This window comes from Amphiprion ocellaris, chromosome 9 (genome assembly GCF_022539595.1).
Source record: "Amphiprion ocellaris isolate individual 3 ecotype Okinawa chromosome 9, ASM2253959v1, whole genome shotgun sequence".
Taxonomy (NCBI): domain Eukaryota; kingdom Metazoa; phylum Chordata; class Actinopteri; family Pomacentridae; genus Amphiprion; species Amphiprion ocellaris.
The window spans coordinates 35,990,136-36,134,314 of NC_072774.1; the positions used below are offsets into that span (position 1 = coordinate 35,990,136).

Below are 144,179 nucleotides of genomic sequence, written 5' to 3' on the forward strand. Positions count from 1 at the left end.
GGTCACAGTGAGAGAAAATGAGGTCACAGTGAGAGACCTCATTTTTCCTCACTGTGACATCATTCTCTCTCACTGTGACCTCATTTTCTCTCACTGTGACCTCATTTTCTCTCACTGTGACATCATTTTCTCTCACTGGGACCTCATCTTTCTCTCACTGTGACCTCATTTTTTCTCACTGTGACCTCGTTTTTCCTCACTGTGACCTCATTTTCTCTCAATGTGACCTCATTTTTCCTCACTGTGACATCATTTTCTCTCACTGTGACCTCATTTTCTCTCACTGTGACCTCATTTTTCTCTCACTGTGACCTCATTTTCTCTTACTGTGACCTCATTGTTCTCTCACTGTGACCTCATTTTCTCTCACTGTTACCTCATTTTTCTTTCACTGTTACCTCATTTTCTCTCACTTCGGGGCTTTCAACCAAAGAACACCAGGTGCTAGGTTGGTTCAAAGTTGAGAGCCAGTGCTTTTTTGGTTCAAATCTCGTTCCGCCCTAGAACCGGTTTGTGTTTCCATTTGGAAAGAGCAAAGTTGGAGCTGCGTCATTGCGCCACCACAAAACGTGTGTACGTCACTGCGTACGTAACCGTTCAACAGCGTTGGCGCCGTACGGAAGCCCACACAACAACAATGGAGGACTTCATTTGAGTAGTGTTCATGGCTTTACTAGTGTGCCTTGCCATCGTTGAACAGCAAAACCTTCTGTTAGGGGTCATCCATCGGCGTCGCCGTTCCAATGCCCGGCGATCACGTTTGAGAAGAAAGGTAATTATCAAAGACGATTGGATACTTTACAGTAAACGTGTTAGGGTTAGCTTAGCTACTTAGCTTCGACTACGCTTGCATTGATTACTTAGCGGTTAAACACGTGCAATAAGTTGATGATCATATCTATGTTTATCTTTTTAGATGTAACCCCGCCCCCTGCCCGTGACATGCTCGGCTCTCAACTCTGGCCAACTCTGGCCCAGCAACGAGTTGGTGCCAGAAACAGCCACAGTTTTTGGAGCCCGGAGGCGCAGCTCCGGTTGTGGAAATACAAAAAACCGGCGCCAAGTCGGGCATCGGCTCCGAATCCGAACGGGCTCCACCCCGGTCGAAAGCCCCTGTGACCTCATTTTCTCTCACTGTGACCTCATTTTCTCTCATTGTGACCTCATTTTCTCTCACTGTGACCTCATTTTTCTCTCACTGTGACCTCATTTTCTCTCACTCTGACTCATTTTTCTCTCACTGTGACCTCATCTTTCTCTCACTGTGACCTCATTTGTTCTCACTGTGACCTAATTTTTCTCTAACTGTGACCTCATTTTTCTCTCACTGTGACCTCATTTTCTCTCACTGTGACCTTATTTTTCTCTCACTGTGACCTCATTTTTCTCTCACTGACCTCTTTTTCTCTCACTGTGACCTCATTTTCTCTCACTGTGACCTCATTTTCTCTCACTGTGACCTCATTACTCTCACTGTGACCTCATTTTTCTCTCACTGACCTCATTTTCTCTCACTGTGACCTCATTTTTTTCTCACTGTTACCTCATTTTCTCTCACTGTGACCTCATTTTTTTCTCACTGTTACCTCATTTTATCTCACTGTGACCTCATTTTTCCTCACTGTAACAAAATTTTCTCTCACTGTGACCTCATTTTCTCTCACTGTTACCTCATTTTTCTCTCACTGTGACCTCTTTTTCTCTCACTGTGACCTCATTTTCTCTCACTGTGACCTCATTTTCTCTCACTGTGAACTCATCTTCTCTCACTGTGACTCATTTTTCTCTCACTGTGACCTCATTTGTCCTCACTGTGACATCATTTTCTCTCACTGTGACCTCATTTTTTTCTCACTGTTACCTCATTTTCTCTCACTGTGACCTCATTTTTTTCTCACTGTTACCTCATTTTATCTCACTGTGACCTCATTTTTCCTCACTGTAACAAAATTTTCTCTCACTGTGACCTCATTTTCTCTCACTGTTACCTCATTTTTCTCTCACTGTGACCTCATTTTCTCTCACTTAGGGGCTTTCAACCAAAGAACACCAGGTGCTAGGTTGGTTCAAAGTTGAGAGCCAGTGCTTTTTTGGTTCAAATCTTTTTCCGCCCTAGAACCGGTTTGTGTTTCCATTTGGAAGGAGCAAAGTTGGAGCTGCGTCATTGCGCCACCACAAAACGTGTGTACGTCACTGCGTACGTAGCCGTTCAACAGTGTTGGCGCCGTACGGAAGCCCACACAACAACAATGGAGGACTTCATTTGAGTAGTGTTCATGGCTTTACTGGTGTGCCTTGCCATCGTTGAACAGCAAAACCTTCTGTTAGGGGTCACCCATCGGCGTCGCCGTTCCAATGCCCGGCGATAACGTTTGAGAAGAAAGGTAATTATCAAAGACGTTTGGATACTTTACAGTAAACGTGTTAGGGTTAGCTTAGCTACTTAGCTTCGACTACGCTTGCATTGATTACTTAGCGGTTAAACACGTGCAATAAGTTGATGATCATATCTATGTTTATCTTTTTAGATGTAACCCCGCCCCCTGCCCGTGACATGCTCGGCTCTCAACTCTGGCCAACTCTGGCCCAGCAACGAGTTGGTGCCAGAAACAGCCACAGTTTTTGGAGCCTGGAGCCGCAGCTCCGGTTGTGGAAATACAAAAAACCGGCGCCAAGTCGGGCATCGGCTCCGACTCCGAACGGGCTCCACCCCGGTCGAAAGCCCCTAACTGTGAACTCATATTTCTCTCACTGTGACGTCATTTTTCTGTCATTGTGACCTCATTTTTCTCTCACTGTGACCTCATTTTTTCTCACTGTGACCTCATTTTCTCTCACTGTGACCTCATTTTCTCTCACTGTGACCTCATTTTCTCTCACTGTGACCTCATTTTCTCTCACTGTGACATCATTTTCTCTCACTGTGACCTCATTTTTTCTCACTGTGACCTCATTTTCTCTCACTGTGACATCATTTTTCTCTCACTGTGACCTCATTTTTCTCTCACTGTGACCTAATTTTCTCTCACTGTGACCTCATTTTTCCTCACTGTGACATCAATTTTCTCTCACTGTGACCTCATTTTCTCTCACTGTGACCTTATTTTTCCTCACTGTAACATAATTTTCTCTCACTGTGACCTCATTTTCTCTCACTGTGACCTCATTTTTCTCTCACTGTGACCTCATTTTCTCTCACTTAGGGGCTTTCAACCAAAGAACACCAGGTGCTAGGTTGGTTCAAAGTTGAGAGCCAGTGCTTTTTTGGTTCAAATCTCATTCCACCCTAGAACCGGTTTGTGTTTCCATTCAGAAGGAGCAAAGTTGGAGCTGCGTCATTGCGCCACCACAAAACGTGTGTACGTCACTGCATACGTAGCCGTTCAACAGCGTTGGCGCCGTACGGAAGCCCACACAACAACAATGGAGGACTTCATTGGAGTAGTGTTCATGGCTTTACTAGTGTGCCTTGCCATCGTTGAACAGCAAAACCTTCTGTTAGGGGTCACCCATCGGCGTCGCCGTTCCAATGCCCGGCGATCACGTTTGAGAAGAAAGGTAATTATCAAAGACGTTTGTATACTTAACAGTAAACATGTTACGGTTAGCTTAGCTACTTAGCTTCGACTACCCTTGCATTGATTACTTAGCAGTTGTGTGTGAGAAAAGGGGATAGTGTGGGAAAGAGTGAGGGAAAAAATGCTCGGGAAGGGGGGCAAAGTCAGAAAAATAGGCAAGTCGGTGGGAAGCGGAGAGGAAAAGGCAAGAAAAGTCTGGCCCCGAAACGCAGAAAAAGAAATTGCTGCCTTCGTGCCCCTGGTACCCCAATGCTTTCCTATGGAGCCAGGCTAGAGTGAGAAGGCGAGTTAGAGGGAGAGAACGGGAGTGAGGCTAAATGTGAGTGAAAAAGGGGGAAAGTCTGAGAAAGAGTGAGGGGAAAAATGTTCGGGGAGGGGGGCAAAGTCAGAAAAATAGGCAAGTCGGGGGGCACGGGGAGGAAAAGGAGGAAAAGGCCGGCCCCGAAACGCAGAAAATACTTTGAAGAAAATGTTGTCTTCGTGCCCCTGGTACCACAGCTCACACTTCATGCCCCTGGTACCCCAGAGCATCCTTCATGCCCCTGGTACCCCCAGTGCATTTCCCCACCGGGCTTCGCTTGACCACCACCCTAACCCTAACCCCTAACCCTAACCCCGACACCTAACCCAGGCGACCGACGCATCCCGGCGGCTGCCCAGGACTCTCCCCCAGACCCGCCTCCCTCCGTCCCCTCTTGGGGAAGTACCTGGAGGTCACTGGCTCACTTCGGCTTATCCGTAGAGAGACCCATACCACCTTGACCCCAGACAGGTCCAGGAAAGACCACAGCCTACGGGCCTGTTGGCAGTCATGGCCATCTGGGGGGGTACTTAACATAGACCTCACCCACCTTGAGGGACCGAGACACCCAACTCTTCAAGCCTATCCAGGCAGGTTGTGGTAACCTAACAGTGATAACAAGCAACCTGTTAACCTATGTAGGCAGTAAGTATGCGGCCCTCCTGGGTTCCAACTCTGGGAACAGCACGCAGGATGTGGTGGTCCAGGGCATCAGGACCTCAATCGTTGCCCAGTCTTCTAGGAGGCTTAGCCTCACTCACTCAACAGCCCATTCTGCACCACACACGCTGAATTGAATCTGCCATGGAAAACCCAATTGGACTCCTTCAAATTGACCCGACCCCCTAACATTCTCATCCCCTGGCCCGACGTAGGGGACCAGGCCGTGGATGCACTGGGACCTAGGACCATTATTCGACTGCTTTTCTCTCACCTCCTCTACCTTAAAACATAATGACTTTGTTTAGGTTTTTGACCCTTACGGACCTCATGACTTAACTCGAAAAATTCCAAAACGGAAAAAAAAATGACTTACAACAGCTCAAAATACTTACCTGAAAAACAATGTCACCTAAAGTAGAAGATAGAATAAACAGATTTACTTACCTTAAAACAATCCTTCATAGTCACCTGTAACAAACCACAAATGTACTTACCTGACTCACCTGACAACAAAACTGACCATCCCAAAACAGACCTTAGACCCAAAGAACAAATAAAATAAACAAAATCTACTTATTTTCTAAGAAAAAAATGTTTTGATTTTTTTTTTTTTTTTTTAAAAAAAAACAAACAAACTTACAATTGGCGACAGGAAACACTCCGAGACCTGATCAGTCTCGGCGGAGCCTCCCTTGGGGGAGAGTGTCTAGTGATAATGGCCGAAACACTCGATCCCGAGGTCCACTACTGATGATGTATCCTGAAATTATTAAAACATTGAGGCCTAGATTACCTTAGAACCCAGAGACCCTCAAACATTGAATCAATATAGGTGGTCTCTTTAATAGGTAACATAGAACCTAACTGTAGGCTTTAGACCCACAAAGACTGGAACCATTAATTACGGGACTAGACTTAACTTGACTTCTGACCTTACACCTAACCCTGACCTCTGACCCTACCCCCTGACCCTAACCTCAAACCCCAACCTAACCTTAACCCCCTCACCTCTTGACCTCTAATCCTAACTCCTAACCTTCAAAAACCTGAAGGACTTGCTAACCATATCAGACCCTTACCCTTAACCCCTAACCTTAACCCTAACTCCCTCCCTGACCCCTTGATGTCTAACCCCCATCCCCAACCCTCAACCCTAACCTTAACCCTCTCCCCTAACTCCTTGACCTCTAAACCTAACTCTAACTCCTTGACCTCTAGCCCCAACCCTAACCCCTTGACCTCCAACCCCGATCCCCCTCCCCAACCCTCAACCCTAACCTTAACCCCCTCCCCTCACCTCTTGACCTCTAACCCTAACACCTGACCCCTGACCTTAACCCTAACCCCCTTTCCTGACCCCTTGACCTCCAACCCTAAGCCCCCTCCCCGACCCCTAACCCCTCTCGACCTCTGTCCCCAGAGTTACCTGAACCTAATTCTACCTCTACAAAAACATGTACTCACCTACACAACAACCCCCCGCCACACACACACACACACAGAATTAGAAACAAAAAAATGCAGTACACCTACCGAAAAAGATACCCACCTTCTCACCTACATAGGAAGGAATCTATACTTACCAACAAGAAATGGAAACAAACAAAAAGAAAGGAAAAGTCCCCCTACAACTACCAGTCTACCTACCTAGATATATACTTAAAGCCCACAGAAAAAGAGACAAGAACAAACTACATAATCAAAGAAAAATTACATAACCCCAAAATCCCAGAAGGGACCCAACAAAACAGAAATATATATTCCCCCTCCCCCAAAAAAGGAAAGAAAAATGAAACCTGAGAGTATTAACAAACGTATGATGGCCAGTGCACTGCCTTCAACATCCTACTCCAAACCATCTTGTTTAAGGTGGGGGATGTTGTCGAGATAGCATTTACCAAACCTAACCCTAACCCATCATTTCTTGTCACTTGTGTCAATGCTTAAGAGAACTTAATACCTTTTCAGACAGGGCTGAAGGGAGACTTAAAAGGGTTTTTTGCTCTGCTGTTTTTTTTAAAAAGGTAACATTTTGAAAAAAAAACAACATAAGTAAATGGATGACAAGAGGGACAAAAGGTTTAAGGGTTGGCACACGGCAAAGGTACAGCTTCTTTAGGACAAGGCTCAGCCACGTGCACCTTCTCTCCTCCCACCCAGGCCTGGCTGGTGCATGGCTGGTGCATGAGAAGGTGCATGAACACTCAGCCCTGTGCATAAAGGTGAGTGAGAGAGGGGAAAAGTCTGGGAAAGAGTCAGGCTTTTTATTATTTCTTGTCACTTGTTGTGTCAATGTTTAAGAGAACTTACCGTATTTTCGTGACCATAAGGCGCCCTTAAAAGTCTTAAATTTTCTCCAAAATGGACGGAGCGCCTTACAATGCGGTGCGCCTTATGTGTGCACCAAGTTCCAAAATCTGTAAATGTTGTTGTGTGACTTTGATGAGCGCTCCGCTTGACTGACTGAGAGCATTTCCTGCCGACACGCGTCACCGTCCCTGTTGATCTGTGACTCTATGCGCGCCCATCTCACAGCCGCTGTGAAAAAACAAGTGCAGCAAATGAACTCGGAGCTTGCTATCATTCCGGGAGGCTTGACGAAGGAACTCCAACCATTGGACATCGGTGTAAACAGGGAATTCAAAGTGAAGTTGCGAACGGCGTGGGAGCGATGGATGACAGATGGCGAACACAGTTTTACTAAGACTGGGAGGCAGCGCCGGGCGAGTTACGACACAATTTGTGAATGGATTGCGGATGCTTGGGCTAACGTGTCTGCTTGCACTGTTGTTCGAGCTCTCACAGTGAGTCCTGATTTGTTTCTGTGTTGACCTCTCTCTTTGGCTCCCTCTGTCTGTCACCTCTCCTTCATGTCTCTCTCTCTCTCTCTCTCCCTGTCTCTCGCCCTCCTGCTTCACCTGCTTCACCTGCCTGCACTCTGGTTTGCTGATTGCTACAATGAGTTTCAGCTGCAGCAATCAGGTCACACCATTCACCTGTTCTCCACCTCACCTCCACTATTTAAACCCTGCTCATTCATTCACTCCCTGCCGGATCATCGACCCACATACCCTCTGCTTTTGGACGCTGTTTTTGCACTCTGTTTTTGGACTCTGTTTTCACCTCCACTGGATTTCCCTCACCCTGGACTCAGTTCTTTTTTTGGATTCCCACTAGCCCTGTTTTTTGTCCCCAGCCAGTAGCTCCAGTCTTATCTCCGTTCACCCCAGATTTCCTGAGCCTGCTTCCCTACCCCTTCTGTTCAGTTCCCCCATTCTATAAGTACTCCTCTTTTGCTTAGTTTTGTTAGTTCTAGTTTAGTGATCTTCCGTTCTTGAATTCATAGTGTTTGTTAGTGGTTTGGTTTAGTCTGTTTTCCTCCCAGTTCAGTTTTCCATTTATGTATTGTTTTAGTTCTCTGGTAAAATAAAAGCCTTTCCTTAATTCACACTTCTGCCAGCCTCTCTGTGTCTGCGCCTGGGTTCCCCAGCTCCCCCCGTAACAGTATGAGCCGGCCAGAATTGAACCCAGCAGGCTCAAAGACTGGCCCTGTCCCTTCACCAAATCCCCTTGACATTTTTTTTTCTTGTAAGGAATACCATGAATATTACGACCTCCTGTTTGAATTGTGGTGTGAGTGGAAGAAGGCTCTGGGTCAGGAGCACAGAGATAAAATTGTGTCTTGGGGTCGTAGGGCGGCCTGCCAGATGCCCTGGTTAATGTGCCACCTACCGGACCATATCCTAGAATTCCTGAACTCACCCTTGCGATACATTACCCTTCCTACCTGCACTCAGTCTGCTAGTCCGTCAGTTAGCCAGCCGCCTGCTAGTCCACCTGCTAGCCACCCGCCTGCTAGTCCACCTGCTAGCCACCAGCCCACTAGTTTCCCTGCTATCTCTGAGTCCACTCCACGGAGTGTTAGAATTGGTGTACTGAACCTTCAGTTGGGGAGTAATCATGGACTTCCACCACCACCTGATAACCCCTCATCTCCTGTTTCCCCTGGTCCCATGGATGATGTTTGCAGCAAGTCTCCTTTTAAACCCAGCTCTGGTGGAAAGCGGGGCCCCCGACACAGGAGTTCCCAATTACCTCCCATCTCCATTTCCTCTAGCGCCTTGTGCTCCTTTCTGCTCGATAGAGCCCTTGGACTGGACGATTTCCACTCCAGCCAGGTCAGTTCCCCACCTGAACCTGGACCCCAGCACTCTGATGAGCCACCCTCCAGAAAGTTTTCCAGAAGGAAGAGAGGTTCAAGGAGACCCCAGACCTCGCCGCTCCCCAGCGCCGCAGAGGTCCCGCCGCCGCCGAGCGCTGCAGAGGTCCCGCCGCGCGCGGCAGAGGTCCCGCCACCGCCGAGCGCCGCAGAGGTCCCGCCGCCGCCGAGCGCCGCAGAGGTCCCGCCGCCGCATCAATGCTTCAGCTCCGTCTGTCCCCAGGGGGTCGACGACGCCGCCTCACCCGTCTCCGAGGGGGTCGACGACGCCGCTTCACCCGTCTCTGAGGGGGTTGACGACGCTGCTTCACCCGTCTCCGAGGGGGTCGACGATGCCGCTTCACCCATCTCCGAGGGGGTTGACGACGCCACTTCACCTGTCTCCGAGGGGGTCGACGACGCCGCCGCCTCACCCGTCTCCGAGGGGGTGGACGACGTTAACGCCGCCTCACCCGTCTCTGTCTCCGAGGGGGTCGACGCTGTCGACGCCGCCTCATCCGTCTCCGAGGGGGTCGACGCTGTCGACGCCGCCTCACCCGTCTCTAAGGGGGTCGACGCTGTCGACGCCGCCTCACCCGCCTCCGTTCCCGAGGGGGTCGACGCTGTCGACGCCGCCTCACCCGCCTCCGTTCCCGAGGGGGTCGACGCTGTCGACGCCGCCTCACCCGTCTCTAAGGGGGTCGACGCTGTCGACGCCGCCTCACCCGCCTCCGTTCCCAAGGGGGTCGACGCTGTCGACGCCGCCTCGGACCAGCCAGGGCCAGCCGATGATTCCCTCATCAGAGGAATTGTGCTGGAGTCAGCTGATCAATTCCCTGGTTCAGACACTGTCGAGCCCTTGTCAGCTGATGGCATCCCCGGCCCAGAGACTGTCGAGCCCGAGTCAGCTGACGAATCACCCGGCCCAGAGACTGTCGAGTCAGCTGACGAATCACCCGGCCCAGAGACTGTCGAGTCAGCTGAGGAATTCTCTGGCTTACAGACTGTTGGGCCCAAATCTACTGACAGTAACCCCGGCCCAGAGATTGAGCCTGTGTCTGTCAATGGATCCCATGGCCAAGAGGCTGACCTCCCCAAAGCCCCTGTCCTATTCCCAGGCCCAGAGTGTGGGCCTGGGTCAGCTGACAAATCGCTGGCTCCTGAGTCTCCATCTGCATTGGCCACCCCTGCTCCTGAGTCTCCGTCTGCAGTGGCCACTCCTGCTTCTGAGTCTCCGTCTGCAGTGGCCACCCCTGTTCCTGGGTCTCCAGAGGGGTCCCGCCTTCGTCGGTCCCCAGCCCGGCCTCCAGAGGGGTCCCACCTTTGTCGGTCCCCAGCCCGGCCTCCAGAGGGTCCCCGTCTCGTCCTCCGCTGCCGGCCTCCCGAGGGTCCCCGTCTCGTCCACCGCTGCCGGCCTCCCGAGGGTCACCGCCTCCTTCGTCGCCGGCCTCCCGAGGGGTTCTGCCTCCTTCATACCCGGCCTCCCGAGGGGTTCCGCCTCCTCCGTCGCCGGCCTCCAGAGTGGTTTCGCCTCCTCTGTCGCCGGACTACAGAGTGGTTTCATCGCCGGCCTCCAGAGTGGTTTCGCCTCCTCTGTCGCCGGACTACAGAGTGGTTTCATCGCCGGCCTCCAGAGTGGTTCCGTGTCCTCCGTCGCAGGCCTCCAGAGTGGTTCCATCGCTGGCCTCCAGAGTGGTTCCATCGCCGGCCTCCAGAGTGGTTTCGCCTCCTCCTCTGCCGGCCTCCAGAGTGGTTTCGCCTCCTCCGCCGCCGGCCTCCAGAGTGGTTTCGCCGCCTCCGTCGCCGGCCTCCAGAGTGGTTTCGCCGCCTCCGTCGCTGGCCTCCAGAGTGGCACCTGGGCCGTCCTCCGGAACGGCCACGTCTGCCCGTCCAGCACCCGGGCCGTCCTTCAGCCTTGGAATTTTTTGTTTTGGGCTTGACCAACCTTTGAACTATTCTCTGGTCTGTTTTTGGTTTTGAAGTTTGTTTTGCAACCTCAGTGCTGCCCCAGACTGATCTGGACACTTTGTTTTGTCCCTCCGTCCTGACCCCCTCCGCCCACCCAACTCCTCTTGGACTTTCGTCTCTGTCCCTCCGTCCTGACCCCCTCCGCCCGCCCTGCTCTTCTTGGGTTTTTGTTTCTGGATCCCCTCCTCTTCAGTGACCAGCTCCCTGTTCATTTTTTTTTCGTGTGCCAGGAGGCGCACATAGAGGGGGGGTACTGTTAGGATCCTGCTCTAGCCCCTGCCCTTCTTTCCCTTTTTCCTCGTTTTCCTCCTTTCTCCCTTGAGTCCTGATTTGTTTCTGTGTTGACCTGTCTCTTTGGCTCCCTCTGTCTGTCACCTCTCCTTCATGTCTCTCTCTCTCCCTGTCTCTCGCCCTCCTGCTTCACCTGCTTCACCTGCCTGCACTCTGTCTTGCTGATTGCTACAATGAGTTTCAGCTGCAGCAATCAGGTCACACCATTCACCTGTTCTCCACCTCACCTCCACTATTTAAACCCTGCTCATTCATTCACTCCCTGCCGGATCATCGACCCAAATGCCCTCTGCTTTTGGACTCTGTTTTCACCGCCACTGGATTTCCCTCACCCTGGACTCAGTTCTTCTTTTGGATTCCCGCTAGCCCTGTTTTTTGTCCCCAGCCAGTAGCTCCAGTCTCATCTCCGTTCACCCCAGATTTCCTGAGCCTGCTTCCCTACCCCTTCTGTTCAGTTCCCCCATTTTGTAAGTACCCTTCTTTTGCTTAGTTTTGTTAGTTCTAGTTTAGTGATCTTCCGTTCTTGAATTCATAGTGTTTGTTAGTGGTTTGGTTTAGTCTGTTTTCCCCCCAGTTCAGTTTTCCATTTATGTATTGTTTTAGTTCTCTGGTAAAATAAAAGCCTTTCCTTAATTCACACTTCTGCCAGCCTCTCTGTGTCTGTGCCTGGGTTCCCCAGCTCCCCCCGTAACACAGAAATAGCACCCAGAACTGAGACTGCGCCTTTTAATACGGTGCGCCTTATGGTCGCGAAAATACGGTAATACCTTTTCAGACAGGGCTGAAGGGAGACTTAAAAGGGTTTGTTGCTCTGTTGTTTTTTTTTTTAAAAGGTACCATTTTGAAAAAAAACAACATAAGTAAATGGATGACAAGAGGGTCAAAAAGTTTAAGGGTTGGCACACGGCAAAGGTACAGCTTCTTTAGGACAAGGCTCAGCACCTTTTCTCCTCCCACCCAGGCCTGGCTGGTGCATGAGAAGGTGCATGAACCCCTGAATGGCTCTCTTCGTGCCCCTGGTACCCCAGCTCACTCTTCGTGCCCCTGGTACCCCAACGCTTTCCTATGGAGCCAGGCTAGAGTGAGTGAGAGAGAGGGAGAGTCAGAGGGAGAGACCAGGAGAGTGAGGCTAAATGTGAGTGAAAAAGGGGGAAAGTCTGGGAAAGAGTTTTTGTTTGTTTGTTTTATTAAGATCCCCATTAGCTTTTGCAAGGCAGCAGCTATTCTTCCTGGGGTCTTCATAATTTCATTTGTGACAATTCCAAAATGCAACATGTACACATAATGCATACAAATCATAATTACAGAATACATAAACAATACATATAAGAATACACATATACAATACAAAAGACATACATGTACACAACTCATATTAAACCAAAAAGCATACAACACACAGTACTCCCACATTGAATTATCATAAAAATAAGTTTTGTTCTTCTTCAAAGATGCCATGACCCAACAATGATAATGATTAAAGAATAACCTACCTCAGAACTAACATGAATATCAGTCTCTCAAACAATGAAACGCCGAGCCTTGCATCCTTACTGTTAATTATATCCACAATATGTGCAGTATAATTGGAATCTGTCTTGCTATTGTAACACTGCAGCCACTACATTTAAGTTTATGATTTCATTTTGTTTAATTATTGCATTTTACCAGCTTCTGCTCCCCCGTGTAACCCATAGATATTAATAACGGAAATTTTGTGCTAAGTAATAATCTTTTAGTTTTATTTTGAAGTTTACTATGTTCCTCTGTTGAGTTACATAACTGGGGAGTGAATTCCATTCTTTCATTGCTCTGTATATTGCTGTATATTGAGAAACTGGCTTAGATTTAGATATGGTAAAACGTTTTCCAGCAGCATGTCTTGTTGAGTAATTATGTGTTTCTGTACTGAAAGACAATTTATTATACAAAACATTTGGTGTTTTTGTTATGATTATATTCCTAATGAACACCATCAGCAAGTACAGCTATCTATTTATCACATCTAACCAGTGGAGACTATCATGCATTTTAGAAACATTCGCCTTAATTCCACAGGACAGAGTAACACGTGCTGCTTTATTCTGTACCACCTGCAGCTTTCAGATGCTACTTAATGAAGCATTGGACCATACAATTGTACTGTAATTCAAGTGCGACAAAACCAAAGCTTGAATTACTTGTACAGTGGTTTGTGGTGTCAGATATTTGGCACATCTCCTAATCTTTGACAAAATATTTCCAATTTTAGTTACAATTCTCTGAATTTGTTTGTCCCAAGATAGTATATGATCAATAATAACTCCCAACAGTTTAACTTCTTTCACTTGTTTGATAGATTCATTATTAATGGCTAGGTCAAGCTTTGGATTAGAGCACAATGTATGTTTTGTTCCAATAACCATACTATTGGTCTTTGACACATTCAAAATAAGTTTATTGCTACTAATCCACTTAAAGACTAACTTCATTTCCTCTCTTAAATTTGTATTTAAGTCCCAGATTGTTGGTTCTGCTAAATAAATTGTGGTATCATCGGCATACATAACCATGTGAGCTTTATTTAATACTAAGGGAAAATCATTTGTAAAAATAGAATATAAGAGAGGCCCAAGGCAACTTCCTTGAGGCACTCCATGTTTCACAGATTTAAGGTCTGACTCACTTCCATTGAAACAAACCATTTGTTGTCTCTCGGTCAAATAACTGTTGATTGTTAATAAAGCAGAAGAAGAAAATCCATAACATTAAAATTTTTCCAACAATAATCCATGATCAAGAATATCAAAAGCTGCCGAAAAGTCTAAAAAAATGGCTCCAATTAGCTTCTTTTGTACACGATCATTATACCAATCATCAACCATTTGAGTTAGGGCCGTTGCTGTGGAGTATTTCTCTCTATAAGCATGCTGGAAGTCAGTAAATAAGTTATTATTTGAAAAGTATAACTGAATTTGTTCACACACAATCTTCTCCATTACTTTATTCAAAATTGGCAATAAACTTATTGGTCGGCTGTTAGATTCAGAAAACTGCATTTTTTTGTTTTTTGGTTTTGATACAATTTTTGCAACTTTCCATGCCTGTGGCCATTTATTTTTGGTAAAACATAAATTAACTATATGAGTTATCACTGGAGCAACAATAGCAACAATAGGTTTAAGCAGCCTTCCATCAAGAAAATCAACCCCTGGTGGCTTATTCTGACCCATCATTAACATTAGCTCAACTCTTGATACAGTAACATTCTTAAAATTAAAGACACATTCTTTACTCTCCATAATCTGATTTATAAATCTCAAAGCTAGATCGGTGTTGTTATTCTGTACAGTACTCTTAAGCTTATCAATTTTATTAGTAAAATAATTATTGAAATGATTTGCAATGTCTTTAGATTTTGTGAGAAAGGCCCCTTCAGTTTCTAAGTAAGATGGTGTGGACTTAGTTTTGCCTTTAACTAAATGGTTTAAAATACTCCATAATCTTTTACTATCATGTTGAGTTTCATGAATAATGTTGTCATAGTACTGTTTTTCCTTCCTCTTATTTAGTTTTGTAACAAAATTTCTTAATTTACAGTAAACTTGCCAATCTGATTTAATTCCTGATGTTAAAGCAATCTGTTTTGCTTGCTCTCTTTCCATAATATATCCTTTCAGATCTTTGTCCAGCCATGGGGCATTAACAGCTCTAACTGTGAACTTTCTCACAGGTGCATGACGATCTATAACATTTGTCAAAGTTTCATCAAAAGCCCGGAGGGCGATCTCTGGATCATCAAACAACAATATGTCTGACAACTTAGCATTTAAGATATCTCTTACATACTTTTCTTGATCAAAATTTTTAAAAGACCTCTTCTTAATTGTTTTAGAGCCTCCCTTTGGTACTTTTGTATTTCTAACAATTATAATTAAATTATGGTCACTGCATCCTACAGGTACAGATAAAGCTTTGGAGCAAACTTCTGGCGTGTTCAGATACAGATGATCAATACGTGTTGCCACTTTCTCTCCCTTATTATTAAAGCTAATTCTAGTTGACCAATCTATTACTTGAGATAATCCTGAAACTGCACATGTATCTGCTAGTTTCCTTCTCATTGGAGATGGAGTGAGGGGAAAATGCTTGGGGGGTCCTGGAGTCAGAAAAAATAGGCAGATTGGGGGTAAATGAGAAAAAAAATGGAGAAATAGCCAGATAGGTAACACCAAAAACACTTAGAAAAAATGATGTCTCCTCCCTTCGTGCCCCTGGTAGTCCGGCTCACTCTTCGTGCCCCTGGTACCCCTGCAGCCCTCCATGCCCCTTGTACCCCGGCTCACTCTTCGTGCCCCTGGTACCCCTGCAGCCCTCCGTGCCCCTTGTACCCCGGCTCACTCTTCGTGCCCCTGGTACCCCTGCAGCCCTCCGTGCCCCTTGTACCCCGGCTCACTCTTCGTGCCCCTGGTACCCCTGCAGCCCTCCGTGCCCCTTGTACCCCGGCTCACTCTTCGTGCCCCTGGTACCCCTGCAGCCCTCCGTGCCCCTTGTACCCCGGCTCACTCTTCGTGCCCCTGGTACCCCTGCAGCCCTCCGTGCCCCTTGTACCCCGGCTCACTCTTCGTGCCCCTGGTACCCTGGCTCACTCTTCGTGCCCCTGGTACCCTGGCTCATTCTTTGTGCCCCTGGTACCCCAATGTTTTCTTCGTGCCCCTGGTACCCCAGCTCACTCTTCGTGCCCCTGGTACCCCTGCAAACCTTTCGTGCCTTTCAGAAATGGCACCTTCAATACAGTTGAAATAAAGTTTATTTTTAAGCACTTTTTCTTGGATGGTGTCTTTTTATTGTTTTTTTTCTTCTGTTTTACTGTTTTTATTGTTTTTATCTCTATGTACAGCACTTTGACTGAAAGGGCTTAATAGATATGTTTATTATTACATTGACTGCTGAATTTTGTCGTTCTATGACTCTGTGTGATCTTTTGCAGTGAGTGGGACCAAACAGAATATATTCAACATGTTTATTTACAATTTTGTCACATCACTTGAGTGCAAATTGTCATCTTAATCTTTGCACAAATCACAGGTGACCACTACATTTCTGTGCTCCTTGCACACAGGCCGGGTGCACTTGGAACAGTAGACTGTAGTTTTTCTGTCTTTGGAATATGGGCAGATAGCACACCTCTTTCTCTTCCTCTTCATTTGGCGTGCTTGGCTTATGTCATCTTGTGGTTCAGTGGTGGCTGCGTATTGTTTTTGTAACCCACATCTTCCCACTGCTTGAATAATATTTCTTGGGAGAGTCAGCGTTTCTGCCAGGCGCCTTGTCATGTGTGGCATGACAAGCTCTTTGCACAATTCTTTGATGAATAGCCTGCGTGTGTGGGTCAGACCAGCATGGTAATCCGGATGTTCTAGAGTGTAGTTTGTGTATGCATTCAGAGTCTCCACATCCAACATATGGTACCAGAGCACCAAAGGCCACCTGCGTGTTCTCCGCTTACATGTGTAGCTGCTCACCATCTGATCCAATAAATCTACCCCTTCTTTTGTCCTGTTGTAGTAGAGGATGACTTCTAGTTTCTTCTTGGGTGTGTCATCCACTGCTTTCTCATGATGCATAGTGCTCAAGAGGACAACGGGGGGTGGTGGGGGGTTGGATTTATGTTTCAAAATTATTGTGTTAGAACCTATACATTCATTTTTGTATTGTGCTGTACATTCACCTGTCCCAGTGATGGTACTGCACAACTGGTGTACAACATCCGCTCCAAGGTTCTTGTGAGCCTCCTCTCCTGGCTGTCTCCTGGTAGAGACAATTCCATCTATTGCATAAGGTACCCTTGCATCACAAAGCCAGAAGATTTTTAGCCCGCACTTCGCAGGTTTGCTGGGCATGTACTGGAGAAATTTGCATCGGCCTCGGAATGGCACAAGCTGTTCATCTATGGTAACACAGTCGCTGGCGATGAACTGGCCTCTGCAGTTCTCCAGGAAAGAGTCCCACACGTCCCTAAATGGTGCCAGGGGATCTGTTTGCAGTCGCAAACCCTTGCTCCTCTTGTCGTCAAACCGTATGGCACGGCGGATCTCCTCAAATCTGCCGAGCGACATGGTGGCCTTGTAAATAGGACTTTTCAATGGATCCGGAAACAGCTCACGCAAAGACACATCCCAGCTCTTCTCCCCACCTGCAAGGAGGGTCAAACCGATGAAGGCCGTGAGTTCTACCGCATCTAGGCTTCTCCATTCCCCCTTCTTAGCTGTGGCTGCTCTCTGTCCCGCTAAGTTTGTAAATTTTACAACCTTGTCGATGATGTCATCAGTCATCAACCTCTTCCAGGCGTCTTTCTGTGTAACAGCTGTGGATGCAGGTTCTGGATGGCTCTGCAGAATGCTATCCTGTCTTCTTCTGCCATGGCCGGAGGGATTCTCACGCCAGTAAGATCCAATTTTACTCAATCTCTCGGCCTGAGTCTGAGTTTCAACGTCAGAGGACCCAACAGATTCTGCTTGACTCTGTGGCAGAGCTTCTTGGTCACTACCACCACCACCACCACCACCCACCTCTTCTTGTGCTTCCGGAAGCCTCACTCGTGCACTCTCAGCTGAAGAGCTGGGACCAGCTATGCTCTGTATAAACACAATAAAGTTTTCAGGTGCACATGAACACACAAAGTTTCACATTTGTGTCTTGGCTAAATGGCATGGCTAAACTGGACCGGCTGGAGTGCTCCGGCTAGGCTAGGCTAGGCTAACTGCTCAACCCTAACTCCTCGACATAACCTGGACCTAAATACATTTTATCTACAGTTATCTGTCACAAATGTAGTCAAATATTTACTCAGGCTGTAAAAAAGAAAAAAAACTTACATCTGAGCAGTCCTCCAAGAACGTACACTGACTTGAAACAGTATGTGCCATGACTGACTGACTGTCTGGCTGAATGTTTGACTGACCAACTGATTACTGGATAGTGATAACACCTGGGTCATGACAGACCCACCAGCACATGCTCAAAATACCATATATGGCATAACATGGAGTGGGCCTGAAGAAGAATTTCTCCACCGGAGAGATAACCACACTTCATGACATGGAGAATGAATCCGGGAAACTTTTGACCCTGCATCGGGTTCAAAGGGTTAAAAGCGCCTTCTACTCTCCCTGCAGCGCCCCTCTGGTGACCCTTAAAATGGCTCCACCAATTCATACCTTTCGCTGTCTGCAATTTTCATTCAGCAGTGAACACTTTCAGGTTGAAGATGCGGGTGATGCACAGTCTCTAATGTTGTGGGCTGATGAAATTATAAACTGGATACACAAGCCAGATCAAGCTGGATAATAAAGAAAGCATCATTAGGTAAGAAAAAAACAACTGTCATTTAAATATTTTTTACTTTTCAAACTACTGTTTGATTTTTGTGTTCTTTCTTTCATTGTGCTATTGTATTGCACTCTATAACAAAACTGAGTCCAGTGCTTCAGCAAGTGAGAAAAGGCATGGAGCTGTATGGTCTAGTCAATCAGATGGCTGTGAATCCTGAAGCTGGACACAATCTTTGTTCCTGGAAGATCATCAAAGTAAGCATTATTTACAACAGCTTAACTCACTGTGATCTTGCAGACAGTCACCCTGTTCTGGTTTGTGATCTTTGTTCTTTATTTCCTTCATGGTTTTGAATTTTAACACCAAATGTACACTACCGGCCAAAAGTTTCAAGTTCAAGATCAAGAATCTTTATTGTCATTATGCAAGTAGTTCTCACCAGTGCCACAACCAAATTTTTGTTGGTAATACCGGCTTAAAAGTCAGCATTACAAGCCGACAGTACCGAGCTGCTGTGTGTGCACGTGCCACCATCTTGGGGTTTGGACACACCTTCTCATTTAATGGTTTTTCTATATTTTCATGAGAACCTTTACATTGTAGATTCTCACTGAAGGCATCAAAACTATGAATGAAGACATATGGAATTATGTAGTAAACAAAAATGTGTGAAATAAGTCCAAACGTTTTATATTTTAGATTCTTCCCACCCTTTACTTTGATTACTGCTTTGAAAACTCTTGGCATTCTCTGGATGAGCTTCATGAGGTGACTACCAAGCTTTAGCCTTTCCATCACTAAACTAAAATGGTTCTCCACCAGTCTTGAAGGAGTTCCCAGAGATTCTGAGCACTTGTTGGCCCTTTTGCCTTCACTCTGCGGTTCATCTCATCCCAAACCATCTGGACTGGGTTTAGGTCAGGTGACTGTGGAGGCCATGTCATCTGACACAGCACTCCATCACTGTCCTTCTTGGTCAGATAGTCCTTACACAGCCTGGAGGTGTGTTTGGGGTCATTGTCCTGCTGAAAAATAAATGGTGGTCCAACTAAACACAAACTGGATGGAATATCATGTCGCTGCAGGATGCTGGTAGCCATGCTGGTTCAGTGTGCCTTCAGTTTGGAATAAATCCCCAACAGTGTCACCAGCAAAGCACCCCCACACCATCACACCTCCTCCTCCATGCTTCATGGTGGGAACCATGCATGTAGAGACCATCCGTTCACCTTTTCTGGTCTCACAAAGACACGGCGGGTGGAACCAAAGATCTCAAATTTAGACTCATCAGACCAAAGCACAGATTTCCACTGGTCTAATGTCCATTCCTTGTGTTTCTTGGCCCAAACAAATTTCTTTTGCTTGTTGCTTTTCTGTAGTAGTGGTTTCTTAGCAGCTATTTGACCATATAGGCTTGATTGGTCCACTCCCCTCCAAAAATATTATCTCATAATAACTCAGTTTTATTTATATAGCGGCAATTACAATTCAGATTGTCTGAAGACACTTTACAGAACCCATGTGCCTGAACAGTGAGGTCAGTTCCTTTATTTTTGCTGTAGAATGAAAACATTTGGGTTTTGACATCAAACGATGAATATGAGACAAGAGATCAACATTTCAGCTTTTATTTCCAGGTATTTACATCTGGATCTGATACACAACTTAGAAGATAGCATTATTTGTAATTTTTAGGTGAGCAAAAGTATTGGAACATCCATCCATCCATCATTTATACACCGCTTAATCCTCATTAGGGTCATGGGGGTGCTGGAATCTATCCCAGCTGACTTAGGGTGAAGGCAGGGGACACCCTGGATAGGTCACCAGTCTATCACAGGGCTACACATAGAGACAATCACATTTAGTGCTACCAATTAACCTCAGCATGTTTTTGGACGGTGGAAGGAGGCTGGAAAAAACCCATGCATGCACAGGGAGAACACGCAAACTCTATGCAAAAAGATCCCAGGCCCAGTTCTCAGAACTGGGATTTTCTAGCTGCAAGGTAAAGGTGCCAACCACTGACCCACTGTGCAGCCCAAGTGTTGGAACAGATAGATCTCAAATAGACTGAAGTGAATCAAACTTAATATTTATTTGCAAATCCTTTGCTTACAAGAAGTGTATCAAGCCTGTAACCCATTGACATCACCAAAGTTTTGCATTCTTCTTTTGTGATGCTTTTCCAGGATTTCACCGCAGCCTCTTTCAGTTGTGGTTTGTTTTGGGGAGTTACTCCCTTCAGTATCCTCTTTAGCAGGTAAAATGTAGCTCTATAGGGTCTGGAGATTGACTTTGCCAGTCTAAAACATTCCACTTTTGCCTTAATGAACTCCTTTGTTGTTTTGGCAGGGTGTTTTGGAAGATTACCTCCACTGTGTTTCACAAATTAGCTTGTATGTTTGGGACCATGAGCAGATCCTTTCTTTCTCCAAGCTTTAGCCTTTCCATCACTTTAGTAAAGGTTCATCTTTATCTCATCAGTCCATAAAACTTTGTACCAGGCTCATCTCCTTTTTGGCAATTTCCAGCTTAGACTCCCTGTTCTTCTTGCTAATCAGTGTTTTGCATCATCTGGTGTAGCCTCTGTACTTTTGTTCTAGAAGTCTTCTGCCAACAGTAGATTGTGATACCTTCACTCCTGCCTTCTGGAGGTTGTTGCTGATGTCACTAACAGTTGTTTTACATTCTTTCTTTACAGCTCTCACAATGTTTGTTGTCAACTGCTGCTGTTTTCCTTGGTCTACATGTTCGACGTCTGTTCCTTAGTCCACCAGTGGTTTTAATTAGAGATCGACCGATTATCGGTCGGGCCGATTATCGGTGCCGATATTTGGACATTTGACGTATATCGGCATCGGCCTTTTTTTAATCCGACGGGCCGATATGAAGAAATCAATTTAAACCTGGGTTATTTTGGCTCAGATGCAGCCGCGTCTCTCTCTCCTGCTTTCTGTCTCCAGCACTATCCACCCCGTGCTCTGATTGGTTAAGCTTCAGTGGCAGAGCCTCTGAAGCAGTAGCTGTCCTCACACACACACTGCAGAGAGGAAAGTTTTCTCGTGTGAAAAGCTCCAGAGAGAAAACACGTGTAGAAGGTAAATGCGGAAAACTCTTCCGAAATTGTAATAAACATCCCAGTCCTAGATCTCACAACTACTACTAACGTTACAGTGAGCAGCAGAATAACGTAAGAGTGGAGTAAACATTAGCGGCGGCTCTGCTAACTCCTATTACCTCCCGACATGTCTGTGAATTACTTAATCCTCTGCATAATCGAACGAAGCAGGAAGATGAAGCGTCGACGAGTCTCCCTTTAAATGTGTGTCAAAAGTGCGGATTTTGAACTTTCTACCAGTTTTTGAATAGTGTTGATCGACCAAGTAAAACCAGAGTTATGATCAATAATAAACGCTGTACTTTTGAGCGAACTTTAGACGAGCGCATTTCGTGCGTCATTGTATGGTGAACGGCCTAAACGGGAGATTCTTTGAAGCCTTCTGTAGCCGACACAAAAACAATCACAAAGATCAGGGAGAGTTTTGCAACTCTTAGGGAGTGACGTGTGAAAAACAAACAGCTCTGAGACTCCCTGCTGGAAGCACCTGGGACAAAGACGCTCAACACTTGCAGCGGCTGGAGGATGAGAGCGTCTGCACAGGCATGATCCCAGTCAGAGCGTCTCTGTGTTACTAGTAAGAGAGTGGAATATTTAAGAAATACACAGAGGAGAGATGGCCAAAGTGCGGATTTGGAACTTTCTATCATTTTATTTAGTCAGGGGACAGTTGTAACTCTTTGGGAGAGCAGCTCTCAGCTCCACTCAGACAGCAGCACGTCCTTCACTGGCTTTGGACACAGATCACTCTCTCTGCCAGACACAGAGAAGACACAAGATGCACAGAAAATGAAGACTTTGCTTCAGATGTAAAATAATAATAATAATAATAATAATAATAATAATAATAATAATAATAATAATAATAATAACAATAATATCAATAATAATAATAAACTTATTCTAGCAATGGAGAACACCAGGACTCCAGATTCTCCGCATGGTCCTAAATGGTAAATGGTCTGTATTTATATAGCGCTTTACTGTACCTGAAACGATACCCAAAGTGCTTTACATTATACATCACATTCACCCATTCACACACTGATGGTAGAAGCTGCCATGCAAGGCATTAACCACAACCCATCAGGAGCAGTTAGGGGTTTAGTGTCTTGCTCAGGGAGACCTCAACATGAGCTCTCCAGGCCAGGATCAAACTGGCAACCCTCCAGTTACAAGACGGCCACTCTACCCACTGAGCCATAAAGTCCCTTTCCTATTGTTTTTGCCATTGTAGAGACTGTGGTGGGCAGAAAAAGTTTTTTTGGAGTGGCACAAATTCATTTATGTACAATTTTTATTGTGACTCCTGATGATTTTGTAAATAGTTGTGCCAAAGTGCCTAAAAATTTCCTGCATTTTAGTGCAAATAGTGGTATATAACTGTGTTGACTGCTGAATTTGCACATTATTTTATGACATAAACAATTTATATTTGCATTCTAAGTTCTGAAAAGGATTCTTTACGTTTATGGTGTCCACAGTAAAAAAATCAAACTTTTTCCTACTCAGACTTTGTATTTTTTCAGCAATTTTAGGTCGTGTTCATACATTATATCAAAAATGTATAAGTAATTGTAGAATATACAGGTGAGGTTGTGCTGAAAAAAGGACACCAAGCAAAGCAAGATCAACAATTTTTAAGGTGAAATATAAAGGTACAGGTCAAAAATGGACCTCAGTCAAATTGTCCCCCCAGATTCCTAAGGGTTAAAGCAAAGATAAGTCATTATAGTTATATTTAAATTTTACTTTATTTACTGTGGAAAAATTTCAGGGAGGTATTTATTTAAGCTTTTATTCAACTTTATAAGAGATGCTTCTGAGTGTAGGAAATCCATGCACTTCTGGAGCTATTATTTTCTGTTTGATTAAATAAACATGCTTTAGGCATTTAAATGAAGTTCAGTGTTTGCATTATTCAATTTTTTTCACGCTAATTTTTACACTTTTACTGCAAATAAATATCGGCTCCAAATATCGGTTATCGGCCTCCTCTAACAACTAATAATCGGTATCGGTATCGGTCCTGAAAAACCCATATCGGTCGATCTCTAGTTTTAATCTTCTTCAGAACATTCCAAATGGTTGTTCTGGCTATGGCCAATGTTTGTTCAATGGCTGTGATTGATTTTCCATCTTCTCTCAGCTTCACAACTGCTTGTTTTTCATCCATAGACAGCTCTCTGGTTTTCATGTGTTCTACACCTCTAATTATAGATGCAGTCTGCACAGGCAAAACCCAAATCTGAAACAGAACGTAGACATTGAGTGCTATTTATTGTTTGAAGAATCAGTGTAATAGGACACAGCAGGACAGCAAAACACACCTGTCAGTCATATGTTCCAATACTTTTGCTCACATGAAAAATGTGTGGGTTCAAACAAAAGGTGCTATCTTCTAAGTTGTGTATCAGATCAAGATGTAAATACCTGGAAATAAAAGCTGAAAAGTTGATCTATTGTCTCATATTCATTGATGTCAAACCCAAATGTTTTCAGTCTACAGCAAAAATAAGAGGAACTGGCCTCATTGTTCCAATACTTTTGGAGGGGAGTGTAAATGGAGTTTTTAAAATACACTGCTTTTGAACGAGACAAACAGCAATGCATTGTGATCTTTGTTGCAATTTTGTTCATTGCCTGTGGGGTGTGCCATCCCTAGGGACATAAATGGTTTTCTGAAAGCTTTAACAGTTGTGGGGACCAAATTACAATTTGATACTGAATTATGGCAATTTTTGCTCAGTGGCTAATGATTTTCACATTTATCAAACCACCATGTACATGACATCAGAAATTGTTCCACTGTTGGACATTTAATGGCACTACAAAGTGCATACACTGTGAATTGAGAATTCTGAAACAGTGTCAATGTAACACCACCAATATTTTTTGTTTTCTTTCACATAACAAATGCAACGATTGTAGTTACTATTTACTCTGCATATTTATATGCATAGAGGTCTTCACATTCAAATCACATCATCAACTAATAAGATTTTTGCTAATGTACATTATAAAATGAATCTGATTTGTGCATATTTACTCTTGAACAACCCAACAGGATATCGGTTGTTCACAAAAACTGACAATATCGAAAGTCCAAAACAGACCCAAGTCCATAACGAGAGCTTTTATTCTTTATAGGTTAAATTACAAATTGCTTTCAATACTGTTCTTTGAAACATGAGTTGAATGCAGTTGATGGAGAAAGCACGGGGACTTCAGAGGGTTCAAAACCAACATTCCATTGGCATTTTTTCTATTTGATTAATGAGTGTAAAAACATGCCTACTAATTACAACAACCAGCTGTTTTACTCTGCCTTTATTGTAGGACTTGAGATCAGGGTTATTTCCTGAGTGGTGACAATTGTCTTGCGTTGTTGATAGCTACAATGCTCTCAGAAAAAACAGAAAGCAATGTGCTCTCTGTGCTAACAACGCCAACTGTATTAACTTTAGCAAAGTCTTGTAATGCATGACCATAACTGATATTTATTGCTCTCTTCTGGAAAAGTAACATTCCCGTCACTGGACTATGTGTCAAACAGCACAGGAGCAAAAACACAACATTTTTTTTGGGTAACTTGATTGTTCAGGCATTTAAATGATCTCTCATGGCTGTGTGTTCTGTATTTATAGAGATTCACTCTCCACCTACTAGTAATGTAAGTGTAAATATATGCAATTATTGTGTCTGCTCGGAAAACCATATTCAGAAGAGGTGCAGTATGGTCCTGTTAGTCCTTACAACTGGTATGTCCCACTCCTGCTTTAGTCCTCATCACTGCCCATCTCTAAAGGATCAAAGTTTGGGTCATCCTCATCCAAATCCAGGTCCTCAATATCCTGGAATAGTGACTCATCCACTTCAACACTGTTTCCACCTGCAGAGGAAGAAAGTAAGCATGTGTTAGAAACAAGTGCTGAGGATAAATCACTCTTCCAATACATCCACACTGAGCTTAAGGTATTATCTGCTCTGTCCCTGATTTTATTTGTGATTCTTACAATTCCCACTAGCACCACAAACCTCCACACTTTATCCTAGGTCAATGCAATGTCAAACTGCAGAGACAATTTTATTAACAATAAATTGTTGTAATTATAAATAATTATTGAATAATAACAATGAGAATCTTCAATCTGACAGATTTTTTAAGTGCTGAACATTGACTAAACTGACCATGTGTAACAATCGGGTCATAGGAAACATTGGTTTGAGTTAAAAAATGCATACCAACTTTTCCAACACAATGTTTCCATGTGACTAACAAGGTTATAACAAACTGAAACAAATCTTGACAAAGAAATCAAAACTAAGTAAAAATATCTGTCTGACATATACATGTGATTGTACCATTTTTCATAATGATATTTGAAGGAGTATAAGTTGGAAAACCGTGATTTTTCTTTCAGCCCTGTAACAATGATCTCTTCCACTTGGGACCGCTTTCAGAATTTTCTCATACAGTATGACTCTGACTGGCACCATACTCAACATATTTAAAGCTCCAATCGGTTCCAATCACAGGATAAAAAATATGGCTCATTTTTAACCACATTTACCTTCATATAATTGTATTACTAGAATTTGTATTATTCTACCAGAGCACGGTTGTATCATTAAAGACCATATGTACATATCACTGAGCTTAAATATTTCAGGACGCGAGTTACATTATTTCTCAAGTCATTGGCACTTCAATCAATACTCCACAGATTGGTAGGAAGAATACAGTGCAAAAATCATCATGAAACCAAAACCCTCTTTAAGAACCTACTTATGACCACAGATCCTACATATTTCACTTAATAACATATGTATGCTGATTTGTACATGTACATATATACACATATATACACACACACACACACACATATATATATGGAGTACGTATATATATACGTATATATACATATATATGTATATAGACATATACACACACATATATATATATACATATATAGACACATATGCATATATATAGACACATATGCATATATATACACACACACACACACACACACACACACACATATATATATATATATATATATATATATGTATATGTATATGTATATATATATATATATATATATGTATATGTATATGTATATGTATATATATATATATATATATATATATATATATATATATATATATATATATATATATATATATATATATATATATATATATATATGAACAGCAACATTAGCTTCAGAGTCATCTGTTACCATCTTCAAGGAACTGGATGTCAGATGTGTCCAGGTTGTGGTCTCTTTCAAACAGCTGTTTACCTGGTGAGAAAAACTTTACATGTTAAATGGCAGTTTGGAATTTATTATCAAATTTATCAAATGTGAGTCTTGACAGAGAACTGTTGTTGGTAACAGTATCAGGTTTACCAGAGAGTTTGGGTTTTCCTGCCTGCTCCTCCTCTTTCAGTTTTTTCCTCCTCAGCTCAGCCATCTCCATCTCAAACTTGGCTTTCCATGCCAGAAAGTTTTCAATGGTTACAACTGTGCCCTGGAACTGCACCTATCAAACACATACCATGATATTACACAACTATATTTGTAAGAAGCTTCATTGACTACATTAATTTCTTGACCTTAAATTGAATTAAAATACTGCCCATAACCTAAACAAAAATTTTCATAAGAAATTTAAAAAGATCAGTAGGATTACACTCTTGAATTACAATGTAAGATAATAACATTACTCCTAGAGGAAATTATGTAAAAATATGAAATTAAACATGTAAAGCAAAATGTGAATTATTCTTGTTATTACTTTCTCTGCCTCCTCTGCCTCTTTCTCTTTCTGACGTTTTTCCTCTTCTCGCCTGTTTTTCATCACATCCACAATTTCATTGAGCTTATCCTGAACAGCTGTTACCAGGGTGAAAATCATCACCATGCCCAGATTTTCTTCAGCCTGCAGAATAACAACATACACATATTGACACCAGTTACATTTTATTATAACAGCATACCTACAGCCACTGACACACTTTCTTTTGAGGAAACTGAGTCCAGGCACAATAGGTAGGAATCACCCATCACTAGAGTTGAAGTTATTTATCTATCTACAGTTTTGCAACATTTGTTTTGAGCAAAACAAGAAAAAAAAGAAAATGTGTTGCTGCATTGTCTCAGATGTTGTTGAAGGTTTGTTTATCTGTGATTTGGGACCTAAAAATGCAGTAAAATATTTTGGCTGAGAATGTTTGCATCAGCTGAAGGCCACCTGAATGATGCAGTTAGCCTACTTGGGCACATATACTGTAAACTCACATAGTGCTCCTCTTCATCCTTTCACACACAGATTAGCACTTGCCAGAACATGTTCTAATCAATACTAGATTTATTGTGATGTACACTATATTGCCAAAAGTATTCGCTCACCCATCCAAATAATCAGAATCAGGTGATCCAATCACTTCCATGGCCACAGGTGTATAAAATCAAGCACCTAGGCTGCAGACTGCTTTTACAAACATTTGTGAAAGAATGACTCACTCTCAGGAGCTCAGTGAATTCCAGCATGGAACTGTGATAGGATGCCACCTGTGCAACAAATCCAGTCGTGACATTTCCTCACTCCTAAATATTCCACAGTCAACTGTCAGCTGTATTATAAGAAAGTGGAAGTGTGTGGGAACGACAGCAACTCTGCCACCAAGTGGTAGGACACGTAAACTGATGGAGCGGGGTCAGTGGATGCTGAGGAGCATAGTGCCAAGAGGTGGCCAACTTTCTGCAGTGTCAATCACTACAGACCTTCAAACTTCATGTGGCCTTCAGATTAGCTCCAGAACAGTGCTTCAGCAGAGAGCTTCATGGAATGGGTTTCCATGGCCCAGCAGCTGCATCCAAGCCATACATCACCAAGTGCAATGCAAAGCGTGGGATGCAGTGGTGTAAAGCAGCCACCACTGGACTCTAGAGCAGTGGAGACGCCTTCTCTGGAGTGACCAATCGTGCTTCTCCATCTGGCAATCTGATGGACCAGTCTGGGTTTGGTGGTTGCCAGGAGAACCATACTTGTCAGACTGCATTGTGCCAAGTGTAAAGTTTGGTGGAGGGGGGATTATGGTGTGGGCTTGTTTTTCAGGAGCTGGGCTTGGACCCTTAGTTCCAGTGAAAGGAACTCTGAATGCTTCAGCATACCAAGACATTTTGGACAATTCCATGCTCCCAACTTTGTGGGAACAGTTTGGAGCTGGTCCTTCCTCTTCCAACATGACTGTGCACCAGTGCACAAAGCAAGGTCCATAAAGACATGGATGACAGAGTCTGGTGTGGATGAACTTGACTGGCCTGCACAGAGTCCTGACCTCAACCCCATAGAACACCTTTGGGATGAATTAGAGCAGAGACTGAGAGTCAGACCTTCTGGTCCAACATCAGTGTGTGACCTCACAAATGTGCTTCTGGAAGAATGGTCAAAAATTCCCACAAACACACTCCTAAACCTTGTGGACAGCCTTCCCAGAAGAGTTGAAGCTGTTATAGCTGCAAAGGGTGGACCGACGTCATATTGAACCCTATGGATTAGGAATGGGATGCTACTTACATTCATATGCGAGTCAAGGCAGGTGAGCGAATACTTTTGGCAATATAGTGTATGTTCAATTAATCTTTGCTTGCTATACTTGCAACCCATTCAATTCTACTGATGGAGCCCTAAAGAGTTGGTGAAATGTTGACCCAAGATTGTAGTTATAGTAAATACATACACACACACACAAACACACACACACACAAACTGCATTTTAACTATTGACAGACCTGCTGCTGTAGTAAGGTGAAAATGTCCTCCATGTCATTGTCCTCCAGGTTTTCCTGGGAGTGGATCTCCCACAGTGGAGGTTCGTCTGGGTATTTCCCTACATATGTGAATTTTAATGTTGCTTCTACAGCTGCAAAAAGACAACAGGCATCTCATATTAAACTTTATTATCTTGACGAAAATCTCCTATCACTGAGGATTTGTTTCTCAAATTTGTTTTCCTGACACTTATACTGTGTGTGTGTAATAGAAGACACTTAGCAACCACACATCAGTATACATACTTTCACCATTTTCCCCAGCATCTGATGTTACAGTGATGGTGAAGCTGGTGGGATCCTCTGAGAGCACTGCAAACACATGAATTTGCAAGATCAGTTCTACCTATTATTCGATAAACTGGTTTACCACATGCAAATTAAAAGACACAATTGGACGCTACTTGCTGATATTAGGCATCATGCTGTAAAGACTGTCACAGGTACATCAAGCTACTCTGAGGACAGTAATACCGTTTATGTCCTGTGTATTTCATAAACTCAAAACAGTATAGGAAACTCTCAAGTCAAGTCTACCATCCTTTCAGTGGCTTGAGGAGTTATTTGCAGTCCTGTATTGTGGTGTGTTTAAACTCATAAAATCAGCACTCGTTTGCCCATTAATCAACACCCAATAACCCATTACGGAGAGATTCATATTTTTTTTTTTTTTACATTTCTGTTCAACGATTTGCAGTTCTCTTTGGTCTCATCATCTAAAAACAAACTTGTTGTTCGGAATGATTTGGCTTGACCACTGTGCTTCAGCTGTTGCTTCAACTACAGTAATGCTGTGACATCCATTCCTTTAACAATGTGCTTTACGGATCTAAATTCCTTTTGGGCCGCTTTGCATGCCGAATTTATTAGCTAGCAGTTCCTTGGACATAGAAAATGCATACGTGTTACACATGTTCTCTATTTACGTGGTGTTCCGTGTTCATGGAGGGTTACTGGGAATCTGAATGGACTTTAGCGTGCTTGTCTGTTCTTGTAAGTTACCGTAAAATACCCACTTTAATAGCTTCCCTGTAACAGCTGCATTTCTGGCATTTAACTCAGAACTTAGACTGAAAATAAAACTAACCTACTGGGTGTCATAAAAAATAACAAATGACGTTTGAGGTACTTATCCTAGCCAGCTAACTAGCTTGTACTTGCTAACTGCGAGTTAGCTCTCATTGTCATATCTAACGTCACGTTGATGCAGTTCAAACCTGTGAAAGAGTCCGGGTAGATGGACTCAATAGCTTCAAGTTCATTTCTTTGCTCTTCAGCGTAGTCTGTCATTTTGGGTAGCGGCAGATTATCTACACGTTAGCAAAATCATAGCGCTAGGTTGAAGCTAAGACGCCATGCTACAGTCACTCGATAGTGGTCGATGATAACGTGGTTCGAACTTTTTGGTCTGATGGCGCTTTCGCTGGTGACGGTGGTTGGTGGTGAACTGAGGAGGACAGCCTCGTTCTCATAGACTGTATACAGTCTATGCTCGTTCCACATGAACCAGACCTGCACACATTCGATCTGCAGCGATGACCGAACGAACAATGCATGCCGTTTACATTTCCATCCTATCTTGAAGGAGAACAGGGAAAAAAAATCATTGGCATATGCAAAAATCCGCTATTTGAAACGGTCCACTAAACACATCACACTGAGACAGGACGGGACACATAGAACATGTACTGAAACCTTGATGCATAAGTGGGTCAAAAGTGACCCGGTGTGGTATCTTTGAATGAAAAGTTTTTATCATTTCATATTCAGCTATTCCTCAAAAAACAATTTCTTGATATCATTCCATTTAAATATTTAAGTTACCTTTTACACTTTTAAAGAAATTGTAATATTTGTGTTACTTCCCCAAGCTCTTTATCATTGATAATATCATACAAGAGGTAATACACAAACTTAGAAGGATGGAGCACAAAAGTTAGAGGAAAAAAACAGAAAAATGTCTACAAAATGGATGTTGACGTTCTTCTAGTTCTGTTCTGTGTAATATTCTTCTTTTCAGTTATCAAAATGTGCTATAAAGTAAAAAAAAAAAAAAAGAAAGACAAACATTTCAAACATGAAATCATTCTTGTGTGGAGCAAAATATTATCCAAACAATAATAGAAATTATTATTCTTAACTAAAATGACATGAAAAACACATGGATTCTTATACAGGTCATTTTTGACCCACTTATGGAAGAGTGTAGGGTCCAATCATTGGAGCATCTATGGGTTAACACTTACCTTTAAAGTTTACCTTGGATTATGGAAGCTTACTTTGATAGCAACGACTTTGGTAGGGTGTGGGGGTGGTTGCGTCCACTTTGCTCTCTGGCTTTGAACTGACTCTGGCACACAGCCCTACTCCCTTTAATTATAATGTACGGATTAGAAATGAAAACATCCCTGAAATAAATATACGTGATATTGTGAAATAAAAGTCAACAAATAAATAAATACATGAATTTAATTTTTGAATTTATTGATAATTTCATAGCCATATGTATTTAAAAGAGACATTTTTAAAAATTATTATTGAATAAAACAGCCTTCCATACAAATGGTCCATACACGTTTATGTCAGTAGGGGGCGGTGCAGCGTTATTACAACCAGTTGGTTGCAAAGTGTCACAAAACAGCAAAGAAGTATCCGTTTCGGAGCCGAACAAACAGATTTCGGCTAGCTGTAGTGTGTATGAAGTACGAGAGGTTACGTATTTAGCGATACTTGTAACATATTCTCCGCCATTCAACGGAATTTACTGCAGATTTACGTTTGCGGATTGTTGTCAACCCCGCTTCCAGAAATGGCAGAAAATACAGGTAAATGTGTCAGCAATTGCTAGCTGAGCAGATGCAATAGGTATGGTAGACGCAAGCTAGCTTCAACTCCTTGAGCAAATTAAATTAGTGGTTTATCGAATTAATAACTGGTAATGTACTTTGAAGGGAATCGTTAATGTTACGCTTAGTTGGTTATTAGGTTACAATGTGAGTTGTAGCGTAAACATCCAGATATGTTCAGTAGGCTTTTTCTTAATTTACGTTAGCCTGCTGGAGCTTAGCTGAGATATGTCTTGTCCAAGGCACGGTCAAGCAAAATTTTGTTCATTTTATTCCCACAAATGAATAAAGCTAGAGAGTGCGACCTTTTTCTTTACAAAAAATATTTAAGTCCCTACAAAACAAATTATCAGAATATTGATTAAACCGATAAATACCAGTTAAATCTCCACATCTCAGTATATCGCAGTTTGAACTGCGTTTTTTTTGGCGACATTCCAGCACCGGCGCACCATTTAGGATGTCATTTAGGTCAAGCAGCCCTGACTGTTGGTTAGAGCCAAAGAAGAGAGCAACCGTAGAGAAGGTCCCGCATAGCACTGAAGCAACGTCGTGGAGAAAATTCTGGCTCCACCATTGAATTCTCCTATTAATGAAATGTGTCTCCAGCACTAGAGGCTGTACTAAGTAGCGCAACTTTAGGGCCGCAATTCTACGGCCTTTCCTTAGACACAGCGCCACCTATCGTAATGGATGATCGCTAAAGTGCGCAACTTACGGTTTTAAAGGCTGATTTCACCCCAAAAACTACTTAAAATTATAAAGGTTTATTCAAGGAGTATCTCACACAAACTATTATCTCATTTCTAAATCCAAGAGCACGTTATTGACATGATACCTGGACAAAAAAGACTCAATGAATGAATTAGCATGACAGTGAACCAACAAGCACAAAGGCAGGTGCTCTGGTGTTATCATGGAGTCATCATTAATACACTGTTGCTTTCCCTACTGTAACAAATCAAATGTCTGCAGTGAAAAAAGTATATTATTAAAATGATTTGAAATTCATTTAAGTAGGTAAATATTGAGTATTAAACAAACATTTACACCGAAGGGTATTTATTGCTGGTTCAATCTAGCTGACAGGAAGTGATCATTTTGACAGGCTTGTCTTAACTTCTAAAGTTTATTTAATGTGCTGGCTAAGATTATTTATCAATAACACTGACTTGGGCTTGCCACAATCCCACTTTGGTTCCAATAAACAGGCTAAGAGTTTGTTTTGCAGCAAGCTATCATTAGCTTAAGCGTGATGGTTTGCAGTGCCTAATGAATGACTAGTTAAAACATTGTTTCCCACATTTGGTAGGCTAATGGTATCTGTACTGTGCAACTGAAAACAATTCTATTTTTCATGTTGAACAAATACAATTAGATTTTCATTCACTCTGTCGTCCATCTGGACCAGAAATGAGGTCATAGCGACTCCCTGAGTCATCACGCTCAATAGGTGGTGCAAAGCCCACTGCGTCCGACCAGTGTGATCCTACAACTGCTGTCCTGAAAATGCAGGTTTGGTGCTGCAGACTCATCCTGCTCTGTGCTATAGGGAATACACTCTGGCTTGTTTTTATTTCTTAATACTAATCACAATTACGCTTGACAGCTCTTGGCACAAGATGTAGCCTGTGATGCCAAACATAAATGGCTGTAGTCTGAAATGTATATTACAGGTTTGCAATTGGCTGTGCATTTCGTGTGTCCTTGTCCTCTGTTTCAGCTATGTTTTGTCATTTTCAAAATTCCACACTCACTAAGGGATCCACAGCAACAACTAGCAACCTACCACATGGAAAATTTTAAGTTTTGCGGAGGATTGTGCAGTAAGACAGCCATGCTATTTTTTTCAGCAAATTAGCCATTATGACTGCGTTGGCCTCCCTGCATGAAAATGTTGCACTAAAACAACTACACCTGTCACTATTTAGATTGGACTGCTCTGTGTTTCACTAAGTTCTGCCCAGTTTTATTGTCATTGCTAAAAGAAACATTAACAAGCCAGACAGTTTTCCCCACTATACTAGAATGATGATCACGTGCAGCCAGATTGTTAGGGCTCTGAAGTATAATTTATTAACCTGTCATATACCATACCTGAAAAAATGAAAAGAGGTCCTTTTTACATTTTCCAGTGTCCATTACCATAAAAAATCAGCAGCTTGTTTTCTTGATTTGTTGTAATCACATTTTTCCTTTTTCTGTTTCAAACCAAAAATGAAAAAAATGACTCTTTCTTCTAGATTTTTCCTTGGATCATTTGTGAATTAAAAGCCACAGATCAATGGAGAAGATGAATCAAAAGTAATGGTAAACCGTCAAAATGAAAGTGAGAGCATACTGTCAGCAGAATATACCAGTTTGAATCTGTTGTCTGAAGCTTCAGACTAAGCTAAACTTAGCCCATTAGTGTGATATGTGGTGACATTATTTTACTCATGGTGCATCAATGAATTTTGTGAAAACTGTTACATCTATTCCATGTTAGCTGTCCACATAAAGCAGAACATGCAATGTCAATATACCTCTCATCCACTGCTGCTATATTTTACATATGAAGTGGTGAATATGCCAGCTGAACTGCATTATTCTGACTAAACCTGAGCACTACTGTGAAACAGCTTATTGTATAATGAATTGGGGAAAAATGTGCACTGTAATGATGCAGTAATAACTACTTCACTTATAAATTTAAGCAGAAGAAAATCTTTAGGAGCAAAATAGTTTTGACTTTAGTGAACAAATCAGACTTTTACTAACAGTACAATATAGATGTGATGGAGCTTGGGACTCATCCCGAAGATGGCCATTGTGTTACAAAAGAGTCAAATGTAAAACTCTAATTCTGTGTGAAGGCTCATTTGACTGAGGAAATTTTTCTCCTGCATTATTCTGGTGCCCATCTGACATTTTATGCCCTATTAGCAACCACCTATACTGCTTATGCCCACACTTCTGCTATTTGGATTTGTGAGAGAAAGCAGCAGCTAAGAAGCAGGAAAACCTGACTCTGGATGGTAAGACTGGCATCCCATTAGTGCTAGTGTCTCAGCAGAACCTTCAATTCCAGTCAAACCAATGCTGCTCAGCTGACGTGTCTAGCACTGGCCTCATGAGCAAAATACAGCAGCTGTGAATGGGAGGAATGTGGATTTTCTGTATTATGTCTAAGGTGGACAGTTAATATGGAATACATCTTACAGTGCCCATTTCAACTAAAACAGTGCTCTTACATAACTGACAAACAAGCTAACTTTAGCTCAGTCGGAAACTGCAGGCAACTGAACCATTAACAAAGTGGCTCGTTTTCCTGACAGGAAAGTTCTAACACATATCACTGTTATTTTGATGGATTGAGTTACTTCCAGTTCACTCCCTCCATTGAGATGTTTTTTTTTCTTCACAAATGAACAGTGGGGAAAAAGAGGCAGTTTTCTAATTTTTGCTTTGAAACGGAAAAACTGAAAGTAGGATTAAACCAAACCCGAAAACAAGGTTTTGCATTTTGTTACATTTGGTGGTCAATGTTAGTAGACATTGGGGAACAAAAGAACCATTTTCTTGTTTATTTATTGTTGTTTTTGGTTTGGTGAAATCAGAAAAACAGATTATGCTTTCATACCAGGACCTCAGAGCATTCTGCAGAACGATGCAGGGCTTCACAGCAAATATTCAGTTTGATTGAATCAAATGTCAAATTTGAGTGGGCTTAAACATTGAATTTAACTGGTGTGGACTTAAATAACAAGTTCATTAAATGAGAAGGACCTACCACTATACTTTTCAAACTAGCAATGGCTCTGCTTGTCTTCCTTTGAATTTCACTCAGTTTTACCGTTGTTTTAATCCAAATGAAAGCACGGCTGCATTGTAGACCACTGTCAACAGTGGTGCAATGTAAATAAATGTCATTTTCTCAAACACATTACTCAAGTTCAAATTAGAGTTTTTTGTTCCCTACCACCTGAGAAATGATTTCTCTCCAAGTTTTCAATTTTGAAACTGAAGGATCAAGTATCTCTTTATGAGGTAGGCAGCTTAATAGACTAAAGGGAAAGCAATTTTTAAGCAACAAAGTTTGCAATTACTGGAGAATTGTTTTTTCGATTTGAAAAAGCCTCATGTCCTCTCGCAGGTCAAAAAACAAAGTGAGAACTTTTCCTCTGGAAACCCAAGAGATGTGATTTGGTGTTTGTGGGTCACTGTCATGTAAGTTCTGAGTAAAGCCATAGTCCATGGGCTCCTATTTTCTTTTTTCATTTTAATTCCTTTTCTTTTTATGGAAGCAGTCCAGTCTTCGAAGAATGACTACTTCCAGCAGGTTAATGTGTCATGTCACCATTATTCTACCAATGTGAAAGTGAGTTCAGTTCATGCTAGTAGCTTCAAGAATTAGCAGGACTCAATCCATTAAGAAGGTGTACTCTTTTTACATCTCAAGTGCAGAGAACAATGTTGGAGGGCAGTAAGTGCTAAGTTTGATTTTTTTCCCCTCTCTTTTTCATTTTGATCAGAGCAAAACGAGGCAAAGCATGAGAGCTCACCATCCCCTGGGATGACAGACCAAGAGAAAGAAATTGCAGCGAGTGCATATGAAGCGTTTTTGGTAAATCCTCTTTTTTTCCTTCCTTACATACTTAGAGATCTGGCTTAGAGTTTCCATGTGGTGAGAATTCATTTTTATTGGGTTTTGTGGTTGTTTCCTCTGATATTTCCCCAAGTCCTTCTACAACTACTTAGCTTCCTCGGTTTACAAACAAGCAAGGCCCTGGTGCTTCGTCACATCTAACTAACCAATAGTCGTCCTGCTCAGACTTTGTATAATCCTACTCCATCACTGTCCACTGCTTGCCAGGTGAGCCATTCAGAATGAGCAGTTGACTAGAGGCCAACCAGGTTTGTTTACTTTCTGTAGGTGTTTCAGCTATCCCAGAAATGTTTCCAACCAGACGTTCTGCTGTTGTCTGCATTAATGAGCACAAGCATCTGTTGAACTAAAGAATGTCACCACAGCAATAGGAGCAGCATTGTCTGGCTATTGTGACCGTTAGCTTTTATCATATGTCAACAGGTCAGAGCTGTGTGGAATTTGTAAAGCTGAGGGACATTTAGAGTTGATAGAAACTTCGACTGATTTGAAACCAGAAAAACAAATAACTAAACTGCATGGTGGTGAGTGAATCTTACTTCCAGCTGAACAGGACAGATCTCACACATGAAACATAGTCAAGAGAGGAGTGCTACAAGATGACACCAAACTTTTATCAGTTTCTACATGTACACAGCATGACCAGTGACTATGCATCTGCTGACCGCAGTGTGGACTGAGTGGATAGCGAGGAGGTACACACTGATCTATGAAAGTTTATGTTAGAGATTCTACTAGGTTAGCACAATGGGAACTGAAACGAGATAAAATGTGCATCATTACAAAGGCAAGTTGCCGCAATCATAATCATGTGTCTCAGTTGGAAAAAATACAGAATATACTTAAAGGTCAAATAAAGCAATGATGAATTTACCACGACATACGTTACATCTCCTGCTCTCTCTGCACACATGAACTGCATTTTAATACAGCAGAATTTCAAATAAAGCTGCTCTCATTTACATATTTTTCTGTTTCTGTTGTCAGACAACGAAACGAGTATGAAATATTGACTGAAACGCAGCTCAGTACTGGAGGATTGATTTTGCCACTATTTTGAAACAAATAATATGACGTTGCACATGTTATCTCACCACCATAAGACATTCATCAATGATGTATTTTGACTTTCCAAATCCAGAAACGTTCTTTGTGTTACATAGTTGCGGTGCCGTGCAGCATACAGAGACCCTGCTCTCTGAGAAGGACTGAGAGGAGGTGGGACAGAGCTGGTGGGGGAGGGGAGAGGGGCAAGCTTGAGAGGATGAAGGTAGAAGTTTGGGTTGAAGAGAAGAAGAGGGTGGGAGGAGATGGTGGACCTGGTCTCTTCAGTCTCAGCGTGTGCAGTAGGAGGCCCGTGGCAGACAGTATGGTCTCAGACTAACTGCTAACAGTTCAATGTCCTGCTACAGGTCTGTTCTTTGATGATAGCATGTGCAAGGTTACACAATCATCTGTCATTTACAAGCAGAGCAAGTCCTCCACCTCTCCTCTTAGCACGCGCTGTGGTGTGCCGGTCGCTCGTACAGTCCGTAAGCCTCTGGTTTTGGTGTTATTCTCGGTAATGCAGTCTTTCAGCCATGTTTCCATGTAAAACATGAGGCTGCTTTCCTGGTAGAGTCTTTGACTCTTGACGAGTGTCTCAAGCTCTTCCATCATGTTTGTCATGGAGCAAATATTTCCCATGAGCAGTGTTAATTAAATGCATGCAGCATCAGACAGCAGTAAGATCTAAATGAGCAGACAAGAATAGCAGTAAGTTCAACAATTAGTTAAAATTATCTATTATTATAAATAACTTATCCCCCACATGATGACAGGATTAATCAGGATCTGACAGCAGATCACATTGTGTACTTTTTTCACCTCAGACAGCTGAGCTGTCACATACACCTCAGTCACAGTTTGTAAGCTGCAGTTAAATCATTGGTTACATAGTAGCCGTTGTCAGTTTCACTCTTTAAACAAACAGAAATTACTGGGCTGTTTGTTTTTTGGACAGCTTGATAACCTGTCCCTTTGTTGGTTTTTGCATTATTATGCATTAAACATCACTTGGTATATTGTCTAATCTTGCCTTGAAAAACACCAGGACAACTAAATGTGGAGTGTTGAATATTAGATATGTAGTTTGAATCTGTACTAGTTAATGATCTGATAACTGATCAAAAATAATTATGATTTGGTCATACTGGACCCTGGCTGCTGCAGGAAGAAAATGTCTGTCTAAATTTATCAGGTCCTTTCAGATTTTTTTGTCCAGATATGACAATTATATTGGATGACTTTAATGCTTATGTTGATGTTTATAGTGACATCCTCAACACTGCATTGACTTCATTACTAAACTTGATTGGCTTCTTTCTAAGTGTTGCTTTAGTTGATTCTGTTAGTAACCTGAACAGGTCAAAACTAAACTGTGTTGTCTGGTTCATGGGTTAAGTGGTGTTTTCGTTACATGCTTAGATTACTCTAAGATCTCGCTTTAGGATATCCTGCTTTAATGAGAATTTTATTTTGTTTTATTCTGTTTCATTTCTTTATCATTTGCAGTTTATGGGCATATATTGTCTCATATCGATCACAGTTCCCTAAATCGAATTGAATGAAATCACATCAAAGTTGTGTGATTGGAGACTTTGTGATCTGCATCTCAAAATTAATATTCGGATATATTCGGGTCCAGCCCTAGTAGACCATCTTTGAGGTATTTTAAAGGTAAAGGTCGAGCAACACAACCCCTTCAGCAAAGAGAAACAGAAAAACATGTCCGAGGAATGGATGGGTGGACCTCTTCAGAAACTTGTGCAACACTGTTGTCTACTGATTTTCAGGTGTCTACCAAAGACGATTGTCATCCAAAAAATAATCAAAAGATGGATCAACAAAGTACGAACATTTTTTTTGATTTGACTCACAGTAATGAAAGGTGTTCTGGCTTTTGTTACTTTGACTTCCTACTGCAGGGCCTGTATGCAATATACTAAATCTAAACACTGTTCAACTTAAAAATAATCAAATTACTCTAAGGTGGTACAATTTGGATTCACTTGACATGATATTGGACAGAGGTTTAATTACTTGTGTTATATACTATGCATATTAATCAACATTGATTATATTCTTATCTAACTGACACCCAGTGTAAAAGGACTTGACTTAGGATAATGTCCAACCTTCCTAATCATAAGTACACATGTAATTTGTGCTTGCTGTACTTGAGACTGCTTCTTTAGTGTGTTAACAGGAATCTCCTAAATACAATCTTTCCTAGTATATGTAGTTTTATATGGTGAAATTGCTGAAACGTGGTGTATGTAACAGCAAGGGTGATGTTAGGCAGACTCACAGAGTTCTTTAAGATAACCAAAAATGTGGCAGTAATTGCAACATCTGCATAAACAGTCACATGTACATATGAATGCTGTATTCATTGACCTGGAGCCTGTTTCATGAAAGCAGTTTTAAATCAAAGTAGTGTAGACCGCAGGTGATGACAGCATCGTCTTTTACCAATGATTTCCCCCATAACTTCTGTTGAAACTTAAAGTATTGTATAGATTGTTTTATTTTGTGAAACACCTCAATTAATTTGACAGGAAGTTCTAATGTTGCAGTTCACAGATTTCACATTGCAAATTTTGTGAAATGGGCCTCTGTGATCTTCACAGGCTGGACAGTATGATGAATCTCTCAAACACCTTGAAGCCCTGCAGGAGGTCAACAAAGAGGACTACAAGATCACCATGAATAGGGCTGTTGTTGAATTTTACAAAAGCGATCAGACTACCACAGGGATGCTGAAGCAAACCCTGATGGCAATGAAGAACCAGGTAACTTTTGACATGTAGATCATATTATTCTCATGCTTTTATTTCATGGTGAGTTTGTTTTCATTGAGAATTCTAGACAAATACAGAACGTTGCTTCTTCTTGGTGTCTAGGTCTCTATTAAACACGCTGTCTTTGTTTTTAGGTTCACACATCAGCAGAGGATGTTGATGGATTGGATGACGTTGAAAATAGTTTGCTGTACTATAATCAAGCCATCATCCACTATCATCTGCGGCAGTACTCTGAGGCCATCTCAATAGGAGAGAAGCTCTACCAGTTTCTGGAACCATTTGGTATGTTGTGTGGCTTTGCATAGACAGACTATTGTCTGTTGTTGACATGATTTATGATGTAATCATTTTAAAAATATATAATATTTAGTCTCCCAGACTCTTGTAAGAATTTGCTGCCTGGAAAAATACAGTGGCATGAAAAAGTATCTGAACCCTTTGGAATTTCTCACATTTCTGCATAAAATCACCATCAAATGTGATCTGATCTTTGTCAAAATCACACAAAAAAAACAGTGTCTGCTTTAACTAAAACCACCCAAACATTTATAGGTTTTCATATTTTTAATGAGGATAACTTGCAAACAATGACAGAAGGGGGAGGAATAAGTAACTGTACCTTCGTATTTAATATCTGGCTCCCCCCCTCTTTGGCAGCAATAACTTCAACCAGACGTTTCCTGTAGTTGCAGATCAGTCTGGCACATCGATCATGATCAATCTTGGACCATTCCTCTTTACAAAACTGCTGCAGTTCAGTCAGATTCCTGGGATGTCTGGCATGAATCACTCTCTTGAGGTCATGCCACAGCATCTCAATGGGGTTCAAGTCAGGACTTTGACTTGGCCACTCCAGAACGTGTATTTGTTCTTCTGAAACCATTCTGAAGTTGATTTACTTCTGTGTTTTGGGTCATTGTCCTGTTGCAGCATCCATCCTCTTTTTAGCTTCAACTGTCTAACAGACGGCCTCAGCTTTTCCTGATAAACTTTTGAATTCATTTTTCCATTAATGGTTGCAAGTTGTCCAGGCCCTGAGGCAGCAAAACAGCCCCAAACCATGATGCTCCCTCCACCATGCTTCACGGTGGGGATGAGGTGTTGATGTTGGTGAGCTGTTCCATTTTTCCTCCATACATGACGACGTGTGTTCCTCCCAAACAATTCAACTTTCGTTTCATTAGTCCACAAAATATTTTGCCAGAAGTTCCGTGGAGTGTCCAAGTACCTTTTTGTGAACATTTAATGTGCAGCAGTGTTTTTTTTAGACAGCAGTGGCTTCCTCCGTGGAGTCCTCCCATGAACACCATTCTTGGCCAGTGTTTTACATATTGTCGATGTATGCACAGAGATATTGGACTGTGCCAGTGATTTCTGTAAGGCTTTAGCAGACACTCTAGGGTTCTTTTTTACCTCTCTGAGCATTCTGCGCTGAACTCTTGTTGTCATTTTTGGTGGATGGCCACTCCTTGGGAGAGAAGCAACAGTGCCAAAGATAGATAAGTCAACTTAGACTCCTCAGTGATTGGACACACCCCTGACTTAAATTATTTGGTAAAAATTGGTATTAATTGCTCTCAAAGTCTCCTTAGGCAGAAGGTTCAGTTACTTATTCCTCCCCCTTCTGTCATTGTTTGCATGTTATCCTCATTAAAATTATGAAAACCTATAAATGTTTGGGTGGTTTTAGTTAAAGCAGACACTGTTTTTTTAATTTGTGTGATTTTGACAAAGATCAGATCACATTTGATGGTGATTTTATGCAGAAATGTGAGAAATTCCAAAGGGTCCAGATACTTTTTCATGCCACTGTATGTCGTGAGCACATTTGAGATTTTCGGGATGCATTTGATTTTGTGACTTTGGGGCCTGATTACACGCGACAGGTGTTTGGTATTGCTTTTGACGTCACATAAATGATTAGCAGCAGAAAAATGCATCTTGATAAAATCTTGAATTTCAATCGATGTTAATAGTTACTGATAATTTTTAATTAATCGTTTTTAATAAAGACCGTTAACCACTTTGGCCTATTTGTCAAAGTACATAGCTAATAACTTCGATGTTACCACAGCAATAAAAAACACAAATAAATTTACACATGCAAAATTATATAAGGATGTAGGAATGGTCTCACGCTGATACACATTGAATAAAGAAAGTCAGTAAAATTCAGAGGTGCACAGACAGTGACCAGAGCCTAACTGCTTCACGGTATTGAGGTTCAGCTCCCTAGTTGCTGGCCTGAATTAGATGTTGCCAGAAAGGGAACTCACTCCAGTCTCCATGTGCATAAGTCCTGCATGTCAAATGTGTCAGGCTTTGGAACAAGCTGGAGTGTGTTGCTTAAGTGAAGGTTGTAGGACATGCAGCAATTTCTAGCTTACCAACAGTCGAAGTGTGACGTTGCATGAAAGTTTGTAAGATATATGTGTGTTGACTTATGGTAGTGAGGTGCCCCCACAGTTCTGATCACGTAGATAAACAGCTATACACTCACTGGCCACTTTATTAGGTACACCTTTCTAGTAAAATGTTGCAACCTCTTTTGCCTTCAGAACTGCCTTCATTCTCCGTGGCATACTTTGAACAAGGTGTTGGAAACATTCCTCAGAGATTTTGGTCCAAATTTAACATGATAGCATCACACAGTTGCTGCAGATTTATTGGCTGCACATCCATGATGATAATCTCCTGTTCCACCACATCCCAAAGGTTCTATTGGACTGAGATCTGGTGACTGTGAAGACCACTGGAGTACAGTGAACTCATTGTCATGTTCTAGAAACCAGTTTGAGATGATTTGAGCTTTGTGACATGGAGCATTATCCTGCTGGAAGTAGCATCAGATGGTGGTCCACTGTGGTCATAAAGGGATGGACATAGTTAGCAGCAATACTCAGGTAGGCTGTGGTGTTTAAATGATGCTCAGTTGGTACTAAGGGGGCCAAAGTGTGCCATGACAATATCCCCCACACCATTACACCACCAGCAGCCTGAACCGTTGATACAAGGCAGGATGGATCCATGCTTTTATGTTGTTTACGCCAAATTCTGACCATCTGAATGTTGCAGCTGAAATAGAGACTTATCAGACCCAGCAATGTTTTTCCAATCTTCTATTGTCCATTTTTGGTGAGCCTGTGTGAATTGTAGTCTCAGTTTCCTGTTCTTAGCTGACAGGAGTGACACCCAGTGTGGTCTTCTGCTGCTGCAGCCCATCTTCTTCAAGGTTGGATGTGGTGGGTTCAGAGATGGTATTCTGCATTCCTTTGTTGCAACGAGTGGTTATTTGAGTTACTGTTGCCTTTTTATCATCTCCAACCACTGACCTCTCACATCAACAAGTCATTTTGGTCCACACAACTGCCGCTCACTGGATATTTTCTATTTTTCAGACTATTCTCTGTAAACCTAGAGGTGGTTGTGGTGAAAATCCCAGTAGATCAGCAGTTTCTGAAATACTCAGACCAACCTGTCTGGCACCAACAAATATGCCACGTTCAAAGTTACTTAAATCCCCTTTCTTCCCCATTCTAATGTTCGGTTTGAACTTCAGCAAGTTGTCTTGACCACGTCTACATGCTAAATGCAGTGAGTTGTGGCCATGTGATTGACTGATTAGCTGTTTGTGTTGACAAGCAATTGAATACCTAATAAAGTGGCTGGTGATTGTATATTCGTACATGTGTCAACCTTGAGCTTGGCATGGAGTCATTGTGTTATTTGTCCTAGAAGAGAAGTTTGCTCAGGCTGTGTGCTTCTTGCTGGTGGATCTCTACCTACTCACCTTCCAGCCAGAGAAGTCCCTCCATCTGCTGGCTGTGCTGGAAAAACTTTCTGTACAAGGAAGCAACAAGAACGGCAAAGGGGAGGTACCATACCACACTATACTGTCAAATACAAATAATTTTGTAATGTAGATGTAACATTTTACTTCATTTTGTTGCTACTTAAGTTCAGTAGAAAGAGAGACATCTTGACCTGTATTATTCTGATGATATATCATGATAATTAACCCAGTTGTCTAAGTTGCTTGTGCTGTTTGCCTCTACCTACCTCCACCTCAGTATAATGAGGTTTACTGTGATCAGAGCACTGGAATATTCCAAACTTAGTGTCATCTTTTTGGAAACAATGACCTTGTTTTAGTAGACAATCAACAGAAATTCTTTGTTTGAGAACTATGTCCAGTTAGAATGATTTTATCAGAGTAGAGTGTTTCATTCCATCATCTAAATTACAAAATATCTGAGCTGTGCCACTTAAAAAGCCATTAAAACTAGGAAGAGTTGTATTAATTTCATTGTTGTGTCTGAGGGCACAGACTACTTAAGGGCTCTGCTTGATTCCAGAACAACAGTTCAAACAAAGAGGGAGCCAACCAGAAGGCTGAGTTTGCAGCCGTAATTGAAGCAGCCAAATCCAAAATGCACCAGGCAAGGGTTCTGTTAACATATTTTACCATTCACTTTTGTGTCTGTCTCTGTTGGGTTATTGCAATTGTCTGTTTCTTTTACAGTACAAAGTGAGAGCCTACATTCAGATGAAATCTTCCAAGGCCTGTAAAAGGGAAATCAAATCAGTGATGAACACAGCGGGAAATGTGAGTGTTGGTGCTACAACAGCACAGTCAAACAGTAAAGAGGATGGACTAAAATAGAAATTGTTTGCTTGCCATGTCTTTGTTTTTTGGAAATCATGGCACAGTCTGTCAAAAACTATTGTTTGTAGTCCAAAATAAAGGGAAGAGCAGCCAGGCAAAACCAAAAATTTGTTAGCCTTATTTTGATTGATTTACTAAAAGATCAGGTCTACTTTTGTAGTGCCGTTCATTAAGCAATAAACCATTATTTTTTTTTGTGCTCTGAAGTAAATATAGTAAATTTTTCTTTCATTCCTTTAGTTCTGTAACTCTACTCTCACTTTGTTGTAAACTCTAACTCATGCAAATGCTTTGCCCTGGGACATGTAGTCTGTGCTTTGACCCAAACATGAAGGCTTTGCAAAGTTTTCCCAACTTTTCTAATTAGATTTTCATCTATTGTGTACTGTGGATTCTGTCTACATCCAGTATAATCGTTGAAGTTCCTGTCACAAATGCGAAGTAACTTACTGTTAACTGTTTGTTAACAAAAAGTAGTGTGTCTCTTTATTTTTTTTTCATTATACACATTTACTGTATTGACAAAGCATGCAGTAGGGTTGATAGAAATGCAAAAGTTAGAAATGATATGATACGCTACAAAGCTACCTGGCCTCAGATCAAGGATGTGTTCTGTGTGCTCAAGTGAAAATAATTTTGGCACATTATGCATAAAGCTTATCAAATGTGATGATATTTTTCAAACAGCATGTCCGTTTAGTAGACCATCTTTGTCTTATTAGTGTTAGTATGAACTCAAGCACTAAGAACGATGTTGATGCACACAGACATGTTAGGTGTATTCCAAAGGTTAACATCATTGACTTCTTGCTGCTTTGCATGACACCACTTTCTGTGGCTGCAGACAGTACATCTTTCACAACAAACCTTCACATGCTGTCTGCACAGGCACTACATAGGAAAACCACAAGAAACTGTAGAACTTTCACCAAGCATCACTGTTTTCTTGAACAAATCATGTCTTAAGGTAGTTTTACAAACAAATGTACTTTTAGCCTTGTGATATGACAATGAAATAAGCTTTAAATAGTTTATTGATTGTTAGAAATGTTATGTTGATGTGACACATGTATACCCTCTCCTGGTTTGCTATCTAATCTCCGTTTCCTGGCCCCTCCATCAGTCTGCACCCTCACTCTTCCTCAAAAGTAACTTTGAGTATCTGAGAGGAAACTACCGGAAAGCAGTGAAGCTACTGAACAGCTCTAACATTGCAGAGCATGCTGGACCCATCAAGACAGGTGACAGCTACTGTATTGATTGACTTCTTTTGATATACCTTGTGTCCAAAAGGTATTCAGCCAATTTTGTTTTGACCAACCTTGATTCGGACTGTATCAATATTTTGATAAATGTAACTAATGTTATCTTCACTATAGATGTCACTTTATATCCTACTTTATGTCTCCTATGCCCCGGCCAGTGGAATGTTTATGTTTCCCGACTTGTTTCATTCAGGTGAATGTGTACGATGTATGTTCTGGAACAATCTGGGCTGCATACACTTTGCAATGGGGAAACACAACCTAGGCATTTTCTACTTCAAGAAGGCGCTGCAAGAAAACGACCACACCTGTGCACAGCTGGGAGATGGCAACAGTGGGCAATGTAAGTCAAAGCCTATAAGCCTGTAATTCAGAAACTACTTGGACTCTTATCACCTCAAGAAATGTAGGCACTACTTTCCTGGACATTTGTAAATTTCAATCCATTACATTAGGCTGAAAGGCAGAACTTAGCCAGTATTTCTCTCAAAGAGACATACACGAGTAACAGCATATTTATAGCATGACACTGCACACAAAACTATTTGTCTGTTGGCTTGCTTCAAAAAAATGTAACCTATGGGATTCTTCCCCATTCCTCAAAAGGACATGAGGCCCCCTTTTTTGAGCCTAATTATGTAACACGTCACATTATTAAAAGTCATTTTTAACCTAAGAATTAAAATTAGTAAACATGTAAGTAACTGATTATGAATAGTTGATAAATAAATTATAACAAATGAACGTACAGTTGAGTTTGTTTTCACAAACTCTCAAGTGATACACAGTTTATTTAATCTTATCAAGCATGTTTCTTCTGTGAGCTTTAGTGGCGTATATAAACAGTCTGGAGCATGCTTCTTCCTAGAAGGAGCAGCTTTATTCTTTTTTAGTATCAATGGATAGTGTTGATTTCAGTTGTACTCTGCTTAAAATCGAAACATTCAGAGCTACATCTCAATCCACCACTGCAGCACAATCCCCCATTATCTGCTCAGTATTTTGTAAACACTCATTGTGCTGCCATAATTTTCTTAAATGTTCATCAAAATATACCTAAATACTGTATTTTTACCATAATTTATGGTCACCATTTGAATCTACGGAAATCAGCAAATCTAAAATGACTGCACTCTCCTGTCATAAGGGAACCAGCTAATTTCAACAGAAAGGTTTATTTAAAATGATGGAAATGAAATTTTCCCACTTCTCTCTAGTGCTGTTTTTTCGTGCTGTCAGCTCTGGTTTTATTAACAAATATTCTTCATAAAAAGCTACTCTACAGGTAATTTAGAAAATATGTTTTAATGGTGCATGTACGACATTATGACATTTGTTTGGCATTTGGGACGGTGGAGACACATTCTTGTGAACATGACAAGTGTAGAACAATACATATTAGAAGCTTCATACTATACTTAAACTACAGCTACTTCATGTGTTTAAGGCCACATTACTGCTTAGATTAGCATATTTCACCGATAGATTTTGTTAGCGTTATTGGTAACAGACTGCAAACACTGTTGGCACTGTTAGCACAAGTTCTTTTCCACTAGAACACAAGACAATCTTAGGGCCTGGCCTGTTAATGCAAATCCCCAGCCTGACCCATGAAGAACCGTGTAGGCTGTACAATTTGCCAGCAACCATCAAAGCCTGTATTTTTTCTGACACTTAAACTGCAGCTCAAAAACATTATCCGTGATCATCTAGTGAGGGAGCATTTTAGACCGAGACCCAAATACGTGATGCTCTGCAAGTACTGTAAAGTGCAAATGGCTAGTGACTCCAGTACTACTGCTTCACAAGCACTTGAAGCGAAAGCATCTCTGAGCGCTTTGTCAAGACTGCTGTGATAGACAGCAGCAGTTTCCTTTTTACTTCCAGCCAAGAATGATATAGACTGTCACACTTATCAACACATGCAACATTATCTGTTAGTAGTATCACTTAAAATTGATTTTCTAAATGTTTCACCAGTGCCATAATAGTAAAGTGATGTTACGCCATATGTCATCGAAAATTGTTGTTTGGCCATTTTATTTATTCTAGTGGCCTTGTATGAGTGAGAAAATGGCTTGAAGGTAGGGCAGACATTATTGGCAAAATGTCCATACTAACCTTTCAGGCTATTGCAGTTCAAGTAGACTGAGAGGAAATCAAACTTCTCCACTTCTTCTACCTCAGTTTTCAGGCTTTAGAAAATATTGCCTGCAACATAAGACTTCAGCCAGTCATGGGTACTTTTCACCCAGATCAGCTGAGATGGTATGAATATCAACACAGTCCACAGTAAGAGTTGAATTTGGTGACACAGTGGGTTAGATAAAGGATGTCAAATGATGAAAGTGGAGTTGAATCTCATGTGAAGCAACAAGTAAATGCTGACTTTGCCTGACTAATTTTGCATGCTTGAAGTGTGGGAATACCCATGTTCATGTTCATTGAATAGTAAATAATAATCTTTAGAATAATTGATAAATTAGTTGTTACATTGTTAAACAATCGATAATTTTCTTTAAAACCTCAAGGTTAGGAGCAGCCCTTGACTACATCAGAGCACTGTAGAGAGTGAATCAATCGTCCTGGTTGTGCCTCATGAGACATCAGGAGATTGTGTTAGCATTTTTATAATGCAGTGCATTTAAGTGTCAAGTGTGAAGCTGCAAGCAACAAAAGTGGATGTCAAGGAACTGCCCTGTTCCAAAAGGGCACTGCCCTAGTTTCAGATTTCCAAACACAGCATAAGCATATCTGCCAAGATTAATGGTGACTGGCAAACACTCAATGAGTTATGGTTCATTTTGTGCCATGTGCGTTTTTTCTAGACTTTTTGGTGGCCTATTTATATTAGAATTGTGTAGCTCAGTTCCACAATGCGAGCAAATTTAGCAAAAAATCTCTTATGGCAGGCTATTATCGTCCAAGGTGCTTTTTTGGAGGGCACATTGAGCTGGACGTCTGTGTTGAATTTAGTGTTCAGACTTATATTGAGGGGCATGACCTTTCCAAAATTGCAATTTTGAGCCTTTAATACAGTGCCATATGTTACTGATTGGGCTCATATTGCTTCAGAGGCAATGGCACAACATTTTTAATAACTGGGTAAAATTTTATGTTTGTTGCTCATTCCAGCTCACGGCAGTTGTTACCCTCATATAAGAAGGAATATTATAATCACAACAAAAAACTTACCCATGGCAGGATTATAGTCTACAGGAATCTTTTGAAAAACCACTGGATTTAGCATAGAGAGCAGGTTTGACACAATATGCTTTTATCCCCTATTCATTGTTTTTGATCAACTATATTACCAACTTTTCAGGTATTTATACTATGTCTAAAAACTGTGTAAAGCATAGGCTTCAGTTTGTAATAAGTCAGTTATTTGTTCATCAATAGTAACAAGTGATTTTCTTATTTCTCCTCAGCGAAAAAATTCACAGGCATCCCCATGTGTGCTTTACTAGCCAACAAACGCTATGAGCTACTGTATAACTGTGGTATTCAGCTGCTGCACATTGGCAGGCCTCTGGCAGCATTTGAGTGTCTGATGGAAGCAGTGCAGGTATACCACTCCAACCCTAGACTCTGGCTGCGGCTTGCAGAATGCTGCATCTCTGCCAACAAAGGGGTATGTCATTCCTGATTTGACTTTGGCTTTGCTGTGTATTTCTTTGAGCATTTGACCTCAGTGGATTTTGTTTAGCTTTTTGTTTAATGACAAGAGAATTTCTAAGAGGAATTGGATGGTCAGTATTAGCATTTGTTTTTAGAAGACAGCTTTACTCCCCAAATATTTTTTTAAAAACTGCATTATGTTCTGGATGCAGGAGACATAAATATGTTATTTCCCTTAAAGAGAAATGTTGCCTAATATTGAAGACAGCTTTCTGTCAATAATTACTCATAAACTGTGATGAACAACCTGTTTTTCTTCAGTACAATTTTTTTTATCATTTAATGCCAGTCTGTATGTGGAAATGTGATGATTAACCTAAAACTGCAGAGAGTTGTATCATGGTCTCTGTGTTTATTTTTCTAGGGGTCAGAGCAAGAAAACAAAGGTTTACCTTGTAAAAAAGGAATCGTTCAGTCAATTGTTGGGCAGGGCTACCATCGCAAGATCATTCTGGCATCCCAGTCTACACAGAATACTGTCTACAGGTCAGTGTCACCTTTACAAGTACAAACACTCACCCTTAAACTACAACTGAGGCTACTCATTTAGATGCTTACCTTTACAGTCCAACACAGGGCAGCAGTCCTGCATGTTAGTATGTGACCAAAATTAATTGGGTGTTGTTAAACTTGAAGATTTCTAAAAAATTGCTGGGCAACCCACTTCCGGCACATTTTTTTCGCTTTGAAATTTGAGGGTACATTTCAATGACAATATATTCTCATCATGCCATCAATGCAGAATGTGCAATATTGGACAAGCAAGTTCTCTACCAGAGGCCTAGTAGCCTGAAGGTTCTGCGCAATGTCTTAACAGTTCCGAGGACTGCACTTTTCTGGACAGAGATCTCACTTGTTCCTTGGGATTACTACATCTATCACTACTTCCTTATTCCGCTGTCTATCAACCACCACCAGTCTGGATTTGGTAGTCCCACGGGATCTTGGCTTGGTCGTTTTCTATCACATTTGGAGGCGTCTTCCATTTTGATCCTGGGACTTCCAGCCCATACTCAGTGCAGATGTTTTTTTTTTAACACTATGACAGCTACTTGGTCATGGTGCTCCATGTATGCTGTGCCCGCCTGCATCTTACTGCCTGCTGTTATGTGCTGGTCTGTTTCACGTGCATCTACACCTGGGGCTCTGTCTGGTGTGGTAGACCACAGCCTCTATTGATCTTGTACTCAGTGCCTGTTCTTGTGCTCCATGATCAGGTCAAAAGTTTTAGAACACTCAATTTTTTCCATTTTTTTGGGGGGGGGAAATTCTGCATGTTAATGTCTTATTGTACTCTGAAATGAAAGCAGAGAACAAATACACAAATTAAGTTTAAAAAAAATTAATTTAGAAACCAAAATCTATTCTAAACTTTTGACTCATCAAAGAACCACCGTTGACAGATATAACAACTGAACACACTCGTAGCATTCTTTCCACAATGGAAATCAAATATTTGTCAGAAAATTCTTCCCAACTCTGTTGCAGAAGTTCCCATAAATGTGTAGCCGTTTAGGTTCAGGGTACTTCTCATTCTGTATAGGTCACCGACATTGGATCCAGCAAAACAACCCCAGACAGTCGTGCCTCTTCCTCCATGTTTGATGTCACACACTGAGGAACCATCCTTTCTCCTACTCGACAGCATACAAAAATCCTGCATGATGAACCCAAAGATTTCAAAGTTTCGTTCATCAGTCCATGATACCTTCTTCCAGTCTTCAGTAGTCCATTGGTGGTGTTTCATGGCCCAGACAAACCTCTTTTTCTTATTCTGACATCTTAGCAATGGCTTTCTTGCTGCAACTCCAAGTCTTCTTACTACGACCACTATGAAGGTGTACCTGAAGCTGTTGTCCTGTGAGCCGCCTATCACCAAGCTGTTGACTCTCAGAAACTTGTCTTCTGATTCTGTTGTGGCTTTGGGTCTTCCAGACCTCTTTCTCTCAGTTCCCCCTGGTTTCTGAATGCCTTTTGATGGTGAAGAAAACTGTACTCACTGACACCTTGACTTTATTCACAATTTCTCTGTAGGAAAGACCTACAGGAACAGTAGGTAGGAAAGGCAATTAACAATAGAAGAGAGACAGCATCGTAATACATCATAATACTTAGGTCTTGAGGTCATCCATGGTCTAGTAAATGGCGTCCATCTTATCGCATCCCTCCTTCAGAGCAGAGCCGGTGCAGAACACTGCATGGTGAGCCTGCATGGTCTTCTGCACGTTGAGCCTATTAACAATAGACCATCTTTCTCTCTTCTATTGTTAAGTGCATTTTCCTCTCCATTTTTATAGCAACACACTACTTTCTGCAGTACAGCACTGTTCAAATAATGCTCTGGAGGGTTTGGTGCCATGGTGTGTTCCAGCACTACTTTTATGCAGATAGAGGGGGTTGTAAGTAATCAAGAAAAGTTGGGACACCTATAGGATTTAGTAGCACCAACTGTCAAGGCTTGATCAACCTCCATTGCTGCAGAACAGCTTTAAGTTGTTAACCCATCTCTTGTTCCCTGAAAAAGGACTTTTTGTTTAATTCTGAAATGTACATTATTTTTCAGTTTTGGGTAACCTTACCTTTTTTAACCTCTGACAGTTCACCACTTACCTTTGTAGCATTTCAAGCTATTCATTGGACTTGAACTACATGAGTTTCAATTAAAAATTGGAAAAATTGGGGCACTCTAAAACTTTTGACTGATAATGTAGATAAACATATAAACCTTGCCCTGTGTTTCATGTCACCTCTCAAGGCATGAGAGTCTTGAATGGGCCATTAGCTGTGTATTTTGGGGGTTAGAGAGAGTTCAGTTGCTTCTACTAAAGCCTAACAGTATTTGGTGTCTGTATGTATGAATTCACCATTGAAGCTAAGGTCTGAATCAAAATATTCAAATGGTCTCGTTGGTTGATTGGTGAGTAACATCTTTATCCAGCATCTTCGTACACCAGACAGCTACGGTGGATAGCTGGATTGATTCTAGCAATTGACACCTTTTGCACACTGAGCTTCAACTTTTTCCTTCTGTGAGAAAGGTTGTGTTCCCGAAGTGCTGAACAAAATGTTAAATTTAAAAAAAAATAATAATAATAATAATGCTTTGTTATAGGAGTCACTCAGAAAAACAAGCAACATTTCCCAGATGATATAAAAACATGTTTTTAAAATGTTTGTTTTTGGGATTAAGGGATCTATGGAACATTAAGTACATTTGTGACTGTGGTGTTTGACAAACGTGTGTCAAGATGGTCGATGTGTCTACGGCAAACCAAATCTAATTACGGATACAAATAAAATAAGCTTAACCTGTGCCTGACATGTTTTTTCAGTGAGGAAAATATTGAGACCAATTTTGTCTTTGTACCTTTTTTTCTTTTTTTTTTTTAAATGAAAATCTGGGTTATGTTGGCCTTATGCTCTTTTTGTTTGTTTGTTTGCTTGTTTGTACAGTGAGGGACAGTCAGCAGCTATCCCAGTAGCCAGTATGGAGTTTGCAGCTATTTGCTTGAGGAATGCTCTGCTGCTGCTGCCTGAACACCAGCAACAGGACATCAAGACAGAGAACAGCTCCAAAAGCTCCAGTCAGTCAGGAAGCACTGAGAGCGGAAGCGAGAACAGTGATGCCTGCAGGTCAGAAACACCTCTCTGTTCCACTCATTATTTCCAGAAATGGAAGTTGGATGTACTGTGATCCCTGGTTCTGCACATTTTACCCCAATTTGATTAAGGTCATAATTGGTGGTGGTGGTGGGCTAGGCTATATCGCATCTGAAACCGTTCCTAATGTTTTGCCCCTTCACATATGGGGTGATGGGTAATAGCAAAAATCTGTAGAAGTGCCTTAAATGTACACTGTAAAGTGACCAGGCAGTGTGTAGACCATGATATTAAACTTGTATCCAGATAAGCTGACTCACTCGATGTAGACTCCAGGTATAAGCTTGCCCTTGACCACACATTTCACGTGCCTTTCTCATCTCCCTTCACTGTTTGTATGTTACTGGTTTCAAAATCGTTTTGACTTCTGGAACCAACCACAACCTCTGGGCTAGCAACCTGCTCCACTGATAATTTCAAGCATTTAGATTGTACAGTAGGGTAACTTTGCTAGTTCTCCTTCTGTGAATTAGCAATTTCAATGACGATTTTCATCTTACTGCATGCAGATATTCCACCAAAACAACTGTCCCTTCACTGCTTTTGTGGGTCACTGTTGGTGCATCCTTGGCTTAGCTCTGCTTTATATAACTGCAGCTAGTTTGAATAAAATACAAACAAGCCAGAGCATTTCTTTCCCCTGTAGCAGAAGGATAATACAGTGCAGCCTGACATTGTGTATGCAGAATGTTCTGACTATGCAAGCCTAGTGTGCAGTTGACCAACATGCAGCACACTTGAAATATAAAGAATATAAAGAATTTGTACTGCACATTCAGCTGTAAATACAAGGAATGAATTGGTCTCATTGACTTCACAGTTGTGCAATGCTGAGTATTTTAGATTATAGAACATCTGTCATATACAGATAAAGAAGACTCACATTGACCTTTGTAACCTTTCATGCATTATATAACTCAAACTACCTTTAAAAACATTTTTTTAAAAGGATCTTTTTAAAGTTGTTTTAAAATTCCAGTTTTTGAACTACATTTTCTAAAAATCCCCCTTTTCCAGGATGCCTTATTATATATTCAAATGTGTGAATTATTTCAAATAAAAAGTGTGCAGTTGTTTCAGGAAGTATTCAGACCTTTCCACTTTTTACACATTGTGTTGTAGATTCTATTTTAAATGGATAAAATTGGCATGTCTTTCCCCAATAAACAATAACACATAAAAACACAGTGAAATTACTTCTTCAAATGTCATTGTGCTAAAATCAAAGCCTAAAGTCTCTCATTTAAAAAAGCATTTAGACCTTTGCTGTGGTTAAAAACTGTGTCCAGATACATGACATTTAGTTGAATTACTCTTAACTGCACATAGCTAAAAACAAGGCATTGTTTAGAAAGTCCAATAATTAAAACTGTATGTCAGAAAAAAATAAAACGCGTGTCAAAAGATAAAATGGTAAAATGTGGTGAAGTGTATAAGCCCCTTTTAAGGCTTTGGATGTTCCCAGAAGCACGGTGTTCTCCATAATCATGAAAAGGAAGAAGTTTAGACTCTTCCTAGAGCTGGGCATCTGGCCAAACTGAGTAACAACGCAAGAAAGTCTTTGTTCAGGGAAATAGCCAAGAACCCAACAGTGACTCTTAACTGAGCTTCACAAGTCCTCTGTTGGGAAGGGAAGACCTGCTGAAGGACTACTGACTCAGTAGTACCCTATCAATCAGATTTTTGTGGTAGAGCAGCTAGACAGAAACCACTTTAAGAAAAAGGCACATGACAACCACTTTGTCAAAGTGCATTTAAAGTAGTATGGCAGAAGGAGGAAAAGATTATCTGATATGATGAGAGGAAAAAAAATCAACTATTTGTACTATATACTGCAAATGATTTACCCAATACCTTCCAAACAGTGAAGCATCTCAGTGGCTATAGAGATGCTTTTCAACAGCAGGAACAGACAGATCTGAGAGAAGGATGAATCAAGTCATAGAGAATCTAATGCAACTTGACGGTATCAGTATTGAATAATAGAATAAACTGGTATGCAAAGCTTGTAGAGACTAAAAGACTTGTACCACAAAGACTGCAGTAGTAGTCTGAATGCTTTTATGAATGAGACTTTAGTTTTTGATTTTTATTTGAAGGAAAACTTTTCAAATCATTGTTTCACTTTTTTACTTATTTGAAATATTTTTAATTTTTCCATTTAAACATCAATCTACATAACAAATATGCAAAAATGCAATGGTTAAAATATTTTCTGAGGTTCCTGTATGCAGCATAGATTTCCAGCTAAACAGAAAAAGCTTGAAAGAAAATATATGAAATTGCTCAGTTTATTGAGTCAACATAATGATTTTGTGACCTTAATGCCATGCAGTTTTAACCCACAATCAAGAATTCATCAGTCACATAAATTATACACTGCTCTGTGCTAGTAGTTGGACAGTGCTTGGATACTGACTTTAACTCGGTACATTTGGATATGCGATCTGTTTTGCAGTGGGAAAGGTCAGGATGCTGATAAATTTCTGTCTGCGGCGCCATCATCTCCTCTAAGAAAACAGGAGGTAGAAAACCTCAGGTAAGGACACTTCTCAGTATATCTCATTTTCTTGACTCACATGAGCTCAGCTGAAACATCAGTCTTTTTCAGCCCCATTAAATGTCCTGTAGAACCCAGAGTACGGTAGAAGAATTCATAGTTGTTTGATGCATAGGTGCTCCATCCTGGCCTGTAGTGCCTATGTGGCGTTGGCGTTGGGAGACAATCTGATGGCTCTAAACCATGCTGAGAAACTACTCCATCAAACTAAGGTGTCAGGATCCCTCAAGTAAGTGCTGGGTTTGTTTGTTTTTACTGCTGCACAGATCTGTTCAGGATGTATTAGGGCTTTGACAGTATGATAATATGCTGTATTTAGAAATCCCAAAGGTATATTCTTCACTCCTGTCAAAAACATGTGGCCCATTTCATATAATACTGACACAGAGGGCCTTTTTTAAACTGTCCCCTACACCCCATGTCAAACTCAAGGCCCACAGGCCAAATATGGCCTGCCATGTCATTTTGTGTGGCCTGTGACAGATGTGTATTTCTTAATCTGATACATTAATGGGATTTGTATTATAGCAGGGCTTCTGACTGCAACCTTTTTTAAGAGTGTATGAGTTGAAATTTAACCTGGTTGCATTTTGCAAGAGTATGATGATCATTAACTGATCTGGTGGACCACAGCTAGCTACTGTGCAAGTTGTGGTTGGAAATAGTACTATTTCTTCCTTATTGACTCGGTCTGACACTGAGAAGGGAGGAGACTGGAGGAGAGGGAGAGGTCTGACACATGCTGATAAAATTGTTCAAGTACAGACAGAGAGGTCTCAACTGAGTCAGTTAAGAAGAAAAAGCAGCCCCACATTCAGTGTTGATGGCTCACATTTTAACAGCGGTCACAGTTCCGACTATATACACGTGACTGATTCTGATATTAACATTTAAAATGAGATCTGCTCTTAGAAAAGTCAGCTTGTAGAAAATTCTGCTAATAGAAGACAGTGCATGTCAATAAAAATCACTCACTTTCACCTTGGATAAATCTGTGTAGAGCTGTGGCTACACTGCAGCTGCCTGCCAGAGTCTACTGTAGCCAGCATCAGCATGTGTGGCTTTTACTTACTTTGTCTGCTATGAGTCCCTTAACTGTTTGCTGGTTTGTCTGTGTCCTCTGTGTGTTTAGGTTTCTAGGTCACCTATATGCTGCTGAAGCCCTGATCTCTTTGGACAGAATCTCTGATGCTATTGCGCACCTCAACCCAGAGAACGTCAGCGATGTGTTAATGGGGATTCTGACCAGCGACCAAGACCAAGGTCTGTGCGTTTTACGTTTTACTCAGCATAACATATGCTTTGTTATTGCTCGTTGATTATGGCCAAATTGACGAGGATTATTTATTAGGATAATTTTGATCACTGTTGAGCTCACAATAATTTCTCACAGTTATTCACAGATTTTAGGGACAGAATATTTTTATTACACTTTGGCGTTTAAACAGAGAACTGCTTTTGCTTCCATGCTGTGCTACATTCCTGCTAATGTACTAATCTCTACATTAACATAAAACTGATGAAAAAAAAAAAAGAACATAAAACTGGACGTCATTCATAATACGTCAACTAGAAGCAAAATTGTACCAAAACTTTTAGACCAAAATGAAATCAGCAGCACTAATTTCACTTTCACCTTGTGTGATATTGTGACGCCCTGACATTGCTGGATATCTGAATCCTCCTCCAAGGAGGCCAGGTAAACTTAGAGGCATTATTCTTCTCAGATTAGTGTTGTGTTGCTGTAGTTTGGGGTGTTTTTAATCAGGTTAAACAAGTTAATTCTGTTGCTTTGTTGCACCAATACTAGTCTCAGGCACTTTCTGTACATTGTTTGTTCTTGGTTGACATCACTTGCCCTAAATCCAAAAGCAATGAATGGTAATAGGTTGTGAGGAGCAACTTTTTTACCTGCTGCTACAGACATTTCATTTCATTTTTGCTTTGCCTGTTTGCTAGACTGCAGTTGCAACACCCGAAAGACTTACAAATCAGGAAAAGAGAAACCATTTTTGCTCAATTTTGCCCTGAAAATTACAGCCTACTCTGTCTTTTTTTGTGCAGCCCTATGCTTTAGTCCCATCTCCTTAATGATTGTTTGTTTTGTTCAGCAGGGTCTGACAAAGGAGATGAGCCTGTCGAGTCCTGTGAGTCTTCCTTATTTACATCTTAATGTGGGATTTTTTTCACCAGAAATAATCCAAAATCTCACCTGGTCAATGTTTTAACAGGAGGGTCATTCCGTGTCATTTCACATAGCGCTATTGCTGCATCATCTCAGATTTATTTATTATTTGGAACCCAAAACTAAGTTTGAAATTATTTTTTGCCCAGATTTTCAAGAATTTGATATGTTCATATGTCATGTGAAATTTTTTATTTTCCCTCTTTACATATAACATTTTACCCAGAATGGCTTTCTGGGTAAAATGTTATTTGCAAAGGGTGAAAATTTAAGGGTTCAATATCTTTCAAAATATAACTCCCACAGCCATAAAGTTTGATGAGGGTAATTGTTCCCAGCAGATCCAAATGATTGTTTTCAGCACTGGCCAGATGTTTAATTATTACCCCTTTAAAATGGGAACAAAGTGCAAAATTTTTGAACATGGACTGTATCAAGGCACAAGAAAGTTCCTGTAAGTGTATATGTGGATGTTTTTTTGTGGCTTTTGAACTTTTGAGGCCATTAGTAGAATCCATTTTTTTTTTAAATTACATAATTAAAAAAATAGTGATTTGGACACATTTGTAGGTCCACAAAAACTGGTGGTCTTTGTACTTTCATTACATGTGCAAAGTTGCAAGTTGCTTCAATGTTGTTTTATTTTGAAATTTAACAATGTATGAGGCTTATTTACCTTCACTAAATATCTATCCATCCATTATCTATACACCGCTTAATCCTCAGTAGGCTCACAGGGGGCTGGAGTCTCTCCCAGCTGACTTAGGGATTAAGGCAGGGGACACCTGGACAGGTCACCAGTCTATCACAGGGCTACACATACAAAGGTAGACAACCAAGCACACACACCTACACCATTTTAGAATCACTAATTAATCTCAGCATGTCTTTGGACTGTGGGAGGAAGCCGGAGAACCCGCGCATGCACAGGGAGAACATGCAAAGTCCACAGGGAAAGATCCCAGGCCGGGACACGAACCAGGATCTTCCAGCTGAGAGGAAACAGCGCTAACCACTGATCCACTGTGCAGCCCTCCACTACATATTTCCATATATATACCTGGCACTCTGAACAGACCGCTGATAATTCAACACACTTCACAATACAACTTATCTTTACTGAAATATGTCATGACAAGACAAGAAGAAAAACATTGCTGTAATAAAGCAGCCAAAGAAAATGGAGCAGAATAGTCATCACTGTTTTATGAATTTACATTTCATTTATTTGCACAAAGAAAACTCTTAGGATCCATTTTAATGTCTCTTTTAGTCTTAATGTGTTTGTATTGGTTTCCCATCCTCATTGTAGTTGGAACTCAACAGAGATTATCAGATGAGGGCCACTTGAACTACTGGCCCTCATCCTGCTCATTTTCATCCTTACCAGTGATGAATTACACCCACCACTTGCCATGAAAACACAGGGTGAGTTGTTCAACTGGCCTCCATCTGGTGATGCTATGGGAACATTCAGAAAGGCTATATAAGCCTCAGATGCTGTCCACTTTTTCATGACAATGTGTAAGCAACTTGTGAATTTACATATATAATGACAATATACACAGGTGCAGCTCAAAAATGTTGCATATATTCTATATTCATTATACGTAAAATATTGTGGATGAGAAGATGCAAAGTTGTGCTGGAAAAGGAAATCGGCATCTTTTATTAAGCTTGTCAGCAGTTGGAAGCATGATGTCCTCTAAAATGTCCTGGTTGAGACTTTTACTGTGGACATGATAGCATGCAGTGAACCAACACCAGCAGATGACGGGGCAACCCAAACCATCTGACTTCAGAGACTTCACACTGGCCTTCAACCCGCTTTGGATTCTCTGCCTCTCCACTCAACATTGATTTCCAAATGAAATGCAAAATTGACTTTATTCTGAAAAGAGGACTTGGCGCAACGAAGCGTCCAGTGTAAGATTCTTCTGACTTTGTCTCATCGTCTTTTGCACATTAGTTTTAATGGTCCTACAGTCCACATCCCCATTGTGGCAAGTCAAAATATCAAAAATCTCAACATTGACTTTCCATATTTGCCACCCATCAGGTTCTAGTGCTGTTCGAGGGCTTAAAAGTTAGTTAAATGTTGACCAAAGAGTGTATTTTTTGAAACATGGACAGATACACCGATAGAAACTTTCTGGGACCCCAGTGTTACCCTGATCTGAAAATTTTGCACTTTTTTTTTTATACATGTTAAAGGAAGACTAATTTAAAATGTGGCCATTGGAAAGTATCAAGGATATGACTAATAGTTTACCATGTGTATGCAGCAGGGAAGCAAACTCCCCTGTGTTACCCCAGCAGCGTGACATCAGCTCGGGCCATGATGCTCTTCAACCTGGGTAGTGCTTACTGCTTGAGGAGTGAGTATGAGAAGGCCCGCAAGTGTCTGCATCAGGTAATCATGGAAACATCTGTAGTATGTGACTTGAGCAGGTCTTGAAAAATGTTCAGATTTGTATCATTTCCAACTGCACAGTTTCTACAACCTTAAAGGCTAATACTGCTAGCATACTTTAGATGATGGACAGCAAATGGTACAGTAATAATAATAAGAGATCACCTAATTGTAATTTGTGTTGCCTTCATCAGGCGGCATCAATGGTGAACACCAAGGAGATTCCACCTGAAGCCATCCTGCTGGGAGTGTATCTAGAGCTACAGAATGGTCAGATCTCTGTCAGACACTCATTGACACTCTGTCTCTCAGTCTCTCTTGCTCTCTCGCTGTATATATATATATATATACAGTATCTCACAAAAGTGATTTCTCCAAATATTTAATGATATCTATTCATGGGACAACACTGACGAAATGAAACTTTCATACAATGTAAAGTAGTCACCGTACAGCTTGGATAACAGTGTACATTTTATCTTCCCATCAAAATAACTAAAAGACAGCCATTAATGTCTAAACTGCTGGCAACAAAAGTCAGTACACCCCTAACTGAAAATGTCCAAATTGGGCCCAAGTGTCAATATTTTGTGTGGCCACCATTATTTTCCAGCACTGCCTTCACCCTCCTGGGCATGGAGTTCACCAGAGCTTCACAGGTTGCCACTGGAATCATCTCCCACTCCTCCATGATGACATCACGAAGCTGGTGGATGTTAGAGACCTTACGCTCCTCCACCTTCCATTTAAGGATGCCCCACAGATGCTCAATTGGGTTTAGGTCTGGAGACATGCTTGGCCAGTCCATCACCTTTACTCTCAGCTTCTCTAGCAAGGCAGTGGTCATCTTGGAGGTGTGTCTGGGGTCATTATCATGTTGGAATAATGCCCTGCGGCCCAGCTTCTTAAGGGAGGGGATCATGCTCTGCTTCAGTATGTCACAGTACATTTTGGCATTCATGCTTCCCTCAATAAACTGTAATTTTCCAGTGCCGGCAGCACTCATACAGCCCCAGACCATGACACTCCCACCACCATGCTTGACTGTAGGCAAGACACACTTGTCTTTGTACTCCTCACCTGGCTGCCGCCACACACGCTTGACACCATCTGAACCAAATAAGTTTATCTTGGTCTCATCAGACCACAGGACATGGTTCCAGTAATCCATATCCTTAGTCTGCTTGTCTTCAGCAAACTGTTTGCGGGCTTCCTTGTGCATCATCTTTAGAAGAGGCTTTCTTCTGGGACGACAGCCATAGAGGCCAATTTGATGCAGTGTGTGGCGTATGGTCTGAGCACTGACAGGCTGACCCCCCACCCCTCCAACCTCTGCAGCAATGCTGGCAGCACTCCTACGCCTATTTCCCAAAGACAACCTGTGGATTCGACGCTGAGCACATGCACTCAACTTCTTTGGTCGACCATGGCGAGGCCTGTTCTGAGTGGAACCGGTCCTCTTAAACCGCTGGATGCTCTTGGCCACAGTGCTGCAGCTCAATTTCAGGGTGATGGCAATCTTCTTATAGCCTAGGCCATCGTTATGTAGAGCAACAATCCTTTTTCTCAGATCCTCAGAGAGTTCTTTGCCATGAGGTGCCATGTTGAACTTCCAGTGACCAATGTGAGATGTGTGAGAGTGATATTACCAAATTAAACACACCTGCTCACCTTTCACACCTGAGACCTTTTAACGCTAACAAGTCACATGAAACTGGGGATGGAAAATGTGCACTTGGGCCCAATTTGGACATTTTCAGTTCAGGGTGTACTGACTTTTGTTGCCAGCAGTTTAGACATTAATGGCTGTGTTTTAGTTATTTTGATGGGAAGATAAAATGTACACTGTTATCCAAGCTGTACGGTGACTACTTTACATTGTATGAAAGTTTCATTTCGTCAGTGTTGTTCCATGAATAGATATCATTAAATATTTGGAGAAATGCAAGGGGTGGACTCACTTTTGTGAGATACTGTATATAGAGATAGATATAGCGATAGAGATACAGACGTACCGATCGGGCATAACACTATGACCAGCTGCCTAATATTGTGTTGGTCCTTTTTGCTGCCAAAACAGCCCTGAACTGTTGAGGCATGGACTCCACTAGACCCCTGAAGGTGTGCTGTGGTGTCTGGCACCAAGATGTTTAAGAAATGAGAAGCTCTTCACTGCATCAGCTAGGGTTAAATCATATTCATAACCCTGGCACATTTTGACTTAAAGTAACTTTTTTTTAACAGCAAGCTTTCTTTTTGACTGGCAATGACACAGACTTCTCCCAAAAGATAATAAGACGATGTACAAGATGTAATCATCATGTAACACATCAACTTTGTGTACAAATTGTTCACCTGTTTCCTAATATATCCCACCCACTAACAGGTACCATGATGAAGAGAGGATCAGTGGAGATTGTAGACCATCTGTTTACCTGGTCTATTTTGCCACCATGCTTTTTTGTAATCTGTTCTATGTCTCCATGTGGTTTAAGATTGATTGATCATATATCGTTGACTAGTAACTAAAGTACCAATCATCAACATATAGCACCAGTTAAAAGCTTGGACAAACTTATTCATTCAGGTTTTTCTTTCTGCTACTACTTTCTACAGTGTAGAGCAGCATTGAATACATCAAGACAAAGAAATAACACAAATAGAATTAAAGAGTGAAGAAAAAGTGTAAAACCAAGTTATGTTTCATATTCAGGTTTCCTCAAAGTAGCCAGCTTTGTTCACTCTTCATTCTCCAACCAGCATTGTGACGATGTCGTCTGAGTTTATTAACAGTTTAGAAGGTGTTCCAAAGTGTGCAGAACACTGGTTGGCTTTGCTTCGCTGTCCACTCCGATTCATCCCAAATCATCTCAATTAGGTTTATGTCGATGATTATTGAGGCCATGTCGTCCAGTGGAGCACTCCAACAGTTCATTTTGAAAACTGATTTTGATTTAGTTTTACTCATCTAAAAAATATTTTACTTGTAGTTTAAACAATTGCCTAACAGTTACCATCAAAGCTGTAATCACAGCTCCTTCATGCTGCACAGTCAAAACCAGACACGCAGACATCAACCTTTTCTCTTTCCTGCACCTCATACAGACTCAGCAGCTCCACCCAAAAATCGAACATCAGACTACAGTCCAGATCTCTACTGATCAAATGACTATTTCTTGTGTTTCTTGGTTCAGAAAGTTATCTTCTTCTTGCTCTCTCCTAGCAAGACTTTCTTTCTAGGAGTTGCACCATGAACATGGTAGATGTAGAGATATGTCGTGGTTCCATTAGTTGACAACTGTCTGAGGCTGGTAACTGTGTTGAGCTTCCCTGCAGTAGAGTAAATTCTTGGTCTTCTTTTCATGGCATGAGAGCCAGTTTCATCACAGTAGTTTTTGAACTGTACTTAACACTGTATATAATACTGTGTTAGTGACTTATGGCTTGTGAAAAAAATGTGCTTAGTTGAGGAGGTTACACATTATTTGTGGTTGTCAGATCCATCTTTAATGGTAAATACAAATATTCCATCAGACTCCACATCAAATAATACTCATAAATTCATCAAGATCAGGGCCAAAAAGCAACTGATTGCGACACCCTGCTGGCTGCCATAGTGATGTTGATATCACCGATTTGATACTGATTTGGCTTATTGACTCTGTACACGCTGAAAGCTTTGCTGAGCTTTGTCTGGGCCCACTCTAGTCTCTATGTTGTATTTTATTACCTATAGTTCCCTTCAGTGTGTGAGTAACGGGTTAAACCTGGAGATAATCCCTGGATCCATGTTGTGTGTCCTCAGGAAACACTCAGCTGGCCCTGCAGATCATCAAACGGAACCAGCTGCTGCCTTTGGTAGTCCAGAGGGTCTCCCCAGACTCCGGCAAGAAACCCATCCAACCCTTTCAGTCTGTCAATCCCATCCAGTTGCCCTCATCCTTCACACAAGTTCAGCGTAAATGAGCCGCCTCCAACCACCCCTCTCCATACAGCAGCCACCCTTTCAGAGGCTCGGCGTATATGGTGCTGCTTCCCCTCAGCATCAGAAGGCGTATGTACTGCAGGTGACTGATGAGGAGAGAAAAACTCCAGCTGCAGTGGTGTCAGCCACTGAGACTAGCTGGCTTTTTGTTTCATTTTGAGTAAGGAATGAGTGTGTTGTCTGAACAATAAAAATAAATTTTATTTACTGTATAAAATATGACTTTTCCTCTCATTTTTACCATGCAGGTTGTGAAAGCCACAGTGGATCTGACATTAATATTTTGATAATGGTTAATGAGGCAGATGCTTGTGTGTATATGGTTTAACAAAATAATATTACAATATCCCAGAACACATTTTCCTGTTTTTGTTGGGGTTAGTCTTAAAGCTAATACATTTACATGTTTATTAATTTCATTAATAAACAGATTTCAAATTATATTTTTAATTACTTGATCAGGATTTCTGCAGAAATCATCCAAATTTAATGCTATTTAATGCCATTTTAATGTTACACTGTAAAAATTTTAATGCCACGACCGTGAACTCAACAAATTACACGAGTTTGCTTTTTGTAAAAGATGATTATTATATGAAAACTGTCTCTACATTTCACTATTTCTGAATCCAGAAACCACCCCTGACCACCCACGGGCTGCAGTCATTCTCTGAATTCCATGTTTTCTAGCCATTTTTGCTGGAATTTGCATTTCCCCATTTCCCAGCTCTCCTCCACCTGGTCCAGCCTGCCAGCCACTTTAAAAACATGTAGTTTTTGGCAATTGTACCCGACCAGCTGGAACAATTATCGCAATGCTCCGGCATGTTTACACAGATACACATATCTGAAGAATCACAGTCTATAATTATTATTGTCAAATATTTTTCTTGAAAACTGCAGAAAGAATTTTAATTCCACTGAGAATCAAATTTAATGATTTTTAATGCCATTTAAGGCCTTAATTTTGACAAAATCAATTTAATGACTATTAATGCTTTTTAAATGCCCTGCAGAAACCCTGTTGATTTTATCACAGGAGGTTGAATTTTGAATATACTGGAAGCACTGGTTCTTGTTGGTCACGCTGCATTACTATCCAGAAAATATCTTCTGAAAAGACGGCAGATTTAGGTGTTATTTTATTCAAGTTGTACACTTGTTTTAAAGTGAAAGCACCATGAGCAACAGCTGTAGTGATTGTAGCTGTGGTTCACAAAAAACAATTGCAAATGAATGACACCAAACCACTACAGTGAGAGTCTGACTTGAAAGGGATCAAAAACAACAAAACTGTAGATATTCTAGTGCAAGTGTTTTTCAGTGCACTGTGACTCTTAACTGCACAGTCAAGAACTCCAACATTAAGCACAATCCAACTGACATCTGCCAAAGTGTAACCAAAGGAACTCAGATTTAATCACTTTATTGCTTTGTTAAATTTGGTGAGATGAATTATGTAAAATTTATAAAGTACATTTAATGTACCATTTAATGTTAGACATTTCACAGTTACTCAATAAACCCTTGAATTGGTACCTTTCATTACTGACATGAATTTGCTGAAAACCATAAATGTACCAATATATCAAGTGACAAAAAGCAAAGGAGGTAAACTAGCTTTGCGTCAGATTATCAGCAGTCACATCAAGATCACCATCTAGGAGAACATGGTCTGGTCAGGGAATTCTAATGGGTGTCACCAGCTGAAGACTTTGGCATTTCTGGAGTCAAAATGGCCCATGTATCATACAAGACATAGAATTTTTGGGGTTTTCTTCGTTCTAAAATTGTCTCACAAATGATGCACTTACACATCCCAGAATACACAAACAAAACAGCACGTTTTATGGTCCCTTTACATTTAAAAACCACAACATGTCTCAGCTGGAGTTCTCAAATTATACCGATCACTGACAAATTTGGGACTTGACTCCAAATCTTAAAATGCCCTCCTAGTTGTCAACATTTAAAAGTTTCCTGGAAGGACATTTTGGGACTAACGGGTCTGTAGAAACCTACAATGCACTTTGGTTTTCTCCTGTATCATGTTGATTCAATTAAAAGTGCAGGAAAAATTTTAAAATGCATGTTTAATGTTTGCTGCATTGGTGCCAAAAGTTTTGGAGAGACTTTAAACCCTTTACCTAATCGGTGCTAACAAATCACTCAACTGATTCTTCTTGGGTAAAAGTGAACAGAGCTGGTTCATAATATCCTTTATATTAACTGGTCTGAGTCCAGCTGTTTTCTATCATAGTGTGGGTCCCATGTTATCTTGGGTCACTACACATCTCCTTTTCACAAAAACCTTTCCTAAACAAGCTGAACCAGTATAAAAACTGTCAAGATCATCAGATACAGTACCCTTATTCTTGTCTCTTTACTCATCAGCAACACAAAGTATAATCTTTAATTCATACATTTTTAAACCTAATCCTATGTAGTGTCTAAATGTACAGTTTTCATTTCTGTCACTTTATGTTTTTGATCTTTTTGTAACTAAATTTTCATTTTTAATTTTAGTCTATAAAATATCGCTACTTGTTTGCAGTGGAATTGTGGGTCTAAAAACAATGATCTAATAATAGTGGACATAATAATAATAATGTGGAACAGGCTATGATCGGACTGAGATGGAAATGACGTTAAATATAAAATACAGATTGGACCTTAAATCTATAAATTTTGTCATATATAGAGAGAGTGATGTCATTTTTATGTTCCCGTTGAGCTGAACACAAACGGTTATTACAATACTCAGGGAGCATTATTACATTCTAGACAGAATCACACATCAGTTTTTATCCCATTCTGACACTCAGCAGGGTATTTCTGAAAGTTGTCTGAATCAGAGAGCTGAACTAATTAACCATCAATCCAAGGCTCAGAGTCATTTTCTCATTAAATGATACATTAATAAACAGTCCACAATAAAAATGTCATTTTTATTCCAGATGCAATCTAGATGAGAGTACTTCACCTCCAGAGCCATGTGTTAGATGATTGAGTGACAGCATTAATGTGGGTTCATCTGTAAAGACGTATCAACTTAAGTGTCACAACTGCATCTGAAATGTCCAGAATTTGTAGAACAGCTCCATCCAGAAGCAACACATCATCACACGTAGTTCACAAGCAGTTCACAGTCCCAGTCGCATCTTCTCTATGCAAAACACACGACACAGAAGGTACCGAACTGTACTTGTGACAAAACACTGAAGGAACTCTGTGTTGATGTTTCTGGATCGTCTCCCCACAATCACTTTATCATCACATAATTAAGTGATGTTCACTCACAGTTATGATTTCTACTAGACAAAAATACTGTGTTTGATACTTCTACAGGGGCAATGTTGACTTATTATGACTTTAAACCTACTAAACACTTCGGCCTGTTTAATGGAAATCAAACAATTCTCACCATGTGCGTTGATTGGTAGTGACTAATTTAGCTTTAGTTTTGTGCCTTTACAAGAACTATTATTCCATTGTTTTTCAGTGCACTTTACACAGCAACAATAAATACGGACTTTGTTAAACCACAAAGCCTCAACTCTCATCTGAACAGACACACCAGGGGGGAGCCACTGATCTCCACATTCTCTTTCTTTTAGCCTTTTTTAACAATAAGATAAAGTGCTTCTTATTCAATAAACCCTCACTGGTCTGCTTGAATATTTCCCTGGTTAAAGGGTTCTCCTTCTAAAATCCAAAATCTGTAGTGACTTTGAATCAACTTCGTGTATGAAATGTGCTATAGAAATAAACTTGCCTTGCAAACAAGTTCGGTGTATTTCTTGTGTGAACGACTTTTTCTTTTCTTTTTCAAAATACCTCTTAGACCTGTACGAAGTGAAATCGTGCAGGTCTAGAACATGCCCCTCTAGATCAGCTCTTCCAGTCCCACGGGACACACAGGTCTCCATCTTGCATGACTGAGTAGAAGTGAGACACACAAATAAGCAGGCCCTGCATCAGTGGGGAGTGCTGCTCCAGCAGCCTTCTGCAGCACAGGATCATCTGGCTGGAGCTCACACTGGGCTCCTTGGTCAGACTCCTCAGAGACAGACTCCGGAGACACAGCTTCACCACAGCTTCCTCCTCAGCCTGAAGCCTTCACACACACACAGTAAATGAGTCAGCAACAATCCTGATCAACGACTAGGAGATACGGTGTCTTTTGGAACAGTAATGTTGTGTATCTGTACCCAGTCATGATGAGTATGAGTGCTTATGTTCATTCTGTGTTCTGTCACAACACATCTACATGGTTTCTAACTTCTGTCAAACCCCTGCAGCAAAGCACTGAAAATACTAAATGAAACTGCAAAAATAAAAAACTAGCCATCATTTTTCATTTTCTCAGTTTACTTTATTTCACTTGTGTCAATGCAAAATGTTCAATACCAGTTTTACAAAATAAAAGCACTAACCTAAACTATACACATTCCACTACTAAAAAAGAAGCAGGAAGAAAAATCCGGAATGGACAGCTTGGACTGAATTCCAGCTTGAATTCCAACAACTTTGTCCATCAGTTACTCATGAAATGCATGATGGGAACAATGCTGCAAATAGAAAGTCATTGAAAACTGAATTTGAATGCCAGTGTTCACGTTTTGGCACATGTGCAGAAACAGCTGCAGACTGTAGTCGCAAAAAATGAAGACTGGTGACTTGACTTGGACTCTGTTCTAAGGTATGACGTTTGCCAAACAAAATAATTAAAAAATATAAGTTTTCATGACAGCAAGTAAAAATTAATACAAGTTAGCACTTATTTTTCATTCATTTGTTTACTGTAGTAACTATTTATAGAAAATCTCACTGTCCTTTATTAAAGATAAACAATTTTAACTGAATTACCGCCACTGATTTATCATCCTGCTTCATGTCCTAGTGCATTTAACTACAGCTGAACTCTGTCAGTCCAGTCAAATACAGCACAAGACATGAGTGTAAATTCAACAATGAAAATGTTCCTGTCCAGTTTCTGAATTTAGGATTGTTGTTCACTGTGACACAGGCTTTGGTTGTTGTGGTTGTTTGCCACCCTTTGGTCGTTGTGATATTAAAAACATATGACTTAAGTCAGAGCCCTGCAATCATTCTGAGTGGACACAACTACTGTAAACTATTAGTACTCCTAAAACACATAAGTTTGTTTGACCAAACTATGAGTGACCACTGCCTGAATGTCAACTGAACTGATACTGACTCTATAATGTGTTCATTTATTCTAACATCAAACATACTACACTACTAACAATAAAATGATTTTAGTCAAGAACTGGTAGTTGAGCTTCACTTCCTGTAATGTTTATCATTTCTATTACAGTAATTCCAGGTATGATCCCTCACACAGCACACTGCCCAGTTATTAAAGCTTTTGCCAAAATGGTCTATTCAGGATCAGAACTGAGCACAGACGGATATGTTCCGATCAAACCAGAAGCAGTGGAGTACAGAAATACTACAATGTATCACAAGACACAAACTCATCTGACTTTTGGACCTGCACCTCTGTCTGAAATGCAGACAGGGTTGCAGAATGGCTTGCTATGTTGAACTCACTGGTTTTTGCGTTGAATGCGCTGTCTGGCCTCGGGGGCATGGTTCTGGAGGAAGGTCTGCAGCTGGGGTGGGTCACAGTTGGTGGGAATAATGAAGTGACCCATCTCATGAAGAGTAGGTCTAGAGCGGTCGCTGGTACGGACACAAACAACAAGTCATGTCTAACTTCAAGTAAAATGAACATGTCTGTGGTGTTCAGAGGGGAAGGTCGCTGCATACTTCTCCAACAACATAGTGAGGCCCTGCAGGCTCCTGGGGTGCAGGTGAAGGCGTTGGGACATCAAGCTCTGATGGAAGCTTCTCAGACTGCTGTAGTGCTCAGTGATGGGCTGGACTGGTCCCAGCCTTTCCATGTGGACCACTTGAGTCCCACCCAGGAGAAGACTGATCCTTTCCTTCAGCCAGTCTGTCTGGTGATGCAGGCTACGGTAGCTGGGCAGCTGCTCTAGTAGCTGGGGGTACATGGTTAGAGGACAAGTCAGAAAACAAAGAGGAAAACGGCGAACATGTGACAGCATAAGGGCTGTGACTGTATTACTTTGATCCACTGATTATGAACGTCCATGGTTCCTAGCATGACATGTCCAGAGGCATTCATTCCTGACTGGTCAGCGAACACAACGGTATGCCCTGACAGGAGGGTAGAAGAGCACATTCAGTTTTATCCATCTTTGCAAGTCTTGGGTAGGGAATTCAATTTTAGAACATTGCCTACTATGTCATGTCACAGTTTCAATGTGGGATATGAGTAAATATCAAACAGTGCAGTCTCTGCAGTTTGCTGATGCAATGCTGTGGAAAACAAGCTGACAACAGCACAAATAAATTTCTCCTTTGGTTTCTTGTTGGGCTGAACTTGGTAATGTTGCAGTGTAGTATTTTAAGTTGAGGTTGGAAGGAAAACACAAAAAGTCAAAATATACTATGGTGGCTTCTTTAAAACTACTGTGTTTTTTGGTTTTCTTTAACATGAAATCCACTGTACAGTGCAATACATGCTTTAATATAGAGAGATAAGAAATGTGATTCTCAAAAAGGTTCCTGTAACTTTAGAACCCTGACCCACTCAAATCTGCTCTGGCTGTGTTCTGTCAAAAGTGGAAAGGACAAAGACACAACTCTATCTCTTTCAGCTGGGATGAAACTCCTTACCTTGCAGGTGGATCAGGGCCTCAGGATTCTGCTGAGATAGTCGGACCAGACTCTGAAGCTGACAACACCTGTGGGCCACTCCCCAGTTGCGTTGCCACCTGTACCACACAACTGATGTCATCATCACCTAAGTATGTTCACTACTAGTTCATACATAGCCTACAATTAAATCTTAACAAGTCTTAGACCCCTAAAGAGCAATTAGTGTTTCATTACCTGTAAGCTGTTATCATCAATTTAAAAGAAATAAAGGCTTGAAATATTTTTGTTCATGTCTAATGAGAAAAGAATACATATAATTATCACTTTGAGCAATGTCTGAGGACAAATGTTTTCCACTACATTCTAATTAGATGAGATGCACATGTTTTCTGTCATCTAAATCATGCTCTGAAACACTGACAATGAAAGAAAGACTTCAGAATTAACTTGTGACTGCGGGTTCCCCAACCTTAACTATGAATCATTAGCTAGCTAGGACCGTGCACTTGCTAAGCTGTTGATCATTTTACTTGGACAAAGCTCAACACAGTGTTCACCGGGGGAAACAGACACACTCAGTTACACTACAGTGTTGCTAGCATTTGGTTAGCAGCTCCCACCAGCACAAACTGTTAGAGGAAACATAGGAGCTCTGAATACCTGATATCTGCTAAATTAAATTTGTGACACAGTTCCTTTTGCAGTCTCTTCAGCTCTTCTCTCCGAGGAAGACTAGCACTGTACTTCTTTGTTGCTTCAGGCTCGTTGTTTCTCAGCCACAAGCTAACAAACATGAGACAACATGAGACCACTCAGAGCTGACTAAAACAAACATGTCCACACAGGATTTCACTACTTTCAAACATTTAAAATGTACACATCCTTCAATTAAATAATGTATTCTATAAAACCATTGTAATTAATGCCTGTTGTGGTAACAACATGTCAACATTGAATTTTCACTAACTCTGTAGTTTGATACCAGCCTCTGTGCTATGTACTCTGTAGGTCACTAATAATAGTGAGTTAAGGTCTAGTGTCACTAACCTGAGAGTAGGCTCCACTCTCCTAGCCTGCTGCAGCTCCTGTTCAGGGTCTCTGAAGCCACTGAAGGTGTAGTAACTTTTATCCCATTTGATAGGCCTGTAGAACGGCACCTGCGCCTCAGGTGGGCTTTTTGATGTCTCTTTTGACGTACTTGCTTTCAGTCCTTTCATGTGGTCCACAGGTAGACAGCAGGACGTCAAGACGTTCATCACTGTGCTCAAGACATCATTTGTGTGCAGGATGAAACTCACTGAGCGAAATCCTGAGAACCAGGCGGAGAGTTTAACATTTTTCAAAACAGAACTCACCAATATAATGGGCAGTATCAACAGAAACTGACCTGAGATGAGGGGATCCTGCTGCTCATCGCTGCTTTCCTTCGTGTCCCTTACATAAAAGGTGAGCTTCATTGGCTGCACTGAATGTGACCCAGGCTTTTGCAAGTTTTCCAGATAGCCATTTAGCCTTTTTAATGAATTTTCATTCACATCCTGTAAAACAGTTGTTCCCAAATATTTTACACCATGGCACCAACACTTCCAACACAGCAAGCTGGTTTTAACAACTACCTTTTATATTATATTATATTAAGATAGTCCTTTATTATATTATATTATATTATGTTATGTTATGTTATGTTATGTTATGTTATGTTATGTTATGTTATGTTATATTAGATTATTATTATATTATATTATATTATATTATATTATATTATATTATATTATATTATATTATATTATATTATATTATATGCACATCATTAGTTAAATAACAATCAGTCTGTCAGTTTCATTAAAACAGTCAAAAAAACGACATTGTGTTGAGGATGTGATGTATCTGCATTTTTTAAAAAATCATTTTTCAAATGTTTACATCACTTTCTCTGATAGCCACTATTTTTCAGACTGCTGAGTGCCCAAAAAAATAGAACAATAATGTTCTACAGTAGGTCGTGTTGCTACACATGCACATACTACTGACAGTACCACCACAGCCTGTGAACTGGTAATCGTCAAACCAGTCCCTTCAGAGTTATTGCTTTATAACCTAATAAATATTTGGAATAATGAATGTCTGAAAAACTCATGTATATGAGAGACCTACCCGTTCTCTGGGATATTGACCAAAGAAGTCTGGATGGACTGCAAGATAAAACGGTCTGAGCGCATTGACAGCCTCTGCCCCCGACAAACTTCTCTGATGAACTAAATGTGTAGTCACATGTTTCCTGTGTAGCCTACAGAAAAAAGACATGGATGTTATCTATCCTTGAACAGAGAAAACAGACAAAGTGTTAGTAGTAGTTCTAAATACTGTTCAGTGGTGGAGGTGGTTAGAAATAGTCACATCTACATATGTGTAACTAGTGCTTAGTGATTATTGCTGTTTGCCTGAAACTATTCACTACAAACTGTAAGCTCAATCTATTATCACCCAATTAGCTTTTTCTAAAGAGTTTTTAACCTGACAGGGTTGATTTTGTGAGTGGCATTTTTATTTGATGAATACATTAATAAACTTACTTTAATAAACCCCATCAACCATATTTTATGAGATGAAGATGACTATAGTCCAATACAAGACATTGTTTCACGGTGCCAAACTAATTCAAACTCATATCAAACAAGAACGTGCAGCTGGTGGTTTTCTTGGGACAAAACATCCTTTGATGACAGGGAGTAGATGACATAGAGGTTGTTCAGTCTTATGCATTATTAGTCTGTTCTCCATCTAGTGTCCTGTTCTATCCCCTTACTCCACCTTCACCCTAACCAGTCAACCTCCCTGAGCCTGGTTCTGCATCAAGTGGTTGCTAAAAGGGGCTCCAAAGGAAATGTTGGTTTTGTTGGGTATGTCTGTACAGATTTTGTAAAGGTTCACTTTACTACGTGAAGTGATTTGCGATGACACATGTTGTGAATTGGCACTGTATAAATAAAATATGAATTGTACTAAATGTAAACACCAGTCTGTTCACCTCAAACTGCAAACTGCACTGGATGTTGACAGAGGCCCTGTGAAAGACGGGAAAATTTACTGTAGCGATTATTATTATTTCATTATTTTTTTTAAAATTCACTCAAATATGCTTTATTTAACTTCTCTGACTAGCTACCAGAGCTTTATTTGATAGATTTTCAGACAATGTTATCCATATCATAAGACTGCCTTGTAAGTTAAAGGTTGCTTAACAGTTTCGCTTTGCAACTGTAATTTTCCTCACCTTACTGCCAATTATGGATTATTTACATCCTCCCTCTTGGCAATATCATCTGCAAACATGGTCTCCACTTCCACTGCTACACCAACGACATACAGATCTACATTTCAACCAAATCCATCACCCCACCAACCTGCTCCACCCTGACCAACTGCTTCAGTCAAATAAAAACATGGATGCAAAATAACTTTCTACAATTAAACTGTGACAAATCTGACATAATAATCATTGGCCCCAAATCCCTCACAGAAAAGACTGACAGCTTCACCCAGACCATCGATAACTCCACTCTGTCCCCATCACCTTACTTCCGTAATGTGGGAATTATTCTTGACAGCAACCTCACCTTCCAACAACACATCAACCAGACCACCCGGACCTCCTTCTTTCACCTCTAGAACATCGCACGCCTCTGCAACTCACTCTCCTTCCCTGCTGCTGAAACCCTCATCCATGCATTCATCACATCCCGAATTGACTACTGCAACAGCATTCTTTATGGTTCATCTTCAGAAGTCCTCAATAAACTTCAGTATATCCAGAACTCTGCTGCCTGCCTCCTCACCCACTCCTGCTCCTGTGAACACATCACTCCTGTCCTCCAAAACCTCCACTGGCTCCCCGTCCTACAACGCATTCAGTTCAAAGTCCTCCTGCTGACCCACAAAGTCCTCCATAACCAAACCCCCTCATAGCTCAGAGACCTGCTCCACCATCACACTCCCTCCTGCAGCCTCCGTTCATCTACTGCAAACCTTCTCTGCCCCCGTTCTGAACCAAGCACTGAACCTGGGAGGACAGAGCATTCTCCATATCTGCCTCCACACTCTGGAACTCCCTGCCACAACACATCCATGACTGCACAGACCTGACCATCTTCAAATCACTCCTCAAAACCCACCTGTTCAGAACTGCTTTTAATACATAAGACAAACTTATTTTTAGGATATATTTTATGACTTCTTTTATGATGTTCCTTTATTTTTAATGTTTGCTGATTTTACATGTAAAGTCTTTGAGTGTTCTAAAAAGCGCTATACAAATAAAATGTATTATTGTTATATTATTATTATTATTATTATTATTATTACTATTGTTTCTGGAATGTTTACATAGTATTTTATCCTGTTAAAGCTGTACAGGGTATATAGAAAATTAAGCATTCTGTCTTCAAGGTTTATATTTGTAATTTAGTTCAAGAATTGGGGATGCCTTGGTATGTCTGTGGTACACTAAATGATGGCCTGACATCTGAGCCTCTGTTCCTGGAGCTAAGAGGAGCTTCTGCTAACACTATGCACAAAGTTCTATCACACAGTGTAAAGGTGTTACCTGATGGTGCATCGCAGGAGGGCGTTGACAGACATTGTGATGCTGCTAGTCAACAGATGGACTTTTAATCATGTTCTCCTGCAGTCCTGGTATCAGACTAGTTCCATGATTACCCAGTATCTGTCAACAGCACAGTACAGCCTTCAGCAGTATTCTTTCATTTACAGCGCCTTAAGTCAACACTCAGCAGGAAAGAACTACCCTAGCATCATAAAAATCCATTCTGAGATGTATCTACTTTCGTCTTTAATCCCTGCCACTCCTGAAAACATCTTCCAAACCTAATACCAAGGATTACCTATGCAGCTTTTTTACACAACCTAACGTTAGCTACTGAGCTAGCTAGCTAAACGATGGCCAGTCGACTCGTTATTAGGTCATCAAAGGAAACAAGCGGAACAATAACCACATTTTACTGCTTCGACAGTGTTTCCTACGTAACTTCAACTTCATGTCAGCAACAAAACATGGCTCTAGGTCACTATTCTACCGAGCAAAAACAGTTAGCGTCGTGAGAGTTTTATCTATGAGCTAATCCTGCTTAGCTTAGGTCTCAAAATGAGCTACGACTTAGGGTTTTTGACAAATTAGCAACTGACAACAAATAGAGACGTATGTCTGCAGGCTCATCTCATTTCAGGAATTTCAGCCTCCTCCACTCCTCGACTCTCGGTCATTCGGCTCATGACCCGGAAATCGATCAAAGGACGTCTCATTTCCGGAAATGTATCCCGAGGATCGAGGAGAGTCCTGGAGCAGCTGTGAGCAACAATGCACCCGTAGAAAAAATAGCTGGAATATACAAACCCTGTCGGTAGCAGGACTGACAAGTGTGTGTAAATGTTATTCATTATTAATACAGTTGCAATCAGAAACATTTACACCCCTCTCCCCCCAAGAAAAAAAAAAGATTTAAAGGATTTATCAATTAAAGGTTTTTCAAAGAGCAAGATTCTGCTTTGGGTGACTTCTTCATGAGTTGAGTGATGCATAAAACCAACGCAGAAAATGCATAATGTAGTATTTGTGTGCAACAGTGTATTTTGTTAAGATAATCATGTCAAATGTATTCCACCCCGATATAATATTGTTGTTTTAAAGGTTTCTGACAGTCTTTATGGCCTAAAGTGGAGTTGAAACATAATTAAGTCTTTGGGAACTCTAGAATGATCCTTCAGATGGCTGAAAAAATAAAAACCCACCCAAGAAGTTATTCAAGGTGAGTTGCAATCATGGGAAGGACAAAACAAAGGGAGGAGATTATTTCATAAAGTTTCAAGATTTCAGACCTTTATTTATCACACAATTTTACATAGTATAATGCACATATATATATATATATATACATATATATATATACATATATATATATATATATATATATATATATATATATATATATATATATATATATATATATATATATATATATATATGAGAAGAAAAATCTCAAAGTGATTTCAGGTTTCTGCTGCTTGAATCTCTTTCTGTTTTCAGGATCAAATGTGAGGAAACGTCTCCACCTGCTGGATTCAAACAGTTGTCCTTCATCTTATCAACTATTCTGCATCAACCAGCATTCAGTCGGATACAAACACTGCTGGAAAGTAACTGAGGACATTTACTCAGGTCCTGTACTTGAGTGCAGTTTTGAGGTACTTTACTCGAGTATTTCCATGTGGTGCTACTTTTCTTCTTTCACTCCACCTCTCAGAGGGAACTATTGTTCTTTCTTCTCAGCTATGCCAGCTTTTCAAGATGAAAATGACACAATGGATAAAAGTTTTTAAAATACAGCACAAACTTACAAATTTATTCTTGATATTTTTTTGACATTTTGATTTTTTTGGATTTTGTAAATGTGTTTTGAAAAATGTTTAAAAAAATTTTTCTATATTTTTCATATATTAAATATATTTTATGTTTTGATAACAAGTTTTTGATATTTTGTACTTTAAAAAATAAATATGTTGAGATATTTCAAATTTATTTCATTTTAATTTGTCTAACGTTTTGATTTTAAAATGCTTTAATATTTTTGAAAAAACTTGAATGTGTTTTAACATTTTTGGCTATGTTTTGCTATTTTTTAAAAAAGATAGATAATTATTGAATTTTGGCACAGCACACTACAGCATAGAAGATGGCGCTGGAGACCACCGAGTGATAAAACATCTGCAGCATGCTTCTGCAGACGTTGAAAGATCTGAGCCTCCTGAGAAAGTACAGTTGGCTTTGACCCTTCTTATGGACAGCATTTGTGTTTATGGTCCACTCCAGTTTATTGTCTATGTGGACATGCAGGTATTTGTAGCGGTCCACAATGTCCACCACTGATCCATGTATGGTGACCGGTTCTGGACGAGTCCTCTGTCTCCTCAAGTCCACCACCAGTGCCTTCATCTTCGAGATGTTGAGCTGCAGGTGGTTCAATCCACGAACCTGTGCACCACACTCCTGTACTCAGCCTCCTGGTCCCTGCTGATACAGCCCACTACGGCAGAGTCATTCGAAAACTTCTGTAGGTGGCAGGATTGTGACCAGGACCTGATGATAAGACGATGTACGAGATGTAATCATCATGTAACACATAAACTTTGTGGACACATTGCTCACCTGTTTCCTAATATATCCCACCCACTAACAGGTACCATGATGAAGAGATGATCAGAGGAGATTGTAGACCATCTGTTTATCTGATCTATTTTGTCACCATGCTTTTTTGTAATCTGTCTGTTCTATGTCTCCATGTGGTTTAAGATTGATGGATCATATATCGTTGACTAGTAACTAAAGTACCAATCATCAACATACAGCACCAGTTAAAAGCTTGGACAAACTAAACATCCTTTCCATGACCACAGGATATGTCTTCCAACATGGTTGTTTAAGAAATGAGAAGCTCCTCACTGCATCAGCTAGGGTTAAAGAAGTTGTTGCAACTGCAACATATTCATCACTGCAGTAATTATCCAATGGAAGGCTCTCACCTATTTGCTTAGTTAAATCCAGGTGATGACTTTTTTTTGGACAGGCAGCGTACATTTTCCTCAGTTTTTCTGTTTCTTAGTTTGTTTTAGTCACTTCACTGAGATGTTTGGGCCAACAGCAGATCTTGGTATCCAGTATGTTCAATTAGTAAAGCTCATTTTGTTGCAGCTACAGCTTAGGCTGTGAGCTGTGGCAGGACTCTCTCCTCCCTTGGCCTTGCTCTCTCTCCCCTGCAGGTGTGTGTGACGCTGACGAGAGGTCCGGGTGTTTCTATTCGCAATCAGCGGATCATGTGCAGGTGGAGGCCGGCTAATCAGCTTCTGTGGCGTCCCTATAAAGACTGCGCTCAGGCATGGGTTGATGCTGGACTGTCTTTGTCCCTCCAGTCAGTGCTGTGAGCTGAACTGTCTGAGCCACGTTATTTTTTGTTCAACCAGTAATTCTGTTTTCTTGTGTTTAGTGCTGACCTCTGCCTGCCGTTGGTTCCTGATTCCTCCAGTTCACTGGTTTGCCATCTGGTCCTCCGTTCTTCTTCGTGGATTCTGTTGGATTGAGGAAATTGGCTGTCGTCAGAACCACCGGGATAACACCAACCACAACACCTGGAGTGTCTGGATCCATCTTATCTCCTTCTTCTCCTGCCTCGTTTGGGATGCCATAACTACCATCCTCGTGTCCGCTTACTGAAAGGAGGCTCCTAGGAAGAACCAAGAGGAGATGAATTCCCCCATGGACATTCCCCCTCCCTCTCTTCTAGTGTCGGTAAGGTTCTCCAGCCCTAGAGTCACCAGATGTAGATTATACCAACCTGTTTTCGTCGGCTCTTAACCTTTGGGGTTTTTTAGGTTAGAGCTTTTGGGGTTTCAGTACAGTTACTGGTTGTTTTGAGTTAGATTAGTTGGGTTTCCTTAGTTGTTTTCCTGCCTTGGTTATACCAATAGTGGGTTAATTGTACTTTTGGGTTTTGTTTTTGTTTTTAGTCCTCCTTACCTCTAGAGGCGTTTACATTCAGTTCTTTCTTAGTGACCTCTGGCTCGGATTTGTAGTTCCGGTTTTTGTTATGCGTGTATTCCTTGAGTCTGTAAATAAAGCGTTTTAAACGCAGATCTTTCTGCTCTCTCATTTCCTGCTATTGAGCCTCTGGCACCTGCTGTAACACATTTTCTTAATGGTTACCAGTTTAATTGACTTAATTTGCACTTTTAGAAGAGCATGTTTGATAAACCTGAGTGTTTAGACCAGAGATACAGTTAGCACCCCAACTAACAAAAAAAAGTCAGATTATAGACTTTGAATCAGTAGTTTTAAAGTGTATTTTAATTGTGCAATAATTAATAATGCATGTTAAATAGATATGACATATTTACACTTTCAGTTCAATACTTATTGTAAAATGGATTTAAAACATGCCATGGAGCATTACCATGTAACAATTTTAACTGCTCTATATTGTAATGAAAAGATGATAACTTAAATACAGCAACTATTGTTGTAGTTTCTTAGACCTCAAGGATGTGCAGATGTTGAAGAAAACATCCGTTGACACTGTTGCTTTTATAATATAATTTTATTATATAAAAAGACAGCATCTGAACAGGCATCATGGTCTGCCTGTGGAGAGTTTCCCAGCCAACATGAAAATCCCGCAGAACAAAGAAATCGGGTTGCTTTTATACCCTCTGGTAAAGGATGGAATTACAACATCTGGTTCAAACCCCTACTCAAAAACAATACCCCCTCAGACGAAAACCCTCAACTCTTTAATGAACAACTGACAGACTGAAGATTTAAACATTCTCAACTCTGGAAACCCTGAGTTCCGTTATCAGACAAAGTCATTTTACATTAATGAATGATTTTCCAAGTTCTACTAGCTTTATTCGCTGATCAAACTTCTGCATTGAAAGGGTTATTTTCAATTTTTTTTCAATTCAATTTTATTTATATAGCGCCAATTACAGTCGAATTGTCTCAAGATGCTTTACAGAACCCATATGCCTGAACCCCAGAGCAGCCCTAAGGAGACAGTGGCAAGAAAACACCCTTTTAACAGGGAAAAAAACCTCGAGCAGAACCTGGCTCTTTATGTGGGGGAACCATCTGCTGCTGGCCGGGCGGGTTGAGAGGGACAGAAGAGGTAGAGAGGTAGAGATAGAGGGATAGAGGTAGAGGGTTAGAGATGGAGAGGTAGAGGTGGAGGTAGAAAGGTGGGGGGGCAGCATCCCACAGTGGACATGATGGAGACTAGGCAAGTTGGTGAGAGAACAACCACAGATCTGAAGCGTCCAGCTCTGGGATCAGGGACACTCAGAGAAAGGACACAGAAAGAAACAGAGTGAGTGTAATGCAATAACTGTATATATAGTAAATACATAGGTAGTTAGAGAAGGGCTCAGTGCATCCAGAGAGGTTCCCCAGCAGCCTAGGCCTATAGCAGCATAACTAGGGGCAGACTAAAGGGACGTCAAGAGGAAGACTCCAGCTGACCCCCTCAGGGTTAGGGTTAGAGTTAACCTGAAAAGAACACTGTCCCTACTGTGGAACATGGAGGAGGTTCTGTTATGTTCTGGGGCTGCTTTGCTGCATCTGGTACAGGGTGTCTGGAATCTGTGCAGGTACAATGAAATCTCATGACTATCAAGGTATTCTAGAGGGAAATGTGCTGCCCAGTGTCAGAAAGCTTGGTCTCAGTTGCAGGTCATGGGTCTTGCAACAGGATAATGAGCCAAAACACGCAGCTAAAAACAGCCAAGAATGGCTAAGAGGAAAACATTGGACTATTCTGAAGTGGCCTCTATGAGCCCTGATCTAAATCCTATTGAACATCCTTGGAAGGAGCTGAAACATGGCGTCTGGAGAAGGAACCTTCAAACCTGAGACAACTGGAACAGTCTGCTGATGAGGAGTGGACCAGAATACCTGCTGAGAGGTGCAGAAGTCTCACTGACAGTTACACAAATGGTTTGATTGCAGTGATTGCCTCAAAAGGTTGTGCAACAAAATATTTAGTTAAGGGTACCATCATTTTTGTCCAGGCCTGTTTCATGAGTTTATTTTTTAAAATAATTCTGTTAAATCACAGTTCAAAAGCAATGTCTGATTTTCATTGGTTAATTTTCATAGAATTTTTATTTATTATTACTTTTGTCAGATTCAAATTATTTGTGTGACCATTGTGGGTTTTTCTGTCATTAAGCGAGGGATACCAACAATTTTGTCCATGTGTGTATGAGACAAAGGGCAGATCAAGGTAAACCCTCCAACCGGACAAACTTAAACCAGCTGCTATGTTTGAAGACATTTTGTTATTGTTTTTGTTATTGTTGTTGATATTGTTTTGTCTCCTTGTTGCCTTAATTGAGCTAGGTGCTAGTTCATACAGGCAGAGAGTAAAGGTGTCACGAGGCCATTTCCTGTCCAGTCGTTTCCCACTTAAGCAGCCTTTCAGTGGCTTAAACATCCATTTTTGAACAGTGGGGTGTCCTGTCAATTCCCTCACACACAATGAATTGAAAAAGCTTTTGCCTTCATATTTATCACATCTGAAGACATTCTGAACCAAAAACATGTTTGTAACCATCGAGGCTCAAAAACTGCAGTCTTCATGAATTTTATGGCTTTAAACAGCGTTCACAGGGTGAAATATCCACTTTTGCAAAGTGGGTTGTCCTGTCAGTTCCCTCACACAAAACAAATTGAAACAGCTTTTTCCTTCATATTTATGACATGTGAAGACATTGTGAAGCAGAAGCCTGTTTGTAAACACTGAAGTTCAAACACTGCAGCCTTCATGATTTTGGATACTTTATGGTCACTTCTCTATTGGATCCTGCAAAATGTTAAACCTTACACTACAGACTACACATACACATTAATACAGATACATCACAGAGCAAGGAATACAGTTGTAGAAATGTTGATATTTTTTTCTAAAATGCACATATGATAAAGTCAAAATCCTATTCATCCAAAAAGGGCCTAATCGCATTTTCCATTCATACCGTACTGCATGAGAGGCCAGTAGAAATCACAAGTCACTGCACGCCAAGTGTCACTTCATATCAAATGACACTGGAGTAAATTCACTCATGGATACAACTTGGGTGTCAGTATTACCAGGGATTAAAGCTGGTAATAAACCCACAGCAGAATGAAAATAGGGAAATGGATAAAACAAAACATCTACAGGCCATGCGAGGCAAAGCAGAGTCACTAAAGCAAACACATCTTACAAACAAAACCAAAAAGGGCAGCAGGAAACAATAAATGCTAAGCAGTCACTGTAAAAGCACAAACAGTAGATACAAAATAACAATTAAATGAATAACTATACATTTCTAATGTAGAATAAAACATGTAAGAGGCATCATTTAAAACCCTAATTAACCTGAATTACATTCTTGTAAACCTAAAAAGGCAACCTGTATTAAATTGTGGGGAACAAACTACCACTAAAACTTCCAACACATCTTTTACCACAAGTCATGACAAACTGAAGCCATGTGTCTCCTTCAGCCTCCCACAGAAAAAAGTCAGCACCTCCCATCCACCTAACCTATTGCATCACTTCCTCTCCCAATCAGGAGCAAACAGAGGAGGAACACCAGATACCATTACAATTATTAATATCAATACTATTATTAATTTGCGAACTATGAATAATATGAATGTAAAAAATGGTTAGAAGCCACTGTGTTCCCACCACTCACAGAATCCTTTATGCTGTTCTGCCACTAGCAATCACACTGACTGAATCAGTGGTGAAACACTGGGTGCTATGTTCTGACCCCTTCAAGGTCAAACATAACTTCTTTGAATGGTGATGAAGAACTGGGATTTAAGGAACATCTATAGTTTAATATAAGTTTGCTACATGACTTTGTTTTGTTTCCTCTCTGTTCATTCTTTTGGTGATTAAACAGCTGTGCATTTTTTTGTTTGTTTTTGTATTAGCTCACAAATTATATGCTGTACTTTACATGGCACTCTATAGAGCTGAAACAATTAGGGGATTAATCAGTAGGACAATCACCAGGAACTTGTGATGGCTATTTTTCACTGCTTTCTGACACAACAAAAGATTATAATCAATACAATGACTGATAATGTCAGATGCTGCTAGTACTATCTCAACTTTCAATACCATGCAACTCCGTAGAGGTTTTAAATGTACGTGACTTTCGATGGTTTCATTAAAAGCTGTTCAAGATTGGCTAGAGTTGTCACTCACAAACTGACTGACAGATCTTTTAATGAAAGGACTGAAGCACCAGACAACAGCCAATCCAAGTCATTAAAATTTCCTAATGAGGTCAGTTCTGAAAATGTCCAGTCAAGCTGGATTTTTATTTTATTTTATTTTTTTTTGGAGTCACAAAAAAATCAATTATTAAGTGATTTTTTCCAGTAGGGAATTGTTAGTAAAACTATTCATTGTTATTTTACTGTGGCTCAGTGGCATGGCCTACAGTTAAAACCACAGCAGGGAGAGTTGCATCCAAAAGACCATCACATTTCCTCCATTTGATGGCAGTATGGAGCTGAGATTCAAACATTCTGCGTCTCTGTACCTGGAAGGGCAGTCCGTCACCAGAGATCAGTAGTAATCTAATAAACTCTGCCCTGCTCACTTTTCTCTCTCTTTCAGAGGTCAGGATGGATCCATATAAACTCTGTTTTCACCTGGCTCCCTTATGGCTCTGTCTCTCATAACCTCACACACACTCGTCTGACGCTCACAGTGTCAAGGATACACGCAGGAAAAGAGACATCATATAGACTGCTCTGTTTTTGCTGACTGTCCTGTATACAGCCTCATTCCAGTTTATGCTTCAGATATCAACCCATCATACACAGCAAGCACAGCGTTCCACACTGATACAGTCCAACCTTGTCTGCATATACTTTTTGAAATAAAGCTCAAGAAGAAATCTCATGTCTTGTGTGTCTGATTGTTATTCTGAGTAAAATGCAGTGTAAAGACAACAAAGCTGAAAAATCTCTGTTTTATTGATTTATTTTTTTAAATACATGACTTTGGACATGTCTAAATAAGAAAAGTTTCAATAAACAAATGGAAGATGCTTGAATTCCATTTAATTACCCCAGTTTAAGTTTCCCTAAATCATACAAGCTAGCACATGGGCACACTGGTAAGGGGTGCACACAGTACACCTAAGTTCTAGAAAAATTGTTGTGTTTCACATTCATTTCCATTAAAGTGACAGGGAAGGGAACACATTTCCTGTTTTGGCATGATGTCCAGTCTGATCCAGCTCAACCTGCAAGTCCCATTTCACCTCTGTGTGACGATGACCTAGCAGATGGCATGTTTTGACCAAGAGAGGCAGACTCACTGTGTTTGGAAATGGAGATGCTACAGCGTTCTATCATCATAGTGCAGATTACTAGATGAGCGACATCGCACCTTTTTAGGATTAAATATGGGAAAATATCACTGAGCAGAAGTCCCTCAAGACTATTGATGCTGGCTAGGGAATGAAGAGTGCAAAGCGGTTATTAATGCAAAAGGAGGCTACTTTGGAGAATTTAAGAATTTAAAATGTTAAACAGATTTTGGAAAAATACTTATGTGTGGCATTTCATAGTTTTAAGGTCTTTGATTTTGTTTTTGATATTTTTAATGCAGAAAATCATAAAAATGCAGTACACTTTAAATATGCTTTGATGGTTACAGTTAAGTTGAATTCTAAGGGTTAGTCTAATGATCTTTATATTTCTACTTTCATAGCTGGATGACAGATTTAAACTGATCATAATCAAAATAGCAGACAGAGACATCCTAAATTATTGTCACTATTATTAGGAAAACTCCAAACAGTTTTCTTGTAATAGCACCATTTCATCACCCCTGCATACCTCTACACATCTCCTGAAGATAAACCCAGATGACATCATCAAGTTTATTTTTTCAAATGCCAAAGTTATTCAAGAGCGAGACTATGGAGGACTCCCTATTACTAGTTTAGTTCCCCTTTAAGTAAATTTTGAAATATACAACACCCACTAATATGATGAGCAGAAAAAAAAGTCTGTGATGTTTCAGTAGGCTCCCTCACTCCTTGTGCATGCATACTAGCATCCTTCTCCAGTCAAGTCAGCTGAGGACATGCGTGCCCAAGACATCCTGTTGGCTCCACGCAAATGTGAATTTGATCAAATTAAATAAGCACACAGCTCTGCAAGACTTTCCAGTGTTTTGGAAAGGAATAGACCAAATTCTCCATCCATCCATTACCTGTACACTGCTCAATGCTCATTAGGATCACAGGGGGCTGGAGTCTATCCCAGCTGACTTAGGGTGAAGGCAGAAGACAACTAGACAATTCAATTCAATTCAATTTTATTTATATAGTGCCAATTACAGTCAAATTGTCTTGAGACGCTTTACAGAACCCATATGCCTGAACCCCAGAGCAAGCCAAAAGGAGACAGTGGCAGGAAAACACCCTTTTAACAGGGAAGAAAACCTCGAGCAGAACCCGGCTGTAATGTGGGGGAACCATCTGCTGCTGGCCGGGCGGGTTGAGAGGGACAGAAGAGGTAGAGAGGTAGAGGTAGAGGGGTAGAGATAGAGAGGTAGAGATAGAGATAGAGACAGGTAACAGTCTATCACAAGACTGCACATAGAGACAATCACACTCACACTCACACCTACGGACAATTTAGAATTATCAATTAACCACAGCATGTTTTTGGACTGTGGGAGGGAAATGGTGTATCAGAAGAAACCCCACACAGGCACAGGGAGAACATGCAAACTCCATACAGAAAGATCCAGGCTGGGACACGAACCAAGGACCTTCTAGCTTCAAGACAACAGCGCTAACCACTTATCTACTGTGCAGCCCCTAGACCAAATTCTGATAATTTAAAAAATAAAAAGTTAATCTTGGCAGTTTGCTACACAAACAAAATGTGTTTAGTGCTTCTTAGCAGCTCCTTTTCCAAAGATTGTCTGTGGGTAACCATGTTTTTGGCCAGTGTGGATCGCAGAATGAACACAGTTTAGCCACTATGCCAGCAAAGCACAGCAGATTTCCTTGAGAAAACAGCAAAAAACTGGAAAACAAATGAACTGAAGACACCACTAAAACAAAAATTAACCCTTAGGCAGGAAAAAAATGAAGATTCTCTAGAAAGTACCACACGAGAGAGAAGAACATTCTAGCAGTAATAGGTACCATGATGTAAGGTAAGTGGTGAAATGATGAATTTCTTAGCTTCAGTTCATATGCAAATATCTGCGGTGCAATTTTCTCAAACTTTCACAGAAATACATCTTGTCCTAAAAATTACAAGAGTGCTCGAGCCTTAAGGATTGATATTTTGCTTGATTTTACCTTTAACACAAAGAAAGTAACAGTGGTGATCGTTGATCAGTTTTAAATGCAGATGTACAATGTATGCATATGACAAAGTTCTCCTGACATTTCATTTGCTATGAGTCAGACAGAAATGTCTTCTTCACTTAACTGGTGTCATAGCTGTTGTTTTATTGACAAATGAATTAAGAAGGGGAAGGAATAACAGCCAGGAATTAACAACAATGAGGGACCCTAACAGTGATCAATACTTTCGTCAGTCAGCTAAATGAATGCCTAGCATCTTCTAATATTGCATTCCAGGGCTGGATGGTGCCATCAGGGTTGTATCTGATCGTGTTGCTCCATGGTAACTGGCTGACTGGCTCTTGTGTATCTCTTATGTAAATGCACCAGTTCCCGGGCCTTAATGAAGGTATTGTCCTTTCCTGTCATCTTGACATTGGGATCACCAGCTTCACTGTGAAAACCAGACAGGTACCTTCTTCTTCCTACCTACTCTTTATTCTGATTCATATTCATATGTAGTTGCTGCTTATAGAAAAGCGACTTATGAGGATGCACTTCCATCACAGATAATTGGCGTGACCTTCAGAGAGATATAAGTGAACCGTCTGCAGCATTTAGCTTCCTGGTTTTGATTTAGGGAATTAAATGATCTCTGTGCGCAGTGTAATTATTTTTTCATTTGTTCCATCAATATTAGGTAATGCCTTTTCTCTAGGCGTCAGTTTCCATTGTCCGACTTGGACTGTGTAGTGACAAATGATTATATTTGTGTCAGTCATTTTTCATCTACCCTCTTTGACAATGGAACACTGACTGAGACTTTCATCATGACACACCTTAGATTGTCTTGAATGGTGATGTGGTAAGTTGGAATTTCATGTGTTTGTTGTGCTCATTTATCATCACTATATGAATATTATCACTAGAGCTGTTGCACTCATACTTTAATCAGACTAGATAAGAAACCTATGGCATCACAAGGTCATTGTCGCAAACTGTACACATTTAAAACTGAACCTTGACCATATGGGCATGTATTTCTAATTTGCTAATCCATATACTGTATAGCTCTGTTCCCCACTGTCTAATTCAGACCACATGGGAAAAATGTAACTCATCGATAGCCTGAACTAAATTACAGTGGGAATTTAAAAACCTGTGTAAGTTAGAGCCACTAAATCAAACTGAAGTTTTGCTTGAGGCATGTTGTACTCTGAAAGAAAATCAGATCACAGAGAGGAGTCTGATCAAGGTGCTGTCACATTATCCTATTTTATTGTTATGATCCTGCTCCAGCTTCTTCCCTTCTTTCCCCTTCTTCCTCTTTTTCCTCCTTTCTCCCTTGGGTCCTGATTTGTTTCTGTTTTGTCCTGTCTCTCTTTGGCTCTGTCTGTCTGTCTGTCTGTCTGTCTGTCTGTCTGTCTGTCTGTCTGTCTGTCTGTCTGTCTGTCTGTCTGTCTGTCTGTCTGTCTCCTCTCCCTCATGTCTCTCTCTCTCTTCCTGTCTCTCACCCTCCTGCTCTCCCTGTTTCACCTGCCTACATTCTGCCATCAGCTGATTACTATGAGTTTCAGCTGCAGTAATCAGTTCACTCCATTCACCTGTTCTCCACCTCACCTCCACCTATTTAAGCTCTGTGCTTTCATTCACTCTCCACTGGATCATAACGACTCACGTTCCGTCACAGATTCTGTTTCCCCCTCTTGGATTTAGTTCTCCACACCAAGCCCTGTGAACCCTTCATCTGCTTCAGCCCCTTGGACTCTTCTGCTTCTCCCCATCCTGGTTATTCTCCACTTGGACTCTGTTTTGCTCTGACCTGTTCGTGGATATTCCCCAGCCTTGTGTTTGCCAGTTTTGTTCCCCCACTAACTTCTGGATTCCCCGAGCCCGCTTGCTTTGCTCCCTTAGTTCTGTTTCCCCTGGATTTGTAAGTACATTGTTTTGTTGTCTGGTTTAGTTTATCCCTGTTTGTTTTTTGTAGTTGAGCTGTTGTTTTTTTGTTTGTAGTTGATTCTAGTCTTAGATTGGGTGTAGTTTTTCTCTTGGTTTGTTTTCCCCTTTCTGTATTGGTTTTAGTTTTGTTTTAATAAAGACCTGTTTCCGTTGCCACCTGTCTGTCATATCTATGCCTGCACCTCGGTTCTCCAACCCCCTCCTTAACATTTATGACTGAATACAAAACTTGAAAGGTAGAAATGTGGTGTTACTTGGAGTAAATCATGAGGCTGGAGACTACGATACTAGTGTGCCCATAGTGAGCCTAAGCAAATGTGTTCATGTTACATCTATGACAAGCAGCATCAGCAGCTAATATAGTCTCAAAGCAAGACATAGTGCTAGAGCCATCCAGAGAGTTTTGTTGACTTGCTTGACTTTCTTCTGCCCCCTCATCCTACAGAGTGTACAGTAGTTTACATTCTAAAGGGCAGCTAGAAAAAAAACACCTCATCTTAGATCTACAGGATCACCTTATTTAAAATATAGCCGTTCTTTGTTATTAGATTTTGACAGTGATGTAGCTTATAGTCTGGATCCATGGATTTGTTAAAGATTTCTGTATCATTGCGAGATAGTGGCACAGTGTCACTGTAACCATGACAACAAGTGAACACTACGTCAGCTGCCTGCTGACGATCACATGATTGTGATCCTACTACAAATTCACCGGACTTATCCATCAGAAATGATCCAAGGAATAACTGATTAAATTGTGGGGGTGTTTCTGAGTCCCATCAATTCCCACTGACCGCTACATATTTAGGTCACGCTATTTGGTATCTGTACATAATGTACACATGCATAACCAGTCCCTCCAGGAATTCACGCAAATTCAACCAATCTCCGTGAATTCTGCGCGATCTTGCAATTTTGTCCAATCACAGCAACTTTTCTGCAATTTTGGCCCGCCTCCCATGGGTTCCACCAATCATAGCAGTCCCCAGCACAAACGTAATGCACGAACGTCACCGAATTCACTTCCTTGTTTTTGGTTTGAAGATGCAAACATGTCCCATTCTAATGTCTCTCATTTACCAACAAAAATTACTGCTGAACACTGTGCAAAACAAATAATTTCCTGATGCTCTTTGCCAAAGCAGAAGTAAACCGTTTTACACCCGTGCAATGTTGGGGTGGAATACAAAAAAATAAAATAAAATAAAAAAAATCATCGATTGACAAACACTTGTCTACCACAAAACATAGGAGAATGGCTGAAAGGAGTGGACCACAGACCAGACAGATCATCGTTACGGAAGCTGTTGCATTCAGATCTGTTGGACCTCTGAAAGAATGAAAGTAAGTTAGATTCATTACTCTGTTAAGGAATACGACAGAGTTATGTGACGATCAGGCATATGTGAATCGTTCCTCTGTTAGCAACATTACTCAAAAACAGACTAACGGATTTGGATGAAATTTTCAGGGAAGGTCAGATTTCCCATTGTGGTAGCAGCATGGTGTCTGATAATGGCACGGTAACCATGGCAACAAGTGAATGCTACCTCAGCGGCTTGCAAACGATCACATGATTGCGATCCCTCTACAAATCCACCACTGTGGATGTATCAGAAATGATAGCAGGAACAACTGATTAAATTGTGGGGGTGTTTGAGTCCCATCAATTCCCGCCGCCTGCTATATATTTACATCACGTGATTCAGTATGTACACATGCATGACACACGCCTGTGCTCAGTGCAAGGTCAGGTAATGAACAGTCTTGGTGGAGTACTGCTCTCTCTGAGTGCTCTTCTTGTTCACTGACGTGACAAGCCATGAGCATGTGTGTGTGAACACGTGTGTGCCAGGAAGTGAAATGAACTTTTTAAGCCGCTGACAGATATGTCCAAATGTGATTCATTCAACAGTAAATTTTTGTTTTGTGCCTTAAATCTACCAACCACTTCATGTTAAACCAGTATCTGGCTGCTGTTAATTTCCCACCACAGTATGCCAGCTTTTGTGTAAATGGGTTGGAGCGTTAAAGACTTGATTTCGGAATAAATGTTGTAAATTAAAATGTTGAAACATGTTCTAAAAGTTGAAAAACATGCTTTTTTTTTTTTTTTTTTTTTTAAGCAATTGTCACTGTCTCCCACAATTTCATTGCAACAGATATGCTTAAAACATTGCAATTTACATTGCAATTTTTAAAAAAAAACTGCCGCGAATTCAGGCATTTTCGGCTGCAACAATCTGGAAAAACGCCCGCAAAATCCTGGAGGGACTGCATAACACACGCCTGGGCACATCTACATTAAATGGACACATTCTATGTTGCTGTGATTCCTGATCGTCAATAACTAATAAACAAATGCTGCACTTCTGACAATGCCATATGGGAGAATGAGCACCCTTGGCAGAGTACTGCGCTCTCAGTGCTTTTCTAGTTGTTGAAAATGAGAGTCCTGAAATGTTGCTGATAGTCCATCATTGTACAAGAAACTACAACTATTGCAAATAACATGAAGCAAAATGTAGATGCAAACTGTGATGCATGCTTACAGCAGACAGCCCTCTTAGATGTCTGAAATGACTGCAGTGAGCATAATGCTTTCATTACTGATGGAACAGGAAATAAAACCCCCCAAAACATTTTAATAATTCTGTCTCCCTTTATATCATATCATGTGTCCTCTTAGTATTATGCTGTTGCTGGCTGTACAGTGAGATGCAGACACTGATATTGTGAATGGCCTTGATCAGACCAAGTAGCTGTCTGCTTGGTGTAGCAAACAGATTTACTGTTATGGCAGTTAAGTTGAACATGAAACATGCAGCCTGATGTCCTAATTATTCAGAATCAATCTAAGCATCCAACACACACACACACACACACACACACACACACACACACACACACACACACACACACACACACTGACACATAGGACGTGGGAATCTTGAAGTGCACATGGCCAGAAGGTTGACTGAAAAAGGGTACTTTGATAATGAGAGGGTATTTCTATATTATTATTTCATGGCAGATGAGAAACACTTTTTTATGCTGTATAATAATTTGTGCTTGATTGTTCATGCTGTCACAAAATTTTGTGTGATAATGCAAAATGATGCATGACTGTTCCGGTTTGTCACAGCCTATGGCAAACAAAATGCTAGGGCTGTTTCCAAAGAAAATGATACAATTTGCAACAGGTTAGGTAAAAGAAGTAGATCGATTCAAGAGAATAGCTTATGGGAACTGTGGGAAGCCAGTCATTTAAACTGTCTGACTGGAAGCAGCAGTCAAAATGACTCACCTGCAGCTCTTTTCGCTAAGCCATGCAACCTGTAAGAGAGATCCACATACATACATACATTCAGGATGTTTAGTCACAAAATATAACTCAAACATGAGGACTAGGCTGGCAACAATGTGTGCATTATAAATGGAGCAGATGCAACCAAATAGACACTTGAATCATTTTGATATCAGAGAGTGACAAACAGTAATGAGTAGCTAACAGATATACAACTCTGGAAGGGAAAATGAAGAAATGTGTGAATTTCATAAGAGCTGTTTCATCTGTGGCACCTAGTAAAAATACTGATCTTTGAGATGAAGGATAAAATGAAGATGAATGAAACAATCGAGAGATAAATGGGTGAAAAAAATGTGTCACCCCTGAGAACTAACAATCTGTCTAAACCTCATCAGCTTGAAGCTCAGTCCAGTGATTGATTAGTTCTGTCTGCACCATTTGCTTTGAAGAGCTCAGGACTGGTGAATCCTCTCCATCACTTTCTTCCCAGGCAAACCACATAATGTCTGCTGAGAGCAAAAAAAAAGAAAAAAAAAGATGATGATTCTAGGGAAGCTCTACGCTTTCCTCCCTGGAGACAGATCTCTGCAGTGCTGCCTGTTCCTCCTCTGGGCTGATGTTTGAAATGACAGCTTACCCGACGGCCACTGACGAGGATGACATACCCTCAGATATCCTTGTGTGCTATCTCAGCTCTTGTTGTCATGTTGAGAAATCTTCCTGATGCTGTCAGTCAGGTTTGTGCCATGCCCACACAGATAAAGCCATGCCGAATAGGTCAAATGTTTATTAAGTACAATCCTCAACAATCTGTGTTGTATGTCAAGAACTGTGGCTGGTTTGTGAGTGTTATCCAAGAATTTACAATCTGTACAAAACTAGATAAAAATTCTGTCTCACTGTCTAGTGCCATTTGTAACTCACTGATGCCTGACAAAACCTGATGGGAAAGAGATTATCTGCATTTTCCTTGGGGAAAATGATGTGATTTAAAGCTGCGGAGAAGTGGTGCTAGTCACCTCTTATATTAAAAAAAAATCATTAAATTAGTCATGTAACCATAATTTAACATAATTTTATTTGACTGATTTAAGGAGACAGAAGGGAAACTTGCTTTAAGTACAATTCTTAACTTGTGCACTTCTGTCTCCACGCAATCATGTTCATGTGGACAACAAATCATTTTTACAGGAAATGTATGTGCTGTCAATTTTATTCTTTCCCAGTGTTAAAAATAGTTATCTGTTCACTGACAGTTTGCTTTCTTTGGGGATCTGCTCCTCACAAATAAAACACAATTAATATTATGTTTATGGTAGTAAAACAATTCCTTAGTTTTGCTGCTATAGGCCTTGACTGCTGGAGGACTTCCTGTGATGCACCAAGCACCTCTCCCCTCCCCTCCCCTGCCCCCCTCCCCTCCCCTCCCCTCCTCCCCTCCCCTCCCCCCCTCCCCTCCCCTCCCCTCCCCTCCCCTCCCCCCCCCCCCCCCTCCCCTCCTCTCCTCTCTCTGTCTCCATACAGTTACAAACCACCACTCTGTCACCTATGTGTCCACGCTCTCTCATGGTTTGAATTGTGTCCTCTCTGCAGGTGTCTCTGGCTGTGGAGCTCCGTGGTTCAGCTCTGCAGCTACTGCTGTTTATTGTTCTCCTGTGTATTCTTTGTCTGTCTCCTATCTGCTAACCCGTCTCTTTTAGCCTGACCCTAACTGGTCGAGGCAGATGGTCACCCTTCCTTCCTGGTTCTGCAAGAGGTTACTTTCTGGTAAATGGGAGTTTTTCTTCCCACGGTTGCCAAAGTGCTTGCTCAGAGGGAATCCAGAGGAAACTTTGGATTTGTTGGGCTTCTCTGTATAGTTTTGCAAATTCCTTGACATGATGTAGTGAATTGCTGATATATAAATAAAGCTGAATTAAACTGTATACAATTTAGATTTGTCTTGCGCTCTTAATTTAGGAACGAGGGCAAGTTGACGTCTTTAATATTTAACCAAAATAACAATTTTTGCAAAAACCTTAGTCAAATATTTTAGTAGCCTAATCCAACCAGCATTTCCGTTTCCTCATATATTTAGCAAAACAAATTAGCCATGCGAAAGCTTTAGAAAAGCACAGTGTAGACTCATACGCAAGCCAAGTATGATAAAACTTTGCAGTTAAAAAAGCAATGGCCAATGCAAAAGAGGAATAAACAAAGGATATTTACAAGGAAGCTGATGAAAGAGTACATATTTTTCACAGAAGACTTCTGTGCACATGTCATGGTAGGACAAACACTAATGACTGAATTCCACTTAGCTGCCTCAGTTTAAGGGTCCTGGTATTATTTTTCACTCAGATTAGCTGTCAGGTCAAGGAAGACCCATATGAACAAGTGGTTCTTATTAAGTGCCCTAAATATCATCTGGATTTTATATGGATACAACAGACTTCAGATAGTTCTGAATGGGCGTGAGGAGATAACGAGCTCTGAATGACAATTGACAGAGTTGTAAAAGATTATGCAAATGATTGTGGATTGTCTGTCAACATTGCACTCTTTATTACAACAGTGCAATGGGATCACATAAGAAAAGTTTCATGGGGTCAAATCAGTTTTATTATAAAAAGTATAGGATTCTAGATTTACTTTATATCTGTATGTAAAATAAAATGGTACTAAAGACAATTAATGATACACTGTGTTAAAGTGCCACTGAAATGTCAGTGACTTCAACATATTTGAGTATCAGTTATACTTATGTTCTATGCAGAAATAACAGGTACCACATTTAAGGTACTTCAGTATTTTTTTCATGGTACTTCACACCTGTGCTCTATTAGAATCCAACAGGAAAGACTTTACTACAATTATTTGACAGCATTCGTAACTTGTTATTTTGCAGTTTGGGATTTTTACACACGAAACCAATAAAGAACTTAAAATATGATGCTATCATTTAGTTCAGTGATCTGTTAATTAGCAGAAAATAAATTGCATAATGGGTTTTGATAATTGTTTAAACCTTTCCATACAAAAAATGTCAACTATTTCAACAACACAAACAGCTGATTAATCGAGAATATAATAAGTACATTTTTCAATAATGGCAAAACACAATCCTATGTCTTAAAATTAGTTTCAGCTGAACCACCTACATCTTTCAAATAAACATGAGTAATAATACTGGCCATACTTCTCTGTTGAGTATTTTTACTTTTAATACTTTAAGTGCAGTTTCCTGATCGTAATTACATTGTTTTAACTCCTTAAAATCAAAGTTCTAGAAGTTCCTGACCTAAACTGAGGCACCACTATTGGCAATAAATTGCATCCTATGAGTCTACTTGGCTCATTTGCACAAAATCTCAGCATACTTTAAGTCCATATATTACCTGGAGACATAACTGTCATCACCTCGCCTTACGGATACTTCAAGTAGAAATGGCTCAGGTGACCCCACTGTTCTCTGAAGACAGAATACTAAAGCCAGTCCTGCAGACAGAGTAGATATTCTGTCTGTGTGTCCTGGTTTGTGCATGTGTGTGTTCTAACTCTGAGGATCTACATATGTATGCTGTCCTTGTCATATTTACTCCCTCCAGTCATATGGAAGGTGTCTGGATTGGTGTTTGAGAATAGTATACCCCACTTAGCTCTGTATTTATATTAAATATTAAATCCAATTTAAATACAAAATTACCATATGAAATATTAAGCGAGAGTGTAAATATTTAATGTGAGCCCTTTACCATAGGCCTGGTATTCATTACCATGCAGAGCTGGATTTTAATGGGCAATTTCCCCAGAGACTGTGCATGGGTTTCCTCTTTCCCTCTGAGCTGCAGCAGGAGACGCTGTTGTTCTGTGCTTCTTTGGAGAGCTCATCCAAAAATAAAAAAGAGCGACTTGGAGAAGATGACCAGAGAGACAGGCTCTGAGAAAACAAAGAGGCAGCTTTGCACAGTGAGTAACTGAGTGTTTTTATTTTCCGTTTCAAGTCATGGGTCAAAATGTTTAGTGTATCTAGAGTGGAGATAATTTTACAGTTTAACAAAAGAAGGTGCATGACGGAGTTCATCTGTGCGATGTGAATAAAAATGAGGTGGGCTAAAGTCCGATTGTTGAAGGGACAAACAAGTGAGGAAAACACACTAGTGAGAAAAAACAGGAATCAGACGCTGATTCATCTGCTGCAGGTAAAAATCCCATTCTCATTTGCACCACTAGAAGTCAGGCTTACACTGCATGACAAAAGGTGTTGTAGGAGCTGTTAAAATTAGAGAAATGCCTGACTGTTTCTATTTGCTTCTCTCCGTGATTGATCCCTTCAACACACAGCTCTGTTGTCTATCATGTTGTCACATTACAGTACAAGGGGATTTCCATTCAAACAAATGTCCTTCAGGTCCAGAGCATTTACTGGAACAAAAGATGTCCCCATGGAATTTACCAGTCAGGAAATTGTTTCCAATTGTTTCTGATTTGACCACAAATATGGAAGAAAAAGAAGGTTGATGTTTTTAGAGGGAGAAATACATGAGACGAGGGGGCAAGATGAACTTAGAAAAAGATCAAGAAAGCTCTGAGTTTAAAAAAAATTAGCTTTATAGAGTGCTGGGGAGGAGGCGTAGGGTTAGAGATGCATGGGCACGCAGCTCCTCTGAGGCAAGGCAGTGAGGAACATTAATCATTGGAAGACATCTGTTCATTCTGCTGCTTTACAATTCTGTCAAAGAGCCCGGACTCCCCCACCCCCACTGCCATCCACTCAGAGAAAAAACCTGTCCTCCGTTAAGCATGGACAGGCAGAGTGAAACATCAGAGCCAGTCTCTGCTAAGAACCGCCTTCAATTTGATTTCCATTCAGGCCCATTTAAGATGAACTAAACACAGGACCTGGGAAAAAGGTGCAGTGTGTAAATCCATGCAATTATTTGCAAACAGCAGATTTTATGGAGCACCAGACTTGCTTGTCATGGGGTGAACAGCTGTGCCGTACTGAAGAAATGAGTAAAATATTGAATATGTTCCTTGGCCATTAATGAGAAAATAATAAAAAATTATGACTATTAAAACTGATTACAAAGTTCATTACTAAAAATTATATAAAATATGTGTTGTATGAATATGTCCCAATGAGTTTATTCTCTAAATGTGAAGATTTTGCTCCAATTTTGAAGTCAGAACCAGTTTGTTGAATTGTATTCTTATACTTCAGATGCTTTCATCCTTTAAATCACTTTCTGAAGTTGTATCTCTATATAAAAATCTGAAAACAATGCAAATATACTGTCCTCTGTAGTGTTAAATTGTGACATGATAATTCTCAAATGCCATTGTTTAGGTTTGCTTTAACCTATTTATTAAAATGCTTTTTTGAATAGTCATGTACCTATACTTACATATTTCATCAGAATGTGAGAACCACATTCAAGACAAGAAACATAATTTTAAATAAAGATTTTGCATCCAGAGCAGTGCATCCAGTTGACCATTTTAATAAAGCTCATGACTCAACATTATAGCACTAAATGCTGCACCACAGACTGTATTTAAAGATGTCCAAAGCTGTTTACATCAATCCAACTGGACTTTAAGAAGGTTCCTTGAAGACGTTTCACCTCTCATCCAAGAGGCTTCTTCAGTTCTGGTGGTGGTTGATGTTGCCTCAGCTTATAACCTCTGTGAGGTGTGGTCAGTGTTATTCACATTCCGACGACTATTGCCAAGGCCCACAGTGACAAAGGGGAACGTTGAAATGCGAGTTTCACCGAGCCCTCGTATGCTAATGGTGGTCGTTAGCATGAGCCACCTCACCTGAGTCATTCTGCTGAGTAGTTCTTTTGGGGAGTTTTGAAAGGACCTGATTGTAAAATGGTGAAAGATGATGTCACAGACCACCCCCCCCGTTCAGAGATGGCTTCTCCACTTTGACATGGATGGCTTCTTTCACGCCTCTCTCAAACCATCTGTCCTCCCTGTTCCAAAATCTGAACATTGGTGTCCTGAAATGAGTGTCCCTCTTCCTTGAGGTGAAGGAAGACCGCTGAATCCTGTCCTGAGGAACTGGCTCTTCTGTGTTGAGCCATACGCTTGTTAAGTGGCTGTTTGGTTTCCCCTATGTAGAGATCTGAGCATTCCTCGCTGCATTGAACTGCATACACCAGGTTGCTCTTCTGACTGTGTGGTGTGGGGTCTTTTGGGTGGACCAGTCTTTGTCTGAGTGTGTTATTTGGCTTAAAAAAGACAGGGATCTGGTGTTTGTTGAAGATCCTCCTCAGTTTTTCAGACAGTCCAGACACATACAGGATCACTATGTTGTTTCGCCTGTTCTCCTTCTCTTCAGTTCTTACTGGGTTGTTCTCCTTTCTGGATCTTGTGTGAGCCTTCACAAAGGTCCAGTCAGGATATCCACAAGTTTTCAGTGCCCCTTTCAGGTGTTTGTGTTCTTTTTCCTGGCCTTGGGTACTGGTGGGTAACGTGTTGGCCCTGTGTTGCAGGGTCCTGATGACCCCTAGCTTGTGCTCCAGTGGGTGGTGAGAGTCAAAAAAAGCAGGTACTGGTCTGTGTGTGTTGGTTTCCTGTAAACACCAACACTCAGACTTCTGTCCTCTTCTATGTGGACCTCACAATCCAAAAAGGGCAAACTGTTATCCTTTACATCCTCTCTGGTGAACTTCATGTTGCTGTCAACAGAGTCGATGTGTTCGGTGAAAGTCTGCACCTCCTGGATTCTGATCTTGACCCATGTGTCGTCCACGTATCAGAACCAGTGGCTCGGTGTTGCTCCGTTAAACGAGGTCAGGGCCCTGTGTTCCACTTCTTCCATGTACAGATTGGCCACAATAGGAGATACTGGTGAGTCCATGGCACATCCATGTTTCTGCCTATAGAAGCTCCCTCTGTACTGGAAATAGGTGGTGTTCAGGCAGAGGTCCAAAAGTTGGCAAATCTGGTCTGGGTTGAGGTTTGTTCTGTCACTGAGGGTGTTGTCTTGTAAAAGCCGCTGTCTCACTGTTTCCACCGCCTCCATTGTAGGAACACATGTGAATAGGGAGGTGACATCGTAGGATACCATGGTCTCATCCGTATCCAATCTCAGTCCTCTCACCTTTTCCACAAAGTCCAAGGAGTTCTGTACATGGTGGGGATTCTTCCCCACCAGCGGGGCCAAGATGGTGGCTACATGTTTGGCAATGTTGTAGGTAACAGAGTTAATGCTGCTGACGATAGGCCTGACGGGGGCTCCTTCTTTATGAATTTTGGGGAGGCCATATATGCATGGAATGGCATCCCCAGGGTACAGGCGATGGTACTGCAGGCGGTTTATTGTTTCCTCCTTCTGTAGCTTCTGTAGGCAATCCACAACCTTCTTTTTGTAGCTGCTGGTTGGGTCGCGCTTCAGGGTCTCATAAGTGCTGCTGTCACTAAGTAAAGACATTACCTTGGCATGGTAATCCGTTGTGTTCAAGATGGTCAACATTACAACTCCCAGATGTCAATCTAACCCTCTGGTGGCCGGTCCACAGTACATTGTTAGTACATAGGATACATGTACATAGACATAACCATGTGTTTTATTGTTGTCTGCTTCAAACCACAGTTTGTTCTGCTGTAAACTGTACTAACTGATATTCTGTGAGATCTGGGGACAACCACAGATTTTTCAGTGAGTTAAATTTGTGTTTAATTGGCTAACTTAGTAAGTTTTTGCTAGATTTTCTGATCTCCTTCTCTAAATTCACCATTAACAATTTACCTAAAAAGCTTATGATGCTGCATACAAATACAACATGGCGGATATATATGTGTGCGTGTGTGTGTGTGTGTGTGTGTGTCTATGTGTATGTTACCGGCACCAGACCTAGGGGTAATCTGGACCGGCAGCAAAAGATTACACAGGCCATGAAACACTGTGTAACCTGAAGTAAATAATGGCTGTGGATTAACAGAGAGAGGACCAAGTTCGTGTCTTCCTCATGCCTCATATATATATATATATATATATATACACATACACTATATTGCCTAAAGTATTCGCTCACCCATCCAAATAATCAGAATCAGGTGTTCCAATCACTTCCATGGCCACAGGTGTATAAAATCAAGCACCTCGGCATGCAGACTGCTTTTACTAACATTTGTGAAAGAATGGCTCGCTCTCAGGAGCTCAGTGAATTCCAGCATGGAACTATGATAGGATGCCACCTGTGCAACAAATCCAGTCGTGACATTTCCTCACTCCTAAATATTCCACAGTCAACTGTCAGCTGTATTATAAGAAAGTGGAAGTGTGTGGGAACGACAGCAACTCAGCCACCAAGTGGTAGGACACGTAAACTGACGGAGCGGGGTCAGCGGATGCTGAGGTGCATAGTGCCAAGAGGTGGCCAACTTTCTGCAGAGTCAATCACTACAGACCTTCAAACTTCATGTGGCCTTCAGATTAGCTCCAGAACAGTGCTTCAGCAGAGAGCTTCATGGAATGGGTTTCCATGGCTGAGCAGCTGCATCCAAGCCATACATCACCAAGTGCAATGCAAAGCGTGGGATGCAGTGGTGTAAAGCAGCCACCACTGGACTCTAGAGCAGTGGAGACACCTTCTCTGGAGTGACCAATCACGCTTCTCCATCTGACAATCTGATGGACCAGTCTGGGTTTGGAGGTTGCCAGGAGAACCATACTTGTCAGACTGCATTGTGCCAAGTGTAAAGTTTGGTGGAGGGGGGATTATGGTGTGGGCTTGTTTTTCAGGAGCTGGGCTTGGCCCCTTAGTTCCAGTGAAAGGAACTCTGAATGCTTCAGCATACCAAGACATTTTGGACAATTCCATGCTCCCAACTTTGTGGGAACAGTTTGGAGCTGGTCCCTTCCTCTTCCAACATGACTGTGCACCAGTGCACAAAGCAAGGTCCATAAAGACATGGATGACAGAGTCTGGTGTGGATGAACTTGACTGGCCTGCACAGAGTCCTGACCTCAACCCCATAGAACACCTTTGGGATGAATTAGAGCAGAGACTGAGAGCCAGACCTTCTGGTCCAACATCAGTGTGTGACCTCACAAATGCGCTTCTGGAAAAATGGTCAAAAATTATCATTTTGTCCCACGAAGGAGATTCAATCAAAATTTTGTTGTGCATATGTTCAATGACAGTAAAGGCATTTGATTTGATTTGACTTGATTGCACACAGTATCATCATAATCCTCAACCATTATTACATATGGGTGAGCATCAGCTTTTCTCTATTCTCATATTTGGCTCATGCACCATAATGCAAAATATAGAAATTAGTTACAGTGCAAAGTAAAATGACTGTGACAAAATATTTTTGCAATGGCTCCATACGTTAAAACATTAAAGGCCCCAAACTGTACAAGTGGACCAAATTTCATGTTTTTATTAAAACAAGTAAACATATTTTTCACATATAACCTGTACTTGTAATGACAAGGTCTGAGGTGCTGCAGTTATACCGTCTTGCACATGTGGAATGGACAGGAGGCAGGACCTGGACACCACATCTCCACACCCACTCACTACATGTCTTGCAGATGACATCACCAGCACAATATAGCAGTACTCATTTTACTTTCACTGATGTACAGTCTTTATATACAGTCTATGACCTCTCCCCTAGGAGTTTTTCCAACAGAGTGAAAGAGTCCAAAGGCATCTTGTCTGACGACCCATGATCTGTGAACCAAGAGAATAAGGACTGCAGACGTGAATTGTGCCACATTTTTTTCTATCACAAAAAGTGTCGAAGTAACTGAGCCAATATTCTTTATGATCAGCTTTGCTTGTGTGTACACTCGAGTTTGTCACAAATCTGCCACAAACATTTTGCTTTTGTAAAGGATGGTTAAAAAAGAGTGACCTGACAAAAATTATCTAACAACGTATGACTCAGGACACGTTTTCTGTCCCCAATTCCAAATGGAACTGTGAGGTACCAGTATTACTGAAACATTTGCTAACCAAAGGTGTAGCCAAATTAACCAGGACTGACATCTTTGTAACTTTTGATTGTGCATGTATACAGCAGTTGAAAATTGACTTTAACACATCAACACTGAGCTGACAGGACATTTGTGTTTCCTGAAACACAATCAAGCAGCATATCTTTAATGTTCCACATTTTTCTGTTCAGAGCAAGAACCCTATAAATCTCCCTTATCTGCTACGATTGCTCCTACTTGTTCATGAGCCCTTTCAGGAGTACTGTAATATCTTCAGTGGGAGTATCAAATCAAATCTGAATTCAACCTGCGAGCGTACAGCGGTCCAAATGCTGTCCTCCCATTGGCAACAGAGGAAAGCAGAAGATGAATGAGGCCTTGCTGTGGGTTTTGAGGACTGCAGGCATGAGGGTGCTTTGTCATCATAATATTGAAAGTGAATTTTGCAACACTTTGTGCCTTTTGGCCATGAAGGTGTGTGCTGCCTTGTTTCACAACTCATTAGAGTCAACATTTTGATTGACTGCCTACTATTCAAGCTGATGTTGGAGTTCATACAAATTTTTAAAGCTCTGTGAAACTTTCATATTGAGAGGGTTTATATAATATTATTGGTGGTACTTTTTGACCTTGACAGTAAGGTAATATTTTAAATCCTCAGGCAGAAGTACAATGCAAAAATACTCTTATGTTACTTTCTAACTTCATTAATTATGCTTACTTCCTATATTTTTCTTGTTCATTTCAGTAAAGCTAAATGTGGTTTTCTTCTTCTGTGATCTTTGCACTGAAATAAGTAATATTTTGTGTATTTGGCCTCTTGTCTAAATTCTTAGTCTTAACTGTAGGTGATTTAGTCATTTTCTTTATCATGAAATTTTTACTAGTAGTATACTTGATTATATGTGTTTGACAGGGTTGGGGTGAATAACAACTGTATTCATTAACAACTCAAACCTCAGTAATACCAGTCTCCAGATGCACCTGAGTGTGCTTGTATCTACAGCTGAAGTTTGTACTTTATGCTGGTGATGAAAGAACTGCTGGATCCTGAGTCTGACTCCTATCTTATGTATGTAGGATGAAAGCAGCATACTTGCTATTTTGGCAAGAGGCGAGTTTAGTTTCATTCTCTGCAACAAAAGAGGAAGCTCTGTGGCTGCTGTACAGCTGGGCTGAGCACAAGGTTTGGTTTAAATTTAGATTTTAGAGTTAAGCTTGAAAGAAACATATATGTATGGTAGACAGTTGTAAACTAGAGGCATTAAATCAAAAAGTGCATGTATGTAAGACTTGATTATCATAGTGAATAAAAGAAAAAAAAACTGCAATACTGCACTTGCATATTAAGATTGAAGATCACAGAAGATAATTACTTCTGCTCACTTCTATTTGTCAATACTATCTGCTATTAGATAATGTCTACTGATGGGGTTCCACAAGTCTGAGACTACTGGTGTCAGTACCATTACTATGTGGCATGCCTCTTTTGCTTTCATGAGCTGCGTAGACTCCACCAGCTTGTTCAAACCTGATAAGCCATGCAATCTTAGCAATATGTGGTAATGTTCTACAGAGCTCCTTCTTGTCAGGAATGTTTTGCTTTTTAAGTCTTCCAGTTCCCCAGAAAAGATCAGCAAGGCTAAGGTTTTGTGGCTGTGGAGAAAAGCCCATGACAGTCAGCACTCCGTGGTCTTCTTTTGTCTTCAAGTAGTTCTTTAAAGCTTTGAGGTGTGTTTGGCCAGTATTTGCTGCAGTATTTATCCCTCTCCAAAAACATCTAAATCACATGGAGCATGTCACCATGGAGAACCTGCACCAGATTCATGGTCACTCTCATTCCCATGGCTCCCCCTTTTCTCTCCCCCATGCATCAGTGTTTCTGAGCACGGACATGCTAATTGGCCAAATATGTCCTCTAGAGCATGTAGAAGGTTCTGTTACATTTTTCTGAATGCTTGCAGGTATTACTGTATTATCCATGGTGTACTGCCACCTCTGTCATTCTGTAATCTTAAAAATGGAGCTCTTTACTTGCATTTCCTGCGCCTGTCTCTATAGGTCACTACCAGATAAAATGTCCAAAAACTGAGAAAATCTTTAAAAGGGGGCTTCTATGAGCTTTTGTGACCTGCATCTGGACTAGTGCACTCCTCCCTCAGACCCCAACAGACTGTTTAGACTCTCATTCAAAGAAACCTGTATCAATATAAGTGTAGGAGTTTTTTGTTGACAAGTTAAAAGTTCACTGATGTGCTCATATTTGCATAGCAAGAGAAGTGATGTTCACTCCTGGCTGTGTCCTAAAGGCAGTACTTTTGACCATATTTGATGAGAGCAAACAGTGATAGCAAGCCCCAGATTCATGTCTATGCTACTGAAAAAAACACCACCCATTAGATTTTAAAACATATTTTATTGATTACATATTCTGTATGTATTACAAGCAGGCAAGCTCTTCTGGTTCCACAGATGTTCACTTATTCCTCATTTCAAGCCTTGAAATAAGGCCATCAAAGCAGTCTGGCACATTTTTTCCCTCTCAGATTTTTATCAAAGGCAACAGCAAAATACTCCAGTAAAGACTGTTTAGGAAAAGGTTGAAATTTCATCAGGTCACATAGCTGTTAAAGCTGTCATCAGATGTACATCACATTTCAATGCAAACAAAGGCTGCTGTCTGTCGAAGAGAGGCAAGAAGATTGGGGCCAATTATGTACGTCTCTTTCGCCTTATAATGTGCAGATGCGTAGATCTCATCAATGTGTTTATTGTTGTTGTTATATCTCACCAAAACTCTGTCCTTGTTGCTCTCAGGGTTGCTGCGGTTGTAATACTTCCTGACTTCATATGGCAAGTCCTCAGCATGAGGAGAGTGAAGGTTTCCAATGGTATAGTACCTGTATTGTCTTTTGTCAGTGATCACCGGTAGCAGCCGCCTGGGCCCTCGATTCAGAAACATGTGAAATCCATATTCTCCTTTCGTTGGATCGCACAGAGCCAGCATGTTGTTGTCCAGACACTTCTGAACATACCACACTAGCAGTTTGAGGCCGTGGCGAGGCGGCGGTTGACCAAATCCACTGTTCTGCAGCTCTTGTTTTGAGTCAAGGGTTTTCAGAGCTGAGGTCAGGACGACTGACAGCACCAATGTGAAATGAAACAAGAAATGCATGTCTTGGCTGTGCGGAATCTATGAAAAAAGGCACACCATGATATGACATGAATCTTGAAGCTGGATTAAGTGAATAACAACTGTATGCAATAACAACTTACCGCTCAGTGGGTAATAAGAGTCTCCAAATTGTCCCCAAATGTGCTTATATCTACAGGTGAAGCCTGTACTTTATGCTGGTGATGAAAGAACTGCTGGATCCTGAGCTTGACTCCTATCTTATGTATGTAGGATGAAAGTAGCATACTTGCTATTTTGACAAGAAGCGAGGTTAGTTTCACTCTCTGTTTGCAATGAAAGAGGAAGCTCTGTGGCTGCTGCACATCTGGGCTGAGCACAAGGTTTAGTTTATATTTAGACAAGTTACGTCTCAGCTTTGTAGAAGCATGTATGTGGATGGTTACAAACTAAATGCATTACATCAAAAAGTGCATGTGTACTATTGCATGTCGAGATTGGGGATCACAAAACTTTGTGGATGTAAGCATGAATTGTTAAGTTTTTTACTTCTGCTCTCACTTCTCACTTGCTGTGAGATGATGTGTAGCAGATCAGTCCTGCATAGCAGAACAGTAGCAAAACACTGATAGAGAACTTTCACCACTGCAGTGGCAATATGTGTTTATAGCCTACATGGAAGAGCAATGTTCTCAACTTCTCTGGGTGGAGGGACAGAAGGTTTGCAGACAGGAATGTCATGAACCAGAGGTGGGAGTCAACTGATGGGGTTCCACAAGTCTGAGACCACTGGTATCAGTACCATTAATAAGTGGCATGTCACCTTTTACTTTAATGAGCTGCTTGAATTTGACCAGCTTGTTCAAACCTGATATGTCATTTTATCCTGGCATTATGTGGTTATGTTTCACAGTATTATTCCCTCTACACAAAGATGCACATCATTGGCACATGTTACAGCAGACACGTTTCTAATTGTGCTACTTTCTAGCCTGTGTAGAGAGGTGAAAATAATTGACTTCAGAAATAAAGTAGGAAGTAAAATGAAATGTTCAAACTGATGAAGTGAAAACAGGCACCCCTATTGTTGTTTTTTTTGTGTGTGTTTGCATCGTTTCTATTGATTTGATCACTCCTGTGGTTTCAGTGCAGTTTCACTTACTGGAGCGCTATCGCACATCCAGCCGGTAGAGGGCGCTTACCGCGCTGGTAAAGAGTAGTGTTTTGGCACACAGAGGAAGAATAAACCTTCCTGTTGTGAAGCTAATGTCAGCTCAACGTGTGTGCCTCCTCTATTCTTTATCACAGGTCAGTAAACATGCTTAAAATGAGCATACATTGCAGACTTTAAGAGTAGAAAATGTCGCTTATTAAAGAGTGCACATGGCGGTAAAGGAAACGGTTTGTTAAGAGAATTGTGTGTGAGAAGGGATTTATTAGTCGTTCGCTAATCGCGCTAATGCTAGCGGACTTGACTAGTGTGGAAGCACATGTGGGAAAAGCTAGTCCAGTACAGTAAATTGTGTAGCTAAATGCAAATTTATGAAGTTTAATGGCAACACCAGAAGTGATATGTTGTAAAGTTACATGCTGAATCATTGCCAGTTGTTTATGTGCTTAGTTAGTGTCATTGTAAATGTCATTAAAGGAGCATTGTACTCTTTATTTAATTGGTTATGAGATGAGTATGTTGTTTTATAGAAAAGATGCAATTGTTTTGTAATGAATGAAATAAGAGTAACAGAGAGTATATTGTTGGTATGTTAAAAATACATTTTATATTGTTAGAATAACACTGTAAAAAACTGTTATGTTAAAAAAATGGTTAAAACTAATTCATTTACTAGTTTTCATGGACAGTGTTAAAAATCAATGGATTTAAGAACAAGAGAGCACATAGTTGTTTCATTTTTTCAAGAAAATGTGTTGAATTAAACTACTGTCATTGTATTATTGGTTATTCAAAGAAGAATAAACCTTCCTGTTGTGAAGCTAACGTCAGCTCAACGTGTGTGCCTCCTCTATTCTTTATCACAGCATCACACGTCGAGAGGACAGAAAACCAGCTGCCCCCTGTCTGCGAAGTCAGGGAGGCAACAAATTTGGGGGCTCGTCCGGGATTAGCGCCTCCTGCTGGACAGGTGCTGATCATCCAAGAACCGTGGGATCCTGATTTCCTGTTTCCTGAGCCGATGACCTAAGCAACGGACGTTTCACGTCTGTGTTATCCAGAGATGGCTACTCTACATGATCTGCAGTGGGAAATCCAGCAGAGGCTTCATCAGCTGACCAGGGAAGCCAACAGAGACCTGCTCTACAAGCTTGCAGTATCATGCCAAGATGAGGTGGTGGAGGATTTGCCAGGTGACGACTCAACTGAAGTGGAACTCTTTGACATCATTGTTGACTTTTTGAGAAGTAAGCGACTGAAGAGCCTCGAGGACCAAGGGATATCCCGCTTGCTTGTCTTTCGTGACCTCATTGATGAACTGCAATTGCCCCAGGAAGCTGAGGGACATGGTTACACATCTGATGAAGATGCCGCAATGATGTCAGAGACTGAACCAGTAGTAGCAGCATCTGAGAAGAGTAGAGCAGCACCAACACCAACACCAGTGGTAGCTGATCAGGTAACTGGGTTGTTGAGACTGGCAGATGTTGCAGCCTTGTTACCACGTAGAGAATTCAAGATCCACGGTGGTCAAATCTCGGATTCTGATTCTGATTTTAGTTTCAACAGTCTGTGTAAACAAATTGATGAAGGGTTAACGGAAGGTTTTACCGAGGCTGAGATTATTAGGACAGTGCTTAGAATAATTAAGCCTGGTACCTTTAAAGACATGCTCATTACCAAAGATAGTCTGACTGTAGCTGAGCTAAAGCGTTTCCTGAGAGCTCACCTTCGGGATAGGAGCAGTACTGAATTATTTCAGGAACTGAGCAACGCAAAACAACATGACAAAGAAAGCCCACAACAGTTTATGTATAGACTAATGGGATTAAAACAGCGTGTAATGTTTGCATCCAAACAAAGTACAGGTTTTCAGTACGACAACAAACTAGTGCAAGGGGTATTTCTCCATTCACTGTACCAGGGCATGAATGAAAAATGCTCATATATCAGGCGAGATCTTAAACCTCACATTTCAGACATGAGTGTTACTGATGACTTCATCCTAGAAGTGATAACCAGATCACTGAGTGAAGATACAGAGAGGCAAAACAGGTTGGGTCAGACACCCAAACAAAAAGCGATCAGTGTCAGTGCAGCACAGCAGGATAGGGACAGGCAGAATGCAGTTCAGATGCAGATAGAAGTCCAAGCTAATCACACTGCAATACAGGAGCTGACTGCACAAGTGTCCTCCTTGACCAAGAGTCTAGAGAAAGCTCTCACACCCGTAGTGAGTGCAGCCACAGGACACATAGGTACCCCTTCACCACAACCAAAACAGTCAGCCAAGCCAGAGATTAAAGGGAAATGCCACCAGTGTATCGCTCAAGAAAAGGACAACTGCACACACTGTTTCCGGTGTGGAAAAGAGGGACACAGAGTTATTGGCTGCCTGCAGAAGAACAATCCATCGGGAAACTGGGTGAGGTCACTGGGGAGGGACCACCAGTGACCAGACAGGGTGTAGTGTCCCCCATCACAGAAAAGCCGCATTCCAAAGAGAGAACCTCATCTTTTACTGAATCCGTCAAAAAAAACAGTGTGTCAAAAGGGAAACGTGTTGCACAGTTGATTGGTGGTAGGTGCATAGTAACTTGTCACTTAGATGGGGCAGAACTCCCGATGCTATTGGACAGTGGGGCACAGGTTAGCATAGTGGAGAAGTCTTGGGTGCAGAAAGCCTTGCCGAATGTAAGAATCCAACCCCTTGAAAGACTACTCCCAGACCACCCACTCAAAGTTATTGCGGCTAATGGGACAGACGTACCATTTGATGGGTGGATAGAAGTCCTTCTTGAGATAATAAGTAGCAAATATGGTTCGGTGGCCCTCTATGTCCCAATACTAGTCAGTCAAGAAAGTATTAGCAGCCCATTGCTAGGCTTCAATGTAATCCAAGAGATCATCATGGGGAACAGTCACCAAACTGATAACATGACCTTGGTGGACTTATTGTCGGAGGCCTTGAAGATCCAGAAGAGCAATGCGGAAAGTCTTGTCTCTGTCATTCACACAATGCCTTCCGAGGAAGATTCTGAAAGCCCAATGGTGAGAGTTGGAAAAAAGGGACTCACTGTCCATAGCAGCCAAATCCGCGAGGTGAAGTGTCGCATTAGAGCTTTCCCTGGAGGAGGAGCAATGCTATTTGAGCCAGGGGTAGATTGCATCTTACCAGATGGGTTAGAGCTATTTCCTGCTCTGGTGGATGTGCCTGCTGGTGCCTCTAAAGTAGTGAGAATCCCAATCCAGAACTTAACAAAGCATGACATCTTTCTACCTCCAAAGACAGTTCTAGGAGTCATTGAGGAAATTGTTGACTGTAAACCTACAAATATTTGCCCCACTCCTCAGAAGCCAGCAGACCCACATGGTGATTCTCTCCTGTGCTCTACTCATGTAAGCTCGACTGATGAAGGACAAAGTGAGGTAAATGGAACTCAGAGAACTGCCTCCTCACAAGAGAAGTGGCATCCAAATGTCAATCTTGACCATCTGTCCGAGCACGACCAGGAAGTGGTAAAACAGATGCTTTATGAAGAATCAGATGTGTTTGCTCGAGAGGAAGGAGACATTGGATGCATTCCTGGTTTACAGTTGAAAATCAACACAACAGACAACACTCCTGTTCAGAAAAGCTACAACTCTATTCCAAGACCACTGTATAAAGAGGTAAAGGAGTATATTCAAAACCTCTTAGACAGGGGATGGATCTCTAAGTCAGTGTCGGCTTATTCCTCACCAGTTGTGTGTGTGCGCAAAAAAGACCACAGCCTGCGTCTGTGTGTTGACTTTCGTGAGCTCAATCGCAAGACCATTCCTGATCGTCATCCACTGCCACGGATCCAGGATCTGCTGGACAGCCTGGCAGGCAATTCATGGTTCTCCATCTTGGACCAAGGGAGTGCATACCATCAGGGTTTTGTGAGCGAGGAGTCAAGGCCCTTGACAGCGTTTAGCACTCCCTGGGGACTCTACGAATGGGTCAGAATGCCCTTTGGTTTGACGAACGCACCAGCCGCATTTCAGAGGTGTATGGAGGGAGTACTCGAAGGCATCAGGGATGAGTTTTGTGTGCCGTATTTAGATGATGTCTTGTGTTATTCAAAATCTTTCGCAGAACACGTAGACCATCTCAGACAAGTGCTCCACCGGATGCGACAACATGGCATTAAGCTTCGTCCAGCCAAATGTGAACTCTTTAAGAGGCAAATCCGATACATCGGGCGGATGGTGTCAGGTGAAGGGATACAGATCGACCCAAGGATTTGGAAGCGGTCATTGCTTTGAAGGATAAGAAACCCCGCACAGTCGGAGAGGTCCGGACACTGCTAGGATTTCTTAGTTATTACAGGTCCTTTATTCAAGACTTCTCACGACTGGCAAGGCCCTTGTTCGAACTCCTCCAGAGCCCAGCTGCGACAAGCCATGCCACCAAATCCCAGACCCGCAAGGGAAGAGGTCAAGCAAAGAATAGTGACAAAGGACAACTTCCCTCTCGCACACCCATAACTTGGACTATGGAGCACCAGAATGTGGTCTCCAGGTTTGTGGAGGTGCTCACGAACCCTCCAACTTTGGCCTACCCAAATTTTGATAACCCATTTGTGCTACACACGGATGCTTCGAATGAGGGCCTGGGAGCCGTATTATATCAGTGCCAAAATAACAAACTTCGTGTCATTGGGTACGGATCGAGGACATTAACACCAGCTGAGAGGAACTACCACCTACACTCTGGCAAACTCGAGTTCCTGGCACTAAAATGGGCTATCTGTGACAAGTTCCGTGATTATCTGTATTATGCGCCAACCTTCACCGTCTATACAGATAATAACCCCTTGACTTACGTCCTGAGTTCTGCAAGGTTAAACGCTGTAGGTCACAGGTGGGTTGGGGAGTTAGCAGACTTCCATTTCGACATCAAGTATAGACCGGGGAAGAGGAATGCTGATGCAGATATGTTATCCAGGTACCCAGTGAGCCTCCCAGAACGGATCAATGACCACACAGAGACAGTGTCACCAGAGGTAGTGTCTGCAGTGTGGCAAGGAAGCAAAGTGACCCAAAACAATGACATTCCATGGCTGGCTGCATTGCAACTTACCAGCGAGGATGGAAATGCCGTGCTATCAGACAGCGTTTTGAGCATCATGCCTAAAAACATCAGAGCCACACAAGAAGAAGATCCAGCTATCAAAGAGGTTGTGTCTTTGAAGTTGAGAGCATGGACTCCTAATGGAAAAGAGAAAAGATCAATGAGTAAACAGACAAGAAGACTACTCTATGAGTGGAACAAGCTAGAGGTGGACAATGGACTACTTTACAGGAAAACCAGTAAAAACAGACAACTGGTTCTTCCTGAACAGCTTAAGCCAATGGTGTTAAAGAGCTTACATGATGACATGGGGCATGTAGGTCCTGAAAAGGTGATCCATCTTGCTCGAGAACGGTTCTATTGGCCATATATGCAGAAGGATATCGAGGAGTATGTGACAAAAAAATGTTCTTGTATTAAACAAAAACATCCCAATGTTCCACAGAGAGCTCCAATGGGATCCATCAGCACCAGTGCACCATTTGAGTTGGTCTCTATTGACTATATGCACCTGGAGCCAAGCAAGGGAGGTTACGAGTATATCCTTGTTGTCGTTGATCACTTCACACGCTTCGCGCAGGCCTACCCAACGAGAAACAAGTCAGGAAAGACAGCAGCTGAAAAGATATTTCAGGACTTTGTTCCTCGTTTTGGGTGCCCTGAGAAGCTGCACCACGACCAAGGACGTGAGTTCGAGAATAACCTGTTCCAAAGATTACAACAACTGTCAGGTATTGCTCACTCACGCACCACTCCTTATCATCCACAGTGCAATCCAGTGGAACGGCTAAATCGCACACTGCTTCAAATGCTGCGCACACTACAAGAAGAGAAGAAGAGTGAATGGAAAGACCATCTGCCTCAACTTGTGCATGCATACAATTGTACGAGGCATGAAGCGACAGGATACTCCCCATTCTTCCTCTTGTACGGCAGGGCTCCACGGCTACCTATCGATTTACTTCTCAGTCCTAGGGAAGAAACAGAAGCACACAACCATCAAGACTTTGCACAGAGGTGGGCAGATAGAATGCGAGTTGCCTACCAAATAGCTGCCGACAACAGTCGCCAGTCCTCAGCTAAGGGCAAGAAACAGTATGATAGACGTGTTAGAGGTGTCACTCTCCAGCCAGGCGATAGGGTATTGGTGAAGAATCTCTCAGAGAGAGGAGGCCCAGGGAAATTGCGTGCCTACTGGGAGAAAGTGGTACATCGCGTGGTGGAGAGATTGGGAGATGGACCAGTCTACAAAGTACAGCCAGAGAGAGGTAGCAAGGTCATGCGAGTGCTTCACAGAAACCTCCTGTTGCCAGTAAATGATCTACCTTTGGAAGGAGAACTTCCTGTGGAAGAAAAGAGGAGACAGAAAAGACCAAGACAACCTGAAAAAAATGTCAACCAAACAGTGATGGATAGCTCTGATGAGGAGGAGTATACCTACCATCATGACCTCCGGAGCAGAATCCCCTGCTACAGACTTGCAGATCCTCAAACTTCACAACCAGAACCTACTATTCCACAGCAAAACTCTCAGCAACAAGGGCCCGTCATGCCCCAGCAGAATCAGCCTAAGCTACGTGTGACAGCCAGAGAATTCTGCCCCTCTAATAGGCAAGAACCTGAGAGAATGCAGGATGCTGAGGAGGCTGAGGATAGGTTAGAGTTGGTTGAGGGAGAGCCTGATCAAGTGGATGAAATGGATGTTGGGAACAAAGGTGAAAGTGATGAGGTGAGAAGGTCACAGAGGAGAGGGAAACCAACTGAAAGACTCACATACGACACTCTGGGTCAACCCTCATACCACTGTTGGAGTGCAGAAGTGAACCCTCTCTTACTTCACCAACCCCTGGCAGTCCCTCAGAGTTTCCTGCCAATCCTCTATCCTATTCATTCCCAGCCATACTACCACAATTGGTACACTCTTGTACACTAAAAGGTCCACATACAAAGATAGCAAATGCCAGGAGACATTCATTTAAGTGGGGGAGAGTGTAGAGAGGTGAAAATAATTGACTTCAGAAATAAAGTAGGAAGTAAAATGAAATGTTCAAACTGATGAAGTGAAAACAGGCACCCCTATTGTTGTTTTTTTTGTGTGTGTTTGCATCGTTTCTATTGATTTGATCACTCCTGTGGTTTCAGTGCAGTTTCACTTACTGGAGCGCTATCGCACATCCAGCCGGTAGAGGGCGCTTACCGCGCTGGTAAAGAGTAGTGTTTTGGCACACAGAGGAAGAATAAACCTTCCTGTTGTGAAGCTAATGTCAGCTCAACGTGTGTGCCTCCTCTATTCTTTATCACAGGTCAGTAAACATGCTTAAAATGAGCATACATTGCAGACTTTAAGAGTAGAAAATGTCGCTTATTAAAGAGTGCACATGGCGGTAAAGGAAACGGTTTGTTAAGAGAATTGTGTGTGAGAAGGGATTTATTAGTCGTTCGCTAATCGCGCTAATGCTAGCGGACTTGACTAGTGTGGAAGCACATGTGGGAAAAGCTAGTCCAGTACAGTAAATTGTGTAGCTAAATGCAAATTTATGAAGTTTAATGGCAACACCAGAAGTGATATGTTGTAAAGTTACATGCTGAATCATTGCCAGTTGTTTATGTGCTTAGTTAGTGTCATTGTAAATGTCATTAAAGGAGCATTGTACTCTTTATTTAATTGGTTATGAGATGAGTATGTTGTTTTATAGAAAAGATGCAATTGTTTTGTAATGAATGAAATAAGAGTAACAGAGAGTATATTGTTGGTATGTTAAAAATACATTTTATATTGTTAGAATAACACTGTAAAAAACTGTTATGTTAAAAAAATGGTTAAAACTAATTCATTTACTAGTTTTCATGGACAGTGTTAAAAATCAATGGATTTAAGAACAAGAGAGCACATAGTTGTTTCATTTTTTCAAGAAAATGTGTTGAATTAAACTACTGTCATTGTATTATTGGTTATTCAAAGAAGAATAAACCTTCCTGTTGTGAAGCTAACGTCAGCTCAACGTGTGTGCCTCCTCTATTCTTTATCACAGCATCACACGTCGAGAGGACAGAAAACCAGCTGCCCCCTGTCTGCGAAGTCAGGGAGGCAACACCTGTCTAAAGTTTGCTGGGAGAACTCTGAGCCATACATGTGCATTAGTGCATGCAGAATACTGCTGAACATGCTCATCACTGCCACTGTAGTATAGTTGCTTCACAGATTGCCCATTCAGACACAAATTTTAGGCTTCATGTGGACGATTTTGGAGGGGTCTATGAGGTTACTTCTAGACTTGAGGAGATGACAAAAGCTGTGTCACTTGGATCCCTAGGAGATCCTGGCAGACCGTTGCTGCTAGGCAGGATGCTACTGATCCTGAGACAACTTCTTGTCTAATCTTGCTTTGTCAGCCCATTTTGTCGACCATAATCATCAGGCTGAACCACATCATCATTCTTTAACCAAATAATGATGAGTGCAATTGTTTTGGTCGAATATTAGCATGCATGAGGAGCACTGTGATTAAAATAAGATGTAAGACACTACTACTACTATTACTACTACTACCACTACTACCATTACTACCACTACTACTACTACTACTACTACTACAATAATAATAATAATACTAATAGGATAATTCACAGCAATTAACTAGCAGGCTTGCCTTACTGCACGACCCAAATCCTTGGCAAAAGTTGAAATTGTCATTGTGGTTGTTTTCTACTTGGTGGCTGTTGTTTCCGATGGTGTAGAAAATGGTAACACACAAATAGTGAAAGAAAGGACAAAGCTGCCTGAAATGAGTGGTGGCTTATAACCAAATTCTACGCCCAGTGAGTCAAGCTACATCTTGACAGCCTTTTTTTAAGGACAATTGCTGATTCGTGTCTTGTGTTTGTTATGGTCACAGCCTCTGGCTGTGATGAGTGACAGTCCCTTCCCTCCTACGGTCCAGGTTTTTTCCCTCCTTTAGGTGTGTTCTGACACAGAGGCTGGCAGCAAGTGCAGCTGCTTGGTAATCAGCAGAGGCACAGCATGGGCAGGTGCTCTTGATCATCATCACTACCTACCTCTCCATAAGACCAGATGCCACTGTTCACTTGACGTGGGGCTGTTGAACCTTCACATGTTAGTGCATTGCACTATTCAGTCCTTGCCAGTTTCTTTTGACTTGTATTAATCTTGTGTTTCTTTATTGAGGTTAATCACCGTTCCGTCCCGTTGGAGAGATTCTGCTCACCAAACCCTCCCAGTACAATGCCTGCCTCACCACTGCAGCCCCACACTTACCATCTGCTGGGACCAATGTTCCCTCTAAGCTGCTGCGCAATTGCACACTGCTGACATGGTCTCCACGGACAGAAAATCTGCGCTGCGCACAAAAAAACCCCTCCAACCTAAACTGAAAATAATTCTGTGCTAATTTTCAATGTGAGTCAGTGAGTGACCGGTGACTGGCTGCTGCAGCCAATGATGTGATTCACATACGTACTTATGCAGCTAATCAACGTCATCAACAGGCATCCTTATGTGCAGCCACCGTTGTTCTAGCTAGCAGAGCGGTGTGGCCTATGTGGAGGGAAGACACGCTAATGATGCTAAATGCTGCTTATGTTGACCCTTTATAATAATGGCAAAACAAACGGGCAGTGGCACATCCCCTCACCAAGCCAAAGTAAAAAAGAAATGCGATTCTTTTAAGAGGGAATGGCTGTCGGAGTTAGGGTTGCCACCCGTCCCTTAAAATATGGAATCGTTCTTTATTTGACAATTAATTGTTGCATCCCGTATTGATTCAATACGGGACGCAAATTGTTCTGTATTTTCATAAATGTCCCTTACACGTCTGTCACACACTCATCAAAACTGTATAAGTAACAAAATAAAACACAGGAAATATTAAGTGCAGCCAATTTCATTTTCGTAGGACCTTTGTAGCGAGAACCTGATGCCAGGTCCAGCAGATTGACCTCAGACTTCTCTGTGTGTCTGGTCCTATGGTCCTATGGTCCTGTCTCTGGTTGCCTGGTTACAGACGCTCCTGCGTGTTTAAAAATGTCTACACCCGAAACTCCACCACGTCCAAAGAAGCAAAAACATTTGCAAATGTACCGACGTGAGTGGCAAGAGTGGAACCCCTGGCAGTAGGTACAGGGCAAACTGTGTTTTCTGTTGCTCATGGATTAGCTGAAGTAAGGCAGCATCAGGGACCAACATGTAAGAAACATGAGAAAAGAGAGAATCCAACCAGTAGGTCACAGTTTTTCATCTCCCAGTCATCTCCTGAAGTCCATACTGTAAGGGACATCAGTATCTGGTTGTTAATTTACCAGAGGATGCTTATAATCATGCTGATGTGGTCATAGACTCTACAGTATTTTAGTGACTCAATAAATGCCTAAGTTGTTGTTTTTTTTAAATGCTTTTTAGTTTTTAATAAACATTTCTTTAATAGCCTATATGTGATCAATAAATGGCCTTTCCCTATCTAAAGAAAAACTCACTCAGAACTCTATGTTAACAGCACTAAATAAATCAATAAATACATGCATACATACATAAATAAGTTAATACATTACCTGTGTTAAGATAAGATTTAGATATAGATGGAAGAAACATATCTGTAGAATTTTTTTGTCCAGTATTCTGCATTCAGTTGTTTATGTTTTTGCAGAATCCAGTATTGCTCACTGGTTGGTCATTACATTTTATTAGTGTGATTTCACTGTTTAAAATGATGCCACCTCTTTTCAGACAGAACCTGTGATAATAAAACAATACAATTTTTTTTAGTTCCGTGTTAATAAAGCACTTAAAGCTTTAAGTATGGCTAAATGCTTTTTTCAAAATTAAATATATCACTCCTTAGGTGGTAGTGGCCCCAAGTTCAGTAAAGTTGGAAAGATATTCACAGATTCAGACTTCCAGCATCAATAACTCATTAGATATAGGTTGTCAAAACATAAACGGTGCCTCTTTCCCATCATTGTAAGACAGACAAAGTGCTACAAGCCCAGTTTTATCTAAAGTAGATGTCTTTAAAGCTACAGGAATAACATTGGTGTCTATGGAGTGAACAGGGTCCGTCTGCAAATTACAAAACCGCTGCAACAGTAAAGAGAGACAAATATTCAATAACTTCACTCTTATACATTGTAGTGTCACTAAAATCACTGCAGCCTTCAAGTGGCTCCTGTTGACAAAGTGTTTTAACAGAAATGTAAATGCTGTAATTTGATTCTTTTAATGAACCATGTAACTTGAATGGATGTGATGCTGGTGTGACCACAGTGCACACGTCTGATGTTGCTCACAGTGGTCCAAGGGACGCTCAGGGAGTTTGTGTGTTTGCTCAGACTCAGGAAAAATTACAGGGAACATTGGCGGGGATGTCTACCTATCTGGAGGATTGGAGTCATTCATACCATGAACTCTGTTCCCCTGCCAAGTCAGCTAAGTTCCTAATACCACGCACGACCAGAGAATAGTTCTAGTGATAACCTAATGATGTTTCATCGCTTGAGTTCTTTTTCTGATTTGTTGTCTAATCCAGCTAAGGTTAATTACGGGTTAAACATCTTTAGCTGTAGTAATATGCGCAATTGGGTTTTGGGGATTGTTTGTATTACTGTGAGTCAGGGTTTAATTTGGTCTATATATCTGTTGTATTCCTCACCTGGTGGTACCAGGCTGGGGTTTACATTTTGCTTTCTTTGTGTAGTTCTTCCTGCCCCTTAGGGGAGATCTAGTTTAGTCCACCTTCGGTGGTAGTTAGTTTCGGGTTTTCTTAGTGTTCCGGTTTCCTATTGTAGTCCTATCCAGATAGTTCTGGGTTTTTGTAGTGTTCGGTTTCCTGCTTTAGTTTAATCAGAGTTTAGTAGATTTCCGGTTACCTGTTTCCTGTACCAAATTTGCACTCTGTAAATAAAAGCATTCTAAACGCTCATCTACCTATGTTCTCTTTCCTGCATCTGAGCCTCTGGCACCAACTGTAACAGTGTTACTGATTCTGTCTGTGATGTTTTTCCTTTACTTCTCAGTGAACAAAGCATAATGTATCGATCTTCAAATGGTGTGCTCACTTTTTTTTCAGCCTGATCCAGCTTCGGATAGGATTAATCCAGTTTCCATGAAGTGTTTAAGTGTCGTGCACTCTGCCCTTAGAAACTTTTAGTCTAGACATGAATCACTGGCATGGATCTTTAAATCCAATCCGTGTCATCTCAACACTGATGTGGTCAGTCTTTTGTCATTATTCATTGTTGCCAAAAATAGTGTGTGTGATATTGTGTTCATTATTTAGTTAACCTTAGATGTTTTCAACCAGTTGCCAGTTCACACATATAGCAGACATGAAGCAACATTAGCTTTCATGTAGTGTTGTGGAAGCACATTCCTGTATTTACACTCATTTTAGCTTTTGTTTGGTCTTCTGAGTTTTCAACTGCTAAAAGCTCACTATGTTCACCAGGTATATACTAGCTCTGTCGCTGACAGCAGCTGGGCAGGTCATGTGCAGTCAGAGCTATTTCCTTGAAAACAGCTGTTGGCTGCAGCTGGAAATGTGGTGGGTGAGACTAAAATGAGACAATGAAGTTCAAAGTCGTAAAGGAACAAAAATATGCTAAGCACCCTGTGGGGCTGAGAGGAACTGCAGAGGTGGTAGTAATTATGTGTAGATTCACTGAGTGCACTGTTTCATGTTGCACACATCCATTGTTTGAATAAAAATGTTGTTTAGTTAAGCTTTAAGGTAATAAAAACCCGAAGGTACAAAAACAGAGCACATTTGCTTATGTGCAACAAGACATGTCCCATTGTTTGTACCATGCAGTCCTTAGCAGTCAGTGTAGCAGTGCTTTTCTTCCAGTCTCCTAAATTAGATTTGGATTTGCTTGTTTGAGGGTTAGCTGGTGGAAGTCAGGCAGAGCTAATCGGGATGAGTTTGAGTTACCCAGGCTGAGTCCTAAGCTTGTCCCATTTCAAGGATTGTCTCCTTTGAAAGTCACAACCTGCACATAGTGTAGCCTTCAGAGCAGTGAGGGCTAATAGTCTCAACCTGCACCTCTTCCCTAAATGAAATGTCACTGCCAAGTCTTGCTCTTAGAGCCATAGACTCTGTGCTTGTTATTCACAGCAGGGCATTAGGGGTGTGGTGCAAAGTTAGCCACTACAGGAAAGTGAAAGAGACACCAAGCTGTGATAGCACATGAATACTGAAAACTCTAACTATAAAGTCTACTTTGATTAAACTTTGCATTCCAACAATGTAAACAGTCATAAACACACTGCTGCTAGGACAAAAACACTGAGACCTAATCACATGTTGTAGGAAAACTGTGGCCACCAAAGGCGTTCACCTGGAAAATACAAGAGAGAGCAGTATATCATTCTCTGGTTAAACGTTTTGCCCACAGTCATTATTGCTCAGGGGTAGCTCACAGTTTTTCTCTCCTTGTTTTCTGCCGTTGGAACTTGTCGGTCCAGGTTGACAGCTACCAGTGCTTCATCCAGGTGACTGAACTGCTGAGCAGGCAGACGGGATTACATCTGGAACCAAGTGAACAACACACAGCTGATTATAAAATAATGAAGGCAGCATAGCAAATGCTGTTTGTGTTCTACATCGAAGGAAGGTTTGACTCCATATCCCAGTCTCATTTCAATACACTTGTACAGCTTTTATACATTATGTTTTTGTTAAATTAGTGAAACAGAATATAACTTTGGTGGGCAGAACATCACAAAGACAAGCAAACAAAGGGTATAATGTACTTAGGATATGAATGTAGGCAACAGGCCATTGGCATAAACAAGCTTTACAACCTAAAAATCTTTTAAAAAATGTGCGATATGATGTCGTAGGTTTCAGGAAGTCACAAGGCAAAGTCAGCTCAGAAGAGTGACTCTTGTGAATTACAATTAATCATCAAAGTGGAGAGGTACAGGAAGTGTAATGATTCCACAGACAGAGCCAGAATGAAAGGCACAAAGCTTTAGGGTTTAGTTCAGTCTGCTGTGACAGAGCAGAGCTGTTGTGCTGATTGTCCAGAATGTTTGTGTGTTGTTGTAACATTGTGGCCTCACAGGGCTATTAGCAAGGCTACAGACTTCAGACTTGAAAATACGTCACTGACATATGTTGTCCAGAGTGAAACGTCTCCACATTATTACCATGTACCCAGGGCCCATTATTTTTTTTTAAACTTTGTTTCTATACATATTTATTTTATCTATTATTTTTATTGCTGTTATGTTTCTTCTTTTTCTTCTTCTGTTTCTTCTTGTTTTTTTTTTTTAATTCTTTTACCTTTGTTTTATGGCTTCATTCTCTATTTTCTTTTCAGTTCTTTTTCATTTTTGATGCATTTATTATTTTATTACGCATCATATTATTGATTTATTATTTAAATATTTTATTATGTTTAACTCTGTTTCTCCACTTCTGCTTCTCTGGTCTTTTTTCTGTTTGGCCAGATCAGCCATCTGTTGTTCCATGGGCTTCATGAGTATCCTTCAACTGCCCTGTCTATAAAGCATTATGTAAAGTCTGTATAAATGAAGTTACTATTATTATTATTATATTCACATAATCTGGGGACCTAAAATCCTAACTACATTCAAAAATGTTAAATAATTTAATTAAATCTATTTCAGCACCCATATAATGACTTGATTTAATCAGCAATTTCACCAATTCCAATTGTTTTATTCATAGAAAACAGTTGTAAATCTCACATTAAACAGTTAGGCAGGGCAACGCTAATGCACATCCAGGTTTAGCAGCTAACAGCAGTCCTCCTCTACTCTGATAGCAGCTCTTGTGATTTCATGTGAATACTGATAATCCTCCACTCTGGTGCAATGTGTCACTAGACTAAGGTGACCTCTATCTATTTTTGCATGTACAGCAGTTCAGGCTTTAGTATTTAGTATTGTTTACTTTATGAATAAAATATCAGGCCTTTTCACAATATAATCACATTTTCACAGAAAGAGGAAGAGGACGGGAGAACCTACATGGTGAAAAGATGAAACTGCAATAGCACCATGGTGTGCCCAGCTCTCTGCCTGGAAACTCAGGAATTTCACCTAAATGTTAAATTCTTTCAGGTTTTTTTGTGGATGTTTTGCATTTTGTTTAAATTATGTGGCACAAAGAGCAGAATGGAATGTCTTTTACTTTGTTAATATGTCCATAATGTGTTTTTTATATGCTGAAGAAGACACTGTGGACAGAATAAGCAGTTAATTCTATGACTGAGCATTTTAATTTTGCAACTACCAATGAATGTACCAATGACCATCTCAAAAACACATCTAGACAGGAGGAGTAGATATTTTATACATAATAAATGTAAGCAATCAATCGTGTCTATCCCGTATCATTATTTCTTCACAAAGCCAGAGTCTAATTTATTTATAAAGCACATTTAAAAGCAACAGCAATAAAGCCAAGATGCTGTAGAGTAGGTTAGAATAAAAAATAGGGATGCACAATAGATCAGTGATCACATGGGTATTGGCTGATATTAGTGTTTTTTCCCATACATTTGTATCAGTCCGATGAGCAAAATTAGCCACTGTGTAAAACCGATGATTTTCTCTAACATTAGTTTTTTGAGGCCAAATTAAGTTTGTTTGAGTTGTGCAGGTGTGAGTTGAGTCACGCAGCAAAGTATTGTGGAAAGATTGGCTACATCTACACAGGAAGACATGTCTGCAGTCTGGCAGTACTTCACTTTGTCAAGGTGGACACATGAATTACAATTTGCAATACTTGCAAAAGTGATGTTTTGAGAAGAAGATGCCATGCCAAATCGTTTCATACGACCAATTTAATTACCCATTTAAAAAACAACCACCAGGGTGTGCACGTACAGTACAGCAAGTGAGTGTTAGCCGCTAACTCTCAGAAGCTGCAAAAAACAAGTGCCACAGCTGGTACTTCTATACAGCAAACCCTTAGCGAACACATAAATTTGCCAAGGACAGTACAAATGCTAAGGACATAAAAAAGTACATTACCAGTCAAAAGTTTGAACGCAGCTTCTCATTTAAGAGAATTCATGCAGTCCCTGGAGGATGAAGGAATTGATACCATTAACTGGCCCCCATGCTCGCCTGACCTGAATCCAATAGAACTGTACTGTCCTCGCTGAGACATGCGTGTTTCAACTAGACTGCTAGCTAAACTTTGACTCAAAAGACAAGACGTGTCCTCGTTGTAGTTGTGGCTTTAATTACACACTTGCCATCTTGAGCACAAATAATAGTGACACTGCAAAACACAGAAACACAAAAAGACAGAATTAGCTATTTTTCCTTGTTAATCACAGTGCCTGAAACAAACTAGAAATGGCTGCTGCACAACTGCAGGCAAACCAAAGAAAATGCCCAAGAGGCTTATTTAGCTTATCTTTTTAACCTAGCATGAATTAACTTCTTATTTTAAGAGTAGGCTCTTAGTATTTAACTTATTGCTCCTAACACAAAGATTCCGACAACGTACCTCTCAACACAGCATTTACAATGTCTTTTTACAAAGTTTCCAAGTTTGTTTTTAGTGGCTAATAAACCATGAATTACCATCACAAAACTTGACAAAACCCTCTAACTTTATGAAAATACCTACAGGCGTTGCTTCTGCCCGGAGTGGAACTGATTTGTGCTGAGTTATTTGCTTGTCAAACAGTCCGTGCCTCGTGGTCTCCTCTCTGCCTGCATCTGCCGTCAGGGGAAACTCTCTCCCCAGTACATATATATATATATATATATACATATATATATATATATATATATATATATATATATATATATATACATATATATATATATATTATATATATATATATATATATATATATATATATATATATTAGTGGTGTGGTGCGCTTAAAAAAATGTATCTAATTAATTACAGGCTTTGTAATTAATTAATCGCAATTAATTGCAGTTTTGTCAAATAGCAATATTTGACACAACAAGTGAAGTTTTTCAATTCAAATAAAATTGGCACAACCAGTCACGGGCAGTCCACTCCCTAGGAGAAGACCATATGTCCCGACATGTTCCTGTCTTCTCCTGATGAAGGAAATGTTTCACTTGTGTAATGTTTGGGTCAATATAAGAGTTGAAATGTGCCAAGTAGGGTCTTTTTTCACAAACACAAAAATTGGTCAAAGTGACCAGAGGACAGTGCAAGGGTTAGGAGACAAGCAGCTGCATTTTGAACCAGCTGCAGATGCTGAAGGGATGACTGCTCAATGCACATATACAAAGAATTGCAATAGTCTGTCTGCATGGTAATAAAAGCATGAATACCCTTTTCTGAAAGTCATTACACGTGAAACAGGGCTGTCCCTTGGATAAAGGTGAATATGAAAAAAGCTGGTTTTGACCATTGAGCTGATTTGTCTGTCAAATCTGAAGGAGCTGTCAAATGTCATATCATGTTTTTTTTGTTTTTTTTTTTTTTACAAAAGAGGTGAATAAATCAACACAAAGGGCCAAGAATACTGTCAACATCACCCAAGGGGTCTAGTCAACCAAACATAATAATCTCTGTCTTGTTTTTGTTAAGGTTAAGAAAATTACAACCCATTCAGGGTTAATGTCTTTAAAGCGGTTTATCGAGGGCTGTACTGAGTTTTTACTTTTTTTTTTTTTAATCAGCAAATAGATCTGAATATCCTTTGCAAAACAATGGAAAGAAATGTGGTGTTTCTTAAAGACAGGCCCCAAGGGCCACATGTGCAATGAAGAGAGGATGGGACCCAAAATGGAGTCCTTAAGGACCCAACAAGTAAGAGCAGCTGCAGCTGACCAATAGTCACCCAAGTGAGTCGACAAAACTCCTGTCCGCCTAATTGTATAACAGTTTTTTCTGCTGTGCTGTTCACTATTTTACCACAGGGCTCTATGAAGACTGGTCTGCTTTTGAAGCCATTCAAGGAACTGCAGTTGCTTCGCACCTCAGTGTTGGATTCATTTTTCAGCCCCAGAAGTTGCCACTTGAAAACTCTACACATTCCATCATGGTGGTGATGAGAAATGACCTGAACCATTCAAGACAAGCAGCAGTCAGGTCTACAAGCACACCAATCGTTGAGTTTCCTGAATCAGCTGTTAAAAGTAAGGTTGTTAAAAACTCAGGAAGGAGCTGTTTCAGTGCAGTAGCGAGGTATAAAAGCAGACTGAAACTTTTCATAGAGTCATTGTTTTCTAGAAAGGAACAAGCCGTCAAGATACTTAATCTCCTCCTCAACCCAAAAGAAGCACTCCACAGGATTTCAGTCAAGAACCATGAAGTTCTGGTACCAAGTACACTTATGAGTCACTTTATGTTCGAGCGTGGTGTTGGTCATGGCCAATCCATGAGTACCGCACAAATCCAGTAACAGTACACTGCTTGGGTTGCATATTTAGCAGCTCTGTCCTCTCGAAGTGCTGTAGTCCCTCAGGTATACCAAGCTACTGTTCGGTGCGTAAGCAGTCAGAGCTTTCCCTTCTGCGATACAGAGTCGCAGTGAGATAACCCTCTCATTCTCCAACACAACAGCACTCAGCCTGGGGCTTGTTAGTGCCCCTACACCCGCCGTCTTGAAAACAAAAAGACATCCCCTTCCTTCCAAATCAAATAATCCAATTCTAAGATTACCACACATCTTGAGCAGAGAAAGTTCCTTGCTGTAACCTCCAGACCTTCTTCTTCTTCTCCAGGCTCCCAAAACCTAAAATTAAGGATCTCTGACAATCTCTAGAATGATGTCCCCCGAAATCTCGTATCAATAATCCAAGATACTCTGTCACACAATGTGCGTGTTATTGTGTCATTATTGTGTTATTATCAGTGTGTTCTTAAACAGAAATCAAGTCTCTAGCTGTCAAATTTAGCTAATTCATTTACGCAAGTGCTTACATAGCCTGCAAAATACAGACAATAAAATCTGTAAATACAATATGACTATGCAAAGATTTAATTAAAATCTCTAAAATTTTCCTTTGTTGGTAAATTTACTCTGGATGTACGCTTCTGTTTTAGGTTTATAGTTACAGATATAGTCCATAAAAAGGTCTCACAAGGATAGAATTACAGTGATGGGTGGTCCATGAGAACAAGAGAGAATTTGATTGTCATTGTCACACTTGAAAGACGTAAGTACATCTGTGCTTTTTGTGCTTCCTCGATGGAGTGTAGACATTGACTGAGTCAGACTGGCGGTAAAACCTTCCCTGTAAGCCAGTCTGACATTTCTATTGAGGAGCTGCTAGGCACCCCGGGGCTTGCTCTATACCTCATCCCTTTTACTGCAATGTCAGCCTGCTCCCACAGTCACTTCTGAAATTACCTTGTGCACTTGATTTACACCATGTTTACCCCATACAAAATGAACTCCCATTAAATCTGCGGCACACGTCAGCCCCAATAATGACACCAAAGTGTTTAATATGACTGCACATGATGAGGTGGCATGAAACTGTACTCCATCTTTGGAACTGTTTGTGTGATTGTGTGTGTGTGTGTGTGTGTGTGTGTGTGTGTGTGTGTGTGTGTGTGTGTGTGTGTGTGTGTGTGTGTGTGTGTGTGTGTGTGTGTGTGTGTGTGTGTGTGTGTGTGTGTGTGTGTGTGTGTGTGTGTGTGTGTGTGTGTGTGTGTGTGTGTGTGTGTGTATAGGCAGGTTTCAGAAAGCCCGATTTAAGACTTTTTAAAATCCTACAAGTACCTGCATCTGGATTTACACCAACTGCTAAATCTATAGTGAATAAACTAGATGCTGAATTCAGCTGCCAGTGAACATGGCTAATGTAAGTTGTAAAACAGATTATGAGTAGAAAACAAAATATGATGCCTTGAAGTTATAAACAGCAAAAAGTTGTGATGTTTTAACAAAGCAGAGAGGATGATTAACACTCTACAGTACTGGTCTGGATTACTTATTGATCTGAATGACGCTGATGTAAAAACAAAATTATGCTGAAGTCTGTTGGTTGTGCTTCAAACCAGAATGAGCAAAACAATACGGCATTTTTGTGTTTTAGCCCATTTGTGTTCACATCGTAAATTGTCATAAACAAATCCAGAAGTGTGAATGCAAAGTCATTCTGTGGTGGTTGGTAACTTATAAATTGGAATTTTTTTATGATTTCATCCTGCATCACTGCCACATTATTCAAATCAAATGTATGATCTCTGGGGGCACAAAGAGTTGTTGAGGAATTAACGTACTGCCTCTAGAAAGTAGCCATATGCTCAAACTCTCCAACATGACAAAAGCTCTTACCTAGTCCGTGAATATGGCACGGTGTAGACAATGGAGACAGGAAGGGAGACCAAAGTGCAGTCATGGACCAGGCTGGCAGGAAAGGTTCAGTGCTTTATAATGCTGAAATTACAGGCTTTCAGGCAGGCAGGTAAAAAATAGGAATCAATAGGTACTAGATGGCAAGATCAAGCAACAAAAAAGATATGACAATCTGGCAATCAACTATGACAAAATGGCAGGCATACAGTATATCCAGCAGAGCTGACTAGGGAATGGGAAACAGGTGAGGTGGGAGTGAGGTGACTGGAGCCAAGAGAAAAGTCTTTGATATCTTTTTTTCTTCACAAAAGTTTGGCCAGTTCATGCCTGCTCTGTTCATATTACAATAGGGTCTCGCTGGTCTGTAGTACGGCCGGTTACATTTCCCCTCACACCAAACACAGAAAAACTACATAAAAAACAGCAGGTGCTTACAGACTACGCTGTAGATCTGTATCAGTGATTATTAATGTGGTGTACTGAACACAGTGTCTGAACATTGCATAGGATTTCTGGAGAGATTAGGACTTCCTACTGTGTTTGTGCTCAGTCAGTGGAAAGCATGTGCAAATCAAAATGCATTACAGGCAAGTTTTCAGTGTGGACAGTGTCGAGCAAAATGACAAACATTTTGGAATAATGTGTTATCTGTACAAATAGTCAAAGGGGAATGTGGCCACAGTTTGGTGCAGACCAATGACAGCTTTTCAACAAAAGAACTTCATACCAGCTCTGCAGAATGGTGGTGATAATGCTATGGATTGGTGTTGCTTCGCTTCCTCAAGGACTAAGGCAGCCATTGATTGAACTATGATTTTTGCATCATATCAAAGAGTGTTTGAAGATAATGTCAGGCCATCTGTCCGACTTGTTGTTGAAAAGGAAGTGAACCTTTACAGAGGAAAATTATCCTATGTGCAAATCTACCAAATAGTGGCTGAGTGAGACAAAGAGTTATGGAACAACCTAATCAAAGCTTAGATTTGATTCCCATTGAATTTATTTGGGGTGATTTGAAACGGACAGTGCATGCAAGAAATCCTAAACAATTTTGAACAGTTTTCTCTAAAAGAATTATAAAGAAATTAACAAGATGGTGTCAGAGATGGATAATTTTGCAAAAATACCAACAGGAAGTTACTGTTGCTGTTGTTGCTGCTAAAGTTGGCAAAACAATTTCTGAGGTTTTATTTTTCTTGTTTTTTTTTTGTTGTTGTTAAATAAATCATTTAATCATTGTTGTTTAAGTAAATGACCTTAATATATGTCAAAAAACCTCGCAGAAGTATTTACTTCCTGTTCTATGATCAATGCATTTTATTTCTAACAGAAGATCTAACAAGTTCTATGAATTGTACGCACAGAGCATGCTGTCAGACTCAAGACATGCCTATGTCGTCAAATATAAAGATATTCCTGTCATCAGACAGGTCGGCATTCTATGCTTCCCTTCATGGTGACACTGCTCAGTTCTGTGTGACGTAACTTTATGTCTACTTTCATCTCTGACTGACTGATCCCAGTTCCCTGAAGCACACACTGCTTTGGTCACATGTATCAGAGCTAAAGATTCAATCCTCAACAGCCTGTTTGTTACTCTAAGCTGAGGATGAAAAAATAGAATTTTTCAAAGAACATGAACACAGAATAGAAGAGCAGGGAACAGAGATGCTAAAAGTTAAATCCTTAAGGATGTACTGTCTTTAAACTGTGTGTGATTTTGTACAGTTCTTGAGGTGCTTTGCTCCACAAACTGTATTTAGAAATGCATGTTTCCAGAGCTTTCAGTCAGCAGGGGGCATTTTCTCATAGAGACAGCTCAGCTATTAACATCTAACCTCGGTATGTAATTTCACATAGAGGTGATGCTACCTAACCGAAATGACAAAGTGTTTATTACTGCATTGTTTAAAGTGCTCTAACCTTGCACAAGACACCACTCAATATTCATTGAGAAGAGGTCAGAGGTTATTGAGCAGGAGTCAGGTGACAGCCAGAGACAGATCAAGAAGGACATTCACATCTGACCCCACAGACAGAGATTTCTATCATACCATGTGACCCAAGTTCCATACATAAGTAACATGAAAATGGCTGAGCCCTCTCCATGACAGCTGTGCCAACCCCATCTGCTCCTTAGGGCTTAAAGGTATGAGTAAAACCTCTGGAACTAAGAATTTATTGTGAAAATGTGCATATGTGACTCAGTCAGAATCTGAGAAAATACTTTTTTTTGTCTGCGATGATGACTGAGGATTAAAGGTGCTATTAGATAGATCACTTATCTCTGAGCAACAATTAGTAACAGCCATAGGAAACTACAATAACAAAAGAAAAATGCATCACCTTCACAATTCTTCTTTTTTTTTTCTGTGCAGATTCTTAATATATTGTATCTACGCCAATACATAAAAACCCTGGTGTACAAACAGGTTTCTATTAATATCCACCGAATCTTTGTCAAATGTCAGGTTACGAGAAGCTGTAGTGAAATACATCACACACTGATTACTGAAATGTCAGGGTTTTGCCAGTGTCCAGTTGTTTCCTCGATGGCGCCACCTCCTTCCATCAACATGCAGGTCCCAAATGCAGACAAACCAGGTAGGCAGGAATCGTTTCTTCTACCTCAGAGGATGGAGACAGAAGGAGAAAGATAAAAGAACATCCTGACAGACAACGTACTGTGGGAAACTGATGATTGGAGGTATGCAGGTTCCCATAAGCTTGATAGAAGTTATTACAGGCTTGAATGAGTTGGGTCAAAATGTAGCAAAGCAGCTAAGTTATAAAAAACTTACCGAAACATTGTATGCATTATGCTAGGCTGTGATTATTACTCCATTTTCTCTTCTTCTCTCTCTCTCTTCCTCTGTCTGCCGGACCTATGCAACACTACTACTGGTATTCATTTGTTTACTGCTTGGTGATGGTGGTGATGGACATGGTGTTTTACCTACTCAACATCAACTAAATAATTAGACCAAAAGCAGCCAGACTAAATGCTCATCCTTCCTTTCCTCAGGAAATCTGTTACAGTCAGGAAAAAAAGTCACTTTAGGTGCTGGAAATCTTGTTTGCTATGCATTCCGCAGCACCATTGCACGCTGAATGAAGGCTGTCCATAGATTTACACATGTAAACAAGCACTTTTCGGCAGATTGCATGCATTTCCTGTGTCTCTCTGTATTTCTGTTTGTCTATGTATAGATTTCATGTCCCTTTTCACTTACTGCCTGTCTGATTCTGAAATTGCTTTTCCATGTGTGTCAGTACCATTTTTATAATTTTGTTGAGCTGTAGGCCATAGTTATCAGCATTCCAATAGAAAAATGCTGGAACCATTTTATTATAGTTGCAAGGAGTCTAGAGTATAATAAATGTTCATTATCTTAAATATGTGCTGAAAAATATTAACTTTTTTATTAGTCTTTTTTTTTAAAGATGCACTAGTATATGTGCGCATCTAAATCAGACTATAAGCAAGATTAGAGGACAAATAAATATTTCAAAGGGCTCCCTAGCTAGACATTTAACAGTCTACTTGTGATGCCTAAGCATGCAAAATGCATGGAATCCAGAGGAAAGCTAGATATCATCCGTATGTCTTCTATAGAAAATCCCATGAACTGTAATTTAATACGGATGAACCCTCCATGACGTCACCTACAGGTTTGCTGAAAGGTTTGGAAGTTCAGTGTGGTGTGTCTAACAGTCACCATCTTGGCAGTTCCTGACTCTGCCTAATGTAAAAATGGGAAAAGAGGTGGAGTGTGAGTGGAGCAAAGGCAGGACATGGACTGTCCTACGACGGCACCCATGTGTCACTCAAAGCAGCCGCCTAATTGTATAACAGTTTTCTTCTGCTGTGCTGTTCACTATTTTACCACAGGGCTCTATGAAGACTGGTCTGCTTTTGAAGCCATTCAAGGAACTGCAGTTGCTTCGCACCTCAGTGTTGGATTCATTTTTCAGCCCCAGAGGTTGCCACTTGAAAACTCTACACATTCCATCATGGTGATGATCCTTGCCAACTCTGTCTGGAAGTGATGGATCAGCCTAAACCATGAAATCATTTATAGACTATGTGATTCTTTTAGTAATGTAAACACCTGGCTGGCAACACTTATCGCATCCAAGATATGCATTGTGAGTTTGTGATTGCTACAAAAACTCTAATAGTGGTATGACATACAATGAAAACCGTTTATCCTTCCTACAGTACACAAATATCGTAACCATATTTTAGAATAAAAATTGAAGACTTACTTAAATTTTTTTTAAAGAGGCTATGGTGGCAATAAAAAATGCTTTCAAAAAATTATCTTAATGAGTTTTTGCAATCTGCAATCCTTTTTTTTTGTTTTGTTGCTAGTTTAGCATTAACATTAATGATGTCCACTTGTAAACAATGCTTAATATTAACACTAGCGACTAGTGTTAATTTTAAGTATTTTTGGATTCAGTTAAAAACCAATAATTTTATGACAACAGACCCATGATAATCTTAAATAACCTTTTAATGACCTACACACACTTATATTAATAAGTGAACTACCACTATCATTAGATCACGGGCAAACAAGTCAGGAAAACGTTGAGTCCAAATTTCTTTTTCTTTTGTTTGGTTGTCTTAGACAGGTTAGTTGAGAGGCAGACAGGAAAGTAGGGAGAAGAATGGGGGGTAGACCTGCAGCATAGGGCCTGAGATGGAACTGAAACCAGGCTGCTATATCAGGGATTACAGCCTCTGTTTACAGTTCACTCACTCAGATAGCTGAGCTATCTGGGCGCCCAAGTGCAAACTTTTTAAGATTAACTTAACAAGCACTTGTTACAGTTAAAAAGAAATACAATGTGACCACATTATATGACTTACCTTGGTGAACTTCTGGCACCTGGCTGTTTTGCCTCCTTTCTTGTTTTCTAGCAGATTCCAGGGAAAAAGAAAAAAAAATGAAATATGAGTTCCTACACTTTGGCCAACATTTGAATTTTATAGGTTGTCTATGCTTTGATTTATGCTGTCATAATTTGTTCAACCAGCTGTAGTCTGGGTCCAGCCCATATTTATGTCAGAGCAAGACAGCACAGATCTGCCAGTGTTTTGACAATTTGTGCGACCTTGTCAAAAATCAAACTGTAGAACAGATTGACAGCCCTGTAACCCTATCCCTACCCCCTAAACTTAAACATATCCATAGCCCAGAATGACAAAGTAGCACATATCAACAGAACACTGGTATGGTGGCTGATGTAGCTTTGAGTGAACTGAGATCTAGTGGTGGGATGTTTTGTTGTGTTCCTCTCTGCAAAGATTTTTCCCTCCCCCCATATTATCATCGTTGCTTGTAATAAACTTAGAATCTTTCAACAGACACCGAGTTAACTAATGAAACCCAAGGTCTCATCTTTCCAATTTGTACCAAAAAAGTGGCAGAGAGCCTGGTTTAGCTTCATATTGGTTATTGTTTTAAAAGCATAGGTCAGCCTTTCTCAGAACACCAGGTCTGGAAAAAGAAAGGAGAACAGACCATGTAGTCCCTTTACTGGCTGATTTTGTGACTGTTCTAGATCTTCATTTTCTCTCTCATTCTGCCTGTCAGCTTTTGTTTATCTTCCTCCTCTGTCCTGTCCATCTCTTTACACCACTAATCCCATCCAGAAAATCCAAAATTACAGGAAAAGCACACGTTTAAAAAGCAAAATTCTTTTGGGCTGTAACACTAATGTAAGGCAGTCATAGGTGTCTTTAAAGCGTCTCTTACAGTGTACAAAACATTTATTCACAATCATAATCTAGGACAGTTACTTTAAAGGGTGTCTGTTGAAGTCAGTCAATACTATTTACTTCATAAACCTTAAGCACAATTATGGTTTTCCTTTATGGATTCACATAGTTTACAGAGTTGCCTACAGAGACACATGCAGATCATCTGATGGGGGTGTCAGTGTTATTTCATGCAATGTAACAGCACACATCACCAGCAGGTGCTGCCCAGTGTCTGTCTGGATGATTAGCTGTGCATTAACTAAGTAATTTATGTATGAGGGCACTTATTACGACCTGAGCCTCTTACCACAGATTGCCACGCCATATCTCATTTACTGTGAGCGGCTGGCGGAGTCCCTCAGAGCAGCCATTCCATAGGCCCAGAAAACAGCACACAAACACATGGACTGCATCTCTCAAACAAATAAAGCCATAATGAAGAGTGTTTGAGGGAAAAAAGAAACGCAATGGAAACAATAAGTGACATTTGCTCCTGTAACCTCTCTCCATCTGTGCCGAGTATATGAAGGCCTAATGAAAAACACAATTTCAATTTAAGATCCATTCCTCATTTCACCATGAGCGTTGTGTCAGATGTGAGGAATTAAGTTGCAGCAGCAAAAACATTGCGTTGGACAGAGGCTTTTAGTCATGCAAATATGTCTCAGAACTGCTCTGAAGAGACACACAAACAAGAATTTTAAATAAGAGTCTTGAAGCTTGGGATAAACCTTATGCTTAGACATAATAACAGCTTACCTCAGTGACGACCTCCTTCTGTCATTCATGATTGTTGAAAGGTCAGCAGGTCTCTGAGGGAGAAAAAAATGATGCACTCTGCCTCTTCTCCTTCTCTCAAGCACTTTCACTCTATTTTGAGTTGTTTTTCGGAGACATGGCAACTTGGGAATTTTCTTTCGGAAGCATTTATTTGAACACTACTGCAATCATTCGACTGGATCTCATGGAGAAGAAAAGTGTGCTGTGTGTCTTTTCACGATGACACAGTTGTCCCAGAGGTTTGCAGTCTTTCAAACGTAACATGAAAGGACTTATTTATAATTTTGAACATAGAGAAATATCATGTAACTCATAGCTTTTTAGCTTTATTCAGCTTGTAATTTGAGCTTTTTTCCCCCTTCATGTGGTTACAAATTGCATTATTTCACATTGTGAGACTGTTGGCTTTTTAAAAATGTTTGTGGAAGCCTGTCTCCCTCCCAAAATCTTCATAGCTCATTTTGCAAGCAGCACAGAGTAAAGTTTTTTTGAAACACAAAGTGACTTTGTGCAACCAAGTTCAAGTGAAATCTTTGCTTGTGTGATTGGTGCCTATTACTACTAGAAAATTAAGTTTTTAAATGGGATTAATGCTGTGAAAGGATTTATTTTAACCCATACCATGATCTTTTCTTTTAATGCCCAAAACAACAAACAAAACTTTTATATCAATCCCAATCTTCCATGAAACAAGAGACAAAAGACTCAGTCATCTAACCTATACTCCTGAATGACAAAACAAGACAAAAGAAAGCCCAGAAAAGGACTGCTCACATTAACTTAACTGAGGGATGTATTAGTGAGAAGTGAGATTAATGGTTAACGAGGAACGCTGAGCAGAAAGCCAGAATTTTTAATATCACAAATGTGACTCTCTTCGATCCTGGCTTCATCACTATGGCAACTTATGCTGCACAGCTGACCTGCTGTTTCAGATTCAAAGCAGCTGTTAGAAGAGCCACCCTTTCACCAAGTGATACAGATTCTCCTCTGAGGGAATACAATACAGTTCAATCTACAATCTTTATTTTACTTTGATTTGGACAAAAACTGAATGATGGTGAAATGAATATATTAACGTATACAATTAACAAGATGATGTCAAGTGAGGTTTAAAAAGGCAGCTGTCATCCAATGGTCCACCTGTTCCAGCACACATAGACAGAGAGAGAGATAGACTGAAGCCATATCAAAATAAAGGATCCAGGGTCATGACATAAGCAACTATGTTTGGCCTGGCTGGAGGACTTTGGGGGAATTTTATGAGGTTTTAAGCGATTTTGTGGACTTTTTAAGGCCCACCTGACACTGGCTTTAGGCTTAACATTATTTGCTAACCCCCTAATCTTGCTTTGTGGTAGAGCCCTCAGGGTGCTCCAAATGATTTCCTTCTGGAAAAAATACATTGCTATGAAATATCTGTGTGTTTTCTATAGATTTTTATGCTTTTCGGAATTTGCACTGAAAGGTTGGAATATTCAGCTTATACTTGATGCTGGCCAAAAATGACTCAAATAATCTTTTCTATTGGTATGTTTGCAATTATCTGATCAATGTATATCCAAAAATTAAGATATGACAAAAGTTTTTGCTTTTTGGCTCTGAAATTTTATCAAACATACAGTTAGTGGTAAAAATGATTAAAGTTTAAACAGTGTTACAAACTCATTTTGAGTACTGAGTAAAACAATTTGGAAAGAAGCACCTCAGCTGAAATAATAAGCAAGGACCCTCTAGCTATAAGAGGACTGTGCTAGCAGCGGCCCAAAATGACAACTTGTCACTGTATAGTGTGCAGTGGTTGACAGTGTTTGAGCAGAGGTGAGTGGAGAAGGGTGACAGGAGAGGAGACTTCAAAGATTCACACATTCTAAAACAATCAATGACGTAGACTTACGTCTAAATCATTTCAAGGCCAGAACTGCTTATTTTCGTAGAAAGAAAAGTTCTAAATATGTAATTGTAAAACACAGGAGAGTTTTAGGATGATACGGTTAATGAGAGGGACTATCAGTTCCTACTGTAGCTGTACACAAGGACTGCTGAGACTGCAGTACTATAAATTACAAAGACTTGCACTCGATTGATACAAGCTCTCATGTAGACTTTCCATCCATGCTAAACTGCAGCCCCACAATTAAGAATTCATCACTCCGGGGTTTTATGGCTGCTGCCCTTCTCCTGGTCTGCCATCAGTAGCTTTGAGTACCTACTGTTAGCTGAAACCTGATGTGAGTGATACTACTTCGTAAGTAACAAAGTTTTGACATTGTGAATCTTTTCTACTAATGTTGCTGTCACACTAATTAGCACTAAAGAAGTACTCTATTGGAATTATTCTACTTCTGATTGACTTAAGTTGAGGATTTTAAACAACCTGACTCAAGAGAGTTCAGGGAAAGGAACGTAATTCTTGTTATTTTTGGCTACTGAAAGTGACTCAGGAAAGCTTTTTAAAATCTTCATTGCCAAACTTTGTCAGCTAAAAGCTTAATTAATATTCAGTCCAATAATCTAGTGTGTCCCTGATTCAGTTTGCAACAGAAGAGCTGAACTTTAATGCAGTAACTTCATCCTTTCTTACCACTTAAAGCAACTTTGGACATAGACACTATTCAAAAATTGCGGTGCACTGGCTCCAACCTTTGAAAGTTTTTCTCAAATTAAATTAGGTGTGTTTCCAGCACAGCTATATGCAAGCAAAATGTTTACATTAAAACCTCGATCATCTATCATTGTAAAATAAGCTTTTTCTGAAAGAGCTTTGTTTCCTGGTCAGTGACAGAACCTTGACCAAAACAAAGAAATGTTATCAAAGAAGACACATTTTTAATGTTTAGTTTGTGTGTGTGTGTGTGTGTGTGTGTGTGTGTGTGTGTGTGTGTGTGTGTGTGTGTGTGTGTGTGTGCGTGTGTGTGTGTGTGTGTGTGTGTGTGTGTGCGTGCCGCGTTATTAAGGCTTAGTAAGTGAAGGGGAAGTATGTGGCTGGAGGACTGCCAGCTATGTTGATTCTGTAGATAAAACCAATGTGAAGAAAATGAGAGCAGGAGCTGATTGGACTGAACGGGCTTTGGCCATAAAAGGAGAAATGAAGACTAATGGGCATATGATTGCCTGGGGAGATGGGACACAAATAAGAGGCTGGTGGGGAGGGTGGTGGTCAGGACAATGACTAATGACAACTCCATCCCACAATCAGGACATCCACCTATTGGGAGGATCATTGCCCTTTTGGTCTGGATGGCTGGCTCATCGACCACACTCCCATTCAATATCACACACGTATAAGAACACAAACCAGATGGACACAAAATGAAAGAGAAGACAAATACATACACACCACACTTATATATAAAAGCCATCACTGAAATTCTATGTTTATTTGTCAGAACTTACGTCTTTCAGTAACAGCATTAACAGATAAAAAACTAACTGATATTTAACCATCACTCTAAACTGTTCTGTTCAAGTTGTAGCCTCCTTGATTAGTAAATCTTAGAATAGTCTTCAAATCCCAGATTATTTTGTGCTGAATTGGTGATACAAATGGGCTGTACTGTAATTACTGGTTAGGTAAAAATAATGAGACAATATAGCTACACTCTTTCAAATAGACTTAAGATAAAGAGAGTAGAAGCAAAGGCGGTACTCTAGAAGGTTTGCAATGCTACTTATCAATGACAACTGCTTTGTTTGCTGGGGTCTATGACCCAGGCAGTATTTGTGATTTAATTTGAACCACATGCGTAGAGGAGTCCATTTCCAAGTCTTCATGACCATCTCTCCCTGATTTCCTAATCCTTGCATCGCTTTTATCTGGGTTACTGTTATGGAATCCTAATCAGACTGCCTTAATCAGAGAGCACAGATGCTAATATGTCTACAACAGAACTACTCGGGTTCTCATAAGCACACTACCTTGGTAGTACATTATCCCTACCCCACAGCAACTCCACTGGATCCCTATCAAGTTTACTGTGGCATTTAAAGTTCTTCTCCTTACCTACAAATGTCTTCATAACTTGGCTGCTAAATAAATACCTCTGTGTGCTTCTCCTCACCTAAACCTGCTCTCTGTAGTCTGCACTTTTCAGTCAGTGGCTTGCTTGCTTCTCCTGACACCAGACTGCCTTCAATCTAGATTTAAGAATTGAAAAGATTTTCAGTAACATAGCTTTTGTGTAGGATTTGTTACTATTATGAGTTAACTAATGATGGGATGGAAATCCATGAATAAATAGGTGCATTCTTAAATGACTTCGTGCAATAAAGTTTCAGTCCTTACATATTTGCTTCAGTATTAATAAGTACTAACTAAACAGAGAATAGGGGTAATTGAGGGTCACTGAGCCCCACAGGTCATTTTTGCCAGATACCCCATTTGTGGTTGAATGTAGTCATGAGCTTCAAAATTAAAAATCAGGAACTCCCTGAGATAGCTAGTACAGATAAGCATAAATTCAAACTGCATGTAAATACAATTCTAGAACAGCACAGTTTGATTCACTTGTGACATATCTGCCTGAAAGTGCAGCAAAAAATTAAAAAAATCAACACAGCATACAGCAAACAACAATCTGTCTTGATGATTACCATTTCAAATAATGAATATAATTATACATATTTAGTTGTCATGTTGCACTGCACAGTGCACAATGGAATCGAGCTGTCCCTTTAGACATTTTGTTTCTGTTTATTCCAAAGTTTAAAATACACTTCCTGTTTTCTATAAGCAGAGAGTGACATAGAACAGAGGGCAGACAGGAGTCTTTGTACAACTGGTCGAGGCGCTCTTCTCTCTGTCACTTTCTACAGGCTGTTTCATCCAATGTTCCTCAGTCCTCTCTTTTAAAGAGAGCTGTCTGAATGTGCAAACCTTGTAATGCGCTCTGATTAATTGGCTGGGCTTTTCCAGCACTTTGGCCTGATACCAGCAGTGGGAGCTCAGTAATGGAAATGTCATTTTCATGCTGCTTTAAGTGGGACTTTATTATAGGAAATAAAGTGACTGGTACAGCTATAAAGTGGCTGAGTGAGGGGAGTGGCATTCTGCTCTTATATTCTGCTTTACATAGATCAAGGCTGGGGCACATTGGTTCTCTTGTTGTCAATAGAAATGACATCTGCTGGACCATCTGTAGATACCTGCAGTTTGGCTGTAGTAAATAATAATGTGAGAGTGCTCTGAAAGGGTTACGTGACTGCACTGGAACACTTTTCAATAGAGGTAATGAGAGTATAACTTCCAGATGATATAGGCATCAGTGTGCTCAGTGTTGTACCACAGAAAGGTCAGATTTCCTTATTTCCTCCTGAATGAAGCTAGACTGTCGAGAAGACAGCAGAATAGAAACAAATCACTGGTATGTAGTGACTTTAATTGTGACATTTTGGAATAGCATAAATTATCAAAGTCTCTACACAAATAATGAGAAAGGATATGATCTGTGCAAGCAATCAAATGCCAGTAACCAAACAGCTAATGCTAGAAAACTTTGGTCAGTTTTATAACTTGAGTATCCTCCATTTGAACTATGGTTACAACAGATAAACATTAAAAAAATAAACCTTACTTTTGTGAGTTTATTACATATCCAGGAAATTGCACTGTGTTTTCCTTTTAAGTCTGACATGACAAGTTTTCATCTTCTACCAACTACATGGCTTTTCGAGTATTTTATAGTATTTTATCAAACTAATGGTCAGTCATGCAAGTGGAACAACCTGTTTTCCCCTCGCTGCTGAGGTCGCTCAGTGCGACAAAAAATGTGAAAGTCACTCTTCTTAACTGCTGATTTATTTTCCATTGGATAAACATGGAGATTTTCTCATAAACAGATACATATATCATTTTTGTTATTTTTATTTTGCTGCTTCTTTCCACTGCACTATTTCTTAAAGCCACTAAAGTTTGACCATATGCATTAAGGAACAAGAGCTCCAATTGTTTTTTTTTTCCATGTCAACACCTGAATGTAACTCTGTTGTATATGTAGACTGACATTTACTGCTTTATAATTGCTTTGATTTATCATTTCTGCACATAGTGAATGTTGGGCAGAGGTGGAAGAACACAAGAGACTTCCTGTATTTCTACATCTGTACGACAAACATCAGCTGCTACCTGTAATAGGTCTAATATGATCCGTTCTCACACAGCATGCTTGTAGCAGCTGGTCATGTGACCGTTGTTCTGACTGATCAGAGCATGTTTATATTTGAGTTCTATTGTTGTTTTGCTATAGAATTGTTTCTTTTATTTCTTATTGTACAATGTGGTACAATTACACAAGTTGTCTGAGTATGGCCATTCAAAATGCAAATGCTTATACATAATATAAATATCTTTGGTCATTTGGTTAGTTACACATTACTCAGAGTATCATTATGACATGGGTTGGTTATTGCTAACTTATTGCTGATTAGTCTAAATTATATCTTAATAGATATATAATAGAATATACATATATATATAGAATATAATTATATCTTATGTATTACATTATATAACTGGATGAAAGATTTATGTTGACAAAAATCAGCTGGTTTAATGATTGTTTCTGAAGAATGGATGTGCCAATTTTAAATCCTGCATTACTGTATTGATGAATTACCATTGGTTCTTGAAATTGTTACCATAGAAACATGCAGCTGTTTCAAAAATACCTACAGTGTTGGGCAGCAACACATAACAGTGATGCGATTTATTAATTTTTTCAATAACAGAAGTGTAAAGGATTATAAATTGAAATCCTGTCTTTCCGTACAGTCCCTGATACCAGTGACGCTACTTCTGAGTGTCACTGGGACATTTTGGAAATGTGATTGCTCGCTGGTTTACTGGGAACTTGAGGGAGTGCTGAAGTCATTTCAGTTTCTGTTGCTGGGTTTACATAGAAATGGAGTGTGAATTTCACTGAAATTCGACAAAACTGACAGAAGAAAGAGCAAATGAATGCTTGTTTGCTCCTACTGCAAATATGCAAATATTAGGAGTTAGCAGCTGCTGTTGCCATTCAGGTGCGATTAAAGCACTGCAGAAGAAGAGGACTCAGTGGAGTGATATAATTATTAAGCACCAGTCAATCCTCAAACGTGCTCTCATCATGTGTTACCTTACAGGTTACTGTTTCTCCATCACTCCACACACACAGACCTCATGTTATCAGTGTTTTTCTTTGTCTCTCCACTGAAGAGGGAGTTTAATGAAAGTCACATGTTTCATGTAGGGTTGTAATTTATTTGACAAGTCTGTTTCCAGTGGACATTATCAAATTTTGTTTTTCTAAAAAAAAATAAAAAATCCATTTTCACTATGTGATTTTAAATGTGCAAACAGGAAAAGTAAACATTTCTGATGGAAACAGACGTCCTGTGCTCAGTGGGCGATCTGGTCCAGGATATGCTACGTTGTGGTTGTGAAAGGCTTCCACCAAAAGAGAAGAAACGTGACTCCAGTTAACTTCAAATTTGTTGCTTTTGTATGTTGTGTGCCTTTTAGCTGGCTCAGATGGAGGATGTGTGCGCTTGCAGTTGAGGATCAGACTTTTGGAGAGAAATATGTAGTCACAACAGGCAAGAGACTGACTGAAGGGTCAGTAATGACATTGTCTCTTTTTTCCCTTTAAACTGAAGGCTGCCTGCTTGGTAAACCACATTGTTTCATTTTCTGTTTGCCCATGTGTCTAATACAGCATATGTGATGTGTGGAGAATCAAGTGTTGTTTAAAGGCACTTTTGATGGAGTGATGCTGAGTAACAGAAGTAACAAAAGAAGCAGAATTTAAAAGATTAATAAAAACACAACATGGTTTCAAGACAGTTTAAAGGAAATAAAACTCTAATAAAGTCAAAAAAAGGCTCTCCAATAAAAGTATGTTTTAAAAAGAGACTTATAAGGGATCACTGGTTCAGTCTACTGGATTTTCTCAGGCAGAATAATTCAGAGTCTCAGTGCCCAGACTGTAAATGCACCATTCTCTTTAGTTTTAGAACCCTGGAACGGAACATGTAATGAGTGGTTGATCACCATTTTCATGAAACAACACTGGAAATCTATCGGAGGCTGGGTAAACTGATGTGACTAAAACTTTTAACTTATATTTACAAGAGTCACCAAAGTCATGAAATTTCCAACACTAGTGCCCACCAGTGAGAATGAAAAAAACCCAAACCCAACCTTTATTGTGTCCTAATTTACATACATGCCTTTTTGAAATCAGTGAACAAAAAGTTCCAAGGACTCCATGCTAATACAATGCAGAAATTTTAATAAGTAAACTGATTCTATCATTAAGTAAATATTACGCACATACTGGCTTGAAGTAGTTTCTGTGGATTCTCCTAATTCTACAATAAAAACATACTTTAAACTGATGTTTACAGCTGCATCAAATCATGAATTATAAGCAGCCTGCTATGGATTGTCTTATCATCTGAAATTACTGACAAGCAGAAACTTCACAGATATACCAATACCTATCTGAGATAATGAAAAGATAGAAGAAGCAATAAAACACATCCAGGAAAACCACGATCTACAATACCCAGCAGAACCCACAGGCTTGGATTTTAATTTGCAGTGAATGAGGAATCACTGCACCTCACCCTCAGCACAATCAAACAGCAGCTTTCACTTCATGGCAGCAGATAAAATAAAAATAACAACAGCCACTGCAGTCATCTCCACATGGCTGCGAGGAAAGGCCACTTATATCTCTTTTATTAGGCCCACACCCACTGAGACGGGTCAGCAGGGAATGAACGCTGCCATGCTTTTATTGTGCTGCGGTGTTCAGTATGGGGCGTGCCTGCAGCAAACTATCCAAAGAGACACGTAGCTCTGCTAGAACACAACAGAAATGAATATGCCATTATTCTAGCAATGTGATGAGCAACACACAGGCTGCCGATGCTCAGCCAGTCAGCTGGATCTGATGAATTTGCCCCTGAAGACAAACACTAGACAACACAGTAAGATGGAAATTGGTCCAGTTGCAAATTAAAATAAGATTTTTTTTAAGAATACTGAAAAAAATGTATAAAGTGTTCTCCCATTTTGTGAGAAAAGAAATGTGGCTTCTGCTTGTCACTGCTGTAAATCAAGATTAATGATACAATAGGTATCTAAACTTGCTAATCAATAGAACAATAAAGAGTTTAAGTCAGTCACGATATTATTTTGGAAAACTCCTCAGTTCATCTACCTTCATAGAGGTACCTTTTTAAAGGGCAGAGGTAGATTTCAGGTATAGGGCTAACTGCACTCACCACTTCCACTGTAAAAATTCAAGGAAACAAGGAGCTACACCAATCAGCATATTCTGATACTACCAAAACTCTACCGACCATTTCCAGGTCTTTCAGGTTGGAAGTTCTCCTTGATCTGATCTTCATTTCCCACCAGAGATTCTCAGTGGGATCTGGACCCCACTGAGCCAATTCATGAAAACTTTGGCTGTATGCTTTGGAACAATGTTTTGTTAGAAAGTTCTATGGTCAAATTTTTCCTACAAATGGCATGATGATTTTTTCCTCTTTGGAATGGCACCATTTACTTGACAAGGTTGGCTGCTCCATTGGCTAAAAAACACCCCCAAAGCATTAATTTCCCACTACCATGCTTGACTGTGAGGATGTTGTTCTTTGCATTGAATGGTTCTCCTTTCTTTGGCCAAATGAAGATGATGTGTCTGTGTCCAAACAACTACAATTTAATCTCATCTGATCAAAAACTAATGCCTTAAAGGATTCTTCTTTGACCAAGTGAGCTTTTGCCCCATCTCAAAAAAGTCCTCTTTGGGTGGCATCCATGGAACGCAACCTTGTGCAGTGTCTGCTGGAATGTCTTGAGATGTTGGTACCAGAATTGCTCAGACTCACCCAGACGACCTTGGGTAGTGATCCTTGGATCATTTTTCGTCTTGCATTGCCATTCTTGCACCTTCTATGCCCTTTCAGATTTCCGCAGTGTGGAGCTCCTTGTACCTTTTGATTATACTTTCCACTGGCACTTGACAACACGTAT

The 144,179-nt window shown here is 40.6% G+C and overlaps 5 protein-coding genes across 15 annotated transcripts; 2 read left to right on the top strand and 3 right to left on the bottom strand.

Annotated features, from left to right (window-relative positions):
* Positions 1–22,060: 22,060 nt before the first annotated feature.
* Positions 22,061–30,682, bottom strand: rwdd1 (RWD domain containing 1). Of its 2 annotated transcripts, XM_055013410.1 has the most exons (8): positions 30,496–30,682; positions 29,525–29,590; positions 29,240–29,370; positions 27,240–27,383; positions 26,846–26,984; positions 26,681–26,737; positions 25,191–25,326; positions 22,061–22,187 (listed from the first exon to the last, which is right to left on the bottom strand). In XM_055013410.1, exons 1-7 carry the CDS (start codon positions 30,566–30,568, stop codon positions 25,214–25,216), a joined length of 723 nt encoding a protein of 240 aa, XP_054869385.1. In that variant the 5' UTR covers positions 30,569–30,682; the 3' UTR covers positions 22,061–22,187; positions 25,191–25,213. The 2 variants fall into 2 exon arrangements, with proteins under 2 accessions (XP_054869385.1, XP_054869384.1); XM_055013409.1 differs by lacking the exon at positions 22,061–22,187 and having other exon boundaries at positions 24,556–25,326; positions 30,496–30,681.
* A 1,225-nt stretch (positions 30,683–31,907) lies between these two features.
* Positions 31,908–65,249, top strand: cnot10 (CCR4-NOT transcription complex, subunit 10). 8 transcript variants are annotated; one of them, XM_023299603.3, is made up of 19 exons: positions 31,908–32,103; positions 36,639–36,730; positions 40,444–40,605; positions 40,749–40,899; positions 44,353–44,492; positions 44,973–45,056; positions 45,140–45,223; positions 46,407–46,524; positions 46,742–46,891; positions 49,980–50,182; positions 50,594–50,715; positions 53,683–53,862; positions 56,348–56,428; positions 56,565–56,678; positions 57,582–57,712; positions 58,561–58,596; positions 60,920–61,047; positions 61,242–61,317; positions 64,853–65,249. In XM_023299603.3, the coding sequence occupies exons 1-19, from the start codon at positions 32,088–32,090 to the stop codon at positions 65,011–65,013; spliced, it is 2,229 nt and encodes a 742-aa protein (XP_023155371.1). In that variant the 5' UTR covers positions 31,908–32,087; the 3' UTR covers positions 65,014–65,249. The 8 variants fall into 8 exon arrangements, with proteins under 8 accessions (XP_023155371.1, XP_023155374.1, XP_023155377.1 ...); XM_023299606.3 differs by having other exon boundaries at positions 60,923–61,047; XM_023299609.3 differs by having other exon boundaries at positions 58,564–58,596; positions 60,923–61,047.
* Positions 65,250–66,429: 1,180 nt separating this feature from the next.
* tcaim (T cell activation inhibitor, mitochondrial) lies at positions 66,430–77,083 on the bottom strand. Of its 3 annotated transcripts, XM_023299614.3 has the most exons (11): positions 76,946–77,083; positions 76,347–76,466; positions 73,898–74,030; positions 73,131–73,281; positions 72,791–73,052; positions 72,404–72,526; positions 71,762–71,859; positions 71,148–71,239; positions 70,829–71,061; positions 70,610–70,741; positions 66,430–69,149 (listed from the first exon to the last, which is right to left on the bottom strand). In XM_023299614.3, the coding sequence occupies exons 2-11, from the start codon at positions 76,379–76,381 to the stop codon at positions 68,924–68,926; spliced, it is 1,485 nt and encodes a 494-aa protein (XP_023155382.2). In that variant the 5' UTR covers positions 76,382–76,466; positions 76,946–77,083; the 3' UTR covers positions 66,430–68,923. The 3 variants fall into 3 exon arrangements, with proteins under 3 accessions (XP_023155382.2, XP_054869382.1, XP_054869383.1); XM_055013407.1 differs by lacking the exon at positions 76,946–77,083 and having other exon boundaries at positions 76,347–76,936; XM_055013408.1 differs by lacking the exon at positions 66,430–69,149 and having other exon boundaries at positions 69,386–70,741.
* Positions 77,084–105,302: 28,219 nt separating this feature from the next.
* On the bottom strand, positions 105,303–106,348 carry si:ch211-198c19.1 (uncharacterized protein LOC100151013 homolog). The gene is made up of 2 exons (XM_055013827.1): positions 106,183–106,348; positions 105,303–106,099 (listed from the first exon to the last, which is right to left on the bottom strand). The coding sequence occupies exon 2, from the start codon at positions 106,079–106,081 to the stop codon at positions 105,557–105,559; it is 525 nt and encodes a 174-aa protein (XP_054869802.1). The 5' UTR covers positions 106,082–106,099; positions 106,183–106,348; the 3' UTR covers positions 105,303–105,556.
* A 709-nt stretch (positions 106,349–107,057) lies between these two features.
* Positions 107,058–111,500, top strand: LOC118469627 (uncharacterized). Its single transcript, XM_035943592.2, has one exon. The coding sequence runs from the start codon at positions 109,521–109,523 to the stop codon at positions 111,498–111,500; it is 1,980 nt and encodes a 659-aa protein (XP_035799485.2). The 5' UTR covers positions 107,058–109,520.
* The last annotated feature ends 32,679 nt before the right edge of the window (positions 111,501–144,179 follow it).

Coding starts and splice junctions, on each gene's coding strand:
- si:ch211-198c19.1 (XM_055013827.1), bottom strand. CDS start 106,081: ATGCATTTCTTGTTTCATTTCACATTGGTGCTGTCAGTCGTCCTGACC.
- LOC118469627 (XM_035943592.2), top strand. CDS start 109,521: ATGCCACCAGTGTATCGCTCAAGAAAAGGACAACTGCACACACTGTTT.
- rwdd1 (XM_055013410.1), bottom strand. CDS start 30,568: ATGACAGACTACGCTGAAGAGCAAAGAAATGAACTTGAAGCTATTGAG. Junction 29,371..29,524: donor TGCTGGGGAAAATGGTGAAA/GTATGTATACTG, acceptor GTCTTTTTGCAG/CTGTAGAAGCAACATTAAAA. Junction 26,985..27,239: donor AGGCAGAGGAGGCAGAGAAA/GTAATAACAAGA, acceptor TGTGTTTGATAG/GTGCAGTTCCAGGGCACAGT.
- cnot10 (XM_023299603.3), top strand. Junction 46,525..46,741: donor TGCTGGACCCATCAAGACAG/GTGACAGCTACT, acceptor TGTTTCATTCAG/GTGAATGTGTACGATGTATG. Junction 50,183..50,593: donor GCATCTCTGCCAACAAAGGG/GTATGTCATTCC, acceptor TTATTTTTCTAG/GGGTCAGAGCAAGAAAACAA.
- tcaim (XM_023299614.3), bottom strand. CDS start 76,381: ATGTCTGTCAACGCCCTCCTGCGATGCACCATCAG. Junction 74,031..76,346: donor CTCCTGCGATGCACCATCAG/GTAACACCTTTA, acceptor TTTTTTCTGTAG/GCTACACAGGAAACATGTGA. Junction 73,053..73,130: donor GCAGGATCCCCTCATCTCAG/GTCAGTTTCTGT, acceptor CCTGGTTCTCAG/GATTTCGCTCAGTGAGTTTC.